The 144,179-nt window shown below is 37.8% G+C and overlaps 1 long non-coding RNA gene across 1 annotated transcript; it reads left to right on the forward strand.

Moving 5' to 3' along the window:
• The first annotated feature begins 15,517 nt into the window (after positions 1-15,517).
• On the forward strand, positions 15,518-104,488 carry LOC114680124 (uncharacterized). Its single transcript, XR_003732182.2, has 4 exons — positions 15,518-15,718; positions 69,643-69,733; positions 103,531-103,676; positions 104,109-104,488. It is a non-coding gene; the product is annotated as an uncharacterized LOC114680124 (long non-coding RNA).
• Positions 104,489-144,179: the final 39,691 nt, after the last annotated feature.

The following is a 144,179-nucleotide window of genomic DNA, read 5'->3' on the forward strand; positions in this document are numbered from 1 at the left end:
ATATCCACAAGGCTTACTGCAAGTTACTGGTGAGAAGCATCCACACCTCCTGGTAGCTTGTTAGAAATGCAGAGTCCCAGGCTCCACCCCAGTCCTATTGGTTCAGAATTTGCATTGTAGCAAGATCTGCAGGTGATTCTTATGCATCTCAGCTTTGAGGAGCACTGATTTACACCACTTCTAAACACTCTCCCATTTTCTCCCCATTAGTCTAAGTACCCCTCAGATGGGTTCCCTTAACACTCATAAGTCCTTTATCATAGCAGTTATGGCATTGTCTTGAAATTGATTGTCTGAAGTTCTATCTTTTATGCCTGACTGTAAGCTCTTCAAGACAAGGTCAGTGGCTTCCATGTTCCCCACTATATTGTTGGAACCTAACAGTTGCCTGAAACAGAGTTTTCAGCAAATATGTAGGAATCCCACAAGATTGTGATCTTTATAAGATCAAGAATTACAAGTTAATAATAACTTAATTGCATATTTTAAAATAACTAAAATAGTGCAATTGGATAAATGCTTGAGGGGATGGACACCCCATTCTCCATGATGTGCTTATTTTTTTAGTTTGTTTGTTTGTTTTTGTTTTTTTGAGATGGAGTCTCGCTCTGCCGCCCAGGCTGGAGTGCAGTGGCTCGATGTCAGCTCACTGCAAGTTCTGCCTCCTGGGTTCATGCCATTCTCCTGCCTCAACCTCCCAAGTAGCTGGGACTACAGGCACCTGCCACCACGCCTGGCTAATTTTTTGTATTTTTAGTAGAGGTGGGGTTTCACTGTGTTAGCCAGGATGGTCTTGATCTCCTGACCTCGTGATGCACCCGCCTCAGCCTCCCAAAGTGCTGGGATTACAGGTGTGAGCCACTGCGCGCGGCCCATGATGTGCTTATTTCATATTGCATGCCTGTATCAAAATATCTCATGTATCCCATAAATAAAACCTACCATGTACTCACAAACATTAAAAATGAAAATAATTTTTAAAAGAATCACATATGAGTATTTGTGCCTTTAAAATGTAGAAAGGCCCTGGCATAAAATTAATGCTCAATTTGTGTTGAATTCCTCAATTTCTGCCTGATTCATACCAGAAAATGGAAAGGACCAAAAACATAGTTATTCTGCCAAATGCCATTTTTGTCAAGACTCCTTGATATCTGCCGGTCCTAATTCTTGCACTAATTCCCTTCTGTTTTCAAATCACATTGTTTATTAATAATAGGAAGTAAAAACTTGAATAGTTATTTTCAGTTTGTAAAATAACCTTATATTCACAATACCATCAATTCTTGGATCACTAAGAAATTATCTCCTTGATAGCTAAACTATCAAGTTCAACTAAGTCTTTTATAGCTAATGAGTCAGATTCAAAGAGGTAATGTGATTTTCCCAGTGTCACAGTGCTGATAGGTGGCAAGGTCAAGAAGTGATATCAGATCTTCTGACCCCATGTTCTTTCCCTCTATACCACCCTGAGCATTGTAATCAGAGGGCATCTGAGATTTCAGGAAAGTTACTCAGACATCTACTGGCACTCAGTTTTAGTATTTCATTCAACTAAGTATAGTAATTATTTTTCAGTCAAATTTGTCATTCTGGTTTTGTAGTGCCTTCTGTGTTGATGCATGCATTTATTTATTCATCAATTTATTCCACAACTTTTTCTTGATGTTTTTTTGCACAGTGTCAGCCCATTAGCGGTCATACACTATTTATCTAGTTGACCTGATTAGCTTTCTTTGATAAATATTGACAATTCAGGTAGGTCTCTGAGATCTACTGGTAAAATAACCATATTTCCAGATGAAAATTATAAAGTCATTGAGCATTAGAATTGCAGATGCCTTTAGAGATTGTCTCCTCCAACCTCCATTTCTGCCAGATAAAAAGGCTGAGAGCCAAAAAGGGAGAGTAACATGCCTGAGTTCACATTAGAAAATGTTTATGTAGCTTTTCCTGTGAGAACCTGAATTATCTGTTGTATATGTTTGCATTGATCACAAGGCAGGTAGTTGCCAGATCCCCATTTAGCTTGGGCATAGAACCAAATAATTTAAAAATACCCTCAAAGCCCTATGTAGTAGTTAGATGCCTTCTAAAGCCTGCAGCTGACAATGTACTCATATTGCTGATCCTAAGAGAAATTTGTAATGACTGGGAGGGATGGATTGCCACCTGTACATATTCCGAACACATACTCATCAAGGTCTGAACAAGAACATATGTGAATAATTAACAAGATAGTGATTTGTAGTATCGTGGTAATAGATAACCTGGTTCCTAAAGAGAGGTTAACCGAAGTTGCTTTTCCTTTTACAAGGCAACCACAAAGTAGATTCCAATGTTTGTTATCTCTTTTGTGGCATAGTTTTGGAAGCTGAATCCTCAAGAAAAAATTTTTCTTCCAAAGTAAACATTGATTTTTACTAGACACTGTATTTAACATGGTACATTCCAAGCTTTTAAAGAAAGAGACACAGGTATAATTATGTAGTTTATTCACTAATCTCTGTTACTAATCTTGTTCCTTTCCTTCTTTTCCCACAGTATATCTAAGAAAAGGTAACCCCAGATCTTTCTGTAGTTTGATTCAGTATTAAAACATCAGGGTTATTTACAGTTTAGCTCTGTGATTTCATTTGACATCTCTTATTTTATTCTTCCATCTGTAGGCTGTGATCTGTGTCTTTACCAAAAGGCAGCAAACAAGGAGAAGAATCAAAAGGAAGATAGGGACTCAGTGTCCTCCCTTGAGTTCTTTTCCCTAAAAACAAAAATTCTCTCAACCTCTTCTACCTGACACAGAAAACATCTGAGAAACATAATCGCATTGTTTCATGTGAAACTTATAAAGATATGGTCCAATTGCATCTCTTGCTCTCTTTTTCTCCCTCCCCAAAGAAAACAAAATCACTTTTTCTCCTTAAATGAAAGCTGTCACTTTGAAAAACCTTTTGAAAGTGTCTACTTCTAAAACTAAACACATGTTCTATGCTATGACCCTGCAATTCCATTCCTCAGTGTAGGTAAATGAGTGTATTTGCCTACCAACATTTGTAATGTTCTAAGTTCTTTAGAGAAACAAACCAATAGAATATTTTATCTGTAAGTGTATAAATGTATGTATATATGTATGTAATATGCATGTATGTATGTACATGATTTACTATAAGGCATTGGCTCACACAGTATGGAGGCTGAGAAGTGACAAAATCTGCAGTTGGCAAGCTGGAGACCCAGGAGAGTAGACGCTGTAGCTTCAGTCCAAGTCCAAAGCCCTAAGAATCAGGAAAGCCAGTGGTGTAAATTCCAGTTGCAGTCACAGACTTGGAAGTATGATGGTGACAAGGAGGTCAGGGGAAGAGGTGTGAGATGGACCTCTCTGAATTGCAAGAAAATGAAGATATTTATATCCCATATGAATGCTCACCAAATAGTGACCTAGGCAGAGAAAGATGTTAATAATCAAAGGAACAGGATGACTTGTTCTGTGGATACTAGTAAGCTTCCTTCCCCAGCCACCTTGTCATTGCCTAATGAGCTCATGACAAACTGGCCTTGGTGGCAGGAGTGGAGGATAAGCATGGGCTCAGCAACATGGACTTCTACTCAGTAAGGTCAATCTCGCTATGGCCACTGCTGAGTGCTCAATCTTCCAGCAACAGAGACCAACACAGCATCCCTAACATGGCACATTTCCTTGCGGTAGATTAATTTCACCGGAGTGCTTCCATCATAAAAGGGGCAATATTTTATTCTTACTGGAATAGACATTTACTATGAATAGAGATTTGCTTTCCTTACACGTAATGCTTCCGCCAAAACTACCATCCATGGAATGCCTTACCCACCTTCATTATTGCACACAGCATTACTTCTGATCAAGGAACGCACTTCGTGGGCAAAGATGTTTGGCAATAGGACCATGCTAATAGGATTCACTAGTCTTACCTTGTTCCCCACCAAGGTTTTTTGGCAGCAGGCCAAAAAACATGTTTCTCAAAAGGACAGTAATCATCTGTGAAGAATGGCAGGGAGCTGTTCTGTAATCCCAAGGAGTTGTGCTGCAATGTAACTATAGCGGTATGTCAAAGACTGCAAACAGCATCCCTATATAGCACTGACACTTTAAGAATCATAATATCTTCTAGCTCATATGGCCCAGGTGTCAGAGCAGTTTGCACAGCAGCCTGGACCTGTTGCAGAACCTTCTTTCATTTTGAACCCCACTCAAAGTATAAGAACTTCAAAACATTTGACTTATAGTAACTAAAAACTAGAACAGTCCAAATGTCTATCTACAGTAGAATGGATAAATGAGTTGCAGCAAATTCATAAAATGGAATACCATGCAACAATAAAACAGAACATTTACGACAAAAAATATTACCATTGGGTATCACAGGCAAAGCAATGAATGAGTGAAAGAAGATACCTACAAGAGAGGACACACTATTTTTATATAATTCAATAACACAAAAGTCAAGAACTAAATTGTGGTGATAGTAGTCAGAATATTGCTTACCTGATTTTAGGGAGGTTGGAGCAGGTATGGACTTAGCAAGTGAAATGAGGGACCCCTCTTGGGTATTGAAAATATTCCAAAATCCCTTTATGATAAAAACCCTCGATGCCTAGTTCATTCAACATACCTCAAACTAATAAGAGCTATGTATGACAAACCCACAGCCAACATCATACTGAATGGGGAAAAGTTGACAACAGTCTCCCTAATAGCTGGAACAAGGCAAGGATGCCCACTCTCACCACTCCTATTTGACATAGTACCAGAAGTTCTAGCCAGAGCAATCAGTCAAGAGAAGGAAACAGAAGTCGTCCAAATTGGAAAAGAAGTAAAATTGTCTTACTCACTGATGACATGATTATATACCTAGAAAACTCTAGAGATTCCTCCAAAGGATTCCTAGGCCTGAAAAATGACTTCAGAAGTTTCAGGATACAAAGTGAATGCACAAAAATCAGTAGCACTTCTATACACCAACAATGCTCAAGCTGAGAACCAAATCAGGAACTCAATCTCATTTACAATAGCCACAAAAACAGCCATCAAATACCTAGGAATACATTTAATCAAGGAGGTTAAAGATCTCTACAAGGAGAATTACAAAACATTGATGAAAGAAATCATAGATGAACCAAATGTAAAAAAATTCCATACTCATGGATAGAAATAATAAATATCATTAAAATAACTCTACTTCCCAAACTAATCAATAGATTCAACACAATTCCTATCAAATTACCAATGTCATTTTTCACAGAATTAGGGAAAAAAAGACACTAAAATTTATATGGGACTCAACCACAAAAAGCCTAAATAGCCAAAGCAGTCCTGAGAATAAAGAACGAAGTCGGAGGCATCACATTACCTGTCTTCAAACCATGCTACAAGGTTATAGTAACCAAAACAGCATGGTACTAGTATAAAAACAGACAGAAAGAGATCAAAGGTACAGAAAAGAGAAACCAGAAATAAAGCCACAAATGTGCAATTATTTGATCTTTAACAAAGTAAACAAAAATAAACAATAGAGAAAAAGAGAATTTAATCAATAAATGGTGCTGGAAAAACTAACAAACCATATGCAGAAGAATAAAACTGGACCCCTATCTCTCACATTATTAAATAAAATCCTCAAGATTGATTAATGACATAAATGTAAGGTGTAAACTTATAAAATTCCAAGAAGAAAAGCTAGGAAAAACATTTCTGGACATTGGCCTAGGCAAATAATTTACGACCAGGTCGTCAAAAGCAATCACAACAAAAACAAAAATAGATAAATGGGACTTAATTGAACTAAAAACCTTCCACACCACAAAAGGAATAATCAACAGGTTAAACAGACAGCCTACAGAACGGGAGGAAATACTTGCAAATTATGCATCTGACAGAGGACTAATATCCAGAATCTATTAGAAATAAATAAATCAACAAGCAATAAATCAAATAACCCCGTTAAAAAGTGAGCAAAGGATGTGAACAAACACTTCTAAAAAGAAAACATTCAAGTGCCAACAAATATGAAAAAATGTACAACATCACCAATCATCAGAGAAATCCAAATTAAAACCACAATGTGATACCATCTCACACACATCAGAATGGCTATTATTAAAAAGTCAAAAAATAACAGATGTTGGCAAGGATATGGAGAAAATGGAATTCTTATAGACTCTTTGTGGGAATGTATGTAGAAAACAGTATGGAGATTTCTCAAAGAACTAAAACTACAACTACAATAATTTGACCCAGCAATCCCAGTACTGGGTATATACCCAAAAGAAAATAAATTATTTTATCAGAAAGGTATCTTCATGGTGAGTTTATTGCAGCACTATTCACAATAGCAAAATTATGGAATCAACCTAAATGTCCCTCAATGGTTGACTGGATTTTAAAAACTGTGGTATATATATATACCATGGAATACTATGCGGCCATAAAATGAGTGAAATCATGTCCTTCATAGCAATGCAGATGGAGCTGGAGGCCATTAATTTGAGTGAAACAACTCAGAAACAGAAAATCGAATACCTCATGTTCTTACTAAGTAGAAGCCAAACGTAAGTACACATGGACATAATAATGGAAATAAGAGAGCCTGAGGACTCCAAAAGGGGAGAGAGTGGGAAGGAGATGAGGGTCGAAAAACTACGTATTGGGTACTATGTTTAGTATTTGCTTACAGGTTAACCGGAAACCCAATCCTCAATATGAAGGAATATACCCATGTAACAACATACACATATACCCCCTGAATCTAAAATTTAAAAAGAAAGAATATTCCATACATAAAATCTATTAATTTTTATGTTTAAGACTTGTGTATGTATCTACACCTCAATAAACATTTTGTTTAAATGATAATTGACTCCTTCTTCCCCACAGTGGGGAATTGCTGGAATTATGAATATTTCTAGTCTTGTGCTCTTTCTCTGAGTAGCCATACCCTACGGGTTATCCACATTTTTTTTTCATAAGGGAATTCCTCTTAGGAAAGCATGTATTTCAGCCACAACAAAATATTTCAAAATAAAAATTTAAACACACACACACAAAAACATTTTAATAAAGAATCATTTTCATTACATATGCAAATTCAGGGCAGATGTGTTCAGGGAAATAACTTAAATCCACCCACCACTAGACAAAAAGTAAAACTGAATAAGCATTTCCAAAATATTGTAATGATTTCCCCCTGCCTCCTAGTCAAGACCGGCAACAAAATTGCAGAAACACTATGGGAAAGGTCTCTCTGAATACATGTGACTAGAATTCTCAGACGGTACTAGGTGATGGGAAATTTGATTCAACTTCAAATCCTCAGCTTTGAAGTCAAGGAGCGACCTTTAAGGGAAAAAGTGAAGCCCACTTTGGAATGACCCATTATATCCTTACTTATTTACATGTATTATCTCACTGAACACCTTTAAGATCAGTAACATTATAAAATTTTACTTAGAGACCTTAAGCAAGTTCTCCCCCAACACTATAGAACTGTTTGATTGGGAACCCTGATTGGAGCCCTCATTGTCTAACCTCTAGCTTCTGTGATACGGCACTTCCAATCGACTGTTGGCTTTCTTAGTGTTGCTTCTAGACTAAAATATTTGAGAAGGGGTTTATAGATTGCTTAGATGAGTCATGGTAGGTTTTCCTCTGTAAAGGACATGGTATCTTCTTGTTTTATTCTCTTGATGAAAAATTTATTATCTACTCTGTCACAAATCAAATAGAACTAACTAATGCTTTATATAATTCACATGACTGTTGTATAATTTATCATACAGTACCCATTTGTTCCTCTTTTTGAGAACTTTGGTGATGACAGAATGGGCATGATGCCCAACTTCAATGCCATGTACTGCTCTTAGGTACCTATTCACAGTTCACTGTGGTAACTACTATGGTAGTTCAACTCTAATTTCAACAGACAGCTTGTTCCTAATTCTTCACTGGCTTTTCGCCTGACCTTGAAACCTAGTAGAACTAGGTTCTTGAAATCAGTTTGCAGCCACCAATACCCCTTTTCCCTCCCATGACTCCACTCATCAGCCATCATGGCCATGTTTTCTTATGCAGAGCCTCCCAAGGTGATCTACAGGTATTAGAATTTGGGGAAAATATGTTGTATTGAAAGCCTATGAGAGCAATGTCTGAATTAATTTAAAAATTGGCAACCTTGCCAGGCTTTTCTTGGTTCTCCATCAGTCTTTCTCAAGTAATTTGTGGAACACTAGTTACCCTAACATACCTGAGGCTGTCTAATCAGGTTCTGTTGTTTCATAAGCTGTTTGCAATTTGGGATGCTTCTTCAGGGAACCAGTCAGTGCAGAGCATCACAGTTCCCAAGGTTACAAAAGGCTAGCCATGATGGGCACTCAAGAGGTGTTTGTTTCCTTTATCTTTCCAAATGAAGAATCATGAAACTCTTTAGAAATCTAATTACATTAACTACAGCCCTAATTTATATAGTAGAATAGCTATGGATAACCTGGACAAATTTTATATCAATAAAACTTATTTTCTAATAAATAATGTAAGTAGTAATTGAGGGCTCAGGTTATTCAAGAGGAAAGGGAAGGGATTTGCCTCATAATAGAAACTTCTGCTTTCTCAGAAATAATGAGGACAAGCTTTGACCTTTCCTCCTCCTCGGATATGGTTTGGCTGTGTCCCCACCCAAATACCATCTTGAATTGTAGTTCCCATAATCCCCACTTGTCATAGGAGGGACTTGGTGGGAGGTAATTGAATCATGGGTGTGGTTTCCTCCATGCCATTGTTGTAATAGTGAGGGAGTTCTCATGAGATCTGATGATTTTATAAGGGACTTTCACCCTTTGCTCGGCATTCTCTCTCCTGCCACCATGTGAAGAAGAGCATGTTTGTTTCCCTTTCTGCCATGACTGTAAGTGTCCTGAGGCTTCTAGCCCTGCAGACCTGCAAGTCAATTAAACTTCTTTCCTTTATAAATTACTCAGCCTTGGGTATTTATTCATAGCAGCATGAGAACAGACTAATACAACCTCTCACTCATGCCTCTGTTGAGGAAAGATTTGTCTGATTAATGGATGAGGGGAACAAGTTAGTCAACCTCTGTGACTCATTACCTGGACCATGGATCATGCTTTTTTCTGTGTTCCTGCTGCACTGTGACAAGGTCAGCAGTGTAGAGATTTTCTGCCCTGTGGTGGGGGACAAAGTTTGTTTAGAAGAAAGCACTGAGAGCCCATTTGGTCTTGAGCCTAAGTCATATGTCCCAATGTACGTTTGTCAGCAATGAGCCTTATTTTTTAAAAAATACTTTTTGTGTACATGTATATGGCACATATATTTCAGGCATCCAACACGTTCAGATAATTCTAAAGAATACCATAAAGAAAAATACCCCTGCCACTAGGCTTAAGAGCTAACACTAGCAATACAATTGATACTCTTTGTATATACTTTTTGTTCCCATACTTCTCTCACACATTTCCTATCCCAGAGAGGACCACCACTAAACTTTGTGTTTATCATTTTACTGAATGTTTTCATATTAATATGAAAGTGTTCCTTAACAATATCAAGGTTTTTCATATTTATAAACTTTAAATGTGAAGAGTATCATATTAACATTCTTATAAAAAGTTTATTGTACTCAATATTATGTTGTCAAGATTTATTCATATTGATAGATGCATTGCTAGTTCATTCACCTTACTGTAGTACTCCCACAGACTAATATGCTGCATATATATGATGATAAATATTTAAATGGTTTCTCATTTTTCACCATTACAGATAATACTGCCATGAATATTTTGTGACGTATTTCCATGTCCACATATATAACAGCTTCTCTAAGGTGTGTATCTCAGAAGAGAAATACTGTATCATAGGTAAGAGTATTTTTATTGTTAGTATATATTGCTGAAGCTGATATTTGGATCCCTACTTCTTCATAGTTTTCTCAGTTGTTGCCAATCCCACAGAAAGGAAGAGATAGCTTTCTTTCTTCCTTTTCTATCTCATAAATGCTTAATCATCCTCTAAGACTCATCCAACCTCCTCTCTTCTGTGAAAACTCCTCTTAACCCTACAGAGGTAAAGTGACCACTCCCTCCTGTGAGCTTTCACAGATGGCTCTTCTGCTTAGGACTTGTAAATTATTGAATCCTACAGAAATTACTTTGCCTATGTATCTATGTACAAATTTCACAGAGCCATATGTTCAGAAGAGAAAACAAAGAGAAGACTCCAAAAGACCACACTATAGTGACATTATGTCCTTTAATCAGTTCTTAATCACCCACCTATTAGAAAGGTTACCCAATAGTAGCATCCTTGGCATTGCCTTTGATCTGTGTTAGCCTCTCTCATCTAGGACACTTGAGCTCTTTATAGAAGATAAGGTGAAAAACTTTACTGACTACATCTACACCTACAAACACACAGGTCATTCATAGTCCCTACCCACGTTCCCGTTGCTGTCTACTTGACCATAAGAGGCACACATGTGAAACTATGATAATGGGAAAAATCCACGTGTAGAATTACAAATTTCTGGGGCTTTTACAGCTATTAATAACAGGGGCTCATGGGTCATAGCAACAAAATTTCAATTTGATAAATAAGAAACTATCTTTTGAAGTAATGCTTCACCTCATGTTACAAAGCCAAATAGCAAAGTCAGAGTTCATGATAACTCATTTTCTTTAATTCAGCATATATTTATAGAACACTCAACTATACCACAGTTCTATGAATGTGTTAAGAGAAACCCAAGGAGTTCAACTTAATTAAAACTATTTTCTTATAGATCTCTGTGAGTATTGCCATATTAGGTACATCATAGAGTGTGCCAAAGACGTTGCAACTGCTAGAGTTTTCAAAAAAACTTACGTTTCATTTGGTAACATTAAAATGGAAAAATTGTGACATTTGAGTGTATAACAGGATGTAAACTTGTAAGGTTTTATTAAGAAGCAAGATGAAATAGATAAAAAGTTCTAAGGTGGGGTGCTATGTCACCTGCAGAAGTTTCAAAGTAAGTATGAGAGTCATATGAATCTAAAACCCACAAAGATGTTAAAAGGGTGATGAAAGAATGGATGTTAGAAAGAATGTTTTTCTGGAAAATATTTATTTTTAAAAAACTGTGCTCTGATACCATTTCTCTCTCCACTACTCTCCCCTAATTTTACTGTAAGCTTAAAGAGAGTTTCTCTGGCTGAAGAGAGCGTTCTGTGCATTCTGGAGAGAATTTGGGGAAATGCTGTGGCCTGATGAGTAACATATGCCTGGAGAATATTCACGTATGGCACAAGGTGAAATGGTCTGCCATCACAGGGTGGGAATAGGGGTCTGGAAAATCACTGCACCTCCCTCAGTGTGCATTGCAGTCTTCTCATATTGAATCTCATTGGAAAGATCAGTCATTTACATACAGATCTGACAAATGGGGCTTCTGCCATAGGGCAAAGACACCCGTTGAGCATATATTGAGTAGACTGCCAGAAATATGAGTTTACTGTGGATCAGGATTACACTGACCAAAAATCAAGACACTTCCCATGCCCGTGACATCCTGCTAAAAGAAATTCAGTTGGGGAGGCTCTAAAGATCCCACAGAAATATTCATCAGAGAAAGAGTTAGCTGAACTCATTGGCCAGGCTCAAATAAGAAGCATTTCACAACTGGCCAAATCAGAATTCTCACATCTATCCAAATTCTCTTCCCGCATTCAGCCCAGGACAGGCTGTCAATTCAAGCTTAAGAAAATAGGTGAACATGCAGTAAAGAAGGGAAGGAAGGTGAGTGGAAAAAGGGGGCTAATCATACCCCATCCTCCCAAACATAGACTGACCTACTCAGGTTGCCCAATTGAATAAATGGATTAGGGGAAGATGTCTAATCTTTGAATGAAGACTAAAATATTAATTTCTAGATTATCATGTTGAATTTGACATTCACTGGACATTTCTGACTCATCTGATTTTGATATACAGAGTGACTGGATAATTTTCTATCATCTATTATTTATTATCTAAGAATGTCCAAAAATTGACGAAATCTGCCAACATTTTCAACCAGTGGCTTGGATAACTGAGTAACTAAATAACAAAGTTAAAGTTGAATATCAAAATGAAGCTGTGTTTTGATGCCACTTTATTATTCATGGTTGTTCAACACACCAGTTACAAATTTTACCAGTGACAGGTACTTTAGATAAGCTCATTTAATGTTTAAGATGGTACTGAAAGTTGGATATTAATATAATCCCCTTTAAGAAATGATTCAGAGAAGTTGAGTAATTAATTTAATTAAATGCACTACTCCATGAGTAACTAGAACTCTTCTTCTCACAAAAAAATTAGAGCATCTGTATAGCTCTAAAAGCCATTTGCCTTCTGCTGGGTCCTGGTGTCAAATAATGATACAGCAGAATGAAATAAATTAAGTATTGCAACATTTTATAGGTGCAACCTGAACAGTATGTCTCATCGGAATATCAAATCCAAAAGACAAAACATGTCCTCTCCAAAAAAAATTCTTGGAAAGATATGTACATCTTAACTAAAATCACCTGAAAAGGCACCAGAAAGAAATTGCATTTGTAATGGCAAAATGTCTTAAAATATTCTTCTCCAGTTTTTTTCTAACTTATTAGACAATCAGCTACCTTCAATCTCTCAACTTTGCTCTCAATATATCCAAAACTCTCTTCCCAAACTCAGGGAGTCTATTGACTTTTCTCTCTAAATTCCTTCACTAGCCTATCAGGTCTGTGATTTCCACCAAGGACAAGTTCTTCACTCTGCATAATGACAATAAAGGAAACATGCTGCCCTTACCCACATTATCACAATCAAAATGCTGAGAAAGGTAAAAGGTGACAGGAAAGAGAGAAAGGCCATTAATATTATATGTAAGTACATTCTATCATTGCCACATAAGAGTTCATAGAATGGGAACTTCTATTTGCACTTCAGTAATTGAACGACTTCAAGCAAGAATAGCAATTATATATCAAGCCTTAAAGTAGAGGATGAGCTTGGACGTGTATTATATTAGCATATCAACATTTTGCCTACTCTCCTATTCCAAATGCTAAAAAGTTGAAAAGATGGTGAAGCCAAATCTAAGTATCCTCAATTGGAAGACATTTTCTCCTACTTTTCAAAGGTAGTTCCCGAGGAGAGCAGCCATCCCCAAGTGTAAGCTCTATGAGACCTATAATCAGCTTCTCTCTAATTGAGCATTTTCTTTCCCTAGATTTTGGAAGAAGCATGAAAATGATTTACTGATTTAGGAACTGGGTGGAGTAGACCACAAAAAGACAAATCAAAAACATCTGGAATGAACTAGTTGAGAGAGAAAAAGAGAGAGCAAGAAAAAAAAGTAAGGCTTTCAAATGAAACAAAGTACAGATGATTTGGCCAAATTTAAGCCAAGCCAAACACTCACATTGAACATTGCACTTGGGTCTGTTTCAAGAGCGGGAGCCGGCAAGAGGGAGCCTCAGCCAACACTACATCAGAGGCACATTGTGGATGGAGGAAATGAGTTTAGTCAAGCCAGCTGTGACTTCAAAGAGGCTGCTCTCCCAGAGAACAGTGAGAAAGGGTTCCCCCTTCAGTGAAGACTGCAAAGTTCAGCCAGCACCAACCCAAAGGGAATGGACTCCAGGAAGGGGCAAATTACATTCAATGTACAAGAAAGAATATTTTCCTTCATGAAATGGCTGTGACAGTCTGAAGACGAAGGAAAATGACAAAAAAGAGAGGTGAGAAGAAAATATTCTGCTGCCCCTTTGAGGACTGTAGTCCTGTGTGCATAATTATAAAATGGGGTATTTGTATACATATTTGTACTTGCATAAGGTTGCTTTTAATCTAAGACACCTCCTTGCGTGAATCATGTTTCCAAACATGTGGGAGGAGAGAACATAGGATTCTTCCCTGCTGACTGCCATAGTTTCTTTCCCTCTTTGTGCTTCTAGAAAACTACACATTTCTTTCAAATTACTTACATCACACAAATTTACTGAGGAACAATAGGGTAGACCCTGCATATTCAAAGACAAACAAGATCGTTTCTGTTCCAGTTCAAAAGAAGAAGCTAGACACATAAACAGGAGATTATGGTATTGAGTGATAAGTCTTGGATCAGGAATCCCAAAGTGTGATCACATGACCAGCAGCAGCAGCATCACCTGGGAACTTGTTAGAAATGCATATTTGCAGACCTGAACCCAAATCTACTGAATAAGAAAGTTGAGGTTGATTTAACAAACCCTCCAAGTGATTCAATGCTTGCTAAAGCTGGAGAACCACCTCGATAGTGGAGGGACTTTGTTGTAGAGAGCTAACACATCTGAGCTAACCTTGAGATCCTCTGCCATCTATAAATCACTTCTCAATCTCTTCCAGATTAGATTCTAAATAGGTGGCTCTCTGGCATTTCAAAGGATGATACACACGTGTATGTCTTCTCTCTTTAAGTAAGTTTTAAGATCTTTAATGACAGAGGCACATTCTTCTTTTATGTTTTCTTTCCTTTCTCCTCTTACTTTTAGGGCCAGTACATGGAAAATACAGAAATTGGAACTTACTTTAAGTAACTAATTCAGAAATCAGGCTGGCAGAAGTGTTATACATTCACTGGAAGAAACTGGTGAATATATGGAGAACATAAATGCTAAGTATCCTGGAACTTAAAATAAAAGTAAAAATTAATAATAAAAAATATTATCTCTCCCAAGCACTCATTTGATGCTTGAATCCTCTCTATGACATCCTTACCAAGGATTTGTTCTTCTTATGCTTGGGTACTTTGACTGATGAGAATCTCACCATCTCAGGATGCAGTTTGCTTCCTTTTAGATAGCTCTGTTAGAGCTGCCTTCTTCCAGGGCTGAACACTTCCATAATTTAAATTCCATTTATTAGTTTTAGTCCTGCCCCTTGGGAACTCATAGCAAAGATACTTACATATTAATGTGACATTTTTCAGGTACTTGAGGTTAGTAATTATGTAGCATGTGACATAGATTAAACTCATAGACTCAGGAAACAAACTACTTGCTTTCAAATTCTTATTCTGCCACTTACTTATATGTGACCTCCAGAGAGTTATTTACTACCTCTGTAACTTTATTTCTTTATCTATATAAAAAGATATAATAATAGCAGTACATCAAAGGGCTTTTATAAGGAGCCCATGAATTAATATATGTAAATGCGCCTGGAACATGGTAAGTGCTCTAAAAGTTTTAGCTATTATTAATCATCATCATTATTATACAGATCTTGTCAGATATCGGACCTAGGCCATCTTTCTAATTCTTTACTCATTCACTAGGTGAGCTTATTCACTCCCATGGCTTCAATCACCATCTATATGATTATGAAAAATCTATTTTCCTCCTGAGCCAAGAGCTAAATGTAAGTGACCAGTTACGGCTACATGAAGTGTTCTGGCCACTATAATTTGGGCAGAAATGGTGCATGCCACTTCTAGTTCTGGCCCCCTAAAATACCATGAGAAATCTTGCACTCCTTTCTCCTACTTCAACTGAAGGCAGAGAAACCAGTGCAGGACTCCAAGGAAATTCCAAAGAGTGACTGAGCCATGGGTTGGAAGAAGTCTAGATCTATGCGTCAACATATGGAGAGGAGCTGCCAAGGAGAGCCACCAGAGAGGGACAGGTGAGCAAGAAATAAACATTTCTTTTGTTAAACCATTGAGATTTTATAGCCCATCATGACTAATCTAATGAGACCCTAATGTATACCTTTTGCTTAGTCTTCGCTTCTGAAATCTAGAACTTTATATTTCATTTGCTAATCAGCATTTCTACATGAACCTCAGATAAGTAATAAGTAAATAAGTAATAAGTAAACTCAGGGCTTCTAAGATTAGACTGTGTTGAAATCCTGGTCCTTCCAGGTACAGCTATATGACTGTGGAAGGGGTGGGGGTTAAATAAACTATTCATAACTGTATCTACTTAAAAGTCACAAGAAGATGAAATGAGCATACACATATATATGTATAAAACAGTTACTGGCACATAATAAATGCTCAGTAAATGTCAGGTAATACAGTTATTATGATCATCCCACTCTAAATTTGCTCTTTCTCTGGGTTTTTCATGTTGATAAATGGTACCACCATCCAAGAGTTGTTAAAATTAGAAATTTGCAAATTTATCTTGGATCACATTTTTAATCCTCCCACATGGATAAAATCAATCAATAACTGATCGATTACACTCCCTCAGTATTTTTCAAATTCATTTGCTTAACTTTCTCCTCTTCTGTTCTACAGTTTTCATCCTAGTTAAAGCCACCAGCCTATGTAACTTTATTGTATTTGCATCCTTACTAGTCTTTTCAAATCCATCCTTGCACCCTTCAATTTCATACTTTATATGGAAATATAAGCATTCTTTTTAAAATTCAAATCAGTTCTGGCTGCTCAAAATTTTAAATGCATCAACACCTTCTATTGCTCTTTGGTACCACCACATTCCTGACCCATTACTTCAACATACCCTCAAACCCACCACATGACTTTATTTCTACAGTTCAGCCACACTGGACTTTTGTTGATGTCATAAAAGTGCCACAGATTGTCCCATCTTTGATGTTTTCATGTGTTGGTTACTTTTGCTTAGAATAAACTTTCTCCCCACCCCAGTTTACCTAATTAATTCCTGACCACCCTTTACACTTCTGCTTAAATGCTATACTCTCCGGAAAGCCCTCTTAGCAATCTCTGTCCACACTTCTTGAAGATATGCCTACATAGGACCCACCTTATTTCTTCATTAAACTCTGCACTTGCCATTATTTGTATAATTGTGTCTTCCTAGCTAACCAGTAGGCTTTGCGAGGGCAGAGACCTCATATGTATGGCTTGCTGCCTGGTATATTGACGGTGTATTGGCTTATATGAAGGAGGAGTTTATTAAATACAGTAAATTTTTTTAAAGTGTGAATATGAGTCTGTTAAATGACTGTGTGTGTTTGTACCCCATGTAAATTTTTATTTGGTTGGGTCTAGAAAAATGTCCTATAGCCAATTCATGTACCTAATTAAATTCACTTACAAATTTAGGAAACTCAGTACCTGCCCTATTTGAGTTTAAAACTAGTTGATTTGATAGATATATAAAATAAAAACTCTCTTACAGCATCATCCATGCTGTCATAATAGAATTATCTCAAAACCTCTACTGATGCACTATTTGGGGTGGTCCAGAAAGTAGTATGTTTCTGGAAACAGAATTATGAATGCTCTGATATCCTAAACATCAAAAATCCCTCCTTTCCATAATTTATAGCATATTGTGATGCCAGTTTAGATCAAGAAATGCAGGAGAGGTGATTAAAAGCAAACTGGAGGCCAGGCACAGTGACTCAGGCCTGTAATCCCAGCACTTTGGGAGGCTGAGGCGGGCAGATCACGAGGTCAGGAGATCCAGACCGTCCTGGCTAACATGGTGAAACCCGGTCTCTACTAAAAATACAAAAAAAAAAAAAAAATTAGCCGGGCGTGATGGCGAACGCCTGTAGTCCCAGTTACTTGAGAGGCTGAGGCAGGAGAATGGCGTGAACCCGGGAGGCGGAGTTTGCAGTGAACCAAGATTATGCCACTGCACTCCAGCTGGGGCGACAGAGTGAGACTCCATCAAAAAAAAAAAAAAAAAAAGCAAATTGGAGTTCAGAATTAAACTAAGGTTTGTGTTTATATGTTGGTCCAAAATTTGGCAAAGTGCACGATTGGGGAAGGAAGAGCAGGTGAATGTTCTATGGAAAGTGCAATCTAGCAAATGTATTTTCTATGGAAGGAAACACTGCAGAGCAAACCGAGTACATGGTAAGTGAGCCTCGGTGAGCGTCTAGCTCCACACCTGCTCACTCTGCTCTTTGTTCAAAGCGTAAAATTTCTCTCAGTAACATTTATTTTCTCATCTGTGAAATTAAAATGATGAGCCCTAAGCAATTAGATTGCTTTTGACAATAATTGCTGTCCCAAAACCCACTGGGAAGCTGAGGACTTTTCCTGGGGTAGCATACCAATAATTGATAAAAGCTAGGCTTATGACTCAGTCTGAATTGTATTCCATTAATTCTTAAGGGATTGTCTTCTCCCCTAAAAAAGACAATAAAAATAAGTGGATATTGCCAAGGAAACAAGTTAAGCTAAGGCTGAGTTCTACTTAGTTCCCATAGCATCTTTGAGTTTGAGATGATGTGTGTCAAATTTAAACTAACAGAAGATGTTCTCTGCTTAAAGAGTTTGTGATCACATTTTCCAGAAAAGCTGAAAAGATAAAGCCAAAATAGTGGCCCAAATTTGACAACACTGGTACTTTCTTCCGCCTTCAGTCAAAGAGAAAGAAACTAAAAAAGAAAAACAAAAAACAAAAAACCCTGATGCAAGCCTCTGGCTAGAGAAATAGCTTTGCATCAGTACCTGAAGTGTGTGGGTTTTCTCTGACTTCTTTGGAGTCATGACCAATAGTTCTGTCGCTTTTGCTGGTTCTAATAAAACTCGGTGATGGGTTTTGGATTACGCTCATTCCAGAAGAACTCCTCGTCAGTCGTCGAGGGGCCTTTGTTGTCCACAGCCGCTTGCAATGAATTTGGGGGCAAAGGTCTCTGGTTACACCCACAGTGAAATCAGATTCAGCTACACGAGGAACACATTATAGGGTGGAATCCAGCATTTGTCCCCATAGGACGAAGGCAATCGCCTTGCAGTTATTCCCGGCGTCTCCTTTTGATGATTCTATAACCCACTGCCTCTTACATTGGAGAGAGCAAGGATTTCCTAGCAACTCTGACCTGAGTAGAAAATAAAATAGCTGCAGCAAAGGAGTCTTGGGAATGTTTTCTCCAAAAGAAGAGGTTGAACGCATTTAAATGTAAAGACTTATAAAACCCTCCAAGTATTTTTTTCACTTTAATAGTCCCAGCCAGCGCCTTGTTATTATTCACCCCATGTTTGAATAATGGAGAGCTTAGATCACTGTACTCGTCAAGGGAAGGAAATGCTGTATATTTTAAAAAGCACTTTGAATAGAGCTCTCTCTCTCTTCGAGACCATACCTCACTGAGTTCTCTTAATTGCTAAATGCACAGCTCTGGCTTGAAATTCAAGAATTTGAAGAATTGAACACACACTGCACCCGTGAAATCAGACCATGTCACATTCCCGGGTCTCCATTACCCAAGCAAACCATTCTAGTCCTAGACTATTGCCAATAGTGTCAAAATTTTATATCTATATACATGCATTCCAGATTATTGCAAGTAGTGTCAATTATATACATACATACATAGATGCATGCATACATACATATGAATTAGGAGAGAGAAGGTTCTGGTCCTCAGGCTCTGCTACCCACCAATAGAGTGAATTTGGAAAAGCTCTGAGCCTCAGTTTTCTTATCTGCTAAATGGGGAGAATGAATTTCTCCTACTCACTGGTCAGGCTTATTTTAAAGCCCTTATGAAATACTGTGGGTCCTGGGAATTAATAATACTAGAAAGGATAGGTTCAGTAACTTTTGGGAAAGGGAATTTCCTAAGTTGTGTGTATTATCTATCCTGAAATCAAAATCATTCAGGGTATTGGTTCACTGTTAAATCTGTGCCATCTCTGATACCCTCTGTGGAAACTTGTCAGATTGCCCAGTGGAGGGCTGAGAGCCCACTCCTCCCACTTCCTGTGTAGAATCATTCTGAAGTTTAGTCAAGTGGGACAATCAGCCTGTTGTTTTAAAGAAGCCCACATTTCTTGAAAATCTAATGTTTTAGGTTGATTCCCCCCAGTGAGTGGTAACATTCATTCACTCCAATGCTTTATGAAAAACAAATTAGAGTTCAACATTACTTGTTCCACTTGGCTTATATAGTTGTATACACAATAATTCTGAGCATAAAATGTAAATTATTTGAAACAATCCAAATATCTAATCACTGGAGAAGCACATTCATTGAGTGGATCATCATACAGCCATGAAATAGTTATGAAACTTCTTGCACATGAGGAAGTACTCACGTTATAATCTTAAATAATAAAGCAAAATCGAAAATTGTATAACCTCTATTATATCAACTCTATGTGAGCATGTTTTACTGGTCACAATGAACTCCAGAGTGTATAAACAGAAGGAACTTTCTTTTTTCAGCTGTTCCTTTAAACCTGTGCAATGGAACTCTTGAGGCAGGCCTTTAACTTTCCCAGGTCGTCTCAGATTTTATATATGTATATGTATCTTATATACATATACACACAATATAGTGTATTTTATATTATCTCTAGTCATCTTCAGGCATAAAAAGCCTCATTTTAATAATTAAAATATACCATTCAATAATTTGATAATGATTTACAAATAATTAAAGTAGTATATACACCGTCCACTGATGCAATTTAAAATTTTCTTTCTGTACCAACTCAGGGTCCTGCTTCATGCTTAGTGCATTATTCAGGGTTTTCTACAGGGACAGAACTAATAGGATAGATGAATACATAAAGGAGAGTTTTTTAAGTAGATTGACTCAGAGGATCACAATTTGGGGGTCCACAAAAGGCTGTCTGCAAGCTGAGGAGCAAGGAGGTCAGTCCAAGTCCCAAAGCTGAAGAACTTGAAGTTCGATGTTTGAGGCAGGAAGCATCCAGCATGGCAGAAAGATGTAGGCTGGGAGGCTAAGCCAGTCTAGTGTTTTCATGTTCTTCTGTCTGCTTTTATTCAGCTGAGCTGGCAGCTGATTAGATTGTCCCCACCCAGAATGAGGGTGGATCAATCTTTCCCAGTCCACTGACTCAAATGTTAATCTCCTTTCGCAACACCCTCACAGACACACCCAGGAACAATACTTTGCATCCTTCAATCCAAATAAGTTGACACTCAATATCAACCATCACACTTAGGAAGCTGCAATGAGGGAGAGATACATAGTCAGCTGCTTCTCTCTCCCCTGGCCTTTCTATTCTACTCTTTCTCTCCATGAAGCTGCCCTTGGGCTCCCCCAGAGTTGAGGCAACTGAAGGCAGAGAGGTAAGAGGGACGCTGGCAGGCTCAGACATAATCTGGTCTTTGTGGCCTCTGGGGAAGCAGATTCCCAGTAAGGATGATCTCTCCTTGAGGAGCTTCCTATGAGTCCGCAAGAAGTTTCACATGAGCCTCCATCCACAGCTCTAATTACCCTGCCCTGTCTCTCACCCTACCTTTCCCCTTCAAGTCTCAGCCCCTGAGCTTCCAATGACCACCTCTCCACTGAGTCATTTAGCTCCTTCAAGCAGTCCTCATGGGTGATTGATATAATTTGGATGAGTGTCCCCTCCAAATCTCATGTTGAAATGTGATCCCCAATAGTACAGGTGGGGCCTGGTGGGAGGTGTTTGGGTCAGGGGAGCAGATCCCTCCTAAAAGGCTTGGCGCCATCTCCTTCATGATGAGTGATTCCTCACTCTACTAGTTCACACGATAGCTTGCTTTTTAAAGAGCCTGGCACCTCCTCCCTTCTCTCTCTTGTTCACTCTGTCACTATGTGACTCCCCTGCTCCCCTCCCCCATGAATAAAAGGTTCCTGATGTCCTGACCAGAAGCCGATGTTCATGCCATGCTTCTTTTGCAGCCTGTGGAAACATGAGCCAAATAAACCTCTTTTCTTTATAAATTACACAGCCTCACATACTTCGTTATGGCAATGCAAAGTGGACTAACACAGGTGAAGACACTTTAAAAACAGCCAGACTTACTCCTCATACCCAGAACTCCCCTGCACCTCCAAGAACAGCTCCACTCTCTGCCTCTGAGACGCTGAAAGCTTCAGCCCCATTAGGGTCCTCAGGTGGGCATGTACCAGACCCCTGTTCCCTGTGTCTGCATTCTTAATGCTTCTCTGGAAGCTTCTCTCAAGCAACTTGGAACGAAGGACAAACACATGCCTCCCTATCCCAGCATGGGGATGAAGGGTGATGGCATACCACCCCTACCACTCTGTGCAATTGAACTCTCATTCTGCCTTCTTTAACTCAATACTTTTGTATCCTCGAGTAAGATGCCTTCCCTCTACTCTCTTTTTTGGTCTTTTTGTGCATTTATCTGGATTCAGATATACCAACAAGAACATTGTGAAAAAAATACATAGCTGGTGTTAAAAATAACCTATGAGGTTAGGGTTGTGAGTCATTATTACTTAATTTTCTATAGCTTTTTCTTTCTTCCCCAAATATTATACAATGAGCACTTGTTACTTTCATAAAATATTTTTTACTTGTTTAAATAGATTTAAATTATTATTTTCAAATGTGTCCTAAAATTCAGCTTCATGATTCAACTAAATGCCTGAATTGTAATTCAACTTTTTGTTGTTGCTGTTTAGAAAATAAGTGATCAGTCTTCCCCATCATTTCTTAGTTTTCTTGACAGTGTCTCAGGAGTGAAATGCTATGGCTTCTATATAACATCACATTCAAATCAGATCTGAAGTATTTTAAAGAGCTACTAAATGAATCACCAAATGTATCACTTTGAGCATCCTAAGGAAAAGTAGAACGTGTCTATCTGAAGTGATGTTACCAAAAAATGCCCACTTGTTTCTGCCTCTCTTCTTATCCCCAGGTGAGACAGTGTACCGTGGGAGATTCACCAAAGACTGCTAGCCAGGTGAAACAAATGGGAATTTTTGCAGAGCAGAACTGCCTGAACACTGTTCTTTCCCTTTGCAGCCTAAGCAGGAAAGAAAACACATTGCAAAGGAACAATAGGCACTTGTGTGCTCACACACTCTGTGAAGGTGTTGTCTAAACTGAGGAGAGCAGCCTTGGCTCCCACATCCAGTGAGCCCAAGGCCCGTGAAGTCCAAGTCCAAAAAAATAGGTTTCTTCCCATGCAAACTCATTAGGGCTGATGCCATCACTGCTGCATTAGAAAGGAAACCTTATGTTCAACTCAGGGCTGCCAACTTTCCAGCTGCCATCCTATCAGCAATGGCAAGGAGTGCTCTGAATTTGGACCAGAGAAAACACAGTGAGAGCCAGGCTAGTCAATGAATCTGATCATGATAATGCTAATAATAGCAAACCTTCATTGAGCACTTATCACGAGCCAGTGCTGCTGAGTGCAGTCTGTGTGTGTTACCCCATTTAATCCTCACTACTATAATGAAGCCAGAGATGTTGTGATGACCATTTTGCATGTAAGAATTGAGGCTCGGAAAGGTTAATTTGCCTACAATCACTCAGCTTGAAAGTGGTAGGTAACTAACTACCAGTCCACAGAATGAAAACACAGGGGAACAATGCAGCTGAGGTGCCAGGAGTGTCTCTGTCTGAATGGCTGAAGCACCTTTAAAGGCTGACCTGGAATTCAATGGAAGAGGAGCTTGCCTCTGAGCTCCATCTCTCTGTACTGCTAAATATGGTGCACATTTGAGTGGCTTGACCTGTGGGCAGGGGATCTCTTCAGAAGAGATTTTGGGTTTACTCAAAATGACATTATTCTCAGATGCTTGATGCATTGTTGGAAATGTGATTATTAATTATGCAAGTAAACTATTTGAATATCACAAAACAAAAAAAGAGAGAAAAGATGCTAGAGCTGGGATTGCATTCAGGTCTGCCTAATGCTTCAGCCCAAGACCCCACCTCCCACCTTCTCTATCCCCAAAGCCCAATTTCTCAGCAAGGATTCTGGTCCTCTAGAACGTAGCTCAGAAGCCCCTGCCTGGGTGACCTCTCCCCATCACCCCCATGCCTTTTTTATCTGGCCTTACCAGTTCAGGCCCCAACCCTGATAATATCTTGTATTTCTATGATTCTTTGCCTTTGTTCATCACTTGTGCCTTAAAGGCACTTTCCCTTCTTCTCCACCAAACAAGCTCCATATTCCATCAATTCTCCATGCAAATGTCACCTCTTCTATGATTTCTCTCTCAGCTTCCTCCTCCCAACTGTTGGCCTCCTTAACTCTGCTTTCTTAGTGCTAAGTTCATATTGTAGTGCAGGGATTGGCAAACTATAGCTTGTGGGCCAAATCTAGCCTGCTGTCTGGTTTTGCATGGCCCAAAAACTAAACATTGCTTTCACATTTTTTAATGTTTGGAGAAAAAAATCAAAAGAGGAAGAATGTTTTGTACTATGTGAAAATTACATAAAGTTCAAATTTCAGTGGACATGAATACAATTTCATTGGTACATAGTCACACTCATTTGTCAATGTATTGCCTAAGGTCACTTTTGCACAATGGCAGAGTTGAGTAGTTGCAACAAAGACATAGGGCTCAAAGCCTAAAATATTTACTATTTAGCTCTTTATAAAAAACAATGCTAACCCCTGCATTGAAGTACCATCACAGGGTGTTTCAGAGGAGTGGGCACTCATGTTTTGGTGATTTTTATATCTCCTGCACGCAGCAAAGGGCCTTATTCTTCATAAATAATATAATGAGCATATGAATAAAATAAAGTGATATGAGGGAAAGATGGTGCACCAAGAACAAAGAGTCTTGGACACCAGTGCCATGTCTATCACTTATTGGATCTATCAGAAATACTCAAAGTAGGATAATTTGATATATGCTTTTCAAAAAAGAATGGTTCAGTAGCTCAGAGCTGTTAACTGCGAACTTGCTACCATCTGTAGACTGAAAGGAATCATTCAGGATTCCTAAAAAAGAAAATAATGTATTGTCAGCCGGTTTGAGGGTACCTGTGGGCTTCTGCAGAGATACACAGCCAACTGTTAGGAACCCTCAGGGAAGGAGACAAGAAAATAAATACCCTGACCTTATCTTCTTCCTTCTTTCTTATCTTCTGCTGAGTCACCCTATTGGTGAAACCTGGTAAGCACTGGAGCCCTGTCAATGGCATGCATAGAGAGGTTGGCTCCTGGAAAAGAGGGCCAATGGAGCAAATAGGCAATCTGGAGGGGAAAGGGAAGAAATCCTACACAAAAACTTAGTGACAAGTCACATGTATTCTTCAGCCTTCAATTTCTTCACCTATAAAGTAGGCAAGTTGGGTTAGAAGATCTTTACAATAACAATAACTAAAATAACAGTAATAATAGTAGGAGTTATTTGTTGAGACCTTGTTACATCCCCATCCACTCGTTTTGTCAAATAGCCTTCAGAATAAACATTATTCACATGAGAAAACTGAGGCACAGATAGATATTGCAGGATACTCATTCACATAACCAATAAATTGTCCAATTTGAAACCATACTTTCCTCCCACGTTTTTGCTTACCATTCCTCAAATCTGGTTGCAATGGCTGGCATAATACCTGCTCAATGTTGCTGCCATCTTGCAAACTAAACTCAGTCCCAACTACTCATGTTTAGCTTACCTGGTCAGCCCTCTTAGATTTGCTAAATGTACACAGCCCTCCCTAATCTCACACCTAGTTTCCTATGGTCATCAATTTCAGTCAGTGTCTACCCAGTAGATGAATTGAGACATCCTGGAAGATCAGAATGCCAAGGAATATATGGTCCTTCATACCAAATCTCTTTCTTGTTACTATTGTGATATAAGACATGGGCAGGAGTCCCTGTAACAGAGACCTCTGATGACAGATGTACCCGTGTTTTCCAGGAAACATGTTGGAGACTGGGCCCTGAAACATGTTATAGGTCTGATCCCTGACATGTTTATTTATTTATTCTGAGCAATTTCCCCAACCCTAGAAGCCTTGTACATCATAACATGGATGTGCTTTCTTAATTATTCATGCCATTAATAATTGACACCATTAATAACACTGCAACACCATTAATAATTGACCGCATAAAATGGAATTCTCTGGAATTAATTTATTATCATTAATTTTCTCTGCCAGCTTGCTCATTAGAATTGTAGTCAGGGTCTGTGCATCAAATTATTTAACTTCTTCAGGCTTAAAAGACCAAGGAATCATGGAATTCACTTCAACCACTTCCTTTTCTTGCTATTAACAGACCCCCTTTCAACCTTTTCACTTTCTAGGAAAGGGGGAAAAGGTTTTTGTGAACAACTCCACAGCGTTCAGCATATGCTCACTGCTAGCTTATAAAATGCGGTTTCAAGAATACAAGCAAGGAGGCAAGCCGCCCATGGAGACACACAGCCTTGCAACCAAGGTGCTCTCAGGGTTAACAGTACTCCCAAGCCAGGTCCAGAATTCACCTTCTTTCTTGCCATAGACCCAATGAGTTGTGATGCTCACCATTCCTATTTAAAACGTTGCCATCTATCTGCTCCTCCAGCATCCCTTTTCCTTAAACTGGACAAGGTAGAATATTCCTTCCTCCCTCAATCTCTCCTTGATGCTATCTTTGAAGACAGGCCCACTGACCCTTTTAAGAATTTCAGAGCCAATTACAATAGAGAAACTGAAAGGAGTGAACAACAATTACCTATGTAGATAATACACACAGGCTCAATATGATGTTAGAGATCCCTAATCCTCATGCAAGGCACTGAAATTTATTGAGACTAATCTCTTTTTCTAGAAATGGGTATAATAACTACGGCAAAGGTAAAAGTGGTAGTCCTGGAAATGCACTGCCCCAGCACCACATTCTAGGGAGGGACCTGATTCCCAGGTAAAAGACAGCTTCCAGCTGTCAGCTTCTTCAAGATCTGAGCAGGTGCACAGAATAACTTGTGTTAGGTTACACACTTCCCAGGTAGGATGACCAACTCATTTGGTTTGCCTGGGACTTCCCTGGCATCAAGTCCTGCATCCCAGGATGGGTCTCTGTGCTGGAGCTTGACCCTATGGGTACATCTGTAAAAGCAAAGACATTTGTCCTCAACATCTGACAAGGACAATCTTTGTGAAGTTCTGGGTTTATTGTCTGGAACAATAGACAGCAGTGAGTCTGTTCTCCCCACCCCCACTCCCTGCCCACACCAGCTGAGCTGAGTACAGCTGCCCACAAAACCCACTGGGATACTCTGACAAGAAAATTAATGTGTTATATTCCTCCTATGAACTCCCAAAACACACCATAACTTCCTAATGGTGCTCTCTACATTTTGTCTTTTATTATAGCTATTGCTGAACTTGTCTTCCTCTCTCTCGGGGACTGTGAGCCTCAGACCTCATGCCAGTTACTGACACATTTGTGTTTGAAGAAATGAGCAAATGATTGGCACACTGCAACCTACACTTCTCTCTCATATGCCCATTAAAGTTTAAGAGAATTCCCAACATCGAGACATTAAACATATGTGAAAACCTGTGACATTCAAACCTAGGTTCTCTGACCTCCACCTGAAATCCTAAAACCTATTTTGCTTAACTCTTAGGTTTGTGCATAAATGAATCTGATAAATAATAGATGCAAAATCACTTTAGAAATTATTTATGTAAAAGGTTAAACCTAGAAATACTTCTATATCTGTGTTTAAACATAGTCCAATCCAGTCTTTAAAATAAGTCAACCTTTGTCAATTTGGAATTGCTATTCCAAATTGTAATTAGGCTTTCTGATAAAAAGAAATAAAGAAACTGGTATTATCTAGTACCAGATACTTATTGCTAATCTTCTCTTAATGTATTGCATGGTTCAGTTTGCATTTGAGGAGCTTTGAAAATCTTATCTGTGCATACTGTATTTTCCCTTATGCTTCTGCAGGTATCTATAAATAGATATGATCATGCGCTCTAGAATGCAAATTGTGGCTATTTTTCCATCTCTCTGACCTCATTTAACCTTCCTCCTGGATTTAGTCCTCCTGACTAACCTGAGGAACAAAATTCACAGTATCACCTGGATGCTTTGATGAAGGATACTTAACCCCAGTGATAGAAATCATCTTATCTCCATTGAAACTTATCAACAATTAGTTCACTCACTAACCAGGGCTCCATCTGTACCAGATGATATTAAATGCTATAAGAAAAGTAAACCTCTGGGATACAGAGGCCCTAGAATTTGAAATTGTTTATTTTCCTGTCATTAAGGTTTGAAATTGTTTACTATCCCAAATTAAGTATAAAACAAAGCTTCAACAAAAAATGTTACAGTAAATATCATCATCTGACATACTAAATATTGATTCATTTATGTGTTTATTATATATTATCTCCAACATAAATAATTTCAATGAGGTTAAGTATTTATGTAAAGAGTAACTATCACAGTAATTTTTTACTTGCTGAATGAGTAAATGATGAGTTGTGAATTTTCAAACTCAAAACATCTCAAATGGAAAAAACCTCCAAAGCCATCTAGTTCAACTTGCACTCTGCATCTCTATGAGCAATCATCATCCTGAATGTGAAGCTTTCCAGGAAAAGGGGCTCATTATCTCCCAGAAAAGCAACTCAGTCATTTTGCTTCAATTGTGCCTCAAATAAGTTTACTCACAGGTCACTGTTTTCCTAACATCATACTGACTTTTGCATTCATTGCAATGCTATGAGCCTTACAGCTACCTTTGAGGTATAAGTCAAACAAAGTTTTTCACAGACAACATTTATTGAATTTCTATTGTGTTCTAGGTGCTTTGCTCACAATAAGGAAGTAATGTTTTGTGTACCCATTTTCTAGATGAGCCAAATGAACTTTAGAGAGGCTCTTACTAAGGCACTCAGCTAAAAAGTGGCAAAGAATTTAGTTCTGAGGTCAGTACTTCCTAACATTTTTATGTTCATTGTTCAAAATAATAATAATTGCAGAACACGTAGATAGCTTACAAAAGACTCACAGATCTCTCTCACTCGAAATTTATCGGCACTTAATGAGTAAGGAAGGCATAATTCATACTGAAGCTAGAGCTTCAGAGACATGTTTAAGACAATAAATAGTGGAGCTGAGTTAAAACAAGTTAACTGGAAATAAATTTCATGTTGTTTACACTAATACCACACCACTAAAAAAAAAAAAAAAAAAAAAGTTTCACTTTCTGTAAGTTAACTCCTTCCCAAAAAATTGACATTTATTATAATCACCGAATTAATAAATACATCCTTATTGTATTTCTATCAATCATAAGCCATTATTGGAACTGAAAAGGTAAAGATGAAGAAGGTATCGGCTCTACATGCTATGAGTTCACAATCTTGTTGGAGACAAAAAGACATTCACAAAATGGTTCAGGAATATTACAGAAGAGGGTAAGTGTTAGGAGTCATGCTAGTTCTAAGACATCAGCACAGCGAAGATATTTCATCCAGCTAGTCTCTGTAGTTACTTGTGAACACATTTTTCTTCTGTATTCGATTGTAAATATCTTAAGGGCAAGAATGATGTCTTGGACATTTTGATATCCTCTTAGCATGTGACAGGGAACTTTGCACAAAGTAGGTGACAATGATGGTGATGTTGTATAGCACAAGCTATGATTTTACACAATGGCATAGCCATTCATCTGTTCAAATAAATCAATATCCTACATGGATTTATTCTTTTGTCAGAGAAGATGATATACACCTGGCAACGAGAGTAAGTACAGTTGTCGAAGGCAAGAGAAGATTTTAACAATATAGAAATACCAACACCTCATTTGTATCAAAACAAGAACTGGTAGAACCAGGATTCAGTGTTGCTAAAATTGAATGAAAATGTTTCATGTCCTAGGGATAATTTTTTTAAACTAAAAAAAAAAAAGCTTTTTAGTGGAGGTGGCTTTTGATATGGGCCTTGCATGATAAATAGGTGATCAGCAGCCACAGAGTGGAACACAAGAAGAGGACTTGATATTGTTTTGTATGGCTTTTCTAGTTTCTGACACAAGATATTTGAAGGCAGAATCAACAGGACAATTATGTAAACAGAGAATTCATTTACCCTTGTGCAAAAAAATCTAGTGTGATCGCTTAATAATATATATTTACTCTGCATGAGTCTCTGGCCCACATTAAAAGAAAATTGCACTTAAAGCTATCTATCCCTGCTATAGCTATCTCCTTGGCTATAGAAATGTATGCAGAAAAAAATGACTGTAACTGCATATATAATGTTAAAAGAGTCAGAATTTGAAGCAGATAATCTAGTAGTACTTACTAAGGCTTAGTATTTTAAATTTAAAGAATAGAATCACATTCTTACCATCCATGTGTAACTCAGTTATCTTTGCATTCTTGTTTGTAAAGAGAATATGTCTTACACCCACCAATACCAAAAAGTTCTATATGCTTGCTTTGAGGCAAACTGTACTACTAGAACTGTAACTGATTAAATCAATTTCAGAACATGAAATTTTCATTTACTAAAGCCTATGAAACAACAATTCTAAAACAGTCTTTCACCTAAAATCAAATCATCCACTTAGGTGCAGACACCAGCTGTAATACCACCTGCTATAAAATACCAAGAGAGCTGAACTCTTCGAACTTTGTGGGTATTCAATGCCAATCTTTATGTATGTTCCTTAGGGTTTTCCTGGTTCATGTATCTTGTGTTGGCTGTTTAGGGGTGATAAGTAGTCATAGCTCTTTTTCCTCTGAGTTGAGTTCAAATTGAGACAAGAATATTAGATTGAACCTGGGAGGCAGAGGTTCAATCTCAACAACTCAACAAGCAAGAAACAACCCCATTAAAAAGTAGGCAAAGGACATAAATAGACATTTCCAAAAGAAATATACAAGCAGCCAACAAACATAGGAAAAAATGATCAACATCACTAATTATTAGTCAAATGAAATTAAAACCAGAATGAGGTATTACTTGCAATGAGCAGAATGACTATTATTAAAAAGTCAAAAACAACAACAACAACAGATGTTAGCATGGATGAAAAGAAAATGCTTATATACTGTTGGTGGGAATATAAATTAGTACAACCTCTATGTAAAACAGTATGAAAATTTTTCAAAGAACTAAAAATAGAACTACCATCTGACCCAGGAATTCCACTACTGGTTATATATCCAAAGGAAAAGAAATTACTTTAGCAAAAGACACCTGCATTTGTGTATTTATTATAGTACTATTCACAATAGCAAAGTCATGGAATCAACCTAAATGTCCATCAAGGGTCTATTGGTAACAAATTCTGTCAGTGTTTGTTTGTATAAGAAAATCTTTGTTTCTCTTTCATTTTTAAAAAATAATTTCACAGGCTACAAAATACCAGGTTGGTGAGTTTTTTTCTCTGAACCCTTTAAATATTTTCTTTCACTCTTTTCTTACTTGCAGGATTTCTGAGGACAAGTCAAATATAATTCTTATCTTTGTTCCTCTATAGGTAAAGTACTTTCTCCACTGGATTCCTTCAGAATTTTTTCTTTCTCTTTAATTTTCTGTAGTTTGAGTGTGATATGGCTAGGTATAGTTTTCTGCATTTATCCTGCCTGGTATTCCCTGAAATTCATGAATCTGTGGTTTGGTGTTTCTTGTGCCAGGCTCTAATTAGCCTAGTTGTGCTAACTCATGACTCAGTGGCCAGTAAAATGCTTATGAATTCACAGTTTATTTCAAGCCTTTCACACATTATGCAAATTATGCAAATATATTCAATATACACAATGGGAGGAGGGTACTAGGGAAGGAACCACAAAGAGTAGCTCAGCTAGGGAGACCAACATGCTGACAGGACAGCACCAATACACTGGGGGTTGGGAGCAATCCACGGACATGGGGTGTTGCTGCTCTTTTCTCAGAGGAGAGCTCTGGCAACAACAGCAGAAGGAAAGGAGGCCTCAGTGTTCCCATGGGCAGAGATTCTGTAAGCATCTTGCCATGGTCAGTCTCTTTGCAGTTTTTATGCCCCTCCACAGGGGTGTCCATGGCCATTACTTTAGCTGTATTTTGGCTTCACTTTCTTGTCAGGTCTCAAAGGTGTCTGGCCACAGCAGGTGACATCTGATTACCTCAATCCACCATACATACATTCATCATTCTGAGGGTTCAGCAATGTCACTATAAGCTGAATCACTTGTCATAAGTACTCCATTTTGAGATGTTTAGCATCCGGTGTCTGACATTAATTAAGAAATTCTCAGTCATTTTTGTTTCAAATACTTATTATCTTCCTTTCTGTCTTTGTTCTCTTTCTGTTACTGCCATTTCATGTATTTATACTTTTTTAAGTTATCCCACAGTTCTTGAATATTCTGTTCCCTTTTTTAGTATAGTTTAGTTTCTTTGTTTTCCAGTTTGGGAGGTTTCTGTTGATATATCCTCAAGCACAGTGATTATTTCTTTAGCCATGTCTAGCCTACTAGTGAGGGCGTCAAAGCCATTCTTTATTTCTGTTACACTGTTTTTTATCTCTAGCATTTCTTTCTTAGTTCTTTCTTAGGATTTTTATCTCTCTGCTTACATTGCCCATCTGTTCTTGCAATGCTGTCTACTTTATCCATTAAAGCCCTTAGCACATTAAGCATAGTTGTTTTAAATCCCTGGTCTGATAATTCCAACATCCCTATCAAGCCTGGTTCTGATATTTCTTCTGTCTTTTCAAATTGTGTTTTTGCTTTTTAGTGTGTCTTGTAATTTTTTTATTGATAACCAGACATGAGATACTGGTAAAAGGAATTGTTATAACAAGGCCTTTAGCGGTGGTAAAATGTAGGGGGATGGGCAGTGTTTATAGTCTTAGAACCAAGTCTCAGTCTTTTAGTGAACCCACACCTCTGGCCCACGAACTTCATAAATGCCTCTCAGGGTTTTTTTTTTCTTTATTTTCTTTCTTTTTTTTACTTCAGGTGTTTCCGTTCCTACGTGGAAAGCTACGGCTTGCTGAAGTTGGGTATTTCCCTTCCTGCTGGTCAGTGTGGCTGAGATAAAACTCTGGCAGGCTCTAGTTAGTTAATTTCTCTTAGGACAGACTTTGTTAAGAACAGAGCGCACTGATATATTTCAAAATAGTTCCTTTTCCCCTCCCCCTGCCAGAATAAGAGGGGACTTTTCTCTCATATTTGCTATGAGAGCCTGGTTGAGTTCCTGGAGATAAAACTCACAAACGTATGGGGCCCCCTGTGACTAGGTCCCTCTGGAAGTTTTAAGTCTCACATTTGTCTTCTTTGAACCACCAGCAATTTGTCAGTTACGGTTCTGGGTTCCCAACTCCAGCACTGGTTCCCATGGAGATTTCTGCTCCTGAGTTTCTGCTCCAGTAAGTTGTGATTCTCTGTATTCATCTGTCTTTCTCTCCAGATTTAGAGGCAGTAGTTTGCCCTGTGACCTACTTCTCTTATAGATCCAAGAAGAATTGATCCATGTTGATTTTTCAGTTGCTCAGCTTTTCCCTTATTGTTAGGATGGAATGGTGACTTTCGAGCTCCTTACATGCAGAACCAGAAACCAAAGTTCCACGGTAATTTTTAAAGCAAAAAAATTTACTAATTATTAAACATACGGTTTTTTATTATAAAATCATCAACCTTTAAGGAAAATGTACCAGTGAAAAATTTGTATCCACCTAATAACATAGCTTCAAAATACTTTATAAAGCAAGTACTAACAGAACTAAGAGAAGAAATAGACAAATTCACAGTCACTTGGCAGAAGTTAATGCAAATGTCTGTCAAGTTCCGATTAAAGTAAGCAGATACAAATTCAGTAAGGATTTGGGATATTTAAATAGTATGAATAATAAACATGAATTACTCCACACAGAGAACTATTGATATGGTTTGACTCTGTGTCCCCATCTAAGTCTCATCTTGTAACTCCCATAATTCCCACATGTTATGGGAGGGACCTGGTGGGAGATGTTTGAATCATGGGGGCAGGTCTTTCCCATGCTGTTCTCATGATAGTGAATAAATATCATGAGATTTGATGGTTTTAAAAACAGGAGTTTCCCTGCACAAGCTCTCTCTCTTTGATTGCCACTATCCATGTGAGATGTGACTTGCTCCTCCTTGCCTTTCACCTTCTGCCATGATTGTGAGGCCTCTCTAGCCACGTGGAACTGTAAGTCCAATAAACCTCTTTCTTTTGTAAATTGCCCAGTCTCAGGCATGAAAACAGACTAATACAACTATGAATCTAATAACTGCAGAAAAAAAATAATTCACAAGGGAATTTGAGGAATGTATAGAAAACATACTTTTATTACTGTTGATGGTGAATTAGAGAAAGTGCTTTACTCTTTGTCAAAATAAGCCTTTCAACTACTTCTACCACCACCACCTCCATCACATTAAACTTATCTTCCTGTATTAAGTAGCTGGACAACTGTAGACCTGCCAATGAGGAGGAAGAAGAGAAAAGAAAACCAAAGCTGTGTACTTGTAGATATGATTTTCCAAATTCCACATTCAGATCAGGTGCTTCTTTTGTGAGGAGGGTGGCACAAAAAGTCAGAACTGTTTCTGTCCTAATTAATTTCTCTCCTAGTAGTGGAAGTTTCCTCCTGGAAACATGTTAATTAGAAATTGGGTTTCCTTCGGATTTATTCATGTTATCATAAATGACAGGATTCCTCTCATTTTAAAGGCTGAAGAGTATTTCATTGTTTGTATCCACTCATCGTTGATGGACACCTAGGTGGTTTTCATAGTTGGCTATTGGGAATAGCGCTGCAATGAACATGGAGGTACAAATATCCCTTCAACATACTAATTTCAGTTCTTTTGGCTATACTCAGAAGTGAGATTGCTGGTCCTATGGTAGTTCCATTCCACTTTCTTGAGGAACCTCCATGTTGCTTTCCATAATGGTTATACTAATTTACATTTCCACCAACAATGTATGAGTTATGAGTTTTGTTTTCCCCACATTCTCTCCAACACTTGTTATCTTTTATCTTTTTGATAAAAGGCATTCCTAAAGGTGGGAGGTGACATCTCACTGTGGTTTTAATTTGCATTTTTCTCATGATTTGTGATGCTAAGCATTTTTTCATGTACCTATTGTCCATTTTTATGTTTTCTTTTGAGAAATCTCATTATACTGAGTGAGGTAAGTCCAGCACAGAAAGAAAGACAAATACCACATGAACTCACTTAACATGTGAATTCTAGTACAGTTGAACTCATAGAAGTAGAATGATTGTTATCAGAGGGTATGCAAGGGAGTTGTTGATCAAAGGATATGAAGTTTCAGATAGACAGAAGGAGTAGGTTTTGAGATATATGGCACACCAGGGTAACAGTCAATAATAACCTATTACATATTTCAAAATAACTATGAGAGTATATTTCTAATGTTTCATGCTAATAAATGATAGGCAAGCGAGGTGATAGATATATTAGTTAGCTTGATTTAATCATGCCACATTATATAGATATATCAAAACATCACATTGTACCCCATAAATGTATACAATGTGATTAAAAAAAGGAAATTGGGTTTCCCCCTAACAGTATCTGGAGGAGATACTGTGATTCAGAAAATGACACAAAAATGTTATTTATAATACTGTTTTAGCACTGACCATGCTTTTGTTTGTACAAAATGTCTGTATGCCTGGCACCTCATCTCCAGAAACCAGATCTTATTAACATGTGTATTCCCAACAGCTCACATAGTGCTTGGCATATCATAGATGTTCCATAAGAATTTGTTGAATAAATTATGAGTCCCTCAAAATTTGGAACAAGGTGAGGAAAGGCACTTGGCAGAGACTAAAATCAATCTATGAATAATAAACAGACCTTTACAGAAGTAGTCCTTCCTAGATCATGACACGTAAATGTCTTCCTAAGGAAACTTGGTAATCATCCAAACTCAATCAGAGTAGCTGTGTACATCCTCACATCTAAAATGTAACAGAACAGTCATGGTTTCATCTATTGAATTTAAACTGGACAGTCTGAGGGACGATATAGTAATAGATCCTTGTGGTATATATGGGAATAGGGATTGAGTCAGGGTCATTAATATAGCACAGGAAGAAACAGCAGCTCTCATTGGCCAATCTGAGGCTTTTGATGAACTAAAGATGGGGACTCAGCATTTAGAGTACCAGGAAATCCTATTCAATCCCCCATTACAACCCTTAAAGCAGGAATCATTAGCCCTTCGTAATGGAATGAAACACTAAGGTCCAAAGAGAATGAATAATTTACTCATTATTGCTGTTTGAGAATCAAATCTTAATCTTTCTAATCCCCAAACCCTGGACTCTTTCAACTTTCCTAGACAAGTTCCCCAAAATTGCCTTTAAAAGAGGTTTTGTGTCTACTCCCTTTGCTTGTTAAGCAAGGTACCGATATGGATTTTACTGTCTTTGGAAATTTCCCACACGGGGGGAAAATGTGATGACACACAAGAACAATTTCATTCCTATTATATTTATATTCTCTTTCATTTATAAAATGGAACCTGGCTTAATAATCAATATCTGATAATATTGCTTACTCATTGACTGTATTCACTTCTTTTTTTAATAATTCCAGTTTTTATTTTAGATTCAGGGGGAACATGCTCTTTTAGTTCCTCCTTTTTCACTCTCATCTATCTGTTGTCCCTCCTCTGTTGTTGACCCTTATCTTTTTGCCACTGCAGAGTTTTTAATTTTAGTAAACCTTACATATCTTTCCACTCAGTCTTTAACCCACATTATTATGGCTTCTATTTCTGCTTCTTTCAAAGTTCACACGTTGACTCCTGCTTTATTGGACACTGTAATTTAAACTCTGTCCTTTCTCAGTTTCTCTGGCTGTAATCTCTTCTTATCCTTCTAACTATCCATTCTCAGTCTTCTTTATGGCTTCTCTTTCTATTTCCTCTGTTTGAACAAGTATTTTCCAGTGATCAGTCGTCTGCATTCTTGCTACTTTTATCTTTGTTCCATTTCTGAGTAGTTTCTAGGAGTCCAAGGATTCACCAAGGAGACGTGATGGTATGAAAGAAAATAATGAGGACAAAGGGGGAATATGGCACATCTTCTTTGAACATTTATTTTTATTAAGGTTTGGAGATAAATTGATTGTTTTATAACAAGACATAAATGGATATATTATAAAATAAAAAGACACAATTTACATAAAATTTTAAAATGAGACATGAGGCATGAAGAAAAGTCAAAGTCATTGCATATCATTTTAAGTCATGTCTCCAAAATCCCGGGGCATATTTTTTTCAATATTGTCCATTATCACAAGTACATTTACAGAAAAACAAGTGTGCATAGAACTCATGTAAGATCTTGTTTTATGACTGATAAATTATGTCAATAAATCTAATGAATTTTGAGTCCTGACTTCAAATCCCCAAATGTTTCCTAAATTTTAATGATTACTATTATTTTTCTAATCATTCCTAAGCTGTTAATGCTAATTTGATAGGCACTATTGCACAGAATAGTATAGAATTGTCCTCTGGTAAGAGCAGGGCATTAAAATAGGGGTGACTATCTATCTCCTTGTCCAAAAACTTGCTCTAGAGAGCTAGGAAAACCAGACCCCTGGATCAGGAATGCCTAGTATGTATTTATGAACCAACAGTTGTAAAATAGTGCCACAAATTGTGCCATGGGACTGAGAGGTATCACCCAGGAGAGTGCACTGTTGCTCAACACAACCAGAACACCTCCAGCCCTCCTTTGCTATAAAGTGGGTCTGCTGGGTTGATACAATGTTAGGAATCCCACACTAGTAAGTCATGATGTAAGCTCTCAAATAGTGGTGATTGCTAAATTCCAAAGGTAATAAACTCAAATACTAACCCAAAATATTATGTCTGTTCCTGTGAGAACGAACCACTGGTTTATCTAGAATGGAATGGGCCTGATGTGGCCAACTCATTTTCTCAAGGATTGGTGCTATGTCAAGAATTCATTGTTTTATTTCTTTTGCTGGAACATCCAATATCCATTGCCATGCCATTTCAGCAGCTCGTCAGCCTTGGTCAGTGGGAGTCCATGCTGTAGGACTTGTGTGTAATCTCCATCTTTGACACCTTGGCCACATCACTCATGTGCCTATCACACCAACGCTGGGGTTGGTGTGATGAAAGAAGCTGGTTGATATCAACTAACTAATCATTTTGTCTCCTTGGCTGCTTAGTGCCTTTCTGATAGTAGGTACTCTCAGGTGGTTGTTCACCTGTGATACAATCGTACATTGTGCCTACTTCCAAATGCACATTCACATGCCTACAGCCCAAACTCCTGCCTCTGGTCTTCCAATACCTTTCTTTCCACATCACTGACCAGCCTGCCAGGCCATTTACACCTGTCCGTGTGTCCATATATATTCTAACGTTGGCTAATTATCTTTTCCCACCAAATGGATAACCAGGGGCAATGCTCAAAGCTCTGGTCAGGAGTTTTCTTCCTTGCTATTGCCTTTCTTTTCTTTTTCTTTTTTTTTTTTTTTTTGAGACGGAGTCTTGCTCTGTCTCCCAGGCTGGAGTGCAGTGGCCGAATCTCAGCTCACTGCAAGCTCCACCTCCCAGGTTTACGCCATTTTCCTGCCTCAGCCTCCCAAGTTGCTGGGACTACAGGTGCCCGCCACCTCGCCCGGCTAGTTTTTTGTATTTTTTTTTTAGTAGAGATGGGGTTTCATCGTGTTAGCCAGGATGGTCTCGATCTCCTGACCTCGTGATCCGCCCATCTTGGCCTCCCAAAGTGCTGGGATTACAGGCTTGAGCTACCGCACCCAGCCTAATTGCCTTTCAAGATCACTAATGCAATGCCCACCCAACCAAGCCTCAGTCAGCTTGCTGGGGAGTTCTGGAGTTAGTATTACCTGTCAGAGTATCCCTCAGTGACCCCACCTGACTGGTTTTTATGCCTTTACCTCACTTTGTTATAAGATGTAGTCTGCTCAAGGAAGAATGAGACCTCAGATCAGGTGGTTCCTTGATACTGAGGTAGATCCTAAAGAAGCTGATGGCTGGAGGATGTCTGCTGATTCCTGTCCCCTGTAGTTGGTAGCAAGTCCTTCTTGAAGGGTAATCTGGACAGTGCATCTCTCTGTCTACCAGTCCTTTTAACACAGTGCCTGGAATATAGTATATCTTGAATGTATATTTCTTTTCTAAGAAACAAAAAAACATGACCACAGTGACTTCTTCTATTTTCTTAGTATGAAAAGATATCTAAAGTTAGGTGGTTACTTGTGTTGGTTCAATATATCATTAATGTCTACAACTTTCTTGCCATTATCCTCATGGTTGCAAAATGGCAACTATCACATTCCAGGCAAGAAGGAGAAAGTGATTACTTATGTTGACATCAATAGTGTCTTTAACTTTCTTGCTGTTATCCTCATGGTCACAAGTTGGCAACTATCACACTCCAGTCAGATGAGAAAGGGCATTGCAGTAGGTTGTCCTTCTTTATCAGAAAATCAAAACCTTTTTAAGAATTCTGCAGGAAAACTTCCTTTACTTAGGCCTCTTTGGGCAGAACTAAGATACACTAGCTTTTTCAAGAATGCTGAGAACAGGATTATCAAGATTAACTTTACACCAATAAAAATTTATTGCTTGGATGTGGACATAATGCTTCCTCTCAAAATGAAAAACATCACATGATAGGGCTGCTAACCTGAAAAAAGGAAAGGAAGTTGAACATTAGGTAGAATACTAACATTATCTGTCCACTTAATGATTATTTATTGAATAGGGAATGATTTTTTGTTGTTGTTATACAAGTAATTCCTCCAACAGGAACGAGTTTGACTAAATCATTTCTGAAGTCATTTCAACCTCATTCTTGAACTAAAGGAAACATTAAAGGGCATCCATAATTAATAAAAATAAATATCTTAATTATGGCAAACCATCAAGACAGCCAGAAAAAAATAGAGAAAAATTCTTTAGCATCATAGCCAGACTCATTTGGTATCCCCAAAGGGAACTTCAGGCAGCCATTGACTTTCAGAGCAGAGCTGCTGAGGCAAGGGTAAGCCAAAGAGGAATAATAATCACTCTGTCTTTCCAGTGGATCAGGGAAATAATGATCAGCTGTAGGGTCTATGAAAAGCCTCAATCTTACCACCTTTAACGACCCACCTCCGCCTTCCTCCCCACCCCTGATGGATTCCCCCGCTCAAAATCTGACGTAAATTGTTTCCTTACCATGGCAAGCTGCCCAAGATTTCTGGGAAGTATGTTTAAACAGGAGTCCTGCCAGGGCTGAAATCAGCGGTGCTTCTGTGTAGCCTGCAATGTAAGCTGTAATTAGGGATATTGAGATCCCTAAACTTGTAGGCCAAGTAAGTGTGTATGTATAGGGAGGGTGTATATACTTGTGTATATAAAATTGTATGTGTGTGTGTGTGTGTGTATATATATATAATTACATAATTATATAAATATATAATCATATATATAATTTTCTGTTTATTAACTTAGAATATGAAAAAAAAGAAAACGAAAGAATTTGTTAGTTTGATGGAGTGTGGCAATCCTCCCAAGTCTGTTTTCTTTCTCCTGTATTTTCAATCGTTCATTAACTCATTTATGCATTCTTTCCATTAAAGAACTATCCTTGGGTCAAGAGAAGCTAGCAAGATAAATACAGACTGCATCCTCACAGAGCTTATGGTGAAAGGCTAACTTTAACCCAATATTTAAAATCATTTTTCAATGACATCTACTCTTTTACCTCCTTCTGCTTTTCCTATTCTTCACTATTTCAGGGTTGAAGTAAAATATTGCCTGCTGGGATGATATAGTTGAAGAAGTAGGGGCTAGGGAATAAAAAGATTTTGATTGGAATTCCAGCTGAACCACTTGCAAACTGTTGGACCTTCAGCAATTTACTGAACCCACATCAGTTCCTTTTTATTTTTCATCTGAGCAGGTGCCCAGGGGTCTATTCACATACTGATATACCTCTTTTTCATTCTTCTTCATTTTCTTAGCTATACTTTCTTAAGTCACCCCAAAACTTGTTGGTAATTTCTCATGAAGTCATCTCTCTTCTTGGCATACAGAGATATTCGTTGTGTCCTAATGACTCCAGTTCTTTATTTGTTAAACTTAGTAAAATTGTATTGAGGAATAAGATACATACAGAAAAGTATACAAATCACATATGTGCAGTTTTATGGATTTTCATAAACTTGAACAAACCTGTATAACCAGCATCCATATCATGAAATTTAATATTATCAGCTTCCCAGAATCCTTTGTACCCTCATCTGGTCTCAGCACCCAAAAAGTAACTTTTATTCTAATTTCTAACAACAAGATAACTTCTAATTCTTGCTAAACTCTGTATTAACGGGATTACACTGTAGGCACTCTTTTGCTTAGGGCTTTTTTCACTAACTCAATGTTTATAAGATAAATTAATGTTGCTGACTACAATTGCACATTTCATTCTCATTGCTATATAATATTTTATTATATAAACATATCACAATTTATCTGTCTTCCTGTGGATAAATATTTAGATTATTCTACTTTGAGACCATTATAGTGTTGCTGTAAATATTCTCAAAGATGATTTTCTTTTGTTGATATATGTCAACAAGTTTTCATTCAGGTACCTAGGACTGAATAACTGGGTCATAGGATATGAAAATGTCCAACTTTAGTCAACACTGCCAAACAGTTTCCCAAAGTGTTTGCAACAACATATGCTCCCGCAGGCAGTTTGTAAGAGTTTCTGTTGCTCAACATGGTCACTAACTTTAGATATGTTTGCCTTTTTCATTTGAACCATTCTGATTAATGCATAGTGACATTGTATTGTGATTTTAACTTCACTTCCCTGACAACTAATGGAGTTGAACAACTTTTCTCTTGCTTCTCTAGTTCTTTTAATTGTGATGTTAGGATGTCAATTTTGGATCTTTCCAGCTTTCTCTTGTGGGCATTTAGTGCTATAAATTTGCCTCTACACACTGCTTTCAATGTGTCCCAGAGATTCCGGTATGTTGTATCTTTATTCTCATTGGTTTCAAAGAACATCTTTATTTCTGCCTTCATTTCATTATGTACCCAGTAGTCATTCAGGAGCAGGTTGTTCAGTTTCCATGTAGTTGAGTAGTTTTGATTGAGTTTCTTAGTCCTGAGTTCTAGTTTGATTGCACTGTGGTCTGAGAGACAGTTTGTTATAATTTCTGTTCTTTCAGATTTGCTGAGGAGTGCTTTACTTCCGACTATGTGGTCAGTTTTAGAATAAGTGCGATGTGGTGCTGAGAAGAATGTGTATTCTGTTGATTTGGGGTGGAGAGTTCTATAGATGTCTATTAAGTCCGCTTGGTGCAGAGTTGAGTTCAATTCCTGGATATCCTTGTTAACTTTCTGTCTCGTTGATCTGTCTAATGTTGATAGTGGGGTGTTGAAGTCTCCCATTATTATTGTATGGGAGACTAAGTCTCTTTGTAAGTCTCTAAAGACTTGCTTTATGAATCTGGGTGCTCCTGTATTGGGTGCATATATATTTAGGATAGTTAGCTCTTCCTGTTTAATTGATCCCTTTACCATTATGTAATGGCCTTCTTTGTCTCTTTTGATCTTTGATGGTTTAAAGTCTGTTTTATCAGAGACTAGCATTGCAACCCCTGCTTTTTTTGTGTTCTCCATTTGCTTGGTAGATCTTTCTCCATCTCTTTATTTTGAGCCTATGTGTGTCTCTGCGTGTGAGATGGGTCTCCTGAATACAGCAAAATGATGGGTCTTGACGCTTTATCCAATTTGCCAGTCTGTGTCTTTTAATTGGACCATTTAGTCCTTTAAATTTAAGGTTAATATTGTTATGTGTGAACTTGATCCTGTCATTGTGATATTAGTTTGTTATTTTGCTCGTTAGTTGATGCAGTTTCTTCCTAGCCTCGATGGTCTTTACATTTTGGCATGTTTTTGCAATGGCTGGTACCGGTTGTTCCTTTCCATATTTAGTGCTCCCTTCAGGGTCTCTTGTAGGGGAGGCCTGGTGGTGACAAAATCTCTAAGCATTTGCTTGTCTGTAAAGAATTTTATTTCTCCATCACTTATGAAACTTAATTTGGCTGGATATGAAATTCTGGGTTGAAAATTCTTTTCTTTAAGAATGTTGAATATTGGCCCTTCTGGCTTGTAGAGTTTCTGCCGAGAGATCTGCTGTTAGTCTGATGGGCTTCCCTTTGTGGGTAACCCGACCTTTCTCTCTGGCTGCCCTTAACATTTTTTCCATCATTTCGACTTTGGTGAATCTGACAATTATGTGTCTTGGAGTTGCTCTTCTTGAGGAGTATCTTTGTGGCGTTCTCCATATTTCCTGGATTTGAATGTTGGCCTGCCTTACTAGGTTAGGGAAGTTCTCCTGGATGATATCCTGAAGAGTGTTTTCCAACTTGGTTCCATTTTCCCCCTCACTTTCAGGCACCCCAATCAGACGTAGATTTGGTCTTTTCACATAATCCCATACTTCTTGGAGGCTTTATTCATTTCTTTTTCCTCTTTTTTCTCTAGACTTCTCTTCTCACTTCATTTCATTCATTTGATCTTCAATTACTGATACTCTTTCTTCCAGTTGATTGAGTCGGTTCCTGAAGCTTGTACATTTGTCACATATTTCTCGTGTCATGGTTTTTATCTCTGTCAGTTCATTTATGGCCTTCTCTGCATTGATTATTCTAGTTATCCATTCTTTCATTTTTTTTCAAGATTTTTAGTTTCTTTGCGCTAGGTACGTAGTTCCTCCTTTAGCTCTGAGAAGTTTGATGAACTGAAGCCTTCTTCTCTCAACTCGTCAAAGTCATTCTCTGTCCAGCTTTGATCCGTTGCTGTTGATGAGCTGCACTCCTTTGGAGGAGGAGATGCGCTCTTATTTTTTGAATTTCCAGCTTTTCTGCCCTGCTTTTTCCCCATCTTTGTGGTTTTATCTGCCTTTGGTCTTTGATGATGGTGACGTACTGATGGGGTTTTGGTGTGGGTGTCCTTACTGTTTGTTAGTTTTCCTTCTAACAGTCAGGACCCTCAGCTGTAGGTGTGTTGGAGATTGCTTGAGGTCCACCTCAGACCGTTTGCCTGGGTATCAGTTGTGGAGGCTGCAGAAGATTGAATATTGCTGAACAGTGAGTGTTCCTGTCTGGTTCTTGCTTTGTCTCAGGGGTGTACCCCGCCATGTGAGGTGGGGGATGTCAGTCTGCACCTAGTGGGGGATGTCTCCCAGTTAGGCTACTCAGGGGTCAGGGACCCACTTGAGCAGGCAGTCTGTCCGTTTTCAGATCTCAACCCCCACGTTGGGAGATCCACTGCTGTCTTCAAAGCTGTCAGACAGTGTCTTTTACATCTGCAGAGGTTTCTGCTGCTTTTTGTTTAGCTTTGCCCTGTCCCCAGAGGTGGAGTCTACAGAGACAGGTAGGCCTCCTTGAGCTGCTGTGGGCTCCACCCAGTTCGAGCTTCCTGGAGGCTTTGTTTACTTAAGTTGTACTTCAGTTGAAAATGCAGAAATCACCCATCTTCTGTGTCGCTTGTGCTGAGAGCTGGAGGCTGGAGCTGTTTCTATTCGGCCATCTTGCTACAACTTTTCTTAAGTTTATCAGTGATTTAAATATACTCTTATGAAGTTTCTATTCAGGCTTTTTGCCCAAGTTTTGCTATTGAGTTGTCTGTTTTGTACTTATTGACTAGTAGCAGTTCTTTATATATTTTGAATATTAATCCTTTGTTAGCATGTGTTTTGCAATTATCCACCCTTACCCTGTGGCTTACCTTTGGTTTTGACTCATTTTATTCATTACTGAATATTTCGCAATATCCTGATGTTGTGAAAACATCAGTAAAATCATGCCTCTGCAACTTCTTTACTGGGGAAATTCAAATGTGTTCATTATCTTCTCTAAATCTCAGCTTCCTTTCTACAAAATGAAAATAATAACCTCTGCATAACCTACATCATACCGTTTTTGGGAGGAACAAGTAGATACTATGTGTGCAATAGTTTGAGAATTTATACAGTATTTAGGTTACAAAACTATGCTTTAATCACCTTTATGGATTACTTTTCTTACTATTAGTAGTCATTAAGTTGTCTCCAGAGAAAGAAATAATCAAGTTTTGTGCTGCATAGAAAAATAGAATAGGTAGAAATCCCCTGTGAGAGTGATATCCTTGTTCGTAGCTGTGGGATAAGAACTTTTAGTTATGCCACCTATACAGGAATAGAATCTCATAAGACTGATATAAATTCTCCCAGATATGAGCCTCAGCACTTACATAATAAATATTTTTAGAACCTGACATTCTTTATGTCTCATTTCTTCTAAGTTCTCTTACTTTCAAATTAATATATCCAATCACGCAAGAATATCTTCCCCAAGAAAGTGGTGCCATTCTCCAGGAATCTGGAACGAACCTGCATCAGAATGAGGTTTTTAATCTATTTTATTCCCACAAAGCAAGTAGCAATTGACTTTTCTTGAGAACTTAGTGATTTAGGACTGTGGGAGATAAAAGAAATATTTAATTAATAAGAGGTCAGATGCTGACACTTTGGGATCATCTCATCCTACCTCCTACTTTCATATCTGGGAAAACGGAGGCTATGAGAGAGAATTACATACTTAAAGAGGTACCTGAAGTAAGGGAAGGACTAAAGACTAGAACTGTGCTTTAGAGATTCTGGAGGCAGTCTGTGCATCTGGAGGCGGTGTTTGTATCTGTTTTATTCATAGCTATAGGATGTGGTGCACCAACACAATACCTGTCCATCAGCCTGCCTGCTACCTTTTAAACACAAAACTCATTCCCATCTTCAAGGAGAACTAACTTAATAAACACTTGGCTATTAAAAATATATAACATAACAAAACATCTAATTGTACAGGGAACATTTGTACAAATGATTACTTATGAGATCCCACTCATGTTCCTCAGAGAATCCTTCCAAAACCACCCACACCTTAAGACAAGAGTTAATCTGTATTCTCATAGCAATGTTCTTAATTCGATCACGGTAGTGTGTGTTGTACTACCTCGTATTATACATAGCTATTCATGTTTTTAAATCCACTGGACTGTGACTAATACAGACCTTGGTAAAATAATGTACATTTTAGTAAATAGCATTTCCACTTCTTATTCTGAGTCTTTAGGAAAAAAAAAAGTCAGACTTTGGTATGGCGTGGCTGTGGCCAAGTGAACTAGGTACCTGGTAGGTGATCCATAAAGAGCTGTTACAGGAGTGATTTAATCAACCAACAAATATTTAATGGTTGATTTGTATACTATTCTAGTATCTCAACCTATATTACCAGTGCTACTCAACCAAGGAAAAGTTTACCCCTTCCCCCAGGAGAGATTTAGGTATTTTTGGTTTCCACAGTTGTGGGGGAGTGGATGGGGGTACTGAGTTTACACAGGCATCTAGTGGGTAGAGATCAGCGATGCTGCTGAGCACCCTACAAAGCACAGGATAGTCCCTACAGCAAGGACTTATTGGGCCCAAAATGTCAATAGTGCCAAGGCTGAAAAACCCTGCTATGTATCCATTGTGACTAAAGTGTTATCTAATGGCCTGCATAGTCCAGAAGAAAGACTATAATTGGTTTAATTAGGAGATACATCTCCTTTATGGGGAAGAAGTTTGCAATTATGCAGCTCTCTTTCTTTAAACCTGGAAGTAAATGAGCCAGCCTTGTTCATCTGTGGAGATTCAACAATGAGTGTTCTGATCCAATTGAGAGGTTACCTTTGAATCATTGAAGTCATTGAACAATTACTTACTGTATGGCTAACAGTTGCCTAGCACTGTACTAAACTAAACGACAAGGCAAAATAGAAACAATTCCCATGGAATTACTGCTTTCCACTTTTCAAAACGTTTTTACTTTTTGACCTCACAACTCCACTTTAAGAAGGACATGTATTATTGGCCCAATCTGACAGGTGAAGAATCTAAGACACACAGCTATATATAAATGGAGCCCCTATCTGCCAAAGATTAGAATTCTCTCACTAATGTAAATGTGAAACCATTGCTTGTATAAAATTGGCAACAAGCAACACAATGAAACCTATTACAATGGCATGGACACTTTGTAGTTGTCTATTTGGAGTCAAAAAAGTGGTAAAGGAAAGCAACACTAACTCTTCCTCGGGCACCTTTTTGGTAAAACCACCCATTGCAATCAGGATTAAGAAGCTCAGCTGAACTAACTAGTCCTAGAAGGTTCTCCCTATCTGGGTGGATCCAATGGTCCCATTAAGATCAGCACACCTCAGCATCATTGAACTAGTTTCTGTGAGCTATAAGACTTTATCATTTAAAATAAGTATAAACGTACATAAAAATAATAAATGCACATTTTGGCAAATAACAGGCCTTATTTTTCTGAATTTCTTGATGAAGATACTAACCCTCTTAGTAGTTAGATGATTTGCCCAGGGCCACATGTTTGCATGGTGGTGATTACATGACATGGCCTTTTGAAACTGACACTTTTGTCCCTGAACTCTCTCCTTTTTTTAAATCATCATTACCACTTCTCTACCCACCACCCTTAATTTTCTTTAGCCAAAAAAAAAAAGTGCTGGTAGAGGGAAGCACAAACTCAGAAAAGTATGATACCTCTAGAGATTTTTTTATGACTCACTAAAATAACTGAATGCATCCTCTGGGAAACAGAGTCAGAGTAAAGAATGTGGGAAGATATTCTCCTTCCTCTGAACCAACTGGATGTGACATTCTCTGATTGACATTTTTAGATTCCCAAGGGGAGAACAGAACTCTGTGTTCCCTAAGTATGAAGCCCTGAGATGACAGGCATCTTTATCTTTTCCAAGAAAAAATGGGATCACCGTGACCAAAAAAATAACCTTTCCTCTACCAAGAGGCACAATTGAGACAAGGAAATGTTCCCTGCAAAGGAAGCCAACACCCACAGCTTCCAAGCCTGGCTACGGTCAAGTGGACCAGGCACACTGAATTCTGGTCATTGCATCTGCTAGGGTAGATGGTCCTTGATTTAATTTCAAACCATGTTTATCAGTCTCAACAATAATTTGATATATGAGACACATATAATTACACAGTAAATTTTATGTTTTTAATTGAGTTACTCATAATATGTATTCCCTAATGGTGTTTTGATCATACAGAATATTAACAAGTAGAATCATGGCTATTCTTCTCAGGATCATCTCTGATAAAGGAGCATTATTACACTCCTATAGCTTGGGGGATAGTGTGTGATCAGTAACAGTGTTATGTTTATGGAGCAAGGGAATTTTTCATTTTCTATAATAATATCAACAACAATTGAGAGCCTTTCATGAAACTACACTAGTACTAGAGAGAGGAGAAAAATCAGACACAATTTCACTCTCATAAGATAACTATTTGATTCTATTAAAGTAATCATTGTAATTACTTATCATGTATGTGGTTCTGTGCTACACACAAGAGGTATAAAGAGGAATTTGAGAAGCAATCTCTATGCTCAAAGAGAGACAAATCTACTCCTAGATAACTTCATACCATGGTGATAACACCATAGTAATTGTTTGCATAAAGTGCTATGTTAGTGCAAATGTAGGAGTGACCAATTCTACAAAAGTTATTAAACAAAGGTTGTGAAAAAAATGTAACAAATGTTTGAGGCTGTTGGGACTGCCAGTAAGACCACTCAGTCTTAGTCCTATAAGATGGTCATCCAAACCCTAACTCAATGACCAGTGGTTGATTCAGTGACCACACAGACACACAGACTTATTTAACTACCACCCCATCAAGGCACAAGATTTGTTTCATTGGGAAAGTTTCTTTGTAGGGCTATTGTATTCAGTTCTCTGCTTTCATTTCATAAACTGAGGTCAGGAAACCAGTCCAGAATATGAGTAACTCTTAAGTCTTACAAAATTTCACAAGAAGGAAAGATAATTGCATGTGTGTGCAGGGCCAGATTTCAGGGAGGCGATAGTCTTACTAGTCTCAATGGAGACAATGACCGAAACTATTACTACTCAGTCTCTGCTTCTTCCAGAACAGCTGAGCAAAAGCGTTCTGACATTTAGTCTTTTAAGCCTAGATCGGCATTATTTCATCTAACTGATCAAGAAGTGTATAAAATGATGTGGCCTTATGTAGTAAACCTTTAGTCTCTGGCCTCTTAAGACCAGTTAAACCTTACCAATATCCCATGCTCCATCAATAAACTGCCCGGCCTTAACTTACATTAAGCCTGGGGAATCAATAACAAATGAGCCATAATCCCTGTCTTCCAGCATTGCACACTTTACGGAAAAGTACCTAAACTGGCAATTAAAAGTCTGATTCCAGGGTGCTTCATGAACTGAGGAAGGGTTCAGAGTGCAGGCCCTGGAGAGCTGAGAGGTGGAAGGAAGACTTCCTAGATAAAGTAGTATCTAAGCTAAGTCCTGAAATACACGAAGGAGAATCTAAGCGAAAAAGGATTAGGGAAGGGCACATTTCAGGCAAAGGAAGCAATAAAAACTAAAGCCTAAGAAGGAGAAAAAGGCAGGGTACTGTCAGGACCCTAAGGAAGTTCTGAATAGATGGAACATAACAGGGAAGACATGAACGATTGGGAGTGGAGAGAAATACTGCTAGAATTGTATGCTAGTCAGTTTCTGTAAGTTCAGATTTATTTCAAAGGCAGCAAAATTTTGAAGGTTTTTAATAGGGTAGTATATGAATGTGGTGTGTGTGGGGTGTGTGTGTGTGTGTCTGTGTGTGTGTAAAGAGTACTCCAAAGGCTGGGGAAAAGTGGATTAGTGGGGATCAAGATTAAAATTAGTAGACAAACTAGGAGGCTGTTTTGTGTCCCAGAAAGGAAACGATGGAACATTGAATGGCAGTGTATTAGAGACACATCAGTGTAATAAAGAATGTTCAAGGACTTGAAAAGGAGAATTGGCAGTTGATTGGATGTTGAAACTGAAGGAAAGGGAAGGCTCAGGGATATTTAAGTTTAGATTTAGAAATTGGATATATAATGGTTCTATTTACTGAGAGCAGTAATACTTTTAAATTTTTTTTGCTTTTTTCCACCCAGAAGCAGATTGTTACTGGAGTAATTTAGCAAATAAATTAAATGATTGTTCTACAAAAGTGATTTATTAAATACTGGTTTTCTCTCTATTACTAATTAGATTTGTTTTATATGAGGCTGCTCAGGAGAGTGTAGTTTGATCTAAAATTGTAAATTGTACACTTATGCTGTTTAGCAAAGATAAAAACATGCAGGAGAATCTATGAGTACTGAATAAACAACTGTTAATTGACATATGCAAGACTATTGGCAAGTCCTTCCACACATACATACTTAACCCAGAATAATGCAAGGTGCTGTGAAAAAATGGATTAAGTAGAAGAGCTTTGGCTGCCTGTGCTTTTTAGGCCCTAAGAAATTATTGCCGAGACCAATGTCATAGAAATTTTCCCCTTTTTTCCCCCTTTCTAGTAGTTTTACAATTTTAGGTCTTAAATTTAAGTCTTTAATTCATTTTGAGTTGATTTCTGTATATGGTGTTGAGATAAATATAAAAATCTCTTTCTTCTTCAGATATCCAATTTTCCCATAGCAATTTATCAAGGACACTTTTCTTTCCCCATTGTGTGTTTTTGGTGCCTTTGTTAACAATCAAGTGATCATAAATATGTGAATTTTCTTCTGGGCTTTCTATTGGTCTATGTGTCTGTTTTTAATGCCAGTATCATGCTGTTTTCATTACTATAGCTTTGTAGTATATTTATAATGTTTGTTTCCATATTTTCAGTACCTATCTCAAATAAGTGCCCATCTGGGGTTCCTAGAACAACAGTTCTGGAACCAAGTTATCTTTTCACCTGATGTTATGTTACCTAATTCTGGTTTCTTTATTGTATACAGGAAAGAAGCTGGACACAGTCACACAGTATATCATTTCATTTATATGAAATATCTAAAATAGGTAAATCCATACAAACAGAAAGCAGATTAGTGATTGTCACAGGGTATGGGAAAGGGGGAAAGGGAGTAACTGCTTAACCGTTTTGAAGTTTTCTTTTGGAGTAACAAAAATATTTTCGAGCTAGAGAGACATGGTGTTTGTACAACGTTATGAATGTACTAAATGTCATTGAATTGTTCACTTTATAATGGTTAATTTTATGTTACGTGAATGCCACCTCAGTATGCCTTTTTAAAAATATGCACAGGGTAGAAATAATCATGCCAAGGACAAAAGCTCCCACTTCCCTTGGCTACAGTTCTCATCTAAACCTGAGGGATATTTGATTTCTGGTCTTCCTCCACCCTTTCAGGAGATCATCATTTCCTTACACAAACATAATGTTAAGCCTGACAAATCGATGTGACAATTAGAGAAATATTTGAAAGTTTGAACTATGTATAAAGTTATGTAAATAACTTTTAAATTATAAAGTAAATAGCAGGCTCCTTTTTAACCTTTAGTCTTCATGCTGTAAAATCTCTTTGACAAGTTAGTGATTTAATGTGGGGAAGGCATCTATAAATATGTCGATGTTCCTGACTGTCTGGAAGTTTCGTTTTCTTTCTCTTAAAGTCATATTTTCCATTGTCTTGCGGATCTTTTAGCCAAAGCTAGGGCATTTGTTGTGGGGATCACCTTATGGCCTCCCCTCCCATAGTAAGCTATCCCAGTGGCTCTCCAAGGATATGCTGCATTTACAGCGTATCCATTTCAAAGATTGACTAATTGCTCCACAGGCTGCAAAAAGTGCACTCTCAAATCATAAAAGGGAAACATTCTGGCTTTTCCCAGGCCACAAAGCATGACCAAGTTGATTAGGACTCATAATTCACACTGCCGATACCTGAGCTTGATCCTCCAAGAAACAGCTGCCTTATAAAAGCAGAGATAGAGAACGTATATCACACTGTTCAGGCAGCCATAGTCACAGCTTTGCATTCACAATAAATGGCTTCTGCCCTGTCTGGCCAGGGCTGCACTGGAAATGAAACAATAAGAGTGGGAAATAGTCTTTATTTATTGAGTTCACTACCCTAAACATCAAATCAAAGCCCAGGCTACACAGTTCACAGAATCCAAAGAACTAAAGATGAAAAACACTTTGGTGAACAAGTGATCTATTCCCAGAAGCTGGCACTGAACATTCTCCCCACAGGATATTTGTCAGTGTCCAGATCTCCAGTATTTGAGCGAGGAAGCAATCAGTACTCTGCTGTGACACACACCATTTAGGGATGATGGGCCTCACCAATGCCTGTTTGAATTCTCATGGCTCAAAAAGGAGCTACTGCTTGCAATTAGAAGGTAATAAAAAGAGGCATCATGATAAACATTACAAAAAGGAACCTTTTGTGGTCATATGTGTCAAGCTGGGAGATACAGAGTGAAAGAAACCATTTCATAGCTTAGGGGATAGTCATATTCTGTGGGAAAATCCGGTGAGTGAATGCTCTTCTGGAGAAGATACAGCCCATCTTGGAATTTATGTGTTGTGATAAGTCTATCTCTTGCTGACAAGGAGCTCTAAAGTGACACTGTGTATCAGTAGGTCAGACAAACAAGCTTTGGAATTGCCCAGATGTTGCTTTGAATCATAGCGCTATACTTCATTCATTCATTCAATCATCCAACATGTATTTCCAAGTGGCTACTGTGTGCTTAAGGATCAAGCAGTGGATGAGCTAGGACCCTCCTCTCAAGCTTGTCACCCAGGGTATATTGAACAAGAAAGCTGGCATCATAATACAGCTGAGAAGTGCTTTGATGAGACATGACACAAGGTGGGACTATAAAGGAGAAGGAATTGACACAAGAGGGAAGGCCAGGATTCCTAGAGGAACTGACATCTAAGCAGAGGCCTGAAGGCCAAATGGAAATTAGCAAATGGAAATTAGCATACATGGAGATGTAAGATGGGAAACAAAGTGTGTATGAAAAGACCCAGAATATAACAAGTATCAGGGGTTCAGAGAAAAACAAAATGGGCCTGGACTCAGTAGCATCATGAGAAAGAGTTCTTATAGGCAGAAGGTAAAGAAAAGAGACAAGAATTATATGCAGAGACGTGACATAGGAACATAAACTGTAGGAAAATGTTACTAATTGGATAACTTTTAATAAACCACTTAATCCCACTAAGCCTCAGTTTTCAATATGGATAAAACTACCCACTTTGCTTTGCAAATTAAATGACATAATGTATATAAATTCCTCAGTGCCTGAATCCTAGAAACTAATTACTCAGCAATAACCATAACAAAATATATGAACTGAAATTTGAAATAACTTTTAACCTTTATTTTCGTACAACTTCTACTGTTTTATAAAATTTTTTTTGTAAATTCAGGTACTAAGTGATTAATTTAATATTTCAGCTTTTGGAGAGTTGGAGAGACTCATTTCTTCAATCAATTATTCAATATATTTAGTAAGCATGTTTTCTGTGCTGCTCACTGAACTTGTCATTGGAGTTGTAATGATGAAAATGTTGATTGAATGATGTTTCTGTTAGAAGAAGAAGCAGTTGCTTAAATTAAGTATCAAGCAAATTAGTGGGGCAGTGTGGTTTGGGGTTTATTGCAGAGGCTACTGGTTCCTGCCAAGTATCTATTCTCTTTTCTTTATGAAAATAATTCTCATTTTTGGTGTTGATACTGTTCTGTTTCATGACCTGGGTGTTGTTTACACAGATGGACTTCCTTTGAGAAAATTTGTAAATAATACACTTATCTGGGCATATTTATCTGGCTAAAAAGATTACATTTGTCTCACTGGTCTCACTGTCGCCCAGTTCATTGGTGGCAATCTCAGTTCACTGCAACCTCCGCCTCCCAGGTTCAAGCAATTCTCATGCCTCAGCCACCTGAGTAGCCAGGATCACAGGTGCGTGCCACCATGCCTGGCTAATGTTTTGTGTTTTTAGTAGAGACGGGGTTTTGGCATGTTGGCCAAGCTAGTCTCGAAACTCTAACTTAAAGTGATCCATCCGCCTCGGTCTCCCAAAGTGCTGAGATTACAGGCATGAGCCATGGCACTGGGCATGTCTGGCTTTTTTATTGTTTAATTGCAACTCCATATTCTCAGACATAATATGGTGATGAAAAGTCTATGTTTTCTCCATTATGAGCTCTCTTTCCTGGCAGTAGCCCAGTCTGAATCTAGTTAACTTAAGAAAAAAAAAAAAAAAGGGAATGTATTGGAGTGCTGACAAAGATCTCACAAAATAAATTGATAGGCTAGTATCCAAGCTTAGAAACAAAGCAAAAATCAGAGTCAAAAATCAAAATAGGATCCCCACAACAAGAGCCAGTCTATCATCTCATTAGAGTGCCATACCTAAAATGAAGGACTCCATTTTTCTCTGTTGTGAGTCACTTGATTCCACACGCAAAGTTCTGGGAGAAGAGTGTAATTGACTCAGCATAGATCAAAAACCCCTGGACTTCTTTGAAGCAGTGAGAGAAAGAGTCTGGAGGGAGGAGAGTGTACTAGCCTTCAGGGACCTCTAGTTCTCTATCGAAAGGGCAGTGGGCATTGATTTATAGTCCCACCGAGAATGTACAAAACAGGGGCTAGTTAGGTCCCTCAAATTAATGGATGCTAGATAGCCATAAATTAACAAATATCCACTCTTTCTACCTCACAAGGCTGTTGAGAATGGAATAAATTAGACAAAAACTCTGAAAACTGAAACCCACTATGCAAATATTCATTGCTGTCATTATTATTATTGTTGTTATTAATATCAGGATTTATGAAAAAGAAAATATTTTTTAAATTATGGTCATTTTAAATTTTAAGGAATTCCCCCCTTTATTAAAGAAATCATTTTATTAAGTATTAAGCACTAAAGTAGTGACCTGTCTCTCAAATTAATAGCAGACAATGGGTGTAAATAATGTTGACAACCAGTAAGTAAAAAACAATTCTCATTTTTGCACAAGTTTGGAAGGTCATATTTCATATTATTTGGGCTTTAAAGAGGATCATGGAGAATGAGCCAATGTAAATTTCTAGACAGAAATCATCACTTAGAAAGGAATTCTTAGCATAGAGCTTTGAGTGAATGAGTAGCTTCAGAGAGAATTACAAAATCCTGAAATTTCACATAAATATTTGGTTTGTTGCATGTAAAAGTATATATATATAGACACACACACACAGAGAGAGAGAGAGAGAGAAAGAGAGAGAGTCAATACCTTTCTCAGATTCAGTTGTTGAAAGATGCATGACCTTAAAAACACCAAGAATTATTAATTTTTAATGCAAAGGGAATTCCTGCAATATGAAATCAGAAATATCTGGGTTCAAATTCTGGATATCTACCGTAAGTTCAAAACTGCTAATCAATGTAAACCATTGTATACCAATGTAAACTCATGAACTATTCCTTATTCTTCAGGGACTTAGACTCTCACATGAAAGATAAGAATAGGTATATCAATTAAAATACCTTGGGCTACAAATAGCCCAAATAACCAAACTGAAGTTAGCTTAAATAATACAGAAATGGTTTGTGAAGCTCCCGGGAAGACATTGAGAAGTAAGCCGGATTTCAGAGATGGCTGAATGCAATGGCCTTCCTTGCATTACTCCGTGGTGCTCTTCGCTCGGCCTTCCTCTCTGTTTTGGCTTCTTATTTAGGCTAACATCTCTTGTGGTTACAAAATAGCCACAAATGTCCCAAACTGAGTAGACAAAAATAATATCCAAGCAAGTGCATATCATTCATAGTTCAGCTTTTCCCCACGCAGAGAACCCTGCACAATTAAGTAATCAATACATATCTTTTAATAAAGAAGTGATTGGATAAATGCATGAAGAGTTAAATAATCATCCATGGCAGGCATGAGGAAATAAGCATTTTAAAAAAAATATGTAATAGATCAAAGAAAGAAATTATAAATTGAGGGAACACAGAAAACTTCTAAAGAATCTCATGCTTTGAATAGATAAAGGGTAGCAGACATAGCATTCCAGGCATATACAGTTGGTACTTTGTTTAAAGTAAATAAATTCATAAATGAAAAAAAAGATATGCAATTTCAGGGAAACTTTCCATCCATTCCAAGTGATTTCATATTTTGAGTTGCAACATTAAGAAGTTACTAGGACATTGGAAGTTTCCATGGAAACTTGTGTCCTGCAGAATCTCAAATTACCTCGTGCAATAATGATTGTGACCAACTAAGGTAGTAAGATTAATACATATGAGGAAATTGAGGCTTAAAATTTTTCACACAATGAAACCTCATTATATTTTTTATTCTCCACTGTTTTAATAGTTCTTTTAAATATTCATTGAGTGCTTTCCATATGTTGAGCTCTGTGTTAGGTACTTTCAAATGATGTTTTTTTCCAAAAAAAAAAAACTCAGAATGAGGTTATTGTCATTATTTTTACTTTTTACCATTTAACTAACAACTAACCAACTAATAAGTATCAGAGCTGGAATTATAATATACGAATGAATATATGTGAGTTAATTTTAACTATTTATATTCTATGTAAAAGACTAAACTACTTTTAACTATACTAAAAGTAACATTTTAAACAGGAGCAAATGTTATAATGATTAAAAATAACTTTAGGCTAGTTATGCGGGAAAATCTACTAGCTATTGCCAGTACCTTTCTTCTAGGCAATTTTTGGATAACAGAAAAATACTTAAAGAATATATGGGCATACTTTGTTTTATTGTGCTTTGCTTTATTGTGCTTTGCAGGTATCAGATGTTTTACAAATTGAAAGATTGTGGCAACCCTGTGCCAAGCGAGTCTATGGGCACCATTCTCCAACAACACGTGTTTGCATTATGTCTCTGTGTCACATTGTGGTAGTTCTCACAATATTTCAAACTTGTATTACTATTATATCTGTTATGGTGTATTAGTTTATTATCACATTGCTATGAAGGAATACCTGAGACTGAGTGATTTATAAAGAAAAGGGGTTTAGTTTGCTCACAGTTTTGCAGGCTTTACAGAAAGCATGATGCTGGCGTCTGCTGGGCTTCTGGGGAGAGCTCATGAAACTTACAATCATGGCAGAAGGCAAAGGGGAAGCAGGTATGTCTTACATGGCCAGAGCAGGGGGAAGGGGGCGGTGCCAAACACTTTTAAACAACCAGATCTCTCAATAACTCCCTGACTCACTATTGTCATGACAACACCAAGGGGAATAGTGTTAAACCATGAGAAACTGCCCCACAATTGGATCATTTCCCACCAGGCCCCATCTCCAACACCGGGGATTACAATTCGACATGAGATTTAGGAGGGACACAGATCCAAACCATATCATATGGTGATCTATGATCAGTTATCTTTGATATTACTCTTACAATTCTTTGGAGCACCACAAATCACTTCCATATAAGAGAGTGAACTTATTGATAAGTACTGGTTGTGTTCTGACTGTTCCACCATCTCTCTCCCTCTCCTTGGGCCTCCCTATTCCCTGAGACACAACAATATTGAAATTAGACCAATTAATAACCCTACAATGAACTCTAAGTGTTCAGGTAAAAGGAAGAGTCATGCATCTCTCACTGTAAATAAAAAACTAGAAATGATTAAGGTTAGTGAGGAAAGCTGAGATAAGTCAAAAGCTAGGGCTTTTGTGTCAAACAGCCAAATGGTGAATGCATAGAAAAAGTTTTTGAAGAAAATCAAAAGTGCTGCTCCAGTGATCACATGATTCATAAGAAAGCAAAACAGCCTTATTGCTAATATGGAGAAAGTTTTAGTAGTCTGGATGGAAGATCAAACCAGCCACAACATACCCTTAAGCCAAAGCCTTATCCAGAGCAAAGGCCAAATGCTCTTCAGTTCTACAAAGAATAAGAAAGGTGACAAAGCTGCAGGAGAAAAGTTTGAAGCTAGCAGAGGTTGGCTGATGAGGTTTAAGGAAAGACGCTGTCTCCATAGCATAAAAATGCAAATTGAAGCCACAAGGGCTGATGAAGAAGGTGCAGCAAGTGATCCAGAAGATCCAGCTGAGCTAATTGATAAAAGTGGCTACATTAACAGATTTACAATGTAGACATAACAGCCTTCTATCAAAAGAAGATGCCATCTAGGACGTTCATAGGTAGAGAAAAAATAGTGCCTGGCTTCAAAACTTCCAAGGACGGGCTGACTCTCTCATTAGCAAATAATGCAGCTGGTGACTTTGACTTGAAGCCACTGCTCATTCACCAATCTGAAAATCCTAGAGCCCTTAAGAATTATGCTAAATTTGCTCCACGTAACTGTATAGATGGACCAATGAAGCCTGGATGACTCCACATCTGTTTCAGCATGGTTTACTGGATATTTTAAGCCCACTGTTCAGACCTACCATTAATTTTAAAAGATTCCTCCCAAAATATTACTTTGTAATGACAATGCATCTCATCCTCCAAGAACACTGATGGAGATGTACAAGGAGATTAATGTTGTTTTCATGCCTACTAACATAATGTCCATTCTTCAGCCCATGGATCAAGGAATAATTTTGACTTTCAAATCTTATTATTGAAGAAATTCACTTCAAAAGGCTATAGCTGCCATAAATAGTGATTCCTCTCGTGGATCTGGGCAAAGTAAATTGAAAATCTTCTGGAAAGGATTTAGTATTCAATATGTCATCAAGTACATTGGTGATTCATGGGAAAAGGTCAAAATATCAATATCAATAGGAGTTTCGAAGAAGTAGATTCCAACCCTCATGGATGAATTTAAGGGGTTCAAGACTTCAGTGGAGAAAGTCACTGCAGATTTGATGAAAATAGCAAGAGAACTAGAATTAGAATTGGAGTCTGAAGATGTGACTGAATTGCTGCAACCTCATGATAAAAATTTAATGAATGAGAAGTTACTTCTTATGAATAAGCAAAGAAAGTGATTTTTTTGAGAGGGAATCTACTCTTGATGAAAATGCTATGAGCGTGTCAAAATGACAACAGAGTTTAGAATATTACCTCAATTTAGTTGATAAAGCAGCATCAGGGTTTCAGAGGATTGACCAGTTTTGAGAGAAGTTCTACTATGGGTAAAATGCTATCAAAAAGCATCACATGCTTCAGATAAGTCTTTTGTGAAAAGAAGAATAAATTAATGCAGCAGACATCATTGTTTTGATATTTTAAGAAATTGCCACAGCCACTTCAAACTTTAGCAAGCACCATTCTGATCAGTCATCAGCTATCAACAGTGAGGCAAGACCCTCCACCAGCAAACAGATTATGACTTGCTGAAGGCTCCGATGATTGTTAGCATTTTTAGGAACAAAATATTTTAAAATAAAGGTACCTCCATTATTTTTAGACATAATGTTATTGCACACTTAGTAGACTACAGTGTAGTGTAAACATAACTTTTGTATGCACTGGAAAATCAAATTTGTGTGACTCACTTTATTACAATGTTCACTTTATTGCGTTAGTTTGGGTATACCTGTAATTATTTTCTTGGAGACTATTGACAGTTCACATTTTCCTCTCTTAATCAAAAACAAATGCGGTATACCAGGAGGGATTTTGGTTATGGTGCAAAGAGAAACACAAGTCCAATCTTAAATTTTGTAAAAATTACATAATTTATTTGAGCCACAGTTTTCATATTTGTAAAATAGAAGTTTTAATTGCCACTATAGAGGATTGCTGTGGCAATAAAAGGAGATGGGATTAAAGTGACTTTTATGCCCTCATAGGTGCCTAAGAATTATTACCTCTCCTGTTTTTCTTCAACTTGGCTTGTTTGCCGAGTATTTCAAATTATAGAGAAGGCAAAGAAAATAAAACAATTAAGAGATGACTTTGTGTCAGGCTCATGATTATTATTTCATCTTAATGAATATCCAGCTTATGAATTTAGAATATTTCAATGTGGCATTCTGGAAATGATGAAATTAACAGTATTGTAGGGGTAGCTCATTTTATAAAACCACTGAATTGAGACATTTGTTGGCCTGTGTGTTGGGCTTCTAACTTTTCTGTTATGTTTGTCATAACTCTTTTTGTTTGAAAAGAGAAAAAAAACCTCAAACTGACTTAAAACACACAGGAAATTTTATTTGCTTCACTTAATTAAAAGTCCAGAAATAAGATGTAGGGCTATTTTTTAATACTTGGATTCTTTTTTCATTTTTAAATATTTAATTGACAAGTGAAAATTTTATATATTCGAGGTATACAATGTGATGATTGATACATGTGTACATCATGTCCTGATAATGACAATCCAATTAATCAACACGTCTATCATCATTCATAGTCACCATTTTGTATATGTGCTGATGAGGACACTTAAAATACCCTCTCATCAAATTTCAACTAAACAGCACAGTATTATTAACTATAGTCACCATGATGTACATTAAATGCTCAGAACTTAACTGAAACTTTGCACCCTTGGACAGCACCCCTTTTCCCCATTTCCACCCCTGGTCACCACCCTTCTACTCTCTGCTTCTGTGAATTTCACCTTTTTAGACTCAACATATGTAAATGAGATCATACAATGTATATCTTTCTGGGTCTATCTTATTTTAGTTAGCAAAATTTCCTCCAGTTCCATCCATGTTGTCACAAATGAAAGGATTTCCTTCTTTTCATGACTGAATAATATTTTATTGTACACATACACACACACACACACACATACACCACATTTTCTTTATCCATTCTTAGATGATCAGTGGATACTTAGGCTATTTTTATATCTTGGCTGTTGTGAATAATGCTGCAAAATATATGGGGGTGCAGACCTCTCTTTGACCTACTGATTCCATTTCCTTTGGATATAAACCTATAAGTGGGATTGTTCAGTTGTATGGTAATTTTATTTTTAATTTTTAAAGGAATCTTTATACTGTTTTTTGTAATGGCTTCACTGATTTACAGTTCTCATTTCTCCACACTCGCAATTGATTCAGGGTTGGTTTGACTGAGAGATTTAACAATATCACCAAGGACATGCATTTATGTGCATGTGTGCATGTGTGTGTGTCTGTTACTCTACTCTCACCTTTGCTGTGGGTTCAGTTTCATCCAAAGGCAGATAAACCCCCATGAATTGCCTATAGCAATTCCAGGGTGTTCACATTCAAACACCATGTCTTCTCTTTTCTTAACTGTCTGAGAATAATAAGCAAGATTCTTACCTCAGTGCCCTTGATAAATCCTCAGTTTTCAACTAACTGGCTTAAATTGAGTCATGTATGCCCAATTGGGACCCAAATCCTGTGTATCATAATTCCAAGAGCTAGCTGCCTTTGGTCTACATTACCTGAACCAATAACTCCACAAGACTGAATGGATTACCCTGACTGACTTTGACCATCAAAACTTCCCCATGGAGCTTGGATGGGTTTAACTTCCCCAGTGATAAATGGACTAATTAAGAAATACGTGGATCTCTTAAATTAAGAGATATATGGATCTATAATAAAATGTCAAAACACGATACATGTTGGAATGGTTTGGTAAAAACAGGAATGCTTACACACTGCTGGTGGGAATGTAAATTAGTACAATCCCTACTCTACCTCTAGGGCAACAGTATGGAGAGTTCTTAAAGAACTAAAAGTAGATCTACCATTAGATCCAGCAATCCCACTATTGGGTGTCTACTCAAAGGAAAAGAAGTCTTTATATCAAAAACACAGCTGTACATGTGTGTTTATCACTTCACAATTCACAACTGCAAAGCTATGGAACTGAGGCAGAAGAATAGGATCTGGCACAGGGAATCTAAGGACTTCCTAGAACTAAATCAAACAGAAAAACCCCAATTTTCCATGACTGAGTAAATAAGTCTGTAACTCTGCTTCATCTATGACAGGAAAATGTCCTCTTCATTTGCATAGTATATACCAAGTAAATAACTTCATAACTTCACTTCAACCTCTTCATTCACATAAGGCATATACCAAGTAAACAATGGGAAGCCTCTATAGGGTATTTAAACCCCAGAAAATTCTGTAACTGAGTTCTTGAGCCACTTGCTCAGGCCCACTCCAACCCTGTGGAATGTGCTTTTGTTTTCATTAACACTCTGCATTTGTTGTTTCATTATTTCTTTGCTTTATTTATGCATTTTGTCCAATTCTTTGTTCAAAACGCCAAGAACCTGGACACCCTCCATCGGTAACAGAACCAACTTAAGTGCCCATTGACAGTGAGTAGATAAAGAAAATTTGGCATATATATACACCATGGAATACTACTCAGCCATAAAAAAAAAAAACTGAAATAATGTCTTTTGCAGCAACTTGGATGGAGCTGGAGGTCATTATTCTAAATGAAGTAACTCAGGAATAGAAAATCAAATACTGTATGTTCTCACTTGTAAGTGGAAGCTAAGCTGTGGGTACACGAAAGCATGCAGACTGATATAATGAACTGTAGAGACTCAGAAGAGGGAGGGTGGGAGGGACATGAGGGATAAAACATTACGTATTGAGTTGTGCACCCACTACTCAGGTGACAGGTGCACTAAAATCTCAGACTTCACTATACAATTCATCCATGTAACCAAAACCCACTTGTACCCCAAAAGCTATTGAAATTAATAAAAAATATATATTTTTAAAAGGTGAAACTTAAAAAAAGAGACAGATGGATCCAAATACTATAAAAAGGGGGGAAAGGAAAATGATTCCAGATAGATAAGAAAAAATGTTCACCTCCATAGTCAGAGAGTTGATGAACTAGATAAGACAGAGATATGGGCATGGACATAAATGTGCATTAGTCATGTACATAGATATAGACACATGAAAAACAGTGTATCCAATTACAAAAATGTATGTAAGTTTAAGTATGGTAACTACAGAAAAGCATCAATAAAAATGACCCAGAATATTGCCATTCAGACATAATTACTCTTAATATTTTGGTGTATACACTATACTAGTATTTTTCACATACACAAGTTATGTATAACACATGTAATTATTTTTTAAAATTGAAATCACACTACACATTTTATCTCCATTCTGCTTTTTTCACTTATCAACACATTATGAACATTTTCATATGCCTGGCATTATAAATACATGGTATTTATATTCTTATTTTTATTACTCTAAAATATAAGTTTTGATAGCTACATAGTAATACATACTATGGATGTATTATAATTTGTTTAAGTATTTATTTATCATCATACAGCCATTCTTTGGTGTCCACGAGGTATTCCAGTATCCCTTGTGGATAACAAACTCTGCAGATGCTCAAGTTCCTTATATAAAATGGCATAGTATTTGCATATAACCTGTGCATATTCTCCTGCATATTTTAAATCATCCCTAGATTACTTTTAATGCATCTAATACAATGTAAATCCTATGTAAATAGTTGTACAGTTTTTTATTTTTATTATTTTTTATTGCTGTATTGTTATTTTTATTGTTTTTAATAATATTTTTTAACCTTGGTTGATTGAATCTATGGATGCAAAACCCCTGAATACAAAGGGCCAACAGCGCTTTCTAAAATCACTTCCTAATTTTCTGTCTCTTAAAGTATTCATCAATAAACACTAAGTTAATTAACTGAATTCTCATCCAAAGTTTGAGACCCTAAAGTCAGACAAACCTAGACTAACATTATGACTTTACCACTTATTAGCCATGTGATCAGAGGAGGTAAGTTGTTTACCTTCTCTGACCTCAGTTTCCTAAGAATAATAATAGTACTGTCCACATAGACCTGTGGTGGTAACTAAATGAAGAAATGCATCTAAAGTATCTGACACATAGAAGGAACTCAGGGGTTACATCCTCAATCAGAATAGAAAGTTCCTATATAACAAGAAAAAAATAGTTCCTCCCCTAAGCTAATCTCATTTATAGGAGATTGCTAGTGGAACTGACTTTATATACTAAGTATGTCTTTGTTGTCTGAATCTATCTTCATGCCAATGAGCAATAGGTAACCTAATAAGTGACGTATTTGCAAAGTCAAAAACTTTTGACAATATTACTTCTTAAAGATTATTGGCCATTTAAAATATTACAAATCTAATGTGGAAAGACAATGCTGATATTGCTGAATTTTTAAATACAGTTATTGAAAGTGACATTATTTCTAAAACTAGAAATTCACTGACTTCAAGAACTAAAAGGAAGCTCAAGATTGACTAATCTTTTGCCCATTTTTATATATGGAGGCAACAGAACACATGCCCATGGTGGGAGATAACAGGTGGCTCTGAGTCCTAAAGGTTATTTCTTAGTGGTCTCTACAAAGGATATGAAGGTAAAACACTAAAATGATTCAATAGCTAAAAGATCTCAACTTAGTAGAGAAGCATTTGAAATTCTTTTTTATAGCCATTGTGAAGGGTACAATTACATACCTAGGCCAGGTTTTCTTAGTTTTACCACTATTGACTTTTTGGGCTAGATGATCCTTTGTTGTGCTGTACATTGCAGAGTATTTAGCAGCATCCCTGTCCTATACCACTAGATGCATCCCTCCCTCATTTGTGACAGCCAAATTAGCTCTAGACATACCCATATGTCCTTCGGGGAATAAAATCAACCCCAATGAAAAAACCACTGAATTATGCTGCAAAGAATACACAGTGGTGATTCTCTTCCTCATTTATCTTATATACACAGATAATATAAAGTAGTGAGAATGTGGCAAGAAATGTTCTCCACTTTCCTCCCCTGTCCAAACTAGAATTATAGAAGGGGGCCATGTAAATCAAGACAGAGAAAGAAAGGAGACATGTGTATTATATTAATTCGCTAGAAATTTTCTGACAGAAAATCAATACGGTCAGTAACATGTCCTCTTGTCGACCTCAAATAATACTTCATTCTTTTTCTCTCTCCCTTTGTAGGACTCATTATCTATTTCCTTATCCTATTTAGTATAAGCTCCAGTGAATTAATAATCTAACTCTAGGATGTGAGAGTTATCAGGCTCTGACATCTGTCACTCCACTGATTGCCAGGGTTGATTTGGCTGATCTGGCTGGCCAGGATGTGTCTGCTTTCTCCCTCACTGCTCCATGTGTATCTTTCCAGAAGCTGCAAGCTCAGTCAAAGAGGACAACTTTCTCCAAGAGAGGAGGACTGTGCCTCTGTCAAGGTATATGAGTAGCTGTGCTCCCCTGCTAGCACCTCCAAACAAGCTCTCTACGTCTAAGGACAGGGAGGGCAAGGGGAACTAGGAGAGAGATCAAATGGGTACAATGGATTCCACACCCATGACAGTATAAGGTGATGATAGAGAGTCCAAAGAGACGTGGTTTCTCTTTGATAGAGACAGGCAGTATTATGGGTTAAATTGTGGCACCCCAAAAATGTATATGTTAAGGTCCTAACCCTAGTACCTCAGAATATGGTTTTATTTGATTAGGGGGTCATTAGTTGAGATAGGAAAAGGTGGGCCCCTAATCCAATATGACTAGTGTCCTTATAAGAAAGAGAAGTTTGGATACAAATGCACTCCCAGGGAACAGAACACCATGTAAAGATAGGAGTTTCCTGCCACAAGCCAGGGAACCACCAGAAGCTCAGAGAGATGCCTCCAGGAGATCCTTTGCTAGCACCTTAAGAGAGAGCATGGTCCTGCCAACACCCATCACAGACTTCCAGTCCCCAAAACCACGAGACAATAAAGTTCTGTTGCCTATACCATTCAGTCTGTGGTGCTCTGTTAGGGGAGATCTCACAAAGACAGGTGGTCATGACTAAAGAAATGTAGTCACACCAGGTGAGGATTTGGTGAGGGAAGCCAAATGAAATAAAGGGGTCCATCACAGGTTCCCACTTTCTCTGACGTGATATGGGTATATATTTGGGTTGAAATATATAATGAATATTTATTTTTACATTCTTCTGGAATCAATGTCTGGCAGAACATAAAATGTATTTGTTAATGGATGTTTGCTATCTTCCTTTCTACTGATTGTTGATTTTTAGTAGTCACTATAATTTTAGGGATATAGTACCATATCTGAATATTCTGGGTTTCTGAATTCTGTGCCTCCTTCTTCAAAGATCAAGAAACTCAAGTTTAAGTTCCAAATCAGTCACCTCCAAGAGAGAAGCCCATCAGCTTTAGGAATATAATGAACCAAGAGTTGAAAAGAAGATATAATTTCCTTTTATTTTTCTAATTGTGGCCCACCCCTCCAATAGTACTTTCACCTCACAAACTGCAAAGTGCTTTCACATACAAAGATTCACCTGTTTCTGTCAACAACTCAAACAAGTAAAAGAGAAGGCTGTTACCATTGCACAGATGCAGAAATGGAGGCCTAGAGAAATTATGACTTTCTCAAGGGGACTGACACAGCTACTTGAAATGGTCTGGTATCCTTTTCTTTATACCAGAAGGTTTTTTTTTTTTTTTTTTTTTGTCATGAGAGAAATATTCCAGCACACACAGATAAAAGATTCACTCTGCCCATTCTCTTTAAGAAAGAACACTTGATTTACTGTTATATGCTCTTAAGGATGGGGGCCAGCTTTGGGATTTGGTCCAGACTTAAGATCTTGATTCCCAACCATGGCCTTTTGGCTTCTTGACCCTCCTATTAACTTACCAGACTTGAGTCATAATTCTGGACGATCTTGCAGAAGATCTTTGACTCAAGAGAGTCTCATAAAAGCTCTTCTGGGAAACTACTCACTAATGCCAGAGTTTCACACAATTGAGGTATCTTTATGGAGTCCCAGATAAATGTTACAAAATGTTACTTCTCCACCACCTCCTGCCTGAAGGCCCTAACATAAAAAGATGCATTTCTCATTGAGATGCAGTAGTTTTCATATCTCCATTTGTCTTTGCCAAACCAGGTCAGGAAACCAGCCCAGAATGTAAGGTTGTGGTTTGCTTTTTTAGACTCATAAAATGTTAATGCTGCAAGTAAGTGATCTAAGAGATAGTCTGTTTTAACATCGTCTTGCTAAGAACACTGAGACCCTTAGATCACAGCAAATTTGGCCAGTGACATTTAAGAAGTTAATAACGAGGCTGTTATTCTAATCTAGGGTTTTTAATTCCTAATTCAGTATTCTTTGCAATATGTTATCCTGTATCTATTGACATAAATATTTCCAAAACATCATTATTGACCTTCTACTCCCATTTCATGGATAAAAGGAGTCACCAACGTTTGGTATGATTTGTCAAGCATGGTCGAAAACTTCAAACTAATCCCAGGTCCAAACTCTGTGTCTGAAGTGGTGCCTGCTTCTTCAACATGAATTACTAAATAATCTATTTCCATATTCAACAAACATTTATTTAGAAATGACTGGGTCTTACTTATCTTGGCCACCTCTGATAATATGAAGGTCACAGTACAGTAGGAAATGCATATATCTATAGAATTAAGAAAATACAATTTGGTAGAAATAATCACATAGGAAGTGAGATTTGGAGCATAAAGGAAGGAGTGACTCAGTGTTCTAGGAGTAAATTATGGGGATAGGGAGAAGCTTTGCAACATAGGTGATATTGGAGTTGAGCCTGAAAAGCTAAGAAGGAGTTTGTTAGATGGAGAAGGTAAAAGAATATGCCAGATAGAGGAAACAGAGTAATCAAATTCTAACTGTCTGAGATCGCCTAAACAGAGTCATAGAGTCCATAGAAGGCAGAGAAAAGGGACATGACTAAAAACTTGGGGTAGGGCGACCGGGCGTGGTGGCTCATGCCTGTAATCCCAGCACTTTGGGAGGTTGAGGCGGGTGGATCACCAGGTCAGGAGATCGAGACCATCCTGGCTAACATGGTGAAACCCCCGTCAAAAAATTAGCCAGCCGTGGTGGCAGGCACCTGTAGTCCCAGCTACTTGGGAGGCTGAGGCAGGAGAATGGCATGAACCTGGGAGGTGGAGCTTGCAGTGAGCCGAGATGGTGCCACTGCACTCCAACCTGGGCAACAGAGCGAGACTCCTTCTCAAAAAAAAAATATTAGGGTAGGGCTAGGCAGTTCAGAGGTTTTGAAGTCCATGAAATAAAGCATAATGAGGTTGAGCTTTGCAGTGAAGATACTAGGGAGCCAATTTAAGCAGAGTAATAACAGGTTAGACATGTGCTTTTAAAAGTCACTGAGATTCTACTGAAGGCTCAGATGTAGCAAGAATAGGGTCAGGAAGACCATTTCAAACATTTTAATCCTCTTGGCAATAGATGATGAAAGTCTAAATAGAAGTGAGCTTAGAAGGCAATTAAAGTTTAGAAGATATCAGAAGATAGATTGAGTGATACATGGGACACTGATGATGAGAGAGGGAAGAGACCTAGATGTAACTGGTGATTCTAACTTAGGTGGCTGCTACATGGTCGTGAAACTACTTTCCTAGAGTACATTTTTGACTCTTCAGAGTCACTGGGTTTTTCTAAAATCTGATAGAAACTCTGGGGACTCTACCCAGAAAAAGGCACACATGCACATATACAAACAATTTTTCATGCAATTTCAGATGTTTCATGAGCTCCCTGAAACCCATGAATGAGACTGCAGATTACAAAGCTTTGTTTTACTGGAGGAATTGAAATACAAAAACACTGGGAAACCTAGATTGTCAGTTGCTAATGTCATAGAATGAATCCATTTCCTTCTGACATTGTTAGTTGGATATTTGTATGCCAATGTGGCAAGTGGGGATAAGATTGAAAGCACTTGCTAGGTGGTGACCAGGGGTGGGAGTTGGGGGAGGGAGCCCCAGACTAGAAACAAAGCACAGTGGGGGATGAGCGAGACAATCATCACCATCACCTCCCAGGTTTCCTGAGTCAGAGCAGAGTCATGGTGCTGAATGAATCAATTACATCCTTCCACGTCTGAGATTTTATTTAATATTCACAATAACCTTGTGACGTTAGCAAAGGAACACTAGTAGATCCATGTCACAGGATGAAGCAATTGAAGCTCAGAGAAATTGAGTCACTTTCTTTCCCAAGGTCACACACAGTTAATGGCAGAGATTGAACCAGGTCTGTTTCCTCCTTTTTCAAGGCTGGTTCTTTTACGGACAAGCAGGTCTGAGACATCAAGATGAAAGTCTCCCTTCTAGTCTGGGTGTTAATCCAGGCTTTCTAGCTTACACTGATAATGCTGTTAAGAGCGTAACATGAATATCCAGAGCACCGTTGAGCGCACAGCATCCAGGAGACAGTGGGGAGGACTTAGGTTGGAGTCACTAAAGACATTGTTTTCAATGTCACTGTTTTTAGACAGTTCAAATGTCAACCCTGCCACTTACATCTCCGTGATCCTGGCTAGACTACATAGTCTCATTGGCCTTGAGTTTCCTTGTCTTTAAAGCAGGGATAATAATATTAATCTTCATCCTTGCCAGGCTTCAATGAGACTGAGTTAAAATGCCCTCTATAAGTGCTAGCTCCTCTTGTAAGGGCTTCAGCAGGCACAGTCATTTCTCTGAGATTATGGATTCTGTCTCCAAGCTCCTGACACCAATCCATTTCTCTTATTTCACTCACTGGTGAAAACCAGCCTGCCAGAATGGTCTACTGACTGACCTGCCTGGAACACACAGTTCTTGTCTATTATCAATGGAAAAATAGGTGCCAAGAACATCTGAGACCTTAATACTTAAAGGAACAGTCTTTACAGACTTAATGATGGTCTATTTTTAAGCACACAGGATCAGAAAGAGTGAACAATATGTTTGTGATATGGAACATTTCTGATGAAGAGTGTTTTTGCAAGGTCTGTGTCATGGAACATTCCAGCTATGTTTTCCGTTCTTATAGAGCTTAAACCTATTCACGTTTATATGGTCACTTGTAAGATTTGAAGGCCAACCATCTATCAAGAAATAAAACTAATGCATGTATCATTCCAATAAACAACCTAGCTAATGCAAAATTGCCAACAATGATTTTTCTTCATTTACGTAGTTGATGATTCATCCAGCATGAGTACATCTTGCCACAATAAAGGAGAGTGCTTGTCCACACCATTTATTACAGAGAGGAAAAGAGAAAATGGGTAAGTCAAAACAAAACTAAACTAAAACATAGTCTTTGATTTGTGATGCCCATCTACTTGCTAACTTCATGACTAGACAAATTGGTTAACTTCTTTGAGCTTCCAGTTCTTTCTTTCTCCACTGGGGATGTAATGCAGTGTATTAGTTTGTTTTCACACGGCTACAAAGAACTACCTGAGACTAGGTAATTTATCAAGAAAAGAGGCTTAATTGACTCACAGTTCACATGGCTGGGGAAGCCTCAGCAAACTTACAATCATGGCAGAAGGTGAAGGAGAGGAAGGCACCTTCACAAGGTGGCAGGAGAGAGGGAGCAAGGGGGAAGTGCCACACTTTAAAACCATCAGATCTCATGAGAACTCACTCACTATCACGAGAACAGCAAGGGAGAAGTCGGCCCCCATTATCCAATCACCTGACACTCAGCCCCTCCATCGACACGTGGGAATTAAAATTCAACATGAGATTTGGATGGGGACACAGAGCCAAACCATATCATGCAGGTTCAACACCCTTACAACCTCTTATGAAGAAGACTGTAAATCCCCATGTTTAACTGAGGGGTTGTTATTCCCATTCTGAGCTTCTTTCTTCCATTCCATTGCTTACTATCAAAGTGCTCAAGATTCATTATATTCAAGGACACACACTATGGTTGCATTCCTGGGCAGCACTTGCTATTCTGGATTCTACTGTTATTCCTCGTTTCCATTAAATGTGAACAATGGGATCTGTGTATGACCCACTTCCACAGATGGGTAATATGGTGGCAAAACATGGGTTTTGTAATCAGCTAGGGTCTTGTAATCCTAGTTTGATCAACCCTGTGTTTTATGTGGACTTACTTTCTTCATCTGTTAAATAATATGGATAATAATTTTTTAGGGTTGCAGTTTAAGAGCTTTGTTGAGACATAATTTATACATCATACATTTGTCTCACTTAAAGTGTAAAACTAAAGTATTTTTCATATATCCACAGAACTGTGCCATCACTACAAACTAACTTTAAAATGTTTCATCACACTGATAAAAGAAACATCATTACTTACTTCTCCTGACAACTTTATGAAACAACTAATCTATTTTCTGTCTTTACAGACTTGTTTATTCTTGCTATTTTATACAAATGGAAACATACAATATGTGATCTTTTGTGACTAGCTTCTTTCACTTAGCATAACATTTTCAAGATTCACCAGTGCTTTAGTATAAAAATGTCATTCTTTTTCATTGCTAAATAATATTCTATTGCATAAATATATCACATTGTATTTACCCATTTATCAGATGATGAATATTTGAGTTGTTTCTGCTTTTTAACTATGATGAGAAATGCTTCTATAAATATGCATACAAGTTTTTGTGTGGACATGTTTTCATTTCGCTTGGGTTATATATCTAGAAGTGGAATTACAGGGTCATATGTTAACTCTATGTTTAACTTTTTGAGGAGCTGCCAAAATGTTTTCAAAGCAGCAATATATTCCACCAGCAATATATCACTGTTCCAGTTTCTCTACTTTCTTACCAATATTTGTTATTTTAGTAGAAATGAAGTGGTATCTTATTTAGATTTTCATTTGCATTTACCTGATGACTAAGCATTTTTCATATGCTTATTGTCCATTTATATCCTTCTCTTTAAGAAATGTCTATACAGGTCCTTTGCTCATTAAAAAGATAGGCTATCTTTTTATTATTGAATATTAGTTTTTTGTATACTCTGGATACAAGTCTCTTAGCAGATATATGATTTGCAAATATTTTCTCTTATATAGATTGTTCTTTTCACTTTTTTGATGGTAGATTTTACAACACAAAATATTACACTTTTATGGTTCAATTTATAGTTTTTTCTTCTTTGCTTGCTTTTTAAATTGTAACTTTAAAAAAAATTGTATAATCTGAGTTCACAAAAAGTTATTTGTAGGTTTTCTTTTAGTAAGTGAATACCTTAAGCTGTCACATTTAGACCTGACATCCATTTAGTTTTCTTGTTTAGTTAGTTGCTTGGATTCTTGTTATTTCTATTTGCTACAGAGCTAGAACCTTTATTTTTTAACTTTTTAAAAATAATTTCAACTTTTATTTAGATTCATGTACATATTTTATTTATGTACAGTTTTGTTATAGAGGAATATGGGCAATGCCAAGGTTTGGGGTATGATTGATCACATCAGCCATTTACTGAGCAAGATAGCCAATAGTTAGTTTTACAACCCTTAGCCCCTTCTTTAGGAGCCCCCATTGTCTATTATCGCCATCTGTATCTCCAAGAATATACACTTATAAGTGAGAGCAAACATGCAGTATTTGGTTTTCTGTTCCTTTTGTTAGTTTGCTTAAGATAAAGGCCTCCAGCTGCATCCATGTTGTTACAAAGGACATAATTTCCTTCTTTCTTGTGGCTGCATAGTATTTCATGGTGTATATGTCCCACATTTTCTTTATTCATTCCACCATTGATGAGCACATAGGTTGATTCCATGTCTTTGCCATTGTGAATAGGGCTGGGATGGACATATCAGTGTGTGTGTGTTGTGGGAAGTCAGGGACCCCGAACGGAGGGACCAGCTGAAGCCATGGCAGAAGAACATAAATTGTGAAGATTTCATGGACATTTATCAGTTCCCCAAATTAATACTTCTGTAATTTCTTACACCTGTCATTACTGCAGTCTCTGAACATAAATTGTGAAGATTTCATGGACATTTATCACTTCCCCAATCAATACTCTTGTGATTTCCTATGCCTGCCTTTACTTTAATCGCTTAATCCCATCATCTTCATAAACTGAGGATGTATGTTGCCACAGGACCCTGTGATGATTGTGTTAACTGCACAAATTGTTTGTAAAACATGTGTGTGTAAACAATATGAAATCTGGGCACCTTGAAGAAAGAACAGGATAACAGTGATGTTCAGGGGACAAGGGAGATAACCATTAGGTCTGGCTGCCTGAGAGCCGGGCAGAGCAGAGCCATATTTCTCTTCTTTCAAAATCAAATAGGAGAAATATCGCTGAATTCTTTTTCTCAGCAAGGAACAGCCCTGAGAAAGAGAATGTATTCCTAGGGGGAGGTCTCTGAAATGGCCACTCTGGGAATGTCTGTCTTATACAGTTGCAGATAAGTGACGAAATAAGCCCCAGTCTCCCATAGTGCTCCCAGGCCTATTAGGACAAGGAAATTCCTGCCTAATAAATTTTGGTCAGACCGGTTGTCTGCTCTCAAACCCTGTCTCCTCATAAGATGTTATCAATGACAATGCGTGCCCAGTGGGACATGAAACTTCATTAGCATTTTTTATTTTGCCCCAGTCCTGTGATCTCACCCTGCCTCCATTTGCCTTTTGATATTTTATTACCTTGTGAAGCATGTGATCTCTTGCCCCACAACCTGTTCATACACTCCCTTCCCTTTTGAACATCACTAATAAAACTTGCTGGCTTTGTGGTTTGGGGGGCATCACGGAACCTGCCGACATGTGATGTCTCCCCTGGACACCCAGCTTTAAATTTCTTTTTTGTACTCTTTCCCTTTATTTCTCAGACTGGCTGACACTTAGGGAAATAGAAAAGAACCTACGTTGAATTATTGGGGGTAGGTTCCCCAATATGTGTGTGTGTGTTTTGAGAAGAACAATTTTTTTTCTTTTAGATATGTATCCAGTAATGGGATTGCTGGGTCAAATGGTAGTGCTGCTTTCAGATCTTCGAGATATCTCCAAACTGCTTTCCACAGTAACTGAACTAATTTACATTTCCACCAAAACTATATAAACATTCTTTTTTCTCCACAGCCTCACCAGCATCTATTGTTTTTTGACCTTTTAGTACTCTCCATTCTGACTGGTGTGATATGGTACATCATTGTGGCTTTGATTAGTGATGTTGAGTGTCTTAAAAATATGTTTGTTGGCCACTTATATGTCTTCTTTTGAGCAGTGTCTGTCCATGTCTTTTGCCCACTTTTTAATGGAGTTATTTGGTTTGGGCTCATTGAATTAAATTTCTTACAGATTTTGGATATTAGATCTTTCTCCAATGCACAGTTTGTGAATATTTTCTCCCATGAGAAAATTTCCATGAAGAAGCTCTTTAGTTTAATTACATCTCACATGTCAATTTTTGGTATTATTGTCAATTGCTTTTGAGGACTTAGTCACAAATTATTTCCCAAGGCTGATGTCCAGAATGGTGTTTCCCAGGTTTTCCTCTACCATTCTTATAGTTTGAAGTCTTACATTTAGATCTTATAATCCATCTTGATATAATTTTTGTACGTGGTGAGATAAAGGGGTCCAGTTTCATTCTTCTGCATATAGCTAGCCAGGTATCCCAGCATCATTTATTGAATGGGGAGTTCTTTCCTCATCACTTACTTTTGTCAACTTTGTCAAAGACCAGTTGCCTGTAGGCATGTGGCTTTATTTCTGGGTTCTCTATTCCATTCCATTGGTCTATGTATCTGTTTTTGCACTAGAACCATGCTGTTTTGGTTACTGTAGCCTCATATTGTAGTTTGAAGTTGGGTAATGTGATGCCCCCAGCTTTGTTCTTTTTCCTTAGGATTGTTTTGACACTTCTAATTTATGTAATTATTTTTGTAGGAATTTTTCTTTTTCTTTTTTTCCCTATAATTTTAAAAAATATTTTAGTCACTTTAACTTTTATTTTTTAAAACTTGTTTTCCTTCAATAGGTGTTTGGGGAACAGATGGTGTTTGGTTACGTGAATAAGTTCTTTAAAGGTGACTTCTGAGATTTTGGTGCACCCTTCACTAGAGCAGTGTATACTGTATTCAGTGTGTAGTCTTTTATCCCTTGCCACCACCAATCCATTCCCCTGAGTCACCAAAGTCCCATATATTGTTCTTATGCCTTTGCATCCTCATAGCTTAGCTTCCACATGTAAGTGAGAATATACAATGTTTGATTTTCCATTCCTGAGTTACTTCACTTAGAATAATAGTCTCCAATTCCATCCAGGTTGCTGCAGATGTCGTTTTTTTATTCTTTTTTATGGCTGAGTAGCATTCCACGGTGTATATACCACATTTTCTTTATTCACTAGTTGATAGATGGGCATTTGGGCTGGTATCATATTTTTGCAATTGCAAATTGTGCTACTATAAACATGCATGTGCAAGTATCTTGTTTGTATAATGACTTCTTTTCCTCTGGATAGATACCCAGGAGTGGGATTGCTGGATCAAAAGGTAGGTAGACTTTTAGTTATTTAAGGAATCTCTGCACCATCTTCCATAGAGGTTTTACTAGCTTACATTCCCATGAACAGTGCAAAAGTGTTCCCTTTTCACCACACCCAGGCCAACATCTATTATTTTCTGATTTTTTAATTGTGGCCATTCTTGCAGGAGTGAAGTGATATCACATTGCAGTTTTGATTTGCATTTCCCTGATCATTAGTGATGTTGAGCATTTCTCCACATGCTCATTGGCCACTTGTATATCTTCTTTTGAGAACTGTCTTTTTATGTCCTTAGACCACTTTTTCATGAGATTGTTTGTTTTTTTCTTGATGATTTGTTTGAGTTCTTTGTAGATTCTGGATATTAGTCCTTGTTGAATGTATAGACTGTGAATATTTTTCTCCCACTCTGTGTATTGATTGTTAACTGTGGATTATTTCTTTTGCTGTGCAGAAGCTTTGTAGTTTAATTAAGTCCCATCTATTTATCTTGTTTTTCTGGCATTTGCTTTCGGGTTCTTGGTCATGAAGTCTTTTCCTAAGGCAATGTCTAGAATCTTTATGGTTTTAGGTCTTAGTCTTAAGTCTTTGATCCATCTTGAGTTGATTTTGGCATAAGGTGAGAGATAAGGCTCTAGTTTCATTCTTCTACATGTTACATGTAGCTTGCCAATTATCCCAGCACTATTTGTTGAATGGGATGTCCTTTCCCTCACTTTATGTTTTTGTTTACTTTGTCAAATATCAGTTGGCTGTAAGTATTTGGGTTTATTTCTGGATTCTCTATTCTGTTCCATTGGTCTATGTGCCTATTTTTATACCAGTCCCATGTTGTTTTGGTGACTATGGCCTCATAGTATAGTTTGAATTTGAGTAATGTGATGCCTCCAGATATGTTATTTTTGCTTAGTCTTGCTTTGGCTATGTAGGCTCTTCTTTGGTTCCATATGAATTTTAGGATTGTTTTTTCCAGTTATGTGAAAAATATTGGTAGTATTTTGATGGGAATTGCATTGAAATTGTAGATTGCTTTTGGCAGTATGGTGATTTTCACAATATTGATTCTACCCATCCATGAGCATAAGATGTGTTTCCATTTTTTGTGGTATCTATGATTTCTTTCAGCAGTGCTTCGTAGTTTTCCTTGTAGATGGCTTTCACCTCCTTGGTTAGGTATATTCCTAAGTATTTTATTTTTTGGCAGATATTGTGAAAGGGATTGAGTTCCTGATTTGATTCTCAGCTTAGTCACTGTTGGAATATAGCAGAGCTACTGATTTGTGGACATTATTTTTGTATCCTGAAACTTTGCTGAATTCATTTACCAGTTCTAGGAGGTTTTTGAATGAGTCGTTAGTGTTTTCTAGGTATACGATCATATCATCAGCAAACAGCGACAGTTTGACTTCCTCTTTACCAATTTGGATGCCTTTTATTTCTTTCTCTTGTGTGACTGCTCTAGCTAGGACTTCCAGTACTATGTTAAATAGAAGTGGAGAGTGGGCATCCTTGTCTTGTTCCAGTTCTCAGGGGGAATGCTTTCAACTTTTCCCCATTCAGTATAACATTGGCTGTGGGTTTGTTGTAGATGACTTGTATTAATTAAAGTGTGTCCCTTCTATGCCAATTTTGCTGATGGTTGTAATCATTAAGGGATGTTGGATTATGTCAAATGCTTCTTCTGTGTCTATTGAGATGATCATGTGATTTTTGTTTTTAATTCTGTCTGTGGTCTATCACATTTATTGACTTATGTATGGTTAAATCATCCCTGCATTCCCGGTATAAAACCTACTTAATCATGATGGATTATCTTCTTGATATGCTGTTGGAGTTTTTCGCTAGCATTTAGCTGAGGATTTTTGCATCTATGTTCGTCAGGGATATTGGTCTGTACTTCCTTTTTTTGTTATATCCTTCTGGTTTTGGCATTAAGGTGATGCTGGCTTCATATAATGATTTAGGGAGAATTCCCTCTTCCTCTGCTTTTTAGATTAGCAATAATAGGGTTGATGCCAATTCTTTGTCTGATAAAATTCAGCTGTGGATCCAGCTGGTTCTGGACCTTTTTTGTTGTTGGCAATGTTTTTTAATTACCAGTTCAAGCTCACTGCTTGGTATTGGTCTGTTCAGATATTCTGTATCTTTCTGGCTTAATGTAGGAGTGTTGTATATTTCCAGGAATTTATCTATCTCCTCTAGGTTTTCTAGTTTGTGCACATAAAAGTGCTCATAGTATCCTTAAATAATCCTTTGTATTTCTGTGGTATCAGTTGTAAATCTCCCATTTTATTTCTAATTGAGCTTATTTGGATCTTCTCTCTTCTTAGTTAGTCTCACTAATTGTCTACTAATTTTATCTTTTCAGATAACCAGCTTTTTGTTTCATTTATCTTTGTTTGTTTTTTTCTATTTTATTTAGTTCTGCTCTCATTGTTATATCTTTTCTTCTGCTGGGTTTGCTTTGTTCTAGTTTCTTTAGTTCTTTGAGGTGTGACCTTACATTGTCTATTTGTGCTCTTTCAGACTTTTTGATGTAGGCATTCAATGCTGTAAACTTTCCTTTTACCACCACTTTTGCTGTATCCCAGAGGTTTTGATAGGTTGTGCCACTATATTGTTCAGTTGAAGTTTTTTAATTTCCATCTTGATTTCATTGTTGACCCAGTGATCATTCAGGAGCAGGTTATTTAATTTTCGTGTACATGCATAGTTTTGAGGGTTCCTTTTGGATTTGATTTCTAATTTTATTCCACTGTGGTCTAAGGGAATACTTGATATAATTTCCATTTCCTTAAATTTACTGAGACTTGTTTTGTGGCCTATCACATGGTCTATCTTGGAGAATGTTCCATATGCTAATGGATAAATATATATTCTGTAGTTGTTGGATAGAATGTTCTGTAAATATCTGTTAAGTCCATTAGCTGTAAGGTATAGTTTAAGTCCATTGTTTCTTTGTTGACTTTCTGTCTTGATGACCTATCTAGTGCTGTTAGTGGAGTATTAAAGTCCCCGACTATTGTTGTGTTGCTGTTTTTCTCATTTCATGGATCTAGTTGTAATTGTTTTGTACATTTGGAAGCTTTAGTGTTAGGTGCATATATATTTAGAATTATGAGATTTTCCTGATGGTCTAGTCCTTTTTTCATTATATAATGTTCCTCTTCGTCTTTTTTAACTGCTGTTGCTTTAAAGTTTGTTTTGTGTGATATAAGAATAGCTACTCATGCTCACTTTTAGTGTCCATTTGCATAGAATATCTTTTTCCACTCTTCTACCTTAAGTTTATGTGAATCCTCATGTGTTAGATGAGTCTCCTGAAGACAGAAGAAACTTGGTTGGTGAATTCTTATGCATTCTGTCATTCTGTATCTTTTAAGTGGAGCATTTAGGCCATTTAAATTCAATATTTGTATACAGAGGTGAGGTACTATTCTATTCATCATGCTATTTGTTGTCTGAATACCTTGTGTTTTTTTCTTTGTGTTATTGTTATATAGGTCCTGTGAGATTTATTTTTTAAAGAGGTTCTATTTTGGTGTATTTCAAGAATTTGTTTCAAGATTTAGAGCTCCTTTTAGCAGTTCTTGCAGTGCTGGCTTGGTAGTGGCAAATTCTCTCAGTATTTGTCTGGAAAAGACTGCATCTTTCCTTCATTTATGAAGCGTAGTTTCACTGGGTACACAATTCTTGGTTGATTAATGTTTTGTTTGATGAGGCTAAAAACAGGATATCAATCCCTTCTAGCTTGTAGGGTTTCTGCTGAGAAATCTGCTTTTAATCTGTTAGATTTTCCATTACAGGTTACCTGATGCTTTTGCCTCACAGATCTTAAGATTGTTTCCTTCATCTTGACTTTAGAGAACCTGATTATTATGTGCCTACACAATGAACTTTTTTAAATAAATTTCCTAGGTGTTCTTTGAGCTTCTTGTGTTTGGATATCCAGATCTCTAGCAAGGCTGGGGAAGTTTCCCTGTATTATTTCCTCAAATATGTTTTCCAAACTTTTAGATGTCTCCTCTTCCTTGGGAACACCAATTGTTTTTATATTTAGACATTTAACATAGTTTCAAACTTCTTAGAGGCCTTTTTTTTTTTTTTTTTTTTTTTTTAGTTCTTTGTCCTTTGTCTTTGTTTGGTTAATTTGAAAGCCTTGTCTCCAATCTCTGAAGTTCTTTCTTCTGCTTGTTCAATTCTATTGCTGAGACTTTTCAGTACATTTTGCATTTCTCTAAGTGTGTTTTTGATTTCTAGAAGTTGTGATCTTTTTTATTTGTGCTATTTCACTGAAGAATTTTTCTTTCATATCTTGTATCATGTTTTTTATTTCTTTTAAATTGTACTTCACCTTTCTCTGGTGCCTCCTTCATCAGCTTTATACTTGACCTTTGGAATTCTTTTCTGGCAATTCAGATTTTGTCTTGGTTTGGATCCATTGCTGCTGGTGAGCTGGTATGATCTTTTGGGGGTGCTAAAGAACCTTGTTTTGTCATATAACCAGAATTGTTTTTCTGGTTACTTCTCATTTGGGTAGACTATGTCAGAGGGAAGATCTGGAATTCAAGCATTGCTCTTCAGATTATTTTGTCCCATGGGGTGCTCCCTTGATATGGTGTTCTCCTGAATGGGGCTTCCTGAGAGCTTAATTGTAGTGATTGTTTTTGCTCTTCTGGGTCTAGCCACCCAGCGGAGCTACTGGACCCTAGGCTGGTGCTGGGGGGATGTCTGCAAATTTTCCTGTGATGTGATATTTCTTCAGGTATTGTAGCCATGGAGACCTGCACCTGCTCTAGTGGAGGTAGCAGGGGAGTGAAGTGGATTCTTTGAAGGTCTTTGGTTGTGTTTGTGTTTAGTGTGCTGGTTTTGTATTGGTTGGCCTCTAGTCTGAAGGTGGCACTTTCAAGAGCACATAAACTGCAGCCCTATAGGAAAGATGCACACTTTCCCGAGGGACGCCTAGCTAGGTATTCAGGTTTCTCAGGTGGTGGGTAGGGCTATAGAACTCCCAGGAGATATGACCTTTGTTTTTGCTTACCAGGTGGGTAAAGAAAGACCACCAGGTAGGTGCAGGGATAGGCATTTCTGAGCTCAGCCTCTCCTTGGGCGGGGCTTGCTGCTGCTGCTGTGGAAGATGGGGGAGTGGTTCCCAGTCCAATGGACTTATATTCCCAGGGGGATTATGGCAGCCTCTGCTGAGTCATACAGGTCACCAGGGAAGTGGGGGAAAGCTGGCAGTCACAGGCCTCAACCTGCTTCCACACAGTCCATAGTCCTAAAGGCCAGTCTCACTTCCACCGTGTCCCCCTAATGGCACCAAGTCTGTTTCCAGGCAGCTGACCAGAATTGAGAACTTGCTCCAGACCATGAGCCTCCCCATTGAGAAACCAAGCAAACTCAGTTTTTCGGCATCTCAAGGAGCCTGCAGCAGTGATCCAGTTCCTTCAGAGGGTCTGTGGATTCTCTCAGCCTTGCAGGTATGTTCCTGTGGTAGTTCTTGGAGCAAAAGTTCATGATGTGAGTCTCCACATACTGGTCTGTCATCCCAAATGGGGGCTGCAAGCTAGTCCTGCCTCCTATCTGCCATCTTAATCCAATCTCTTCTCTCTACATTTTTTTCCTTTCCTTTTCCCTTTCCCTTTCCCTGTCCCTTGGGAATGTGACTGTTGGGTAGGGGATTTTGGCTGTGATTCTATAGCCCTGTGCACTTCTGTTAACAGTCTTTATATTGGGGTATGCGGTTCAAACTATGAGCCAGTAGATGGCGCTTATGGGTAAGAGCCAACTGTAGACAATGCGAATGGTTATATACTTGATCGTTGCTCCCTGGGAGAAGGTCTCTGTTGCCATAGGCAATGGTCTGATCTGTGGAGTACACAGTGGTCTGAGCCCTCTGCTTAGCCTCAGGGGATTGGGAGGGCAAGATGGGTGAGACTGGACCAGTCAGGCCTATCTACAGGTCCCTCTGTGGCAAGCACCAGCACCAGCATTGAGGGAGAATCCAGTGGGCAGTCAACAAGCCCCCAGAGGTGTACCTAGGCACAGAGCTGAAAAACCTCCTTGGCTCCAAGTTCTATGCATGGGGAGAGAGAGTAGCCTAAACTCCTAATCCAGAACAGTGGGTGTCCCACATGTCTAGAGATTTGCCTGTGTGTGGAGTATAAAGGGCCCTGCTGTACCATGGTCTCTGCACAGGAGAGGTGGGCCAGCTCAGGCTGATGATTCAGGCAAGCAAGTTCTCTGACTACCTGGAGATTTACCTGGGTCTGAAGCAGAAAGGGCTCCACTTTACCACAATCTTTGCACAGGAAGGCTGAAATGGCTCAGACTGCTGACCTGGGCAAGTGGGTGCTCTAAATGCCTGGAGATCTGCCTGGGGATGGAGCAAAGAGGGCCCCACTTTACCATAATGTCTGCATAGGAACGGTGGGGTGGCTCAGGCTGCTGGTCCAGCAAACAAAGTGCTCTGAATGGCATGAAATGGGATACTACTTTGGAGGCTGGTAGCCAGTAAACTTGACAACTGATGTTCATATGCAAAAGGCCTCTATTTCACTGAACTTTAAGATCTCACACTCTTTAATCTTCTTTCTGCTATCCATTATGAGTTGATTTTCATGTATGGTGTGAGGAGATGATCCAACTTCATTATTTTGCATATTAATATTCAGGTGTCCCTGTTTTATTTTCTTGGTACAAATTAAGTGACCATAAATGTATAAATTTATTCCTGGAATCTCCATGCTCTTCCATTGATTCATGTGTCTTTGCTTATGTCAGAACCACACAATCTTGATCTTGTAATCAAGTTTTGTAGTAAGTTTTTAAATCAGAAAGTGTAAATTCTATTTTCTTTTTGAAGATTATTTTGGCTATTCTGGGTCCCTGGCATTGCCATTTGGATTTTGGAACCAGTGTGTCCATTTCTGCAAAAAAGAAAAAAAAACAAAAACAAAAACAAAAAAAACAACCTAGCTGTATTTTGAAAGAGGTTGCACTGAATTTGTAGATCAACTTGGGGAGTATTGCCATCTTAAGCATATTTTGCTCTCTAATGTGTAACTGTAGTGATATCTATCCTTTTACTTAATTATTTAATTACTTTTACCAATGACTTTTAGTTTATAATGTACAAGTCTTGCACTATTTTGTCCCCAAGTATTTTATTCTTTTTGATATTATCATAAAATAAATTGTTTTGAATTTCATATTCAGAATGTTCATTGCCAGTGTATAGAAATATAATCAATCTTTGTATGGTATTCTTATGTACTGAAATATAGAAAACTTGTTTATTGGCTTTAACAGATTTTATTTGATTTTTAATGATTTTTCACATACAAGACTATACAATCTGCAAATAGAGATAGTTTTACTTCTTCATTTTTAAATTGGATGCCATTTATTTCATTTTTTTCTGACCTAATTCTCCTGACTAAAATCTCCAGTAAAATGTGAATAGAAGTAATAAGAAAGGACATCTTGACTTTTTCTGATCTTAGGGGAAAAGCATACACAAAATTTAATTCAGTCTTTCACCATTATGTATTATGTTAGCTATGGAGTTTTCACAGATGCACTTTATTAAATTGAGGAAGTTGCCTTCTTTTTCTAGTTTCTTGAGCGTTTTTATCATAAAGTGTGTTGTATCATGTCCGTTTTTCTCTGTATATATTATGATGATCATGCATTGTTTGTTCTTTATTTTATTGATACTATGCATTACATAATTTAGTACAGATATTAAGCCATCCTTGCATTCCTGGGATAATTCTACTTTGCCATGGTATTCAATCATTTTTATATGATGCCAGATTCAGTTTGCTGGTATTTTATTGAGGATTTTTTTTGTATGTATTCATAAAATAGTTTTATGGTTAAGATTTATTTTTTCTAGTTTTGTTACCTAGGTAATAACTGACCTCAGAGAAGAGGAAGCAGTCCTTCCTCTTCTAATTTTTGAACTGATTCCTTTTTCTATTTTTTGGAGGAATTTGTAACCTTTGAAACCATCAACTTTAAAACTTTGTAAAAGTCTGACATCTGGGCCTCTTTACAGGCAGTTTCTTTTGTTCAATCTTTTTTTTTCTGTGCATAGATCACACATTCCTCTTTCTCTGAATGTGTCATAATTTTTTGCTGAAAAATAGATATATTTTAGATAATACACTATAACATGTTTCCATACACATAACATGTATGGAAACTGACTCCCTAACCAGAGCTTCATTTTTGTTATTTGCTTGTTTACTTAATTTTATTTTAGTGACTTGAAGGAACTAGTTTAGTAAAGTGTTTTCCCATAGTGTACAGCTCTGATGTCACTTCTAAAAGTGTGCAGCCTGTGGTATATGCAGTCTCCTTGATCAGCTGGCTGATCTGCTTGTATTGGCTTCACACTCAAATATTAGACTTTACTAATTGTTACTTAATTGCTCTGTTGTTTTTGGCAATGTCCTGGGGCATAAATTGCTCAAGAATTCTATCCTTTGTAGGGCATGAGACTGCCAGTTTTGGGGGATGGTTTGACTCTAATAGGATTCTTCTTAACTGTCTATTTTTCTAAAATTTTAGCTGATAACATATTCATTTTCACTTTGAGGATCATGAAAGTACCAGCCTTCTCTTGATTGATCATGCCAGGATCTCCACTGTGCCTTTAGGCATACTTCCCCAGACTCTTTTACAGGTGAGAGATTCTGTCCTTAAGATCTGCCTGTTCCTCTGGGTCAAAACCTTGTATTATTTATTACTATACCAGAGCTGAGGGCAGGAACAGTGACTCACTTTTTTTATAATGATATCCCTGGTCTATGAACAAGGCTCTGGGCAGGGACAGTAACCCCTGGTATTCTCAGTTTGCCTTTCCCACAGTGGAACTGCTTCCCTTATATACAAACTAGGGAAGTGACCTTCAGGGTCCAGTATTTTCAGACTGCTATACGTGGATCAGATCTTTTATCCCATGAGTAGGAGCTGATTAAGGGAAGGTAAACTCTGCCTCTGGACCATGCTTACCCAGAATAGAGCTTATGCAACATGGAGCTACAGGCATAAGAGATAACAGTACCACTCACTCTTGGAGTAAAACCATAGCCTTAGACTGGTAACTAGGTGGAGAGGGAGACTGAGTGCAAATGTCCAGAGGAGAGCTTCTGACACACTAAGCCGGGGGAAGGTATATTAGTGTGTCATGAACCAAATGTCACAGTTTCACTGCTCTTGTCAAGATTTAGTAAATTTTTTTGAATAGATGTTTCTCCATTTGCTGTATGCCCTTAAGAAAATATCCAGACACTTTAAATGGCTGGTTTAAAAAAAAATAATCATTTTGAGCAGTTAATGCTTAAGGGCAAGGATCTGGGGACTCCTCACACAGGCATCCCGTCATGGTTATTTTGAGAATTAACCTAATCTATTTAATTGTCTAACATAGTACCTAGTCTATAATAAGGACTCAATAAATACTAATTTCGATTACTTTTGTCACCATTTTCTGCAATGACAAACCTGATGGTGATCAATTACACAACCCTGCACAAGAATTTAATCTACATAGCATTATTTTAAATGAGGTATATTTTATATAAAGTTTATAAATCCAAAGTATATGATTGGATGGGTTTTGATAAATGTATACATTCATGTAACTACCACTCAAAGCAAGAAATTTAACTTAACGTTTTCATCACTCCTGAAAGTTCCCACATATTCATTTCTAGTAAATACCCAACTTTAATATAGGCAACCAGTGTTCTCATTTTATCATTACAGAACAATTTTTTCATTGAACTTAATATAAATGAAATTATACAGTTTATATGTTTTTGCAACTTTGTTCACCATGCTTCTGAGATTCATTCATGTTGTTGCATACATCAGTAGATTGTTCCTTTTTATTGTTGACAAGTATTCCATTGTATGGCTAGAGCAAAGTTTATTTATTCATTCACCTCTTGGCTGACAAATAGTTTATTTCTAGTATTTGGCTATTATTAATATATCTGCTATGAAAATTCTTATACAAATATTTTTTGTGGACATCTGTCTTCTCTCTTATGTAAATCTAGGAATGAAATTCATCATTTTAATTCTAGCCATTTTAATGCATATGCAGTGGCATTTTATCATGTTTTAAATTTACATTTTCCTGAAAATTAATAATGTTGAACTCCTTTATAAATATTGATATATATTTTGTCCATTCAAGTCTTTTGTTCATTTTAACTGGGTTACTTATCTATCACTATTAGGTGCACCAAATGTTTAGAATTATTATATTATCTTGAAGAATTTACTTATTTATCATTATGAAATAATCATCTTATTTCCGGTAATATTCTGTTGCAACATATTTTTTGTGTGTATCTAATATTAATACAGCCACCCCAGCATTATTCTGATTGGTGTTAGCATAGTATATCTTTGTCTCTTAACTTGTAACATACTTTTGTCTTCATTTTTAAACTGATTTTTTTCTTTAGTTAGGTTTTGCTCATTTATCCACAATCTTTCATTTTCAATTGCAACATTTAGACTATAAAATGTAATGTGAATTCTAAGAAGCTTAGGTTTATATCTATCATCTTCACTGTCTTATTAGCTGGGCCTCTTTTTTGTGCGTGGTTGCTTTGAGGTTTAAAGGATACGTCTTTAACTTATCACAATTTAACTTGTAGTGACATTATATAACTTCACCTATAGTACAAAAAATTGACAATAATACTTTATTCTTCCGGTTTTAATACTATTTTTCTTTCTCTACCTTTGTGCTATTGTTGTCATACATTTTAACTTTAAATGGTATGTATCTTACACTGTATCATTATTTTTGTTTAAACAGCCAACTCCTTTTTAAAGAGACTTAAATAATACGAAAAAATGTTATGTATTCACTCAGGGGGTTAAGATTTCCAGTTCTCTTCATTCCTTTGTGAAGATTGATATTACCATTAAGTATCATTTTTCTTCTACCTGAAGGACTTTCTTAAGTATTTCTTGTAGTTCAGTGTTGTAGGTGATAAATTATTTTAGCTGCTGCGTGTTTAAATGAATCTTTATTTTGCCTTCATTTTGGGAAGATTTTCACTGAGTTTAGTATTCTAACTTGACAGATTATTGGGTTTCTGATTATTATCTTACAGCACTTTAAAGATGTTGCTATATTGTCTACACATTTGCATTGGTTTTGAAAAATCTGCTGCTTTACATGTCCTTGTTCTATACGTAATGGGTCTTCCATCCGGCTGTAACATGATTTTCTTTACTTCCAGTTTTAAACAATTTAATTGTGATATTTTATGTTATAGTTTTGTTTATGTTTCTTATACTTGGGTATCATTGAGATTCCTGGATCTGTAGGTCTATACTTTTCATCAAATTTGGAATATTTTTAGCAATTATTTTTTCAACTATTTATCTGTCACCCCCTTTCTCCTCTACTTTGGCAGCTCCACTTATTTGTAGATTACGTTACTCAAAGTCATTCTGCAACTATTGTTATTTTTATTAAAAAAATTATTCTCTTTTATTTATGTTCCATACCAAATAGTTTTCATTCTTTGCCTTAAAGTTTACTGATACTTCATTTTTCAATGTCTATATTGCGTTAATTCCATCCAGTATATCTTCTATTCCACACGCAGTAGTTTTTAATGTCAAGAAATTTGATTTAGGTCCTTTAGATTTTTTCCATATTTCCACTGAATGTTCTGAAGATCTATAATTATGTTATAATAATTGTTTTAATGTCTTTGCCTGACAAATGTAACATCTGTGTTATTTCTGGTACAGCTTCAATTGGTTGGTTTTTCTCCATATTATGGATCATATTTTTGTCTTCTTTGCATGCCTGCTATTTTTTTTAAATTATATGATGACAGACATTGTGAATTTTATGTTGTTGGATACTAGATACTTGTTTCCAATAATTATACTTTTGCTTTGCTCTGGAATGCAGGTAAGTTATTGGAAACATTTTATCCCTTGGAGTGTTGTTGTTAAGCTTTATTAGGTGAGACCAAAGCAGTTCTAAATCTAGAATAAGTTATTCCCCAATACTAAGGTAAAACCATTCTTTATATTTTATTCAGTACTCCATGAATCATTAGATTTTCTAGTCTGACAGGATAAGCACTAATTCTAGCCCAGCGTGAGGGCAACACATTCATCTCTTATCCTTTTGACTGGTTCTTTTCCAGGCTTCACACACATGAGCTCATCAGTAATCAGCTGATTACTCAAGGGGGAATCTCTGTAGATTTCTAGAGTTCTATCTTTATGCAGCTCTTTCCTTTACAGTTCTACAACCTGCAAATTGTAGAAACCTGTATCTCCCAAGACAGATACATCTCTTCAACTCAAGAAGTTTGCCAGACTCTGTCTTGGTTTTTCTTTCACATACTTCAGCACGTAAACGTTCTCAAGGAAGCAATATGAAGAAATTATAGATCCGATCTCATCTTATATTTTTCCCCTTTTAAGAACAATTTTCCATTATTAACTGATGTCTTGAATATCTTATTCTTAAATATGTTGGGGATGTTTTTGGCTTTTCTCAGTCAAGAGAGTAAATCTGATTCTTGATATCTCATCTCGGACAGTAATATAAGTCTATCTTTTATTATCGATTTGTGGGAGCTATTTATTCTGGATATAATTTCTTTGTCACATATATTTTGTGAATATATTCTCCCAATCATGACCTATCTTTTCATATTTCTACTAGTATCTTTTGGTAGGCAGAAGTATTTACTTAAAGTCTAATGTATCACCTTATAATGGTTAGTGTCTTTGTGTCCTGTCTAATAAATCTTAATCTACTCTATGGCTATAATGATACTTCATCATTTTTTTCTTTAAAAACATTTTATAGATTTTACTTACACGTTTGGATCTATTATCCATCTCTAACTCATTTTTGTAGGCTGTCAGATAAAACTCAAGATTTATTTTGCTCCATATGAATATTCAATTGTTTCAGCACTATTGTAAAGACTTTCCTCTTCCCTATTAAATTGCATTGGCATCTTTATCTTAAGTTTATTGACTACTGACTTGTGTCACCAACCAAAGTCCCAGAATTACTGTAGCTTTATAGTGAACCTTGAAATCAGATGGTATAAGTCATCTAGCTTTATCCTTCTCCAAAGTTTTCTTGACTATTTTAAGGCCTCTGAATTTTATGTACATTTTTGAGCCATCTTGTCAATTTCTACAAAAATGTGTGATAAAGTTTTGACTTCAATGCATTGAATCTAGATCAATTTCGAGTTAACTGGTAGGTTGTATATGCTTCAGACCTTTGAACTCATCTGTCACTTACTGAGAGCCATTAGCTCACATGGAAAAACAAGTTTTGTATCACCCTTCTGTGCCATAAGTTTACTTGAGAGGTTCCCACAGGAAAGTTGTCTGCTTGTGTCTGAAGCAAGTTGAACTACAATTTTTTCTAATAATGCTAGCTTTCTTCAACTTTGGGTTTATATTATGTATGATAATAGAATTGAAATCGTGCTAAAAACTTGAATTTGAAATTTTGATCACTCTTATTCATAAAAACATTTCTTGGCCAGGCGCTGTGGCTCACGCCTGTAATCCCAGCACTTTGGGAGGCCGAGGCGGGTGGATCACCAGGTCGGGAGATCAAGACCATCCTGGCTAACACAGTGAAACCCCATCTCTACTAAAAATATAAAAAATTAGCTGGGAGTGGTGGCGGGCGCCTGTAGTCCCAGATACTCAGGAAGCTGAGGCAGGAGAATGGCCTGAACCCGGGAGGCAGAGCTTGCAGTTAGCCGAGATTGCGCCACTGCACTCCAGCCTGGGCAACAGAGCAAGACTCCGTCTCAAAACTATATATATTTCTTATAAAAGACGTCAAGAATGTTGAGGGACTAATATTTATTGAGTCATAAGTCACATTAATCCACATTGCAGATTGTTGAGGTATTATTCCCATTAAGCAGAGAGGAAAAATAACATTTGAGAGGATAAGTAGCAAGAATTCTGAATTAATAACAACACTCTGAAAAAGACATATCAGCTTCTTATGTAGTGTTTATAACCCTCAAATGGTTTCACAAATAAAATTTTATGTAATGCTCAGAAAAATGCCATAAAGAAGTCAGGAAATGGCTGGGCGTGGTGGCTCACGCCTGTAATCCCAGCACTTTGGGAGGCCGAGGTGGGTGAATCACGAGGTCCAGAGATAGGGACCATCCTGGCTAGTATGGTGAAACCCTGTCTCTACTAAAAATACAAAAAATTAGCTGGGCATGGTGGCGGGTGCCTGTAGTCCCAGCTACTCAGGAGGCTAAGGCAGGAGAATGGCATGAACCCGGAAGGCGGAGCTTGCAGTGAGCTGAGATTGCGCCACTGCACTCCAGCCTGGGCGACAGAGCAAGACTCTGTCTCAAAAAAATAAATAAATAAAAATAAAAATGAAAAATAAATTTAAAAATAAAAAGAAGTCAGGAAATTATCTCCACTTTACAGATGGCAGAACTGAGGCTCAGGAGGCTTAAGTGACTTGTTCATAATCACCAACCCACCACCAAAAGACAGCAATGGGTCTTGTGACTCAGTGAGGCAATCTACTATGATAATATACTGCTGCTTCACAGCAGAAGGCTATTTCTAGGCACTGTCATTCCTTTTAACATAAGGTTCCTGAGCACTACCTTATTTTCAGAAAGCAACGGAAGCCTAGGGAGAATAGACATGAGTGTTTCTTTCATAGTTCAAAGGAAAGAATGACCACAGTGTTGATCTACTGCAATTAAAGTAATGGATGTTTTAGGATTGGATAGATGGAAACCTGTAACAAATCATCTGGTTTTGGTGACTACAAGACATACTCTGAGTAAGCATTTCATTTCCATCACCATAAAGCAACTGGCTCTGTCTTAACTTTCTCTCAAATTCATTGTGTGGTATTTTTTCCCACCACTTATGCTATATGAATGGACTAAAATTAAATATGGTTCTAATTATAAATCAAAGATATCAACTTGTGATAAAATAATAAATAGATTGATCTAGTATGATTGGTTTTCTTGTCAAGTAATCCTTCCTTACATAGTCTGAACACATTAAATAGCCCCAGTCACTCACAAAATAATATCATTATTCTGGATAAAATGTAATGAGATTGTGAATGAAAACAGTGTTGGTAGTGGTAGAGAACGTGCCACAGTCCCCAGTACACACCAGATGTTCAATGAATGATTGTGGAATGAATAAATGTTCATATTTAATGAACATTCATGTAATTGAATGGTAGGACATTACAAGAAGTGGGATGAGAAAAAAGGATGAATCAAAGATGATTTTCATGTTTCTATCTTGGTAATCACTGAGATATTAAATTCAGGAATATGAAAAAGATTCTAGGAAAGAGATGATAAGTTTACTTTTAAAATTAATCTGTGTGAAAGGTACCTGCATACACAGATGTTGTAGATAAATGAAAGATGAATGGACCTGGAGCATAAGAAAGCTCTCTGGGCTGTATATTTATGCTCTAATATCATCTGTTTACATACAAATGGTAAAAGCCAAAGGTATTAATAAAAGTCATTTATTCATTCATAAAATATGTATTCAGACACTAGGCTACTTTCTGGAATAAGAGAACCAGATGTCAAAATTCTTGGGGAAAATTGGTGTTTAATAGATAAAAGTAGAGAGAATTAAGTTTTAAGCACTGATAAACTTAGTCGTTATAAGTCAGAACTTCTACCATTGAGAGATTTGGGCATAGAATATGGACTCAAGTTGTCTTTTTAATACCTTCATACCTCGGCCCTTATAACCTTACAAAGTGTTTTTCATATTTTTGTCCTATTATCCAGTTACCTGGAACTATATAAGTTAGGATTTAGATTTATTTTAAAAACACTGCCAGTTACCTGCCCTACATCTGTTCATACTCTCTCTTGGCAGAAGCCTGACTTTGTTGAGGCTGTCAACATTCCTCACTGACTCAGCCTTAGCCCCCAAGGGTGACTTCTGATGAATCTATGAATGTGGTAATGTCTGGAGACATTTTTTGATTGTTAAACTGAATACAGCAGGCGCAACTGGGATCTAGTGGGTAGAGGCCAGGGATGCTTCTAAATATCCTGTAAGGCACAAAATAGCCCACAGTAACAAAGAATTATCCAACCCAAAATGTCAATATGCAAATACTCCATATGTTCCTATAAAAAAGCATGAACAAACCTGTAATTGAAATCTGACTGGAAGGAAACTCTGTGATCTAAAACTTCACAGGTGGAATGCAGAGTAAGGGCAGGACACTAAGGCAACTCCAAGATGGTCGCCAATGATCCCCACTTCCTGGTATTCACGTCTTTGTCCAATTCCTTTTCTGTGAGTGTGGGCCTGATCTATTGACTCACTTCTAATGAATAGAACATGTTTAAAATGATATGATGTCACTTTTGAGATTAAGTTATAGAAGACTCCATGTTGGGAGTTGTGTCTCACCCTCTTAGATAACTTTTCTCTGGAGAAAGCCAGCTGTCATGATGTGAGGTAGCTGTGTGGAGAGAACCACATGGGAAGGGAGTGAGGCCTTCCAACAACCATGTAAGTAAACTTAGAAGCAGATATCTCTCTAGTCAGGTCTTCAGATGAGACCACAGCTTTGGTTGACAACTTGACTGCAACCTCTTGTGAGATGCTGAGCCAGAGGTGCCCAACTAAGCCATGCCCAGATTTCTGATCCATAGAACTGTAAGATGATACAGGGTTGTTCTTTTAAGTCTCTGTGTATTGGGGTAATTTGTTATGAAACAGCAGATAACTTATAACGGCAGGGACATCTATAAATCTTGGTACTTGCCAACTAAATCAACTGTTACAGGTCTGTCGCAGCTACCATTATTAATATTTCTGTGGCTGGCATTGTGCATTGATAAGAAAATCCCAAGGTTATGCTTCATTAGACCCATACATCATCCTGTACCGACTCCACGTGCTATAAATATTATCTTATATATTAATCAGATGCAAAGTGTGACAGAAAGAAAGTGGCCATTAGATTTAGACAGCTCTCAATTCAAATCCCAAACTCTCTGCTTACTACTGTGAGCATGGTCAAATTGAATAATCCCTTTGCACCTGTGTTTTATCATTAGCAAAGTGCTGATTAGTGCTGGAACAAGAAAAGTACAAGATGCAATTGGACCATGAACAAGAAGCTACTAACTTCTTTAGAGAAAGCATTCTCACAGGTAACTTCAGAGAAAGCATTCCCGCAGAAATGATGTTTAAGCAAATTCAAGAAGGATGAGTAGAGGTTAACAAGGAAAAATTGGAGGGAACAGTGTTCCCAGCACAGGCAATAGCTTATGTAAAGGTCCGGCACCTTTGACAGGCTGAAAAATTACATGGTTTAAGAAAAAAAGTAGCAAGGGATGAGTCTGCAGAGATTGACAGGGTTCAGATCATGTCATAGAAAAATATTAGACTTCTTTATGACAATGATTGAGTCACTGAGGACTTTAAGCAAGGATAGTGAAATAATTGGATTTTTACTTTGGAAATATCACTCTATCTTTAGTAAAAGACAGAGAACTAGACAGTAAGCGTTTTGCATCTCACGATATATACAGTCTCTGGCACAATTATTAAACTGCTTTTGCAGCAGTGCAAAAGCAAATATAAGCACTATGTAGTGGATGGGCATGGCTGAATTTAAATGTACAGAAACAGACAACAGGTAGTGTTTAGCCCACAGGCCTTAGTTTGCCAACCCCTGATATAAAATACACAAGGGAAAGTCAAACATAGAGAATAGAAACTATGTGGAAAGACATTTAATTAATTACATAATTTACTCATTTAGCAAATCTCTAGGTCGGGGATCCCAGACTCCTGAGCCATGGACCAGTACTGGTCTGTGGCCTGTTAGGAACCAGGCTGCCCACCAGGAGGTGAGCTCAGCAAGTGAGCATTACCGCCTGAGCCCCACCTCCCTGTCTGATCAGCAGTGACATTAGATTCTCATAGGAGCATGAACCCTATCATGAACTGCATATGCGAGGGATCTAGGCTGCACACTCCTTATGAGAATCTAACGAATGCCTAGTGATCTGAGTTGGAACAGTTTCATCTGGAAACTATTCCCTCTCACCCCAGACTCTTTTTAGATACTCATGACACAGACATGATAAGATAGACACAGTTCCTTTTCTGGTGGAGGTTATGATATAGTGAATCGGAACATTAAGTGAGGATAGCCTTAAGAATAAGTTCTATAAGCTGAAACTTGTAGTATATATATAAATTCTAATTGTAATAATTCAATTTAATATGATTATTTTATGATGAAGCATTTTTTAAAAACACAAGATCAAGCATATATTTACTGACAGATTGAATAGAATGACTTAAAGAAATTGTAGGAAGTTCCAGGCAAATAAATCTAGTATAGAATTTAAAAGACCTGCCAAGAACTATGTAAGGTATTGTCTATATTTGCTCTCCTTTGATATTGACGGTAGCTTTTCAGGGTTATTGGTCTCGTTATTGGTCTCATTTTACGGACATGAAGATCTGGCCTGAAAAAGTTTGATCACTTTCTAGACCCTAGAGAGCTGGGATTTTTGACTCTACAGTTGGTTCTCTTCCCTGTTCTTCATATTGCCTGTTTGGGAAAGAACAAAAGCAAAGCAGCAGGGAGTTAGAGGCTGAAATTTTATAGCAAAGAACTTAGCAAAGAGGTTGAGATGAGCCCTTCAGAGTCCCACAGAGAGCTCAGGAAAGGCCTGGGAACTGAAGTCAGGAATCCCAATTGCCACTTCCTGCTTCTAATCACTTTCCCAAGAGAGTTGTCCCAGCTGTTCCTGAGTGGAAGAAAGACTGAGAGAATCTTTTAAAACCCAAGCCCTTGTAATAAATTTAGACTTCAGGAGAGGAAAAGAAGAAGAAAAAAGAAATTGTTGGCTTAGGAAACTAATGTTTTCCTTTCATCAGATCAAGGGCAGTGGACAGGGGAAGAGAAAGTACATTCAGTCACTTTGACTGCAGGGCTTGAGGCGATGAAGTCTCAGCTTGCCCTGAAAACTCACCCACTCCACTTTGAGGGAATTCGGTCATGCCCAGAAATAACGTGGCTATACAAGGAATGTTTCTGTTTCTCCCTAATGGGTTGATTATATCCTGTCAGAAGTATTGTAAGGCCATCAAATGTCAAGTCAATTTTCTCAAACATATTATTTTCATAACAGCTGGGTCTGACTAACTCTTGAAACAGAGCAACCCATTGTTAGATTTTACTGAGAATGTCAGAGTGAAGCTCAATTAAAAAAGAAAGAAAGAAATGTTATAGGACACATGATCCTGATTCACGCAAGTTTACAATTTAGTATTTAGAGGCCAATTGTATTACGATGATTTGGTCACTTAGTTCACAATTAATTCATAATGTCAGAGGAAGTAAATGAAGACTGTGTTGTTTGCCCACAGGAGCCAATTTCTTAGAAGGCAGGCAGGGCATCTTTTCAGTTATTGACTCAACAGCTGAAGAGTTGGAAGGATAAGCCTGGAAGTGTCAGGTGCTGAGTTCTAATCCTTATCTTTCCAACACATGCTCCTGAATGAACCTGGTTTATCACATCCTTGAAAGACAACAGTATAACGTTGAGGAGAAACAAAGGGACTTTAGAAGCCAACAATCAGAGCCTCGACTACTGATTTGCTGCTGGTCTTGAGTGAATTAATGAAATGGGCACACTCACAACTAGTTAAGAGTTATTGAACAAATTAAATGAAATAAGATACCTAGCGTGTTGGTACAGAGTAAGTGTTCAGTAAATGGTGTGATTAAAAATGATTATGACAATGATAATAGAAATGAAAAGGGAGAAAGATGAGGAAGTCAGTAAAACATGTGCCTGAGGCCAAACAGAGGCTGTGAACGAGAAAGTCATGTAACCTGGAACAGAAGGTAAAAAGCAGCCCTGAATTTACATCTATTAATGTTTGTACAGGACAAGTTTCACAGCACATAATATCAAGTGTGACATTATCAGGAATCTGGGTTTCCCTTCAAAAATTAGAGCATGTGTCCTGCCACTCAAACCCAATTCTTATCACCAAATTTTGTTGTTGATATTCTATTTGGTTTTCATTTATTTTCATTTTATTGTATAATATGGTGGTGTGGTAGGTAGAATTTTCCAATGACTGACCCAGATTCCTGGCCCCTGGTATACACATACTTCCCATTTATTCAATCAAACACCAATATAGGTATTTGATTCAACTCTGAAGAGATTTCATGGACATCAGTAAGGTCCCACATCAATTGACTGTAAGATAAAGAGCATATGTGGGCCTGACATAAACACATGAGCCCTTTGCAAGCAGAAAGTCTTCTCCAGCAGCAGAAAGGAAAGTCAGAGATTGAAAACATGTGAATGGTTCAGCACACCACAGTTTGCTTGAAGATAGAAGGGGCGACAGCAAGGAATGCAAGAGGCCCCTAGAAACCGAGAGCTGTCAGCCAGCAAGGAGACAGGGACCTAAGTCCTACAACCATAGGAACTGAATTCTGCCAACAAGAATGAGTTTAAAAGAGGGTTTGTTTTTCCTAGATCTTGGAGAAGAGAATTCAGTCTAGATGATACCTTAATTTCAGCTTTGTGGTACTCTGGACAGAGAACCCAGCCATGTTGAACTGGACATCTGAACTTCAGAACTGTGAAATACTTAATGGGTATTATTTTAAGCCACAAATTTTGTAGTAATTTATCATATAGCGATAGAAAACAAATACAGGTGAGCTGAGTACCTCAAATCTAAAAATTGCTCTCAGTCTTCTGAATGAGCCTAGTTTATCTATCTAGCTTAGAAAAGGAAATACCGACAGTAATAACCCTAATAACTCAGATTAAGCATGTATATGCACACACACAAACACACACACACACACTCACAGGTTTTATCTCAAAATATCAGGATAATTGAGCCAAAGGTATACATTTTACTAGAAGTAATTCCACAAATGGCCCCAGTTTCCTTCCTATCAGCATGCCATTTCTTCAGTGTTTGCTGAACAACTATTATACACTAGACCACAGGGATATAACCTGATTAACAAATACACAGTTTTTCAAAGAGGTAGTAGAATAGGGTGACTATGCATTGTGGTAAGGGTTAGCCTATAGAAAGGCCACAACCTAGTCCTAAAAATCAAGGAAGGCGTCCCAGAGAAGTAATTTCTGAGCTGCAATGTGAAGAATTGCCCACTCAAAATGGATATAAAGGAAAACAAATGTTTCTAGGCAGCAAGAATATCATTACAGACTACTGGGAGTGATAGAGACCAGAAGCTTCTTGAAGAACCATGCAGCATTCATCCTCACTGAACCATGACTCGGGGATAAGCAGATAGGGGAAAAGTTGAACAGGTAAGCAGAGATTAAGCCTTCTCCAGATCATCTAAAAAATTTTTGAATTCTTCTTAAAGTGAAAGGAAATTCCAGAAGATTGATAAGGAGAAAAACAATGGTATCAGCCTTGTTTAAATAAAGATTATTGGCTGCTGGAGCTTGGAGAACAGCTTGAGGAGTGATGCTCATCACTGAAGACAATAGGTCATTCCAGTAATTGAAGTGAAGTTGATATAGGTTGGTGGTCTGAAGGTAGTGCCAGGTGGATGATGAGAACAAAGATTTGAGAATTGTTAATCTTACATTTTTTTCATACTTGGTTCAATGTAGAAGGTGAGGTAAAATAGAGCCAAAGTCAACTTTCAGATATCTGACTTGGGAAATGGGATGGATAGAAATGTCAATAAATGAGAAGAGTTCCCCAGCGAAACAGACCATTTGGTTGGGGGATGGAGGAAGAGGTGGGAGGTGATGGGTTTTATTTTGGATGTGTTGTATTTTAGGTGCTCATGGTAAAACCTAACAGATATTTGGAGTAGGGAGATGTCTACCCGGTGAGCTTGGTAGAGCCATATGTAACTTTATAATTTTATAAGTTATAAATGTATAGATTTATAATTTTATAGGTTGTAAATTTTACAATCTAATTTTATAGATTGTAAGCACCAAAAGTATGAATTGCCTAACAGCATCACAAATTTCTCAAAATTTTTTTTTCCTCAATTCTTCCTTCAGTTAACAGAAATTGGTTAGACTTTAAGGAAGCACAGTTGATGAAAAACAGAATATCATTCATATTGCCATCCTAATTAGTCCTCTCCTTTCCCTTCAGATGAATTTACTGGCTATTTTAAGGGAGGTGAACATGAAAGCACTGAGAGATCAGTAAGTCCCAAAAGGAGTTAAACAATGTGTGGGACATGTTTCCCTGGTTTTAAACCTAATTTTTTTCATATTTTCAAACAGTTAATAAAAGCACCTGTTTACTTATATTGAGAAATTAAAATAGGAAGCTAAAATATAAGCAGGAGAACCAAGTCAGCCTTTGAAAACAGATGATCTCATTAGAGAAATGCTCATGTGTGTCTGCCCTCTTGAGTCTCGTGAAAACAAAAGCAACACGTGATGCTCCCAAGGCTTTAGTAAAATAGTGAGCTGGAAGGAGCATCTTCCATTAGAAACTCTCCACTTAGGTTTCATTTTGTGAATCCATTTATTGAGCAAACATTAGTATGTGAAGTAATTAGTAAACAATGACAAGAGGAGGCATAACATCATTGGAGATAAGAGCTTGGAGGCTAGAGTGGGCATAAACCTGGATTTGCTTCCAAGTTACAATATTTACTATATTTGTAACCTCGGAAAAATTATGTATACTTTCTACATATTGGTTTTCTCACCTCTAAAATGGAAGAATTATAGAACTTATCTCATATGGTTGAGGTCAGTATTCAATGAAATCAGCATGTAAAGAATTTTTCACAGTACTGGCACATTCCCTTGATAAATGTTAGTTATTTTATTGTTATTTTTATAATTACTACTTTTATTAGTTCCTTATATAAAGGGCTCTGACATTGCTTATTATCTTCTCAGGCTGATATTATATAATTTTACAACACCAATATTAATTACATGGAGATTAAACATTTGCAACCAGAAAAATAAGGCAGAAAAAAAATAATGCGAGGCAGCATTTCTCAACTGGTTACTATGTGCCAGGTACATATTCCAACTATTTCTCCAACATTCATCAATGCAGCAAACCTAAGTATGAAGTCAAATTTTAAACAGAGCTGAACTTTCTGTCTCACTTCTCATTGAGCAACTCCAATATGATGAACATCCAAATGTACCAACTCATGTGTGTATGTATTTATTTACTTGTAATTTTTCCAAGCTATTAAACTCATCAACCACTTCATCTTTGAGTCTCCAACACCTGACTTAGAGTCTGCTTCTATCATGCTCAGCACGTGTGTTACATCAATATACTAAACCACTTATTTGAACCATAGCAATCCTAGACATTTAATAGAGCCCCAAATCAACACATCTAATCATAGACTTTTTAAAACATTTATATAAAACAGTGACATCAAAATAGTCTTCAAGCTTTAACCAATGACTGTTTCACTATAGCTAACATTTATGCTTTACTGTGGGTTAGGCACTTTGACAAGCATTTGACAAGGGTTTAATCCTCAAACCACTTTCTGATTTGAGGATTTTTATTATTGCTTTCATTTGCATTTTTATTATTGCTTTCATTTGCATTTTGCAATAAAACTGAGTTTTCAGGAAGCTAAATTTAAATCACGCTGGGGGTAAGAAACAATGATTGAGACAGGACTCAAAAATGATTCCACCTGACTCCAAAGCTCCTGCTTTTACTGTCACTTGGGGTTTTTTTGCATTCCTCTTCCACTCTCAAATTTGAATAATTTTTATAATAATTAGTTCTGTATTAATTCTTGACTTGGGTACTACTTTAAAATTCACTAAGAAATTATTTTGATGGGTCAAACAAGGACCAAAAGAAAAAGCAAAGATGGAGAAACGAATGGGATTATAGAAGAAGAGACTTGAGTATCCCCAAAGAATGTTTTTGCAGACATTGTCACACACCTACCCAGGGTCCAGAACACCTTTCTTTCTTGCCAACAGAACGTGGATTTTGTTCTGAATATTAGTATACCCACTCTTAGATAATTAACTGTTGTCTAAGCCAATCATTATCATCGAACGCTCTATTTTCCTTGCCACTAGGTTAGCCGTGGTTTAAGTTTTAGCCTGGGAAATATCTTAAGACATCTTCAGATATTTAGATATTTAGCATCATGGCTCTCCTTTTCCACTCTCTGAACCCAAATACAGCAATGATGGCTGGAGCTGTATTAACCACCTAGCCCATTAGAGAAAAAACAAGTAAATCATAGTTGCACCTAGACATAATTGAGTGACTAAACTAGTCCTACTGAACTAGTACCTTCTTGTTACATGAAAAAAAACCCTATTAGTCATATTTCCTGTTACTTGAGTCCGAATATATTTCCATCTGATAAAATTACATAGACCATGGATAAATACAAAGAAGTATTGGTAAGATGAAACTTCATAAATTAACAACAGCAAAAGACTTATGGTTATTTTAGTTTTTAATGCATTTTATTTTGGTTATTTTCCCTGTCATATCTAAATGGCTCTTTTAGCTGTGGTGATATGTTCCTTGAGAGGTAAAAGTTAGTTCTAGAAATGATCCAATGGTAGATGTATTCAGTGTCACATTTAGAAACAGAAACTATTCCATAATAAGCACATAGCTAAATACTTCATAGCACTGAATGATGGCAGAACCAACCAAGGGCTTTGTGGAAAACTGACTTTGGCTCTTCACATTGGTCCAAGTCCCTGCTGCCTGTTGCCTCAGCATGTAACTAGCACAATAACATTTCAGTATAATAGACCTAGCTCATAAAGTTTCTATATCTACCAGGACTTTGCCTAATATAAAACTAGACACCCCAGCCACACATTTGCTATCTGAAAGTGTTAAAATTGTGGTTAAAGCTGAATATTAGCAGCCTTTCCCACTTGTGCTGTCATCTGGATTATATAACAATGTGTAGATTTTATAAACAGCTACTGCTCATTTTTGTGGTTGGCTTCTTATTGGATGTGCCCCAGAGCCATCTGACTAAATAAGTTGGAGACAACCAGATTGAGCACAGAGAGAAGTGACATTCCCTGGTACATGCAAAGCCAAGTCCTGCAGAAACTGCAGGAACTAAAAAGGCTACTAGAAAAGTCTACATACCTCCAAGTTATGGCCCAAGTATTACAAAAATATGTGTGAGTTTTCTTGTGGATTAGCTCTGCTTCCTGACAGCATTTCACAAATATTCTACCACACTGTTTTGCTCCCAGAATACTGTGGGACCATAACACTAAAAGCATTTGATAATGGTGTTGTCTAAACATAAATCATTTTTAGATGGTACATGTCGAGCAATACAAGCACCTGTCATGTTAAAAATCATTGTTTTATGTCTGATTCCCAAAAACAAAACATTTTACCTCTGGCTGATCCATGATCTATTATTTCATGGGATGATGGAATATTTTAGAGATGATCCTGCTGGGAATCAAAGTGACTATAATTGTCCAAAACTGTGTCCCAGAGAAAATTTATAAAACTTGAAATGTGAAAATAATTCACCAGGGAGATGGAAAATAATGAACAAAGTCACCAAATACTGTAGATGGATAAGGTCTTTTGGAAGAACTTATGGAGGTAGAGAGTTATAGATGTAAGAGTGCAAGATCCTTCCCTCCACTGAAGAGTTTGTTCCGATATAAATATACTCTGCATGCCTTCTTGCAAAGCAAAGAAAAAAGATTTTAAAATATATTGATGAGTCACTCAGCAACTATTCATTCAGAGAATGTGTGAAAAGAATGGTACAAAGCTGTTTTCACCACTGTTTCTAGCCTGTGGGTCTTCTAATTCAATTGGAAAGTCAAGGTGCGAACTCATTAAGAGCGACTAACAACATACAAATTAAATGGCAACAAAAGTCAATTAAAAGATATTCCACTGGAGCATGAGATGAAAAGCAAGTGCACTGATTTAATTAATGAATGTTAATCAATTTTTATTTGATTCATTTGAATAATATTTAGTTCCAGGATTACAATGAGGACTAAGACATGAGTGTCCTCAGGGGATTTATAGTATACAAAGAGTTGTTTGAGTCAGAATATTTGGGTTGCAATCTTTTTATGTCTATTCCCTGTCTCAGAGCTACTTGCCCTTAGTGTCAAGGTCTTGGATTCCTCATAACATTTGCTTGTCTTGCTCTCTCATAATTCTGACTTTGTACCCATACTCTGTCCTCCCACCCCAATATATCCCAAACTTGATTCTATTTCATGACTTTTCTATACCTTTTTTTTTTTTTTTTTTTTAACTCTAGTGGCTCCCGTTATCTTATTTCCTCCATTTGCCTATTTAAAATTCCAAAGAGAAAACAAAACAATTGATTGGGCATGGTCATGTTTTCACGACAGGATACAGCATGGGTTGTTTATATTGTATAAGTTAGCACCCACTGCATAAGTGCCCTCTCTGGTCTCAGGGCTTTTGGTGAGTCAGACATCATGATTGGCATGGTTAATATAAATGTGGGATTTAAGAGACTGCCAGGAGATCCAAGGGCTATTGACTAGTTCAGGCATTGGCAAACTTTCTGTAAAAATCAGATAGTGTCTGGGCGCGGTGGCTTACGCCCATAATCCCAGTACTTTGGGAGGCTGAAGTGGGTGGATCACCTGAGGTCAGGAGTTCAAGACCAGCCTGGCCAATATGGTGAAACCCCATCTCTACTAAAAATACAAAAAATTAGCCAGGACTGGTGGTGGGCGCCTGTAGTCCCAGCTACTCAGGAAGCTGAGGCAGGAGAATTGCTTGAACCTGGGAGGCAGAGGTTGCAGTGAGCCAAGATCATGCCATTGTGTTCCAGCCTGGGCGACAAGAGCGAAACTCCACCTCAAAAGAGAAACTCCACCTCAAAAAAAGAAACTCCGCCTCAAAAAAGAAACTCTGCCTCAAAACAACAACAACAACAAAATAGATAAAAACTTTAGGCTTTATGGACTAAGACACAACATTTAGGCTACTTACATAACAACTCATATAACAATTTAAATGACTTAAATACCTTATATAGCAATTTACGTATCTTAAAGTACTTATAAAATAGCCATTTTAAAATGTAAAAATCATTCTTAGCTTGCAGGATGCAGAACATAAAAACAAACAGATAGAAAGCCAGATTTGGCCCATGAGCTCTCATCTAACAAACTCTTGTCTATCTTAATATGTGATATTATAAAAGACATATTTTGGTTCTCAATATATACATTTATAAATTGGGAGTCATATTTATGAAGGTGATAGGCAGTCATAATGAGCTCTGCTACTCACAGGCTCCAAACACATGTTCTGTACCTGAGTAACACCTCACACCAAGTGGAATTATCTCTGATTGTGTTCTCCCAGAAGCTGGCCCCGAGGCAAAGATTTGAGTGGAAGTATTTTGTTGGAGAGATGATACCATCAAACACTTGTAGGAAAGTGGGAACATAATTAAAGAAGGAAGGCAGCTTTTACAGAGTATGTTATTATGCTTATTATGACTGTGGGAACGTATAATTTAATCCCTGATACTGTATAGAACTCTGATAGTCACACCTCAGAGTCCTCTCACTCTGGAGGATGGAGCTGAAGTATTTACCCACCAACTCCCATCAGTCATAGGTTGGGAAGCTCCCAATATCATTTCTCTAACACTCCCAGCTTGCCTGATATGTAATTAAGCAAAAGAAGCTTCAACTGACAAAAAACAAAAAAAATCCAGGCAGTTAGAGATTAAGACATTCAGAAATCAAGAGCTTCAGCTGAATGGATTAATGATATCTACATAGGAACAACATAAAAAGGATGGGATGAAATGATTCATGTGAACTAGCTTGATCTTCAATAAAACATCTCATTTGCTGCCTATTCACCCTATTCTCTGGTTTGATGCCAAAAAGCATTTTCCTGGGACTTGCACAGAATATCACTATTATAAACTGCCTTCTCAGCAGGATGATGGGTTCTGTCATTGGCTTGCTGGGTCATCTTGTTTTTTGTTCCAAGTTTGTATTAGTCTGGTTCCTCTAGAGAAACAGAACCAATAGGAGATACATAGATAGATAGATAGATAGATAGATAATAGATAGATAGACAGACAGACAGACAGACAGACAATAGATAGATGATAGATATAGATATAGACGGATGATAGGTAGGTAGGTAGATGACAGATAGATAGATAGATAGATAGATAGATAGATAGATAGATAGATAGATAGGATTATTGTGGGAATTGGATCACATATGGGATCACATACAAGAAAAAGGCCTGAGAACAAGCAGAGCCAATGGTGTAAGTCTCAGTTCAAGGCCAAAGGCCAAGAACATTCAGGGGGGGAGTGTAGGGCAGGTGTAAGTTTCCACATCTGCAGGTCCAAAAACCTGGAGTCCCTGATGTCCAAGGTAGAAAACTGAAAGTCTCAGCTCCAGAGAAAAGAGTGACTTCATCTTTCCACTGCTTTTTAATTCTATCCAGGCCTTCAATGAATTGGATGATGTCCACCCACACTGGTGAGGGCAGATCTTTCTTACTCCACCCACTGATGCAGATGTCAATCTCTTCTGGAAACACCTTCACGGGCATTCCCAGAGCTAAAGCTTCACCAGCATTAGTTGGTAAATGTGAGTACCCCTTAACTCAGTCAAGCTGACATGTAAAATTAACCATTACAAAGTTTTTGTTTTTCTTCTTACATTTTTCAGCTTGGATAATGGCATCTGAGAAGTCACATGGCTTCTTCAAAATGCAATGTGATATCAAAAATGTGTGTATACTGGGGCCAGTCGGTGGGTGGGGGGTTAGGGGAGGAATAGCATTAGGAGAAATACCTAATGTAGATGACGGGTTGATGGGTGCAGCAACTCACCATGGCACGTGTATACCTACGTAACAAAAGTGCACGTTCTGCACATGTACCCCAGAACTTAAAGTGTAATAATAACATAAAAAAGTGTGTATAGATCTGGCACATTGTAGTCACTCAGAAAACACTATTCTGCTTTTTTCTTCCTCACCCACTTATCCTAGTGCACTTCTGTTATTTTCTTTTCCAGATGTGATTAGGAACTCTTTTGTGAACCAGAAAAGAGAAATCTTGCACTGATTGGAATATGGCAGCCACTCACCATCTCCCCTGTCTGCTCTCACTTAGTTTATCTGACCCAATGGGAATGGAGAATCTCAGGCATAAAACCAACCGCTTCGTGGGTCACTCTGGAAAATTCTAAACTGAAGCTTTTTTGAGAAAGGAGACATTACCTCAGAACTTCCACATGTAGCTACTATGGAGTTTCTGTTTATGTGAATGAATATTTTCACCAGATATTGGAAACATGCTAAAGCTGGATTCCAGTGCAATAAAGGCAACTCATGTAGCCATTGGCTTGTGATATTATGAGAAATACAGTTAAATTAGACCAATACTCCACCAGGAATTGAGACCAAAATAAATGATCATTTTTTAAAAAAGAAAAAGATAAAGACACAACAGATTCTGTCATTTTTTTCTTCTTCTCAATGTCTTTGAAAAACAGACTTGAAGTCTCAAATGAACACCTTAAATTCCAAACAACGGTTGAGGCATTGGGGAAGCCTCGTTTCCTTGTTGATTCTATCGATGGATAGATGGATGATGAGTACTACAAATATTTTTATCTCCTATGTATAAATTAAAGGAATAGTAACTGAGAAGGGCTTTAGAAAGCTTATTGGAGGATAGGCATTCAGAGAAAAAAATGAAGGATGAGTAATTACAGGTGAAGTTGGAGGAGAGGCTATTTTTTGATTGAAAGAAAAGTAAAGAGAAAAGCATTGGACTAAAAGAAATGCAATTTTACCTCTCATACGAAGAGCAATAATTGTCCCCTCACTTTCATATTTCAATAGAAAGAAGAAAAAAATTTTTCCAAATAAAAATCAGAAAACTAAAAAAAGTTCTCGAAATATTTCTAATAAATAACATTTTCCTATTTATTAATTTATTGCTATATTTTCTTATAAAATATATTTAAATTAGATACACATAATATATACTTTATCTTTAAATTAGCAACATTTTATACAATACAAATCACAATTTTTATTTTATATATTCTTACTATTCTTGCTCATTTCTTGTCCATATAAATTCACATTAATATTATTATAGTGCAGATACTACTTAATATTCCTTTTAACATTATTTGGTAAAAAACGTTTTAGTATTATATTTTTAATTATTATATATAATTATTCATAGCAATTCCATTGAATAAACTATTATTTAACCATTCTAATGTTTCAATATTTTTGCTATTATACATAACACTGCAAAGAATATCTTTACTAGTGTGGCCATTTTACTGCAACTTTTTTACCTTAGATTTTATTTCTGTGAATAACATTACTAAATGAAAGGAGTTTATCTTTCTTATGGTTTTTAATATGTATTGCCAATTGCAATCACAAAACAATCACTAGTTGCACACCAATCAGTGGCATATTAGTGTATTAATTTCACCAAGTCCTGCCTTCATTGGGTGCTACCATGTTTTGGACTTTTTTAACTGTTGAATAATTTATCAGGTATATAAACAATCTAAAGAATTTAAACTTTAATGAACTATTCCACTATTGCAATCTAGCCCACATAGGGATTGTGAAGATAGCTCATTTAACAAATATTTCTTGACCACTGGCTTTGTTCTCATTCCATGAAGCAAAAGTAGCAGAGAAAAAGAAGCACAAGAGGAGAGAGGTGATGAGGATTCTGAACACAGAAGGCCCTCTGGGCCCTGTGTATTATTAGGATTTTGCCTTTAATTATGAGTGCCATGGGGAGCCACTGTAAGGGAAACAATTTCATGTGATCCTTGTCCTTTGGGAGCTTTTAAAATCTTTATGACAAGATTAGAATCAGATGTTGTTCCCCCAAATCCCACCTCAACTCCATCCTCACCATTGTGCAGAGATCAGAATACCATGACCAGTCCTTGGAAATACTGTTCTTCATCTCTCAGTAAAAAAGGAAGAAGGGAAGGCATGAAGGGCCTCCTATATCTGGAGCAGTGTTAGGTGCTACATATCCAATGTCATTTTATCCAACAACCGTCCTGTAAGGCAGGTCCCATTTCTACAGAGAAGGAAACTGAGGCTCAAGGTGCTCACTTTGGGAAGACCTTGCTTGTCTTCCTTACAAAGAGAGAGAACATTAGATGCCCGAGTGCCCTCGAGGAGCTTTGACAGAATCTGAATCATTTTTACTGTCTTTCATGTTTAAATTTCCAACATACCTTTCTCGTTTTCATCCACTGGAAACTGAGGCATCCCATGCTTCACAAAACTGGCCCATTGTTTAAACTGTCACCCCTTCTTTCCTTAATTCCACTCATGAGCATTTGGACCCAACCAAAGGAGGTTGGTTGGATCCCACAACAGCAAGTCCACTGAACTGGGAATGTGCAATGAGAGTTGAAATCTATAATGTGTTCTATGATTTTGAACATGTCTACTCTCTCCCTACGACTCAATCCCTCAAATGTGCAGTGGGGGGATGGGGAAATAAGACAGAGGATCTCTGGGGATCATTCTTGCTTTAATGATCTATGACAAAATTTTCCCAGTGGACTGCACAGCCAGAAAGAGCCAAGGCTGAGAGCTATTTCTCCCCAGAAATGTGATTCCACAGTCTTGGTTTCCTGGAACAACTGAAGAGTGTGGTAATATAATCCATGGAGAGAGGCTTTATGTGGCTAATATTCCAAAGCTTTCTAAGTGCAGTAATAAACAGAGCACATCTTGGTGACAGAAATTATGAGGCAGAGACCATAATAATAACTCATGTCTGCTTCTATTCACTATTGACAAGATATGCTTCCACTCCCAAGACACCAGAGCAGCAGAAAAATAAGTAATTCCCTGAGTTGCCACCACACCATTTTGCTTTATGCTAGTTTTTCTTCCTTCCTTTCTTTTTTGTCACTCACAAAAGTGAAACCCAATCATCTACAGAAGCTGCCTTGTGTCTGGGAGTTAAGTGGTGGTTATTATCTGCATCATATGAAACTAGGCATCATGGTTTCCATGCTGGAAAGCAAAGCTCCCCTATGTTAGGTATCTTTGGTTTACAATAACATACACTCAATAACTGAGAAGAAATTTTGAATAGATCACACTTGCAAAATATTTCCCTAACGAAAAATTTCACAGAGACTGGTGATCGTGTAGGCCAAGCGTACTTTATCTCCCCCGTCTCTCCATTCCCCAGTCCCTGAAATAATTCCTGGGAGATTTATCTAACTCCAGCTGAGTCCACCAACAGATATGAAACTTACTACCTTACTGTTTTGTGACTCATCCTATTCTATTTTCTTGCAACAGCCCAATTATTAGAGTGAAATATGACATCTTAGTCCTTTTGGAGCAAGGCAGGAAGCATTTATTCTTTGACTGTGCAACTGTTCTTCAAGAATGTGTAATGAGCCTCACACCTCTTCCAAGTCTTCTTTTTTCCATGTTAAACATTCACAATTTCTTCCCCATTCCTGGTTGGTATTGGTCTCAGATCTTGCTCTCATATTGTTTAGGCTTCTCAAACTGGTGCCACTTGACCAACACAAACTTGGAAATAAGACATCCCACACTTAAAACAACACATCCAGTGTGGTCTATCTTAGAGAAAATGATTGAAATTATCACCTGCCTTAATCTGTACACTCCAACTCTATTATAATAATTTTGCCTAAGAATGTTTTAATTTTTCCAGCAACTGTGGCACACATTTGGTTTATGTTTAGTCCTGTGATCAACATACGAGCTTTGTTCTGCCTCCAAGGCACAAGCAAGAATGTATTGAGTGTCAAAATGCTCTTGGTCACTCAAATGTATTGACCAAACAGGACCTCTTTATGAAATTATAAAGTCATCCCAGATTGTATTTTGGACATTTCTTTTATTTCTCTTGTTCTCCCACTTTCTGTAGTCTCCTCTGCCCCCAACATACATGCCTGACTTCTACTCAAAAGTAGTTCTATTCTGCTGTAGTAGTTCAGAGCCTGGCTTGTAAAGACAGCCTGCTTAGGGTCGTATCCCAGTTCTGACATTTGCCTGCCCTGTAGGTTTCAGAAACTCAATGTTTTTTGCTTAAGATTTTTTATGTTATGTATAAAGTAATAATACTATCTCCCTCGTTATGTTTGTTATGAGAATTTAATGATTTCATATATCTTAGGCACTTAGGACAGAGCCTGGCACATACTGAGTGCTAGCTGATACAATAAGCCTAGCATGGTATTTGGGACAACAAGGTCTGGGGGTCGGAGTACCAGGGATGTAGTCATTACCCAGGTCCAGTAATATATGTCACTTCTTTTTTTTCAGACCTTCAATTTCTTTAGCTATAAAATAGGGAAATCAAACAATAAGATGCCTACAATTCTTTCCAGCTCTCTCATTTTTAAAACTATAATTTTCTGCAAGTCTTTGATCTTCCAACTCCTGACATGGGTGGAGCAAGCATCCCCAGCTTGGATGGTAGGGGGAACAAGCTGATGATATGACTCCTTTTGTAGACATTGCTACTATCATTCAAACAAATAAAGATGTAAAGGAAAAATGTTTCACAATTATGGCAGGCAAATTTGGAAAGACTTCTGAGGATAGAAACCTTATCGGAGCCCCTTATATCACACTACCTAGAGAAACTGCCCACTCCCCAAATTGCTATAATTGGTAATGTGGTAGAAGTATTATTAAGAAAAGCCTGGGCAGTCAGAGATGAAAGATCGTGCCATTTTGAGGGCTGATATAAAGAAAGGAATCCATTTTTCATGGAAATGCTTGGCTTTGCATGAGCCTTTGAAAACCCACACAGTAAATGCAGTGGAAAAGGCAATGCACCACAGCATAAGGCCAGAGGTCTGGGGATACCTCAACTACAAAACCAACACAGCACTTAATTGTGGCCATGTGTCTGAATCAGCCAGAAATGCAACTTCTTCCTCAGTCCAATGGGATACTAATGCTCTCGCTTGACTTTCTCACAGAACTGCAAGAGATCATGAATGTAAAGGCATTTTGAAAGCTCATTTCAATTGCAATGTGGTAGTGACACCAAGGTTCCTGACCCTCCAAGGCCAGAATCTGTGTCCTGTAACCTCCACCATAATTTAGTTCCTGAAACTACACACAAAAATGCAGCCACTCTAGAAGATGCAAGTGCAAAATTACTTTCTTTCCCTACTCAATGCCATTAAATGGTTTCCTTGACATCTATAGCTCTTTGCAGTAATGTTCACTATGACTAAAAGTGTGGCTAATAATACCTTTTATGATCTGACCATTTTATCTCCTTAGCCTCATTTTTCTCATGCTTTGCTTTTAAGATTTCATGTCTTTGCTATTATGAATAGTGCCGCAATAAACCTGCATATGCACCCTTGAACTTAAAAGTTAAAAAAAAAAAAAAAAAAAAAGTTCCTGAAGGAAAAAAAAAAAAAGTCTAAGATTTTGTAGACTGGATCTTCCAGTTTCTTGAACATACACATCTCCTCTCACTTTATGCTGCCGCTTCTGCCTGGCTGGCTCCCACTCATCTTCAGGTCTCAGCCTTTTATCTTTTATTTTGTATGTTATTTTATTTTTTTGAGACTGAGTCTTGCTCTTGTCGCCCAGGCTGGAGTGAAGTGGCGCAATCTCAGCTCACTGCAACCTCCATCTCCAGGGTTCAAGCAATTCTCCTGCCTTAGCCTCCCAAATAGCTGGAATTACAAGTGCCTGCCACCACACTTGGCTAATTTTTTTTTTGTATTTTTAGTAGAGACAGGGTTTCACCATGTTGGCCAGGCTGGTCTCAAACTCCTGACCTTGGGTGATCCACCTACCTCAGCCTCCCAAAGTGCTGGGATTACGGGCATGAGCCACTGTGCCCGGCCCCTTTTAACTTTTAAGTGTCCCCTCCTCTTCATTCAGTTAGGTAGATTCTCTGGGCTATGCATTCCCAGAGCACCTTGTACTTCCCTACCATGGTTTTCAGCCCGGTCTAATGGAATGACTTGCTTAATTTGTTGCTCTCCACCCAGAAATATGAGAAGCTTTGTGAGAGCAGAAACCAGCTGTATCTCTTTAAGTTTTAGGATCCTCAGTGCTTAGCAGAATGGCTTACCAATATTGGCCCTCGATAAATATGAATAACTCACCTATTAGAGATAGATGGCACATTTTACTGACATTCTAGAAAGCTCTTCTCCTTTTACCACAAATCTCTTTTTCCTTTTTGCTTCTTTACACATTCTCCTAGTTCTCCCTATTTCCAGTGTCCATCAAAGGCTTGAAGAATCTTTGAATTTTATATCTCTTTGTTATAGTGAACTCAAATATCACTTCCTCTAGAAAGATTGTCTGACCTGGTTCTCAGGCAGTAAGGCATCTCCTTCACTTTGCAATGTGTTTACGTGTCTACCATAGAAGTTACTGTGTCAGTTTCTTTACTTGCTTACATGGCTGTCTCTATAACTAAACTCTAAGACCTATGAGCAGGAATCTGTTCTGTTCATCTTTGTTTTCCTTTACCCAGAAATGTCTGAAAATAGTAGCAATATTAATAGATAATAAATAAATGTTAATCAACCATTTCTTTTTCCAGATGAAAGCACCAAGTATCTTCACAAGTGGAGAGACCTTACTGAACCAGGAAAAGAACTAAGAGTACCTTACTATCATTGCTTCAGTCAGTCAACAAACATTTGTTGAGTTTGTTCATTCTGGGTGATAGAGTCTAAATGGAAAACAAAAGTCATTCTGTAATAATTTTTAAATAGATAGCCTATATTTGCCTCTAATGATATTTTCATTTATTTGTCTTCCTAAACTTAACTATCACTGTTGTTCTAAAAGACCTCATAAGAATAAGCCTTATTTAGTCTTGCCAGAGTAATTTAAATCCTACAAAGCAGAGGTGTTACATAGTAAAAACTTTTTATCTGAAATTATTAAAAACTTTTTACCTGAAATTAGTAGAAACCATTATATTGAAGGTAATGGACACTACCTTTTAGTGTCATTTTTGTGACTGCACAATGCCATCTGGAAAAATACTACATTTATTGGAATAAACTCGACAGTCATCAAGAAAGAGTCAATTGGAAATTACTTAAAGGACTGAGGGGAAAATGTGGAGACCCCCCCAAGCCATGAGACTCTCTGTTTCTTCTCTCATTCTAGCTCTGTTAGATGATGGCATTGCTCCCATTCTCCTGAGCTGCTTATGAAAGCTCATCACACCTTTCTACTCTCACATTCAGTAATTAATTACTCCTAAGACCATAAGTGAATTAGAAAATAATGTAACAATGAATTGAAAAATCCATTACTCTCTTTACAGCGAACAAAGTAGCAATCTGAGAGATCAGTTTACACAGAAATGGATTTTTGATTAGTGGCAAATCTTGTGTGAATTAGCCAAACTCAGATTACCGGCTAAATTTCCAAAAAGGAAGAGAATAAGATTTTTGGATACGTTCCTATAATTCTCATAACTGATATAGCTTATAAAGTCAGCTCATCAAAAATTAGAGTATGCCTAGGTCACGTTTTTTAGACATAGGAAGAAGAGGTGTGGACAGCATCATCTAGTCACTGAAATTAAACAGCATCACACCAGTGTTTAAAAGTCTATCTCAGCCATTTACTAACTGTGCAACTTTTGGCAATTCGATTTCTCTAGCCCTTGGATTCCACGTTTATAAAAGATAAAATGTAATAACAGCCACCTAACAGAGCTTCCGTGAAGACTAAATTATGTAATGGATGTATGGCTAACAAACAGTGTCAACTAACATAGATCTCTGGTCTTCTCTAAAATCATTCTCTTCCCAATTATAGAAGGTCAATATGAGATAATCCAATCTGAAAAATAGGGCCGGGCGAGATGGCTCAAGCCTGTAATCCCAGCACTTTGGGAAGCCGAGACGGGTGGATCACAAGGTCAGGAGATCGAGACCATACTGGCTAACACGGTGAAAACCTGTCTCTACCAAAATACAAAAAACTAGCCGGACGAGGTGGCGGGTGCCTGTAGTCCCAGCTACTTGGGAGGCTGAGGCAGGAGAATGGCATAAACCCAAGAGGTAGAGCTTGCAGTGAGCTGAGATCCGGCCACTGTACTCCAGCCTGGGCGACAGAGCGAGACTCTGTCTCAACAAAAAAAAAGAAAAAAAAAAAAAAAGAAAGAAAAATAGGCCTGCATATTTTGAAAATTTTTGTTATATTATGTATGTTAAATGAATACTGGTTTCATCCATTCCTCACCCCAACCCTCCTGTAACTCATTGATTACTTTTCTCAACCTCAATTTCCTTACCTGTAAAATGAAGTTAATAATAACAGATACTTCAAGGAATTCTGGTTAAGATTCCATGAAGTAGCCCATGTAAAGGACATAATATTGACTGACATGGCAAATACTAAATAATATTAACTGGCATAATAATTTTAGAAGGCAGGCAAAATTGATAAAAATCAATCATTATTATGAATGTTTCTGATTTTTATCAATTTTGCCTGCCTTCTAAAATATGAACATGAGTATCATTGGGGATGTGAAGAAGTGGTTATTGATAATCTTTAAGATATTCGCAGTGCCAAAATTCAAAGAGCACATGAATACGTTGTCACTTAAATGGTCATTTATGGCTATAGCCTGGGCTAGTGCTTGAGAGCCTGGCTCCCATAATTCACCTTATTAAACATTTTTATGTTCCAGCCCTCTATTTGACACTGGGAGTAAAGAAAAGAGGACATAAGGTTCCTGCTCTCAAGAAAATCACATTGCAGGAAAATAAACATATTAAAACATAATCAAAATCTTCTCTTCCATTCATATCACTTGGGGAAAAATTGATCCCCACTGAGAATGGTAAAAGTGCCCACAATCCTAGGAAAAGACTGATTTTTCACAGTCACAGTAACAGGTGACTACCAGAAGTGCTTTTAAACTTCTTCAGTTGATCAACAATTCCCCTTAGTGAACCTGCTTTTTATAAGCCGACCAGTCAGTGACCATCTCTTATTTTGGAAAAACAGTTTATCAGGAATTGACTCACTCTAAGAAACACACCTCTGAATGTCAGTCTTTCAACAGCAGTTCCACACAACATCTTTTCTGCAGTTCCAGAATACTTACATGCCTAGAAATCCTCCAGCCACTGACCTACACACTTCCCCACCACCCTCTGTAAGATCTGCTGCCCTCCTGCTGGGGACACTGATTTAGCAGCATAGTTCTCCCTGATGGTGAGCAATAAATTCAGCTTTGTCTTTCAATCTAAGATAGTTCATGATGTTCTTATGATCCTTTGACACTAGTACACATTTTGTATCAAATTAATTTCAGATAAATTAAGATTAAAATCTGTGTGTATCTATATGTATAATCATAAGATAGAACAAAATACATTTATTAAAGACATAGCTTTGCTATAGTAATGGTCTTTTTTTTGCACATGACACCAAAGGCAGAAACTATAACAGGAAATACTGGTAGAATTTAAACTTCTGTAAGGTTAAATGACACAGCATCGCCATCGCTACTAAAAGCAACAGCCCTGGTACCACTACAACCAAAACCAACAATGCCACAAGCAGTAACACCAACACCACCACCACCAACAGCAAAACTAATTAAACTTAGTAGCATAACAACCATTACCATTACCATTGTCATGAACGACATCAAAAAGCAAGTGATGGAAAGATGGGAAATATTTGCATTGTATAACACAACTATTAATGTTCTGAATGTATAGAAAGCTCTTAAAAATCAGTAAGAAAAGATATAGAGATGGATTCAAACAAGGTTAATGGATGCAAAAGTAATTACAAAAGGAAGAAATGCAAATAACAAAAAGGAAGAGAAAAAAGAATAGCAGATAAAAAAGTTCTTTTTTATCAGCAGTCATGGAAATACATGATTTAAAATGTTGGCAATGCGTGCTTTTTATCAAAGTTGTTGAGGAAACATGTTTTCATATGTGGCCGGTGGAAAAGTAAATTGGCCCAATCTATTTGGGGGACCTATTTGGCAACATGAATTAAAATCTATAAGAATATGTAATTTATATTCTGTAATTACACTTCTAGGAATTTATACCAAGAAAATAATCAGAAAGCAGCAAAAGTATTTTCAGAAATATTCATTGCAATATTATTTGTAAAAATTAAAAAATGGTGAGAACTTAACTATGTATAAATGAAGGATTGTTTTAATAAAGTATGATATGTCCATTAAGGCAAAAAGTCAGCTACTCTATAGTGCCTAAAAAAATTATGCAAATACTTATTTATTGATATGGTTAAAACTACATGATACATTAAGTGCAAAATATTAGGTTACAACTTTCTAGATATGATATCTCATTTTTGTAAAACAGAATTTAAGCATACATATAGTCATTTATTTAACAAAAACAGTGTACTTATAATCTACTTTGTGCAAGGCACTATTGTAACCATTGAAGAGAAAGCAATGAACAATACCAATCTGGTCCCTAATCTCATGGTGCCTATGGCTTGGTGAAATCATCTGAAGAGACAAAGAAGACTAGGGAACTAATACCTCAGGGCAGCAGAGCTCTGCAGGTTTAATAGTTTGTTTGTTTGTTTTTTGTTTTTTTTTTGAGACAGAGTCTCACTCTGTCACCTAGGCTGGAGTGCACTGTTGTGATCAGGGCTTACTGCAGCCTTGAACTCCCAGGCTCAATTGATCCACCTGCCTCAGCCTCCTAAGTAGCTGGGACCACAGGCCTGTGCCACCATGCCTGGCTAACTTTTTTAATTTATTTTTTGTAGAAACAGGGTCTCCCTATTTTGCCCAGGCTGGTCTCTAACTCCTGGGCTCAATTAATTCACCGGCCTCAGTCTCCAGACTAGCGAGGACTAGAGGTGTGTGGCAGCACACCCAGTTAATTTTTGTCTTTTTTGTAGAGACAAGTCTCTCCATGTTGCTCAGGCTGGTCTCGAACTCCTAGGTTCAAGCGATCCTCTCGCCTCAGCCACCCAAAGTGCGGGATTATAGGTGTGAGACACTACACCCAGCCTATTTTCTCACTTTTTAAATCAACATAACTTGTAACATTTTAACAATTGTTTTTCTTTTTTTTTTTTTTTTAACTTGTCTATAGTCAAAATAAAAAGTAAAGCCATTTACATTTTAGAGAAAAAGTAAGAATACCAAGTCCTTTAGGCCTGTAATGTTTTCACATTTCTACTGAAACTCCCTAAGGCAACTTAACTAATGGGAGTACTTACACATTGGATTTGTTTCCTCCTCCTCTTCTCTCTCGAAGTCCTGAGAGAGCAGGATAAAACCTGTCCAGTTCCAGCCAAGCTTTGAGAGTGTGCTCTCCGGGAAGCAGGGGTGACCATGTTCTCAGGGTTCTGTGGCCTCAGATCCAAGTTCTTGAGGAGCCATTGCTTCTGTCTGCTCAACCCAGGTGAACTACTAAGCCTATTTTCTGTGGCTTTTCACAGTACCAAGTTTTCCTATGTAATTCCAAGTGATACGGAGAGACAGTATGAAGGAGCTTTCTATCGATAAAGCACCACTTTTCTACTGAGGCTCCAAATGCCATCGATGGAAGCGGGTTCACATCACGTGATTCTGAGTTTCTCAAAATTTGGGATGTTGATTTTAGGAGGCACAAAAACACCAGGACCAGAGGAAGTTATCATCAATAACCCAGTGAGAATATTACTCCTCTTTCGATGCTCCTTATTCTCAAGAAGGAATAATCAGAGAGGTGCTAATGCTCTTACCCTTCTATTATCCGCATTTTTTTTTGAGACAAAGTCTCACCCTATCACCTAGGCTGGAGTGCAGTGATACGATCTCAGCTGACTGCAACTTCTGCCTCCCAGGTTCAACCGATTCTCCTGACTCAGCCTCCCGAGTAGCTGGGGTTACAGACACCTGCCACCAAACCCAGCTAATTTTTGTACTTTTAGTAGAGATGCGGTTTCGCCATGTTGGCCAGGCTGGTCTCAAACTCCTGACCTCAAGTGATCCACCCACTTTGGCGTCGCAAACTGCTGGTATTACAGGCGTAAGACACCATGCCCAGCCTATTATCTGCATTTGTTAACAAACACAAAATGTGCTCAAAGTTCAAAGCCTTCCAGTAGGAATCATTTTTTATTTAGAATATAATGACTTTTTCCATATTTTGAATTCGTTTATTTATTATGACATGCAGTGAATAATTCTGGTCTCCCTTTCACAGTGCTTTAGAAAAATATAAGGTTTTTATAAATAATTAGTAATCATTAGGTAGAAAGGCTAACATGGCAAAACTCTTGAAAGTATTAAATATTACTTTAAAAATAGCTGAAATGTGGCAAAAATAAATAAAAATAAAATACTGCCCCTGACCCTTTGCCTCTGCCAATTTGTCACACCTGTCACAAGGGAACAGTCTTCCACAGTGAAAACCTGTCCTAGTCTTTCTAGCTCAATCTGGCCACTTAAGTTCTTGTAACCATTTTTCCAACTTGTCTTGGTAACTGCAGTCATTCTTGGAATCTCTTTTGGTTCTAGGCCTTTTTTTCTTTCTATCTAAGGCAGAGACCAACTAAATCTATTTTCTGTGGCTTTTCACATTACCAACTTTTCCTATTTAATTCCAAGTGACGATATGGAAAGAAAGTAGGAAAGTGGTTGCCATCTAATATCAAGAGAGTTCAGAATGACCCTCAGGATGAGAGAAGGTGGTAAGATACCTACCTTCACTTAAACAGATTGCTTCCCAGAGACTTAAATGCTTCTTTTATATGGTACTCATTTAACCCTCACAACAACACTTTTTTTTTTGTTTTGAGAAAAAGCCTCACTTTGTCACCCAGGCTGGAGTGCAGTGGCACGATCTTGGCTCACTGCAACCCCCACCTCCCAGGTTCAAGCAATTTTCATGCCTCAACCTCCCTAGTAGCTAGGATTACAGGCACCTGCCACCAGACTCAGCTAATTTTTGTATTTTTAGTATAGACAAGGCTTCACCATGTTGATCAGGCTGGTCTCAAACTTCTGACCTCAGGTGATCCGCCCGCCTCGGCCTCCGAAAGTGCTGGCATTACATGTGTGAGCCACCACACCCAGCCACAGCTACACTTTTAAGTAAGATTATTTCTATTTTACAGAGGAAATTGAGGCTTGCAGAGTATGGCAGAACTATGGTACTCACCCACCTGTTCCTTCACAGTTACCAACTGGTGATGGCCAATGGGCCGTGAGTGCAAGAGTTATCATTCATCTTCAGGCCAAGGTATAAAAAAGCTGATACCTGATCCTCCAGCTGTGGCAGGGACATACGACTGGAGTCTGCTTGTTCCATATACCACTGGACGAGACAGAGCCTTGATTAGCCTAAATTACCAAGTGGCCATGTGGAGAAAATCCCCCTGCTGAACCATGTAGATAGATTTGTTTAGTTAAACAACTACGATTTGGAGTTATTTGTTACTTCAGCTGTTGCAGATATGCTTCCCTAGAAACAATGTCTGAGACTGTCCTGATGGGCATACAGAACGTTCATCGAGGAATGCTCTCAAAATAAACACACGTAGGGCAAGAGAAAGAGGCGGAACTGAGCAGTGAGAGTAGATGGGCTGTAGTGCGCCCACCACAAGGACTCAGCTGACTGTGTGGGAAGCTCTGAAGCTGCAACGGCCCCTTAGAGTTGTTTCAAATTGAGAACAGGGAGCTGGGCCTTTATACCCACTAATCAGTGAGTCATTGGATGAAGGCTGCCCCCAGGAAGTAGTTGTGATCTTAGTTGAAGTGGCTGTCTTCAGCCAGGTAGAATTCCTGGAAAGTACTGACAGCTGAGACACTCCTAGATGCTGAAAAAAAGTAAGTTCTTCAATCCTGAAGATGTATCAGTTTCCACTACTGTAATGCAACATACACCAGTCAATTCTGACTCATTCAGAGAGGTTTAAAAAGCCCCATCTCCAAATGCTATCACACTGGAGGGTAGGGGTTCAACACATGAATTTGGAGGGGATGGGTAGTACCTCCCAGTCTTGACCTCCTCTCCAGACTCTTTACAGACCAAACTCAATCAGATACCAGAGCGAAGAATACTGTTAGTATAACCCATACACGGCAGCATCCTGGGCACACAGCAGGTGAGAAGGGTAAAGAATGAATCTGAAGAAGCCAGACGGTGTCTACCACAGTAGGTTGAAAGAATAATAAGTAAAGGAATAAACGAATAAATATAATAACTGAAGTTGTGAAATGTGATAGAGAGTTGAGAGGATCAGTGTTTCAGCAAAAGCTAAAGCCATCAGGGGCTAGATGTTGGAGGATTTTGTATGCCACGGTAAGGGCTTTGGACTTTATCTGAAAAGCATATAGAAGACACAGGAAGAGAAAACAGAATTCAGGGGGAAATGAACAGTTTTATTTTGGACATAACTAAAATTGAGGTACCTGTGCATATTCGAGCGGAAATTTCTAGTCTGGAACTCAAGAGTCCAGACATAAGAGATGGAGACAAGGATTTTGAATTCATCGGTGTATATAGTAGGGGCTCAGATAAGATTTCCCAAGTATAGTACATGGAATGAATTTTGATCAAATACCTAAAACTCAAATTGTAATTGTTGAATTTGAAGGTAAACAGAGTTAGGAAATATATGCAGATTTATATGTAGAAAGCTATACATATCTGTACTTTATGTACTTAAGAAAAAAGGTAAAGATGAAGGGCAATGACTCGAGATAACTTGAATTCCTTGGTATCTATATCCTCCTAATACATCACACCAAAATGTTCTTAAGGGTATTTGTGTTTATCCTACTAATAGGTATTGGAAGGCATACCATGAGTCAAGTACTATACTAAATACTATGAATACAAATAATATTATAGTTGTAACTTTTTCCATGAGATCATAGTTTAGTAGAGGAAATAGCAAAATAGGCAGAAAATTCTAACACTGAGAGAATTTAACAGGCTGTTTGGAACAGAGACGTCTATGTACTTAAACTTAGCTGCTATAGATGAAGTGCATTAAGTCTGAATGCAAAGGACAAAATAACTTGAATCTGAACAATTGTGGAAGATAACTGATAGCAATTCAATTGGCAACTGCCCATGGACTTGACCTGAATACAATAAGTAAAGAAGGGCATCATTCTGAAATGGTGAGGTATGAAACTGCAACTTGTGACAGAGAGAGAATAGAAAGCTCTTGACCATTAGCTTGTGCTCTCATTTCAGCATCTAATTGAATCATTTGATTTGATTATGTCAGTAACTCTTTTAAAAGGGAGTACATCAACTTTCCCTTGCAGTCATGATGGATGACTGAAACCAGACCTACTACCCTCCTGACTTAAATTAGTAGAAAACAAGGAAAAACATGAAAAAAAATTTTTTCTGCATTTTGCAGTAAGAAACACAGGACTGTGATCCTTATGAGGAAAGAAACAAAGATATGAGTGCTACAGTTGTCCCAAATTTCTACCTGGATGTATTTTCCAGACCATAAAGTAAAGGTACCCAAAAAGACAATGGCATTCTCACTAGGCTAAAGAGACTAATATTGGAGTTCAAAGAGGTTTAGGTGGCTGTAATTAAGAATGTAGACAACTGGAGAGGCAGGCAAAATTTACAAAGTACTACACATGACCATAAATGTTCCCTTGAGTTAACTACTAGATACAATGGCATATGTATGTTCACTAAGACTAGAAGAAACCAGGCAAAGAACGACAAGGAAGCTATAAGCTGAATAATATTACATAGGGCTAGGATATGTCCAACTTCTAACCAGTGGAGAGTCCTCAAGAAAAACCAGGGGCATTTGGAAATTATCACAGAAGGATATAACTTAGTAATAGCACCAAAATAACCAAAATAAAAGCTATCCTATGATAGTTTTAAATTAAATCACTAAAGGATAGAGTTGATCTTTCAGTAACTTAACCACTAGCAGAACAAAGCCAAACACCCTTTGAAAGAAGACAGCAAAAAATTCAGCACTCAATACCGCAAAATATACAATGTTTAATATCCTCTCAAAAATTGCCAGGCATACAAAGAAGCATGAAAATGGACCATAATCAAGAGAAAAATTAATCAGTAGAAGCCGACCCAGAAAATGCAGAGATGACAGAAACAGCACAGAGACTAAAGTTGCTATTAAAAATACATTCAATATGCTCAAGGATTTAAAAGAAACTAAGAATACAATAGAGAAATAAATGGAAGATATTAAAAGATGCCAAGTGGAACTTTGAAAAATGAAAACTACAAGCTTTGAAATGAAAATTTTACTCACTGAGATTAACAGCAGATTAGGTGCTGAAGAATAAATTGTCAGCTAATGTGAAGGTATAGCTACAAATACTATTCACAATAAAGTACAGATAGAAGATTGAAGAAAATGAACAGGGCTTTAGTAATCTGTGGGGCAAAATAAGGCAACATGACCTAATATGTATGTTGTGCACCCTAAAAAGTGAGAGAAGGGGCAGATAAAGTCTTTGAGAAAAATAATGGCTGAAAAATATTCAAATTTCTTGAAAAGTATAAAACCACAGGTTAAGAATTTCAAAAGACAAAGAAAATGAAAACCCACACTATGACAAACTAAAATCAAATGGCTAAATGTTATGTCAAAACTCAAAAATCTTCTGCAGAAGAAAACACATGTTACGTACAGAGAAAGAAAGATAAAAATGAGTGAAGACTTCCCGTCTGAATATATGTAAGCTAGAGAAAATGGCTTAAAGCCTTATAGTGCCAAAAGGAAAACACAGGAAACCAACAATTCTGTATCAGAAAAAAAGTATTTTTGAAAACTTAGGACAAAAAAAGATATTTTCAGACAAACACAGGTTGAGAGAATTTATTGCCAGCAGATGTGGCATATAAAAAACACTTATGAAAGTTCTTTAGAAAAAATGTGCATGAAATGTAGAAGGTTAGATCAGCAGAAAAGAATAGGGTGCTAGAAATGGTAAATATATGGATAAATATAAATGATATTTTTAATTTACTGGAAATATAATTAGTTAAAGAAAAATATTAGGACACTATACTTTGGGGTTTATACTATATATAGAATTAAAACATGATTTAAAAAAAGAGCACAAATGACTAAAGGGGGAAAGGAAGTATTCAATTAGAAAGTTCTTATATTAAACATAGTAGTGTAAGTATTACTTAAAGAAATACGGTGATAAATGTAAAGATACACACTGTAAACCATACATCAGCTATTACAACAAAGTTAGGCCGGGCGCGGTGGCTCAAGCCTGTAATCCCAGCACTTTGGGAGGCCGAGACGGGCGGATCACGAGGTCAGGAGATCGAGACCATCCTGGCTAACCCGGTGAAACCCCGTCTCTACTAAAAAAAAATACAAAAAAACTAGCCGGGCGAGGTGGCGGGCGCCTGTAGTCCCAGCTATTCTGGAGGCTGAGGCAGGAGAATGGCGTGAACCCAGGAGGCAGAGCTTGCAGTGAGCTGAGATCCGGCCACCGCACTCCAGCCTGGGCGACAGAGCAAGACTCCATCTCAAAAAATAAAAATAAAAAATAAAAATAAAAATAAAACAAAGTTAATATGCCAATATGTGAAATAATGCAAAATATTGAAAATAATTAATTAAAAGAAGTTGCAAAAGGAAAAGGGTGAAGAAAACATGAGATAATTTTTAAAATAGCAATGGGTAGATGAAAACCCAAACATATTGATAATCACACCAAATGTAAATGATCAAAACTGATAAAAGACAAAAATTATCAGACTGAACAAATATGCAGTCTACATGACCTAACCCATTTTAAATACAAAGACCCAGCTATTTTAAAAAGATTGAAAAGGGGAAATTATTCAAACCCCAATTGTAAGAAAGCAGAATGGTTACATAAAATAAGACAAAGTAGAATTCAGAATGAGTATTACTAGGGATAAAGAGAAGCATTTTATAGTCATAAAGGAGACTGTCTTAGTTTGTTTACTATTACTATAACAGAATATCTGAGGCTGGGTAATTTATTAGAAAAAAAAAAGTTTATTGAGCTCACAGCTCTGCAATCTAGGCAGTATAAGAAACATGGCCGTGGCATCTACTTCTGGTGGGGCTTTTCATGCTGCAGTATTACATGGCAGAGAAGGCCAAAGGGGAAGCACACACATGTGAGGAGAGATCAAACAGGACGGGAAACTTCATTTTGTAAAAACCGTCTCTCAGAGGAACTAATCCATTCCCAAGAGAACTAATCCAGGGAAGAATAAGAACTCACAGCTGGGAGCAGTAGCTCACGCCTGTAATCCCAGCACTTTGGGAGGCTGAGGTGAGTGGATCACCTGATGTCAAGAGTTCCAGACCAGCCTGACCAATATGGTAAAACCCTGTCTCTACTAAAATTGCAAAAACTAGCCAGGCGTGGTGGTGCACGCCTGTAGTCCCAGCTACTTGGGAGGCTGAGGCAGGAGAGTCGCTTGAACCCTGGAGACGGAGGTTGTAGTAAGCTGAGATCACTCCACTGCACTCCAGCCTGGGCGACAGAACAAGACTCCATCTCAAAAATAAATAAATAAATAAATAAATAAATAAATACACACACACACAACAGAGACCTGGGGAAAGATGGAAACATTTGATGGAAATGCTCTTTTGAGGGTCTTATGTAACATTTCAATGATCTATGCTATCCCTGTTCCCCATGCTGAACATGCAAGGACAGGTATACCACAGTGACATGAAATTGCTGCCATTTATCAAACACCTGCCGTGTGCCAGACATGGGATCAAGTCCTTTATATTCCCAAACTCATTAAAACTTCAGAAAAAGCCAAAAAAAAAAAAAAAAAAAAAGACTCACGACCATGAGGACCATGAGGACCATGAGGACCATGAGAATGGCACCAGGACACTCATGAGGGATCTGCTCCCATGACCCAACATCTCCCTTGAGGCCTCACCTCCCAAAACAACCACATTGGTAATTAAAATTTCAACACGAGTTTTGGTGGGAACAAACCATTCCCAAATTATCTCAGGTTTAATTCATTAAGAAGACATAAAAACGTATATGCACCTAGTTACAAATCTTTAAATACAGCGAAAGCTGACCAATCTGAATGGAGGAGAGACAAATCCACAATTTTAGTTGGAGATTTCAACATTCATCTCTCAGTAATTGATAGAACAAGTACAACACAGAAGATTTGAACAATACTGTCATAGAACTAAACAGGATTGACATTTACAGAACATGCCACCAAACAGCAAAATATATATATTTTTTTACCATGATATCCTCAGCCATAAAGAAGCCTCAATAAGTTTTAAACAACTGAAATCAGAGTATGCTCTCTGACCACAATGAAATTAAAATAGAAATTATTTTCAGAAAGATATGTTGAAAATTCCCATGTGTAGAAACAACACAATGCTGAATAAGCCATCTACTATAGAAGGCATAAGGGACATAGGAAGCTATTTCTAGCTGAAGGAAAAAAATATGTCAAATGTTTTGAGATGCAGCTAAAGCAATGCTTCAAGGGAAAACATTAGCTTTAAGTGGTAGTATTAAAAGAAGAAAGGACTAAAATTAATTCTCTAAGTTCACACACTAAGCAGCTGGATAAAGAAGAGCATATTGCCCGGCACAGTGGCTCACGCCTGTAATCCCAGCACTTTGGGAGGCTGAGGCCGGTGGAGCATGAGGTCAAGAGATTGAGACCATCCTGGCCAACATGGTGAAACCCCATCTCTACTAAAAATACAAAAATTAGCTGAGTGTGGTGGCGCACGCCTGTAGTCCCAGCTACTCCAGAGGCTGAGGCAGGAGAATCACTTGAACCAGGGAGGTGGAGGTTGCAGTGAGCCAAGATAGCGCCACTACACTCCAGCCTGGTGACAGAGTGAGACACCATCTCAAATAAAAACAAAAACAACAAAAAAAAGAAGAGCATGTTAAATTCAAAGTAAATGAAGAAGGTGATAGCAAACATTAGAGTAGAAATCAGTGAAACAAAAAACAAACTCATGAAAACAATAACTGGCTTCTTTGAAAGGATTGAGAAAAATGACTAATCGCTAGCTAGATTCGTCAAGTAAAAGAAAGGGTGAACAAATTGCCTGCATCAGAATAAAAGAGGGACTATCAATAAAGATTGTGGAGATGTAAAGAGAATAATGATGGATTATTATGAACTACTCTATACCAACGAATTTTACAATTCTAACAAAACAAAAAAAAATACTTCAATATATAAATTACCTAAATAAACACAAAAAGAAAGTATAAAAGCTGAATAGTTCATATTAATTAAGGAAATTTAATTATTAATTTAAAATATTCATGCAGTCCGGGTGCAAGTGGCTCACACCTGTAATCCCAGCACTTTGGGAGGCCAAGGCAGATGGATCACTTGAGGTCAGGAGTTCGAGACCAGCCTGGCCAACATGGTGAAACCCTGTCTCTACAAAAAAAATACAAAAATTAGCCAGCACACACCTGTATTTCCAGTTACTTGGGAGGCTGAAAGCCTGAGATGGGAGAATTACTTGAACCCAGGAGGTGGAGGTTGCAGTGAGCCAAGATAGTGCCACTGTACTCTAGCCTAGGCAACAGAGTGAGAGTCCGTCAAAAAAAAAAAAAAAATCATGCAAATGAAACTCCAAAGAAGCACATTCTATAAACCGTTTAAGGAAGCAATAATAATAGTCTTATAAAAAACTTATTCATGAAATAGAGGGTAAGTACTATCATACTAACACTTTAATGCTCTTTTACAAAATGGCATTCAAAACAAAATCAAAACAAATACATGAAAAAATCTATAGTCAAATATTTCTCATGCACCTAAAGACAGACATTTTTAATAATACTGGCATATAGAATTCAGTAATATATAAAAGCACAATACATCACAGCCAAATTGAGATTATTCTAGGGATTCTAGGTAGACATCAGATTGAAATGTCAATCACCGTATTAACAGAATAAAAAAGAGATACTGTATAATTATTCCAATAGATGAACACATTTGACAAAACTTCACTAAATGTTTAAAATAAAAAGACTAACTTAAAAGGGAACGTCCTCAATCTAATAAACTCTATAATTAACACACATTTATGGTGAAGTACTGGATATTTTCTCTATGGGACCAGGAACAAGGCAAGATGTCCACTCTTGCCACATGTATTCAACACTGTACTGGACTCCTAGCCAATTCAATAAGCCTAGAAAAAGTAGTAATTGACATAAAAATTAGAAACAAAAAAGTAAAACTATATTTACAGAAAAGATGAAGCTTATATAACATATTCCACATAATAATATTATATAGAATATTCTAAGAAACCTAGAGTAAAATATTAGAATAAACAAGTGAATTTAACAAATTTGAGAAATCAACATTTACTGAAGTCCTGGGTTAAGGGCTGAATATGGAAATATAAATTAATATGATGAGACTAATAATGGTGGCTACTATATTCCAGTTAAAAACCTACTATGTTCCAAACACCAACCTAGGCCGATTTGCATATAATTTCCTACATATTCATTACAAAGTGGTTGTGTGGTAGGTATAACTATTCCTATTTTCCAGGCAAAGAAACTAAGGCTTAGGAAGTTTAATTAATTGACCCAAGCAGAGATTGATATCGTGGTCCATGTGAGTTGACTTCCTAGGAGCACAGTGTGTGGAGAACACACAGATTCCTCATTGCTGGCCATCATTCGTGGCTGAACATAGAAATATCTTATCCCTATATTGTGTGTTTCCATCTAATTATTTCAGCTCTCTTCTCTCCACTTGTTTTAACATATTGTCTATCATTTCCAGTGAACCTACATTTTGGTTCTCTTTCTGTCTAGTATTTTCCATGTTTAGTTTTTCATGCAATGCCGCCTCCTCCTTCATTTTCACCGCTAACCTTTGATACTTATTTATTGGAACATTTTGTGTTCTCTGCCTGGCATGAACACAAAACATGAGCCTGCGGGAGAGCAGTTTGAAAAATGGAGCCTCCTTTTCTTCTCTGTCTCTGCTCGATCTTTCCCAGTGTGGCAGGTAGACCGCTGTGGGCAACAAGCCAGGCTGCAGGCACAATCTGTTTAGGGGGTGGAAACAGAAGCAGTGTTCAGAGACATACTCTGAACTTTTATGCATTTTACAACATCTGTGCAGGGAAAATGTCCCGCTGGCTGCATCATTCCAGAGTCTGGGTGTCTGGGGCAAAGGGAGACAATGCTGCCACGAGGGCATATGCATCCATGTGTGTCAGACTGGTAGCAGCTGCAGCAATGCTTCCCCATCTGCAATCAAGGTCCTCCTTAAGTTGACTAATGAGTCATAAGAGACGTGATTCTGCTTGCTGTTTTTTATCTTCCTCTTCCTTCAGGAAAAAAAAAAAAATGGATTTCACACCTGCAAGACCGTCTTTCCCAAATGCAGTGTTTTCAAACCTGCACACCCACATTAAAATTCAAGGCTGTTATATGGGTATTGAAACCTGGCTCTGTCACTCAGAGGTTGAAAGATTGTGGGTATTCACTTATCTTCTCTTAGCTGCAGTTTCTCCAATGGCAAATGGAGAAAAGAACACCAGCATCACAAGCTGGGGATGGAAATTCAACTAGATAATACATTCAAAAACCTTTTGCCTCAACTGTAAAGGACTGGAACATAAGAGGTAATTATTGCTCCTGCTAAACATGGCATTGTTCATACCTTTCCCCTTAGTAAATATCCCTGCTTTTTATTGGAGAGAAAAATCTCTGGAAGACCAATTTGCAATGTTCAGATGGGAAACCAAAACCCAAAGAAGAGATCTGTTTTGCTCATAATTCTGAACTTGGTTACTCTTACCTGCTCTGGATTTGACATTTGTTTGGATTCTAAAGCCTTATGTGATTAATTAATAATATTATCATCAAGACACGTCTATATTTCTTGCCAATTCTGTGTTTTCCTATGCCATTGTTTAGAATTTCCCACAAGACACACTTCTTTCTAGACAAAACATCTTTTACGTGCAGAGCAAAATATCAATATTTTCCAGGTTTCAGATCATTCAAATCCCAGCATTAGAAACTGAATTCTGTCATGTCAGGATTTGAAGTGCCTTAAAGATAACTAGGTCTTTATACCTGAACTATGTTTCTTTGTTTGCTGGGTACCTAGAATGCTGGAATTCCTGGTTCATACTTCCCGAGACCCACACCACAGGGTGTCCAAAGTCCAGCTGTTTGAGGGGGTGAACTGGGGTACTCTCTTTCATGCAAATACTCATGGCGTGGGACAGCTGGGTGGAAATAGAAGAGTGGCTCTCGGGGGCCAATTAACTCCATGTCACCACCTTCCAGGACACAAAGCCAAGAGTTTGAGAATTCTAAATCTAAACTTGACCTTTCAGATTGTTACAACATTATATTTGTCAAAGTAAGAGGATAGATTTAATTTAGGTTTATTTGCCTACTTTGTAATGTTTAACTATTTGGACATACAGTATGGGGGCCCCTATTTGTACTCTTATCCTTGGCCCTATAAATATCAGGGGCAGGCATGTCAAAAGCTGCACCTGAAAGTTGTCGGCTTGAAATGAATAGCAATGCTTTCCAAACCATAACCCACAGAAAACTAGTCTGAGAGATGTTAATAGGTGCTCCACGAAAAAAGACTTGTGTTAAGTGAATGAATATGGATCACACTGCTGCCTTTTATATAGTTGGCTCTCTCGTGTTGGCAGTAATGATCACTGTTACTAGTATTGTAGCTGTAGTAGTAGCAGTAGTAGCAGTAGTAGTAGTAGTAGTGTCAGCATTATTTTCCAGCCTTCATTGAATGTATTATTATTTTAAATTATTATGTATGTTTACTATCTGTCCCTTCACTAAGATATAAGTTCTAGTAGAGGGTGGGCCTTCTCCATCTCAATCACTTGCTGCAGTGCCTAGAACAGCAAATAATAAGCAATCAATAAACACTTGTGGAAAAGATTCATTAGATACACGGTTTTAGCATATACAGTAACAGGTTTCAAAGATTTATGAACACCACATTGTTTTTACCTATGACTGCAATGGGGTCATTTCCCATCCTGGTGTCTTTCGAGCTATGTGCAGAGTGTTAATAGGTGTTCTCATCAAAATGGATTGGGAAGTTCTGCATTATCTCATTTAACCCTCGGTGGGAAGTCCGTTATTCTCATTTGATAGAGCTATAAACAGAGATTAAGAGAGGTTAATTAATACTCAAAGTCACACAGTCAGTGAGAGATGGGATGGATTTTAAATTCAAAGAGTTCAACTCCTGAGCCTGAAATTTTAACCTCTAGACTTCCCATGTACAATATGAATTTGATAGTGTCCCATTCATTAATTGAACAGGTCAATATTTTATGGTGTTTCCCAGAGAACAGTAAGACTTCATGACTTCCAGTTTGAGAATTTTGAGAACACCTAGCTTAGTAACTTCCTGGAAAGCCTAATGTTAATTGACAGTTTCCCCCCATCTCCATCACCAAACTCACTTCCAGCTTTCCCTAAGCCAATATTTTCATTGGATATTTTGAAGTAATCATTACCCTCTGTCATCTTTTAGGAAACATCTATGTCAAGATTAATCTCTGCGTCCCTAACAGTGGGGCTGGCACATGGAAAGAAATCACATTGAATGAAGGGGAAAAATTGATGAATGAATGAATGAATGAATGAAGAGAAGTGCCAAAGCTGGGTTTGAACCATAGCTCTACAACTTATTGCTAGGATAGTATGATCTTAGATAAACTTCTTAACCACTTTGGACTTACATTTTCCACTTTACCAATGCAGAGAATATCTACTCTATCTTCTTGGCAGAACTTTTGTATAGAACAAATGAAATAATAGTAGCACACATTAACGTAGCATTTACTATGTAACAGGTACGCTCCAGGCACTTTATATATTTTATTTAATCTGAACAAAAACCTTAACAGTAAGGATTTATCATCCCCAGGAAAATGAGATGCCAACAGGTTAAGTGACTTGCCCAAGTTTACTCAGCTTATAATTGAGAAAAGCTGGATTTGAACCCAGTAGTTTGGCTAGAAGATCTCTGCTGTTTATGTCTTCCCACATATGTGGTAACATTTTGTTAACTATAAGGCACTTCTCAAATAAAAGAACTTATTATTATTATTAAAAAGAAGAACATGTCTTCTCTTTAAGAACAGACATGTTTCCCCTGCTTTGAACATCCAATACTTACTTTGATTGCTCTGCAAATCTCTGGATTCTGTTCTCTACAGTCACTAACCAGAATTTTGGTTATGAGAAAAGTAATAGACTTTTCCTCCATTACTAAGCTCCCTGTTGATGCTGTTAGCTGGGTTAGGCTGTGTTTTAATTTTTCCCTCTGTCCACCCCAGCCTCGGTTGCATAGATCCAGGTTTTCATGAACAAAGGAATTCAGAGGCTGCCTGTTTGCTTTTGAAGGGCTCTGCATCCTGAATTCAGCGATCCCTGCAACTTCCACTGTAGCCCCAGGAGCCGTGTGTTTAGAGCCTCATTGATTGAAACCAGCCAGATGTTTGCAAATTGAGATGCCTGCCCGCGCTGCCGCAAAAGAGCCCCCACAACGTGAATTCCTGATGGCAACAGGGAGGGGAAGGAGGGAGGATAGGGCCCCATAAAATGAACAAACAATAAAGCGATGATTATAGGTGTCTCACTTCAGCGCCCGGGTTGGTAACTGAGCATACCTGAATTGAGTTTTAAGCATTAGTAATGAATTGAATTCCACCATTTGAGAAAGGTGGTATCAGCTTTCAGTATAACACAGACAGTATTACTTTCAAAGGAAAATTTGGGAATTGGAGAAACAGAGGTGCTTGACCATAAGAATGGGGCCATTTGTGAGAATGACAGCTTTCCTTTTTTTTTTTTTTTTTTTCATTGAGACGGAGTCTCACTCTGTGGCCAGGCTGGAGTGCAGTGGCTCAATCTCGGCTCACTGCAACCTCTGCCTACCAGGCTCAAGAGATTCTCCCGCCTCAGCCTCCCGAGTAGCTGGGACTACAGGCGAGTGCCACCATGCCCAGCTAATGTTTGTATTTTTAGGAGAGACACGGTTTCCCCATGTTGGCCAGGGTGGTCACGATCTCGAACTCATGATCCGCCCGCCTCGGCTTCCCAATGTGCTGGGATAAGGAAGCAGTACACTGCAGTGGAGAGTGTTGGAGTCAGCATACAGATGCTAGTTCAGCCGCTGGCCAAGTGTTGACCCTAAGAAGTTCCTATTCTAGGTCTCAGTTTTCTCCTAGGCAACATAGGAATTAGGTATCTATCTTAAATGGTTGTTGTGAGTATAGCAGAACTCTCTTTCCTTCCTTATTTCTATGGGTATATTCTAAAGCCAATATGAAGGATATGAAGGGGTGATGGTTCAGAGAAAAATATACATGAGGGAAGTTATTCAAGCTAACAGTTACTAAAAATCAGTCATTTTACAAATACCTGCTTGTGAATGTGCCACCCTGATACTATTTCTGTATATATTTTCTCATAGTTTCTGTATGTTCTTTCGTAACATCCAGGTTCCCCAATTTTGTTGCTTCCTTAGCGTTTCCAAACTAAAAGATTCATGTTGACTCAGATTCAAATCCCAAATGCATTATTTATGAATTTTGTAACTGTAGGCAGTTTTATTAACCATTCTAAGGCTCAATGATCTCATCTATAAAGTAAAAATAATTTTAAAATAATATTAATATTTATCTCATAAAGTTGATTAAGTGGGACCAAATATGTAAAGTATTAATTTCTGTGGCACATGGTAAATGCTTAAAAGATTATTGCTATTATAAATATCATGATTACTACCATTTCAAATATCTATACCTATTATATCATTTGAAATATCTAAATGGTGAGATGCAGGTTTGTTTTTAATATTATATTTGGTGTCATGAGCAACATTTAATTAAGGATATATGTACTTCCATGGCACCTAAAATCAGCAGATCCTCTTATCATTGAGTTCAAACCCACAAAGCAGCAGAGCATGTTAGTGTCGGGCAGACTGAGTCTCGGAGTGCTTTAGTGACCCATGGAACCTGGAACATCGGGGCAGCTCAAGAAGTTGAAATGCCAGGAGGCATTTTCAAGTTATGGGTGTGATTTGAAAGATTTGACAACCAAAGACATAGACCTGATTCTGCCACATTTTTTCTGTCTTTTTTTCCTCCACGTTTGCACACATATCCTGAGCGCCAGCATTTGAAATACTTAGAGATCCCTCCACACACTATGCTACTCCATCCCTCCAAACCTTTGCATGGCTTTACCCTGCCTGGGATGCCTTTTCAAAAGCATTTGGCCCCATCTAGCCAGCTTTGTACCTGTGACTCCACTGGGTGGTTAGACATCCCTTTTCATCTATAGCTTTCATATTACATGAATAATGATAATAATAAAGGATCACATTTCTTAACATTTTCCTATAAGCCACATGCATTATATTACTTAAGCTCTAACAAGGCAAGCATTATTATCATTCTCATTCTGTTTATGGGGAAATAGAAGCTTATAGAGTTGTAAAATCTACTCAAGATCAAAGGTTGTTCTTAGCTCATTGATTTGTATAAACTGACCTCCAGAAGAGGAAGGACCCTGTGAGAGTCCTCTCTGAGGCCTTTGATGGTGACCACAATGGAGGGTTTTCACTCAGTAAAGGCTGTATGCAAAGACTTAGGCTCCTGATGATGTCTTTCCATCTGCCTGTGTCTAGACTCTGCCTGAGTTTCCCTCTCCCCATGCTGCCATGTACCGAGTATTCCCTACTCTCCATATACAATGAGCAAAGCCTTTTCTAAAGAGAAGCTGTATCTTCCCTTCACCAATGCAACCAGCTAAAAAGAGAAAACTTCCTCAACACAATCCAGACAATGCTCAGCTGGTATTTAGTCATGGGTTTGAGAAATAAATCAGGGTTATAGTACCAGCTCTGACCTTGACCACCATATTATGAGTGCTTATACTTAACATATACCACTTCTGATCCTCATACTAATAGTCTGAGATAGGCTTTATTCTTTAGGATCAGAGAGGTTAATGACTTGCTAAAGATCAGCTGGTAGGGAGGCGTAGCTAAAATTCAAATGCAAGTCTGTGTGACTCTAAAGACCTCTCTCAACCACCATTGCCTCTGGGACAACACTACAGCTCCAAGCACCAATAAACTCTATTAAAGAGTTTTGCAAAAGAGTGAGTTCTAGGAAATCATCCATAATCTTTACTGACTATTAGATCAATTTGGCAGAAACAGTAGAGGTCAAAACATTTATCAGCTTCAATTAGCACATGTTAAAATTGAAGTTCAGAAAGTAGACATGATTTACCCAAGGTCAAACAGTTTATTAGCTTCAGATATATCAGAAGACCCAAATGCACTGAGCCTCTTTAAACTTGTTTACTTTTATGTCTTCCACTATTAAATAAATATTGTACAATTGCTGGACAGGCCAGCCAAAGGTGATAAACGGAATGGCAGAACTACTTTGTGGAGGAAGGCTGCGTGGTTTACACAGATTTAGCCAATGATATAAATTTGCTAAATTTCTTTGGTAGTTCCTAGTGTTAAACACTTTGGGAAATAAATAAATGCAAATCATAGCTCTTACCATCAAAACCCTTATGTTTTGTTGGGAGAAGAAAATGATTCAAATATGAAATATCAAGAATAGCACAATTCAAAATAGGACACAATTAGGTGCTATGGTAGTTGGAATCACTGTCATGGATATGGCTATACAAAGTCTTATATAGATGCAGACAGAGCTCAGAAGAGACAAAAATCAGAATATAGTAATCAGTGAAGGCCTTGTGGAGAAGGAGGGATAGAGATGAGCTTTGAAGTATAAGGATCATTTCTTCTGACTAAACAGGAAAAGATATTCTGAGTAAGAGAGAGGGAGCAAAGTGGGGAGAGAAAGAAGGAGAGGGAGAGGAAGACCATGCACTGGAAGAATAGGGGATCATTTTGGTGAAGACTTTGCTAATTGCAATGAAGGGAAACCTATTCATGTCACCTCAGGAAAAGGAGGTTTATTGTAGGGATGCATATAAATATAATGAATAAAACAATACTATAATAATGGCTACAAAATTATTAAGCAGTTATTATGTAGCAGGGATTATGCTAAAATTCTGTCTACAATCCCTCAGGACATGGTATTGTCTACTACAGCTTCATTATACTTGTGGGAAAACTGAGGCCCAGAAAGGCTAAGTAACTTACCCAAGGTCACATAGTTGGAATCTAATTTCAGGCAGAATAATTTTAGAATCTGTACTCCTAAACTTGTGCTCCTCTTTGTTCTCCATATACAACAAGCAAAGCCTTTTCTAAAGAGAAGCTATATTAAATGGGCTAGAATTAGGCCCTGAAGGGTTCTCTATCTGTCTCTGTCTCTCTCTGTCCCTCTCTCTCTCTCTCTCTCGTTCTCTGTGTGTGTGTGTGTGTGTGTGTGTGTGTGTGTGTGTGTATGTCTGTATATGTGTGTCTCAAGGATCTCAGAAAATCCCAATTATAACATCTTTATTGACTTCTGCCTGTCTGTTAGACCCTTGCAACCAGCCAGCCCTGTCATAACTTCAGCTCATCTGGGGACCACACTGTCTGTCCCAGTCCTGAGTCAACCGAGGGGCCTCTGGATTCAGCTTCCAGTTGGGTCGATCCTGACTATTATTTTCCTAATCATGGACTCCCTATTGAGGATTCCCATTGCCTTGGTCCCTCAGTTAGACTGAGGTCATGCCAGTCACAGCCTCCAAATCTATGGACCGCTTTTCAATCAGATGCTTAGCCTTGCTATCCAGTCAGCTGTGACTTGGTGCGAACGAGAGAATTCACATGTTCAACTGCTCATCCAGCTGGTGCCGTAGACATAACAGTGTCCTGTTAAGGATAAGATTAACAGACCAGGCAATGACCTCAGGAAAAGCATTTTCTTCAATAACCCAATAGAGTTATTTCCTTTCTTTCTAAACAAAGGATTTTAGAGATGGAAAGGACCTCAGATTCATTCCCATTTTACGTATGACCATATTAAAGCTGTGGGAGCCACACTGCAGCCTCAGGATCACCTCACAAATGAATGGGAAAGCTGAGACCAGAATTCTAGTTTCTTGGTCCTATATCCAGCTCTCTTTTCCTTATGGCACACTGGGATCTATAATGAACATTAAACTGCAAACACCTTGAAAAGCACTTCAGTCTCAAGACACTACTATTTTTTGTAGCATCATGTGCCTTTGAAAGAACTGAGGGTCAAAAGAACTGTTTGCTTCTAATTGTCTCAATAAATTTTAAAAGTGTTATTACATTGTAGTGATTAAGAACTGGTAAGAGTAGATGCAATATGATAAGATCAAGGCCATGAAGCTTAATAGTCCTTAGCTGATTGTCAGTCTTTTTTTTTTTTTTTTTTTTAAAGAATAAATAATTCTACCCAGGACTCTAAAGCACCCAGATCCAGCACTTTATATTTCCTGTCATAAAATTCCTGGACTCGAGCAGCTGCCTGCTGGAGTGAGGGTTGCTCCAGTAAATACTGGGGTTCCGATCCCTGCAGCAGCCTGGCCTGTGAGCTGAGCCCCAAAGAAAGGCAGAACAGATTTCTGTGCAAAGAAATATGACTTTTTGCATGCTGAAATACAGTCTCTTCTTATTGTTGTCTAACACCTTCCTCCTTTCTCTCTCTTTCTCTCTCCCTGCTTTTTTCTTTCGTTCCTTTCTTCGTTCCTTTGGCACAGAGTTAAGAGAAAAATGTTGGATAGCAAAACTATCTCCTATAGTTAGCAATAGAATTTTGTGAACCTAGGACTGATGAGTGAAGCATAATTATAAGTGTCATATTTTCAAATCTGCTATATACAAGAACTAGACTTGTAACTTTACTGAGCTTACCCCCTCAATTCTACCTTGCAAGGTGGTTGTTACTATTCCTATGATATAGAGGAGAAAATAGTCAGCAAAGTTCTTTTTTGTTTTGTTTTGTTTTTTTGAGATGGAGTCTTGCTCTGTTGCCCAGGCTGGAGTGCAGTGGCACAATCTCAGCTCACTGCAACCTCCACCTCCCGGGTTTAAGCGATTCTCCTGCCTCAGCCTTCTGAGTAGCTGGAATTACAGGCCTGTGCCACCACACCTGGCTAATTTTTGTATTTTAAATAGAGACAGGGCTTCACCTTGTTGGCCAGGCTGGACTCGAACTCCTGACATCAGGTGATCCTCCCTCCTTGGCCTCCCAAAATGCTGGGATTACAGGTGTGAGCCACTGTGCTTGGCCCTTAGCAAAGTTCTTTAATTATTCCCATATCACACAGTTTTGGAATGGTAGGATCAATTTAATAGTAAGAAGGTAGAATTCATTTAATGGTCCATTGATTGGCTTGATTCGATTGATCGACTAAAGTCTCCATAAAAGCAAATTTTAGTGTTGGCAAGGAACCACTTAAGTTATAGAAGTTTCCATGAAGGACAGATCCATGATTGACCCAGATTTCCTCAAGCGCTACATTTAATATAAAACAGCAAATTTCCCTTCATTAATGTTAAACTGAATAAAATGGGTAGTAGGTTCTACCAAAGTCTTATTACCTTTTTGTAACACATCACGAGTCAACATCTTCCAAATTCAGTGCATTTTGCTGAGAGCTCTATAGCTGTGTCTCTCAGCACCGTGACAATCCAAGTAGCAGTAAAGGTAGGAAGAAGGGTTTCTGATGTTACTTTGTCCATGGTCTAGTTCTCCTTTCACATTCCAAGGATAATCACAGAAGAACATTGTGTTTGATGAATCAGGCTACCTAAATGTTACATGTCAGTGGAACGGTTTCTCATCAAGAAAATATGCAAAATACCAATTTCATTATGTAACAGTTTAAAGCAATGAGTAGTGACAAAATCCAAAACAAAGGAACAGTCTATTATGCAAATGCCTGGCCACTCAAAGCCATTCAAAACTATTATTGCTTAGATGAGATCAAGTAAAATCAAAGTGCAAGTAGTTTGAGTTATCCGGACTCACATGATACTAGATTATATATGTTTGTGTATATGTTTCTGTAGCCACAAGCCCTCACAAACTTAAGATATGGAATCCTCCTCAGGAGAAGTACAGACAAGACAAAGCTGAATACTCCGAGGGAAAGAAGAGTTAGAGGAAGACTGAAGTCTGATATAGAGAAGTAACAATATGCCACATCTAGGGGTATAAACCCAAGATACCAATTTGCTGGAGTGCAAGCAAGGGAGAACAGAAGCTGATCTGTGAGGTCCTGAACAGATTCTGGGGCAGCAGAGCTTCATCCAAAGACCTAGGGTATGGGCAATGCCACTGGTGTCTCAGTTCTTCTATCAGAGTATTTATCAATCTGTATTATTTTCTAATTAGCTACGTGTTTCCCCTCTAAAGGCTGCGTTTCTATAAAATGGGAATTATTTCTTATTCAACCCTGTGTAGTCAGCACCCATAGAATCCAGGAACTGTATAGCTGCTCAAAAATACCGGCAAAAGTAGGAGCTAAACATTGAGCACACATGGACATAAAGAGGGAAATGATAGACACTGTGGCATACTAGATGGTGGGAGCGGGTTGATAACCTACCTGTCATGTGCTATGCTCACTACTCGGATGATGGGAGCCATACTCCAAACCTCAGCATCACACAGTATTTCCATGTAACAAATCTGCACTTTTTGTTTTCAACAAATAAAAGTTGAAAACAAAAAGTATATTGGCACTTGGGATTTTTCCGCATGTACCATACTCTAAAATACTTGAGATCCAGAAAGAGACATTCTCTGCATCTCTCAGGCAGTTAATCTTAATGATAATATTTAATGCAATGTCTATCCCTGGGAGGATGATCTCTTTGAGCAACCTTTTCCCCTGAGCATAATAACTCTTTCATTCCAACACTTTGTCTCTCCTCATATATAAGGTACTATGCCTTATACGAGATATCGTCTTTGAGAAATAGAGCCAATATTGACAGATTGTACTGTGTTCCCAAATTAGCAATCTAGCACCCCCACAAGAGCTATGGAAGGCCCCCTTCAGATGTAAAAGCTGGGGGGAAGCAAAACGGGGCTGAAATAAAAGTGTCTACAAAACTTGCTGCAGTTGCACCAAGGAAATATATTTCATACTCTTTTCTTGATTAGCATTCTAATGGTTTCTGACTCAGGTCTAACAGCTTGGAGTGAATATTACAGGCAATTGTGTAAATAATACAGGTTTTTTTTCAGTGTGTCCAAATGTATAATTAAATGGATAATGTTACAGCTCCCAAAACCCACTAAGGCCTGCTGCCTAAATGGAGAGCTTTTGAAATTTCATCCCAATACATGGTTACATGATACATTGCTTTTATGGCCTGCTGGGCAAATGACTAGTGGTTTGGAAAGGAGCTGAATGCATATTTATAATGGTGAGCACAGTGATGTTCAAAGGGCCAGTAAAATCGCTCCAGTAAATAACATGAATTATACAAAAGCATCTCTTTATGTATCTGAACTTTTCGGATGCAGGATGTGTGTCAACACGAACACACTTCATCTCCTAAATGTTTGCAGGTAACTCTTGTTTTGAATTCTATGCAATCAGATATCAGGGTTAACCAAACTCGAAGGAGAAATTCTATTTCTGAAATCCTTCTACTTTGTTCAACATCTTCTCAATTTCTCAGGGAGTACAGTTTGCATTATCGATAAAATGGGCCAAGTCTTGAACCCAAGCTTTTGTGCCTGTGTTAAGCCTTTTACTCACATAATTAACAGAAACTTCCAAAAATGAGGACAAACCAGTGAGACTTGCATTTGCGACTTTAAGGGCCATGAGTGGGAATGGGACTGGATGGGTGTCCTCTATGCATATGAACCGTGGTGTACTTAGAATCCTAAGCCTTGATGCTTGCCCTTCACCAGACAGCTGTGCAACCACAGTAGAGCCTCCTCACACCTCTGAACCTCAATTTCTTCATCTATAAGCAGTAAATAATCGTATCTTCCCTCCCTCTCACCCATTTTGTTTATAATGTTTGAATGAGATAATATACATGAACGCACGTGGTTCACACTATAAGCCCACAGTTAGAAATTTATAAAATAGGTATGTTTTACTCATGATTTCACTTATTCAACAAATATTTGGGATAGGATAATTGGCCAAGGGCTGTGCTAGGAATGGTGGATAAAACAATAACAAAGAGGCAGGTCCCTGCCCTATAGAAAAGTACGGTGTAGTGGAAAATAAAAATAACTAAACAGTTCAAATACAATAAAACATGTGTTACAATGGGGAAAGTAAGAAAGGATGTTATGGGTTGAGATAAAACATTTATTTCTGTTTTGGGAATAGGGGTTGAGGTTGGTATTGGAGTGTTGGTGAGAAAAGTTTTGGGGAAAATAGGACAAATCAGTAGGAATTGGATGTTTGACATTAAAAGGGAACCAAGAAAGGAAGGTTTTCAAGCTGAGACATGAGCACATGGACAGGTTTGGGCAAAGGAGAGTTGCAGTCTGGTTGTCAGAGGAGGAGTCAATAAGATGAGGTTGGGTGGGGGAATAACCAGCCTGTGAAAAGACCTGTGAGTCTTTCGTATGGTTTGGCTGTGTCCCCACCCAAATCTCATCTTTAATTGTAGCTCCCATAATACCCATGTGTTGTGGGAGAGACATGGTGGGAGATAATTGAATCATGGGGGCAGTTTTCCCCATCCTGTTCTCATGGTAGTAAATAAGTCCCATGAGATCTGATGGTTTTATAAGGGGAAACACCATTCACTTGATTCTCATTCTCTCTCTTGCCTGCTGCCATGTAAGACATGCCTTTTACCTTCCACCATGATTGTGAGGCCTCTCCAGCCATGTGAAACTGTGAGTCCATTAAACCTCTTTTTCTTTACAAATTACCCAGTCTCGGGTATGTCTTTATCAGCAGTGTGAAAATAGACTAATACAGTCTTGTTGAAGGGGAGACCCCCAGCAGTTCACCTTGGCCCCAGAGGTATAGGCATGGCCTCCAAAACTGCGGCCACTATCCTTAGACCTTTGTTCAAGGGAACTGTGAGCTCCCTTATATTCTTCCTTCTCCTAAGCTTGGAAGTCAGCAGCTGCCTCTCTTCAACCCAGGCAATATGACCTTTCCTAGGTAATGTGCTCCTTCATAGGCTCTTTGGAGGTTAGAGAAGCTTCCATTTCAAATACACTTGAAGTATAATGTAAGAAGTACCTCCACCTGGGAAAAGGAGCACCACAAACCTGGTGCATTTCCTAGCTTAATCCCTAGGTCTTTTTCAGACTGAGAGCACTTCCCATCACTGGGCTTGGAAATCACTGCAGTGGGCTTTGATCACCATTACTTTAGATAAGATGAATAGAATGGAATAGAATAGAATAGAATAGAATAGAATAGAATAGAATAGAATAGAACAGAATAGAATAAAAAATCGGCTGTCTGGCTTTAGAAGAGGATACTATACCATGAAATACTTTGTTTCGATTATATATATTTGTATGTATGTGTGCACTAGATTGCAAGGTAAAATAAATTTCTTGCTGTGAGTTTCTGTCAAAAACTTTGAAAGACACCACTTAAGCTGAAGCAGGATGTGAGGTTTGGCCAACTAGTTTCTATGGAACATGCTGTTAATAGATGTTCCACAAAATAAAATTGACACTAGCAAGTTTTTCTTCTAATATATAATCAATTTTAAGAGCACAAGAATCTAAATACACATATATAATTATGTGACATGGTACTATAAGAAATAATGTGCTTTCCAAAGAATAAAAGAAATTGCCTGAGATCCCCTGCTGTGTGACAGAAGGAACTGCCAAAAGCACTGTGTACATGATCATCATGGATTACATAACACATCCTTTCAACACGTTTCAACGTATTTTAGTGTTTATTACTCATCGAAAATATATATCCTCAAGAATGACTGTTGATTCTATTAGTACTTCATAGTTTTTAAAATATTCTGTGGTCAAGTAAGTTTGGGAATTCTATCACACAGCAGGAGATCTAGTTGTTTTAGATTTAGGAAGGACATGAGTGAATATTGAATCACCTCATTTTGAGGCGAGATTGCAGAAACCCTGGGCTGTGACACAACTTGCCTAAATAATCATAAAAACAGGTATCATGTGTTGAGAACTTACCATATTCCTGTTCCTTAGCTGAGCAGTAATACACATTACCTTATTTAATTCTTAAGTGGTGGAACAGGCACTCAAGTCCAGGTCTAGTAAATTCAAAGTTGAAGAGTAGGGGGACTCTCATCCCTCATTCCCCCAATGCCATAAAGAAGGGCACTTCTTTTCCACTTCACCATAGTCTCTCCCTCTGCCTCATACTCATTACTCTTTTCTACTTTATTCTACTTTTCTACTTTATTCTACCAAAGACTATGGGCATGAGCCATGCTGGAGCCCCCCATGCCTACGGGTAACACACAGACTCTAGGTTCCACATCCAAATAGTCTCAAGTCAGATCCTGAAGTTTATATTTAGAAGAAAAACTAGGAAACCTAGTTTTGGGCTTGGTTTTCAGCCACAAGCTTTATTAAAGACCCTTGAACATTCAGAGTGATGGCGTCATTTTCATCAAGTGGATTGTTTTATTCCCTTTTGGTTTCTTGGGATTATGCTCTGTCATTGAGAAGCCAGAAATAGAGGCATAGGTAAGGGTAAAAAACAGTTTTGACCATCATTTTGTGATTTCACAACCAGTCAGGTTCGAAAATACCACAAGTACACTTTGCTCCCTAGTCTTAGTGAATTAGAGAAAACAATAATACTTTGAGCCAATGTCTTCAGGGATTTTAAATATTCCAGAGATATTTATACTAGTCCTTTAAAAGGCAGACACACTAAATATATCTTAAATCATATTGCTTTTCTTGATGTATCATTAAAATAAGTTGATTTATCATTATTTAAGATATGTTGATTAAGATAAATCAACAAAAGGTGGAAACTGAGTGGAACCTGACAGAGCATATAACACAATCTGCTTATGCTAGAGTTGAAGAAATGGGCACTCTAAGAGAGGTGTGATGAAAAGTGTTCCAAAGCTTTGACATTTCAGTTCTTGGGACTCTTTGATTCCATCAGTGTAGTGTCTGGCTTTGCCATAAACTAGCTTGAATACCTTTCAGTTGTTGCAAATCTTGCAAAGTCCAGATCTCACCTCACTTCACATAAATGGAGTAGGTGGCTTGGTAAAGCAATATATATATATACTTGTCCCTGAAGGCCGAGAAGAATAGTAAAATGACCTAAATATATTCCTTAGAAAAAAATAATAAAGAAGATATTTCTAGACACATTTTTACAGCCTTTGTTTGCTTTCAAGGGAGCCCCAGGCAAGAATAGAAATAGAGACAAAGGAGGCTGAAGCTAGGACGAAGGCAGCAAATGCTATTTGAATGATTAGGTCTGGATTCTACCTCAATCCCCACAAGAGGATTGAAGCCAAATTCTGCAAGAGTAAAATGTGTCCTTCTCTAGCTTCTCCAAGCCAAGGAAGCCAGGGGTGTTACATATGGCCCTCCTATGCTCATAGTGCTGAGGAGCAAGAAAGAGGAAAGAGGAGAAAGGCAGCGTGGGGGAGCCTTGGTATCTCTCCTAGACATCTTGTAGTCCAAAGAACTGTGCTACTCTCCAGGAGAAAGGGATATAGTTAGGAGACAACTCCCTAAAATATAATGGATCTGTAAAATCGATAATTCTGTTTTATAATATCCTCAGTACTGCATTTTGCAACTAGATAATACTTAAGATAAAACCCATGCCCTGTTCTGTGAACTCCCTCAATATGGTCCCCAAGTACCATGGACTGACTATATTGTCCCCTCAAAATTCATATATTGACATCCCAAACCCCAATATGATGGTATTAGGAGGTGAGACATTTGGGAGGTGATTAGGTCATGAGGGTAGAGCCCACATGAATGGGATTAGCGCCCTTATAGAAGATACCCCAGAGAGCTCTGTTTCCCCTTCTGACTTGTGAGTATGCAGCGAAAAGACAGCCATTTATGAACCAGAAAACACCAGATACCAAATCTGCTGGCACTTTGATCTTGGACTTCCCAGCCTCCACAATTAAAAAAAAAAAATTCTGTTGATTATAAGCCATCCAGGGTATGCTACTTTTGCTATAGTAGCCCAGATGGACCAAAGAACCAAGTATCTGCTGCCTAACATTGTTTTTTCTCAGGTTGCATTCAATAATCTACATAGAGATCTTCATGAGAACCTTTTTCTGAAACACCAGAAAGCCCTTTAAACTGTAGTCCAGCCTCCCTATTTTACTGAATAGCAAAATGAACCCCAGAAAAGGGATGTGACTGGGCACATCCAGGGACAGAGCCAGGTAGCGACAACAGAGCCTATTCTTTTTTTTTTTTTTTTTTTTTTTTTGAGTTGGAGTCTCCCTATGGTTCTGTCACCCAGACTGGAGTGCAGTGGTGCGATCTCGGCTCACTGCAAGCTCCGCCTCCCGGGTTCATGCCTTCTCCTGCCTCAGTCTCCCAAGTAGCTGGGATTACAGGCGCCCGCCACCACGCCCGGCTAATTTTTCTGTATTTTTAGTAGAGACAGGGTTTCACCGTGTTAGCCAGGATGGTCTCGATCTCCTGACCTCATGATTCGCCTGCCTCGGCCTCCCAAAGTGCTGGGATTACAGGCGTGAGCCACCGTGCCCAGCCAACAGAGCCTACTCTGCTGTGGTCCCTGGAACTTGCTACACAGCTGCTTGGTCATACTTCATCTTCCTGACATAGAGTTAAGACTTGGTTCTAAGTTGTATTGTTTATTTCTAGTGATTCCTAATGTTCTAATAGTCCAACACTCTGAAAAACAGGAAAACATTTTTCAATGTGGTTGCCATGGTTTTACAGTGGAATAAACAAATTCAGCAGAGAATGTTTAAATAGAGAACTCTGAAGGATGGAAACAATTGGCCATCTATTAATATTTACATTAAGAAAAAGCATATATCTGATGTGTACTCAATAGAGGGAAGCCCGTTTTTGTTAGAACAAAGCTTAAGTGATACTGGTTGACTTGTCAGGAGGAGGAAAGTTTCCTTGACAACGGACAATAATTACTGTGCCTTCAAATAAGAAACTAGAGTCTTTTCTTTCATCATCTCTTTCTACTTCTTTTTTTTAAAGAAATTAAATAAAAGATGATTCGTCCTGACTCAAAAAGTTGGAGAAACCTTTGAAAAGTGAGTAAATATGATTACAAATTTGTGGGTGATTCTTTTTATCTCTCCATTTGGTAATTCTAGGTGATCTGGTTTAGTCAGCATGACTCTGTGTCTTCCCTCCTCAGGCCTTCCTAAAGCAAAAGAAAACAAAAATGGCATGGAATGCTACGCTCCAGAATGAAGCAAATTCACTTTCTGCACCCACCCTTCATTAAAGGGCCCCAAACTACTCATTTATGCAATTGTAGCAGGTGTTTTTTTCAGGACAAAAATACCCTAATATTTCAAAGGTGTTCAAAAATGGGAACCAGTGCTAGGGCAAACTCCAGAGAGATCTCCAGTACTTTTCTGTGGCTGAAGAAGTCTGTTCACAGAAGGCTCCATCTGGCTCTGGTAGACAGGTGCAAGAAGACACACATGCATACACACACAAGCACAGCTTGCCTAAGTTCTGTATATTTCACCTGGCTTGAGTTCCTCTACCATTGTAATTTCCGTTAATGATCAGAGGCCCCCTTCAAATATACTCTGAGAAGTTACATGAGAGAGGCCAACAATCCCATCAGGCTCAGCTCTTTAATTTCAAGTGTTTTTTTCATTTCCCACATGTTTGAGACTTCACTGAATTTGCCATCAAAGGACACTGGCAAGAAATTTGCTAAAAGAACCGTCCTGTTACCATCAGAAGGTGCATTAAGACTTGGATTATTAAACTAGATAACATCAAGTCAATTTCTTTGGTGTCTTGTTGCATTAGATATATTTCTTACTTAGTAGACTTAATTTTTCCAAAAGAATCATAAACTCTAGATGTAAGATACAGGTTCTCACTAAAGAATTTCA

The sequence above is a fragment of the Macaca mulatta genome, chromosome 8 (assembly GCF_049350105.2).
Source record: "Macaca mulatta isolate MMU2019108-1 chromosome 8, T2T-MMU8v2.0, whole genome shotgun sequence".
Classification (NCBI taxonomy): Eukaryota; Metazoa; Chordata; class Mammalia; order Primates; family Cercopithecidae; genus Macaca; species Macaca mulatta.